Source organism: Larus michahellis, chromosome 11 (genome assembly GCF_964199755.1).
Source record: "Larus michahellis chromosome 11, bLarMic1.1, whole genome shotgun sequence".
In the NCBI taxonomy this organism is placed as follows: Eukaryota; Metazoa; Chordata; class Aves; order Charadriiformes; family Laridae; genus Larus; species Larus michahellis.
The window spans coordinates 11,714,558-11,817,686 of record NC_133906.1 but is presented as its reverse complement, the minus strand read 5'-3'; the positions used below and the strand labels follow the sequence as shown (position 1 = coordinate 11,817,686).

Here is a 103,129-nt window from a genome sequence, read left to right as displayed (position 1 = left end):
CAAATCCTGATTCTAATGTTTATCTTTCCTTGTGCCTTGCTGCATAAATGGTTGCACTGAAGTTTTCTGCACCAGTAAAGGAGAACAGGGGCTCTTCTAAGACGTGAAGGCTTTAAAAATCTGACCTTTACTGGAAATTATTCACTGTGTAAAAGACAATTCCTGATTTTATTTCTCAAATTGGCATTCATTTTAAGGTTCTTTTTGTTAGGTATTGTAACGCCTCTAGTTCAAGAGTACCGTGAAAATTAAAGTTTGGGTTCAGTGTGCGTTCACTGCAGTAGCCTTGCTTTTGAGCCCAGAAGAATGCATTATTTATAATTCTGTATATGTATGTCTCAGATCAGATTTGAAGCTTTTAATTACACAATGACAAAATGTCTGTCCCCTGTAATTAAGCACATTCTCTTTTCTTTAAATCACATGTTTATATGCTAGTTGGCAAAAATGCTTTTGAGGCAAACAGTCATGAGTGGTGCGTCTTCAAATCCTGCTGGCAAAGCAGATCTCCCCTCGCTTGTCTGTGCAAAATAGATGGGAGACAGGGATCAGGGAGGGGGTCCCGGGGAAAGGTTGTCTCCCCAGCCCGAGCCCCAGGAGGATGCAGGTGGCAGGCGTTCGCCTTCCTGTACAGGGGTGCTGCCACGGGACCTACCAGAACCAAGACGTCGGCCCTGCCAAGCGTCCCCTCCGCTCCAGGACTGCGTCTTGCCCCAGAGCAAGCGTGCCTGTCCCTCGCGGTTCAGGAGTCTGAGCTGAGCTTGCCAGATGGGCACTGCGGTCATATCTTGAAAGAAAAGAAATAGGCTAGTATTCAGGCTTAGGGAACAGCATTTATTTTATAGGCAACTGCGTTTTGTAGTGGCAACCTTCTGATTTACGCCTGACTAGACTGTGTCCTTCTAGTAGAGTAAGAACTGTTTTTATTAAGCAGCACTCAGAAATGGAAATCGGTCACGTTACAGGGTGAACTGCACGAGTTATGAATGGGGGGAGTGGTGCAGCCTCCTTGGAAATGGTCGTTAGGCAAATCCCTTTCTGCACAGGGATTAGTTAATAAGATGGGACATAATCGCCCTGTCTGGGGTAGGTGTTTTCTTACTCTGTGCGCTCACCCCTCCTGTTGGTTTCCTTTGTTGTCTTCATCATCTGCTCCAGAGCACCGGTGGGGTGTCCCCATAGTCCCTATGCAGGGGAATCGCGGGCCCAAGTGACGCCCACCCCATCCGCTGAGTGACCGGTGAGAGGCACAACCTGCAGTACAACTTCCACAAGCATTTTCTGCATGAGGCTGCCCACTTACTCACTGTTATCCTTTAAATGTTTGAAGAGGAATTTAAATTGCCAACTGAATCATTCAAACAGCAAAGGTATTGACAAAGAAGTCATATTAGATCAGCTTGCCTGCCACTGCCAAGGCACTGTTGTTCTCTGCTGGGCATTTTCTGATGATTTTGCTTCTCCGCTCTCTGTTTGTCAGGCTGGCAGGCCATTTCTTAAGCAGATAAACTGCATCCTCTGTTGGCAAACTTCTGTGGTGGTTCCCAGATGCTCTACACGTTATTCTGTCTGTAATGAAAATAGAAAAGGATTAAAAAGAAGTGAAGCATGTCCCAAATTGTGATTTATTGTTCACATAATGTTGCTGTGCCACTGGAAGTTGCTCACTACACCGGGAGATTAAGATCTTGTGGTGTTTCCCCTGTCTCACTAACAAGGTGAAATCCACTGGCCCTCGCTTCTGTTTGAGGCTGCTAGTGAAGCAGAAGCACAGCGCTAAATACTACAGCTGGATTTTGTCAAGCAATGGATAATTTCATGATCGATGGTAACTATCTGGAGTTCCCAGGTGATTTTCGTGGGTGTCTGTTGGTAAACAGAAGCCGAATACAGTGTTTCCAAGCACAAGCTAGTAACCTGCCAAGAGGACGCACCTCCCTCCGTGTACGGTCCGACAGTGACTTGCACGGCAGAGGTGCGCCTGTCAGTGTGACGTCCGCGGCCCTGGGCACAGCTCTGCATCCCCCCGCACCCCCTGCACCCCCCTCACTGCTGGCCTGTGCCTCGGGTGGCTGAGCATCAGCCCAGCTCCAGACGTGCCCACAGGAGCCAAGGTGACTTTGCGGGAACGGGATGATTTCCAGTGCTTGCCAGCATTGCCTGTCAGCCGAGCTTCCCCTTTCACCCCGGAGAAACACAAAGGTTTTGTCAGGAAGAAGGACCCGCCGGAGATTCACAGTATTTAGTGGTTAGCTTTTTATTCTTGCGTCTTTTTCTGGACTTAGCCTTTTTAAAGAAAGTTGAGGGGGTGGCAGGGAAGCGTCTCGGGCTCCATAGCTGTGACAACAATGCTCATTAGACTCAGAAATTGTCATGTTATTTGAAGGAAATAGGCTGTTGACATTAGGTGAGATTTGACCCCCTCCTTCACCAATGCTCACAAGCTCGAGCAAAGGAGAGCCGTGTCCCGAGTGAGGACATTTCCTTCCTTGATGTCAAATCAATACAAAATGGTTTTACACTGGTTTTCCTGTGGGCCTGGAGGCAGCAGATCTTTAATTGTGCATGAAAGGGACATAATGACAGCATAACTTTGTTAGCTTGATAGATGCACGTCTGGTTTCATAGCTCATTGGCTCCTAAGGTCTGTAGGTTCAGCCGGAGAAGCACTGGGAAGCAGCAGGGCAGCGGTAGTGGCAGGTTAACGCCAATTTATTCATCCCCATCTCCTTCTCACAGGGTTTGATAAAACTGCAGCCCTTTATTACATGCATGATAAGTAGCAATGATGAAATTAGTGAGATTTATCTTGTTTCATGCAAAGTTAGAGCTGCCTTCTCCTAGTCTGCAGTCCTGATTTACTAGGGTGTCCTGTTTTAGGAGACTGCCAGATAAACAGGATTGTTTTGCTGATTCATTCTTGCAGCAATCTCAGGACAGCCTCCAGCTCTGCATTTCATGTGCCTCAGGGAAAGTCAGGCTAAGGACGAACACAGGAGAAATAGTGAAAGAGTCAAACTTGACTAGAAAATCTGCTTGTCCTACTTACGTTTAGAGGCAGAGAGCCAAGATGGGTGGGTTCTTTCATTCCCCAAGAAATGGCATGTTCATGAAGGGCAGGCGACCAAAGAGCCTGCTATCTCCATCGACGAGGGAAGGCCAGTGATGGATGCTTCCACCACCATGCTCCAGTTTCTAAATTTTTGGACACAGTAAGTTAGAAGGTCAGAATAGACCTTTGTGATCCTCCAGGCTCCTCTGCATGTCAAGGGGTTCTCCATCTCAACTCGGTATATCTTTCAGAAACCCATCTGATCTTGATTTACACTTCTAGTGCTGGGGAGTATGTGCCAGGCACAGTAAGAGCCTCCTCTAAATGTGCTCAACTTTAGGTTCCAGCAACAGACCTCTCACACACATCCACCCATGAGCTTCAGGGGTCTCCTGTATCAAGTATCCGCACCCCCATACTGGCACTTATAGACTGTTATCAAGTTCTGCTTAACCTTCTCTTTGACATGACGCCTGGATTGTTGTCCTTGAGAATAAACTACAAGGCATGCTTTCCAGTCCTTATGCTGTGATTGTGGCTGGAGGGGGCGGCAGCTTTGTCATCCACTGGAGATGTTGGCAGCCAGAACTGAAGGCAGCCTGGCAGTAGTATAGCAATATTAAATACACCCATACGTACTCCCATTTGATATTTCTGCTTGCACATCCGAGGCCTAGTTGTCTTTGCCACAGAGTGATCCTGGGAGCTGACGTTCAGCTGATTTAGAATCATAGTTTTCCAGAACAGAGTTTCCTGTGCTGGTAGGTATGTCTTTGTTCCTAGACGTTTGAGCTTATGAGTGACCCTGTGAACGTGCCGTTTAGTGTGACTGGGCCCAGCTTTCCACTGCCCTGCCCAGCTGGATGTGCTGTACGGAATGAGAGAAGTTAACAGATGAGACTGGAAGGACACACCTTGTGTTGTCATAATCTAGGAAAGATGGGAACAGGATGGTTGTCTAACACAGAAACTATGTCGGAGGGAAACAACCCTCCGTAGCGGGTTGTGGGGAAGGGTTTCACCATGGGCACAGATGGATTGCTGTACAGCGGGGTGGTGTCTTCCGTCAAATCCTCTACCAAAGGCAAACTGCAGAGTTTGAAAGAAAAAACATTTGACTCTGTCAAAAGCCTGTCTAGTGTTCCCTGTCAAAGCCACAAGCCATAGTGCGTTAATTTCTATCGCAAAATGCTGTTGTGTTGTCGGAGGTGTAACACACAGAGATTGACTTCAGTGTGCTGTCTGTCATGCAAACAGAGAGCACAACTCTGGTGAGCAGTTGGAAGTTATAATCTTCTGTGGTGGGTTATTCCAAGAATATTTCTGAAATGGAGTAATGCTTTTTGTTTCCAGATTTGTTTAATGCTGAGCAAAACCTATGGGGAAGTCCAACATTTTAACATATGGGTTTTTTTCCTCCTGAAATAAGCTGATAGTCAAAATGTTAACAAATAATAATTGTGGAACAGGAGTTCTGCAAATCTCCCTGTGGGGAATCTGGCCTCTCTTTGTCCTCTCAGGAAGGACCACTACCTCTTCCTCAATGCCCACGGACTCTCGTGGCACTGCAGGTATCACAATCCATTGCAAACTGCATCACCCAGCCATGAAGTTGTTGGAGACAAAAGTGTCAGAGAGAAAGGTCTCACAAGGCAGCAGAAGTAATGTTTTTAAGAGGTTCAGAAGTACAGGTTTGGCATCAGTACAAACCCCCAAATATTCCAACCCAAGGAGAGTTTACATAGCTAGCTGGACCCACTCGAGCTAACGAGGAGGAGCACCTCGTGACCCAGGAGGTTCTGCCCATCAGGTGAGCTCCAGCCACCTTGCCTGAAGATGCAGATAGTTCAAGACCAGCCCAGAGATGCAGCCCCAGACTTCCAGGAACCACCAAGTAAACCTGTAGACATCTTCTGTAGGTTGCAGGTCAGCAGGCATTTTCAGGATCACAGTTTGGGGAAGGGTGAGACTGTAGCCACTGGAAGAGCTGTCTGGCTTGGTGCGGAGTGGACCGTTAGGGGCTGGATGAGATGGATTTCTGTAAGAAAACACCCATTCTGGATCAATTTGAAGCCCAAAATATCCTGCTAGACTTGTGACAGATTCACTTCAAGAGCAGTCAGTCCAGTTCCTCTGAGTTCATGTTCTGCCTCTCAAAATCAGTCTCTTTCCACCTGTTCTGTTGGTTCCCTGCTTCCCGGATGACATCATCCAGCATCTTCTCCCAAGCCCTGAAGCGTGGTTTGGCCGTTCTCACTCAAGAACTCCACCTCTGGCCTTTGCTTTCAAATGTCAGTCTGCTGTTGGGACTCCCCCTCATTGCAGCCTGTCCCAGGGATCACCAGCTACTCCTCTCTGGGCCTGCTTTTATTCCCGGACAGGACTTTGAGGACTAAGCTGAGATTTCCTTGTTTCCATGGTGTTGCACTTGACCTAATCAACCATTGCAGACCTCAAGTGTTCTTGCCTTCAACCTCCCTGCCAATAGCTTCAGGGGAGTACACTGATGCCCTATAGCAAAAACAGGTGGTGTATCTAGAGATAATTAGTGATTACATGCCAGTGATTACATGCCTATAATCGGTAATTAGATGTCAACAGAGTAGAATTATAGTGGATTTAAAGGTACTATGTTTGCTTGTTTGTTTGTTTTTATGGTTTCTTGTAACTGTGAGGAAGCAAGTAGTGAAATGTGTTTTGGCCAGGCTAGTGAAGGAGGCATTTGTGGGCTGCCATTTGTGCACGTTTTCTGTTGTGGCCCTCTAACCTCTGGTATAACCCATGACATAAGCATCTTAGCCGTGTAAATACCGCAGGAGCCAGGCTGTGACTGAAAGATCCCAGTCTGCTCGCCTGTCAGTCCGTTTGCTGTCACTTTGGAGGAAAACCATATTCTCTAAACCCCAGTGACTAATGTCTTGCAGGAACCAGAACCTCTGCTTGCCATGGCCAGGACGACTTCTTAATTTTCACTAATTCAGATGCAAAATAACTGGGCTGGGAAAAGCTTGTTATCTAATGATGTGTAAAGCTAGGCTGTGCTAACTTGGTATCATGGTCCTTATTGTGCCGAGAGAGATGAGGCCACTGCTTGCTGTCTAGCAGCAGTCCTGGCTCCGGGACTAGCAATAGCTGAGCAAAGCCTTACTATCTAAGAGAAAAAAAGACTTGGTTCTAGCACTGCTTTAGGACTCTGCTTTTCCCCGGCAAGTCATGAATTTACCAGGATAAGCTGTATTTTGAGCCATAAATGCCCGGCCAGTGATGCAGGGAGCCCGTGCAGGAGGCAGCCGTACCAGACAGCTCACTCCGGCGTGACCAGCAGCTGAGAACCAACCACGGACGAGCGGAGCGACGGGCTCCTGGATGCTGACGCGACTTCTCCCTCCCATGCTGCAGAAGGAACTCGTGCCACCAGGGAAGTCCCTGCAGGGGCGAGGACGGGGATCTCTCGGGCAGCGTGGCCATGCAGGGGCTGCCCCAGGCAGCGGAACGGGCAGCGTCACTTGCCATGCACGGGACGTGTCCAGGCAGGTCAAGAGCTGAGAGCTCCGTCCTGTCACAGCAGATCAGCTGAAGAGAACTTAATGTACTGAGGTGATGGGTGCGGGGCGAGGACAGAGCTGCAAACGTCAGAACGCTGCTAGTCCAGGAGAAAGTCTGCAAGCCTTTCTGTTTCTTTCCCAGCCACGCCAGGGAGCCACGTGCTAACCACTGAGGTTTTGTCCTCCATCTGCTTGAAAGCGGCGGGGGGGAGGAATCACGAGAGAGAGATTTATCCGTGTTGGCCAGAGGATGAACCTAAGTCTGAAATCTCTGGCTGGAATCTCTATTTGTTGGAGGAAGACACTGCAGGAGAGGGGAATCTCAATGAAAAGATACGTTTTGTAGATTTTATTTAAACTAAATTGGTGTCTTTTGAAGTTTTATGCATCAAAGAGAACAGAAAAAAGGCCCCAACGCAAAGGTCCTTGTTAGATCCTCAGACATCAGACATGTCACCCTCCGATCAGCTGAAGATCCTTTAGAAGTTTTCCAAAGCTTGTTTTTTCAGGTAAGCAGACAGCTCTGAGGATTAATAATAAGCTGCATTTGCTTTCAGTTTTAATATACTTATGTAATTCTAACCAGGTCAAGTAATGCCCAAAACACATTATGAAAATAATTTGCATTCATTTAATTAGCGTATTTCATCTGACAGTTGCAAAGTTTCAGGAGACCAAGTGCCACAGGTACAGACAGGACTCAGTGGCAGCAATGCAGAACAACCTTGGCGTTGTCCCCTGTGTGCCCAGCTCCTGCCCATCTGCTCTTCTCCCGCCTCGGCATTGGGCTCCCGAGGACACCGCAGTGGGACGTGTCCCTGCCATAGTCAGCTCCTGGATCAGAGAATCACTTGCCGTTTTGTGGTTGGCTCTGGTTTGGTTTTCCACCCCGGTGTACCTTACACGCTTGTGCTGCGCAGACAGCAGCGAGGCAAAGGTGCGATGGGAGGGTGGTCCCAGGGCTTCTCGCTGCCGAGTGGGGGTGGCTGCGGCCCCCACTGCAGCCTTGGTGCTGCAGCGGGTGCAGCGGTGTCAGCGCCGCGACGGGACGTGCCAAGATCGCTGTCCTCCTCCGCCGGCACTCGGCCACTGATCTGGGCGTCCGACGGTCGCGCTGCCGGCCTCGCAGCAGAGCTGCGCCTGCGGCCAAGGCGAGGAGCCAGGTCTAACACCATCAGACTGCGGCACCGTTCCTCACCCGCCACCACGGCAAAATGGGCTGCTGACAAGACCCACATCAGCCAGTTGTCTGTTTTCTTTGTGGCGGAGCCAAGATGAAAGGGGATACTGACATTTCTCATAGGGACTGACTTGCAAAGGTCATTTGCACTAAAATTCACCCATCCACATTTTACTTCCATTTCTACTTACTACTGCTTGCTGTCAAAAGTATCCAAAATAATGATGGTTTCACCTTGCTGTGTTCCTCTTGGCTAGGATCATTGGTTTTATCACATTCTCATTTTAATATTCCTGGTGTAAGTCTGGATTAACTGGAAGTTTAAAGTGCTTAGGAACTTTTGCTTTACGGGCCAAAAAAGGAGGCAATATACTGTTCCCCAAAATGCTTTAATTTTTGCTGTTTTCTACTTGATGTATTGTTCTTTCTCTGTGATAGCAATAGGCACTTCCCCGGAGTGGCTGCACATCCAAGGTTAAATTTGTGACCCCGCATCAGAGGCGGGAAGTGGAAGCCACAGGTATTTCCTGCTCATTTCAGGATGCTGTTATGTCTCGGGCTCTGGTTCGGCATTGTTTTCCTCTGCAAAAGGGAGTGTAGAGTGTTAGTAGAGGAGGAGAATGCTCCATTCCACCCCTGGCCCATGTATCAGTGCCAGATGAAAGGGTGAGACAATAAAAATCTCACCACCTGATCTATAAAAAATTGTGGAAGAATAGCTTAGCGGCAGTAAAGATTAGCTGACTTTATGGGACTGCTGCGTTGCACGGGCACTAAATTAACATCAATGTTTTGTCTTTATAACACATACTCATATCCACCTTTCCTCAGACTAAAGGGGCTTTTTGCTAACTTCTGGCTTGGCTCTTCCACCTCAGCTGCTTTTACTCCTAAACCCGTGGCCTGTGAGTGCCGTACCACGGGCAGACTGCAGTGAAAGGAATTAAACTGACTCATCACACCACAGGCTCGTTCCGGTTAACAGGGAATTGTGCACCACAAAATACCATTGTGCTGACTGTCACCACTCTATGAATTTTACTAAGTATGTAAAAATAAAGACCAGAGAGGGAGACCCTGATGAACATATAAAGAGCCAGCTGTTTTCTTGCTGGAGGGGATGGAACCCAGCGTCCGAATTGCAGCATTTTGATGCGGGCCCTGTATAGAGCATGGGCGAGTTCAGAATGTCAGTGGCTGTGAAATTTCAAAACATAGTGAGATGTTTTGGACTGGAAAATTGTGAAAGGCAGCATATTAGTAATTTCCCTAGGAAAGCATACGAATGCTCTATCTGTTCATGATAAACTTGGAATGTCTGAGTTTGAAATCAATCTGCATCCCAGCTGTGCTAATGCCTTAACTGCAATACAGCTTTCGCACATCTCATAAAACATACAGTATTTTAAGAATTTCAGACCCATAACTGCCAAGTGAACCACTCTCAGTCTGTGAAGCTAAACTACTTCTGCTTTTCCGTATATTTTCTCTGTTACTACAGATTTCTCTTGGTAGAAAATGGATAAGAACCGGGCAGGTTACTTTTGCAGTGTGGCCCTTCGGCCTCACTGTGTTTGCCTCTTCCCTCTCCGCTATTTCTGACGTGTACATTGTGATATGGAAGTGAGGACCTGCGTGTGTCACGCACAGACATGCAGGTGGTCAAACAGTTTTAGGTACAATATCCACGTTATGTTCTTACAGCTTTAGACTAAGTGACCATCCATCATTGGTGTTCAAATCCTTCATTCAGTGCCTGGGCTCCTGATAAAAATCCAAGTAACGGATACCACGGTGACCTCTGGAAGTTTCTGTGCTGAGAACGTAAAAACAGAGGCTTGTCTTTCCTGCCAAGCTGGAATGCTTGAATTCTTTTCACAGCCTCTATCAGTTAAGCAGCTGTAATCGTACTGGCTGGTTTACCTGGGGCTTAAAGAAGGCACTTTGGGGAACCAGTCACTTTAAAAGTTCCCTGTTTCACGTACAAAGGCGTTCAAAATGTTGTAGCTTGTTGTCATTTTACTACAATACTTGGTGGATATTGCCATTCTTATCTCCTTCATTCTCTTCATTCTCTGAAGTTACAGGGAAAGCATAACACCAATGCTGTCTAGCTATGCCTGAGAACTAACAGTCTTGTTTGTGAGTGTGTGGAGCGTGTGCTGGGGCCGGCTGAAGGGATTTACACAGAGCGCTGTCTGAGCATCAGCTCCGCAACCCTCAATAGCTCAGGGGTACTTGAACTCCACCTCAAATGCTGCCCACATTTTTTCTCTGGCTTGCCTTATAAACACGTGTGTGCCTTAACCCTGTTAAGGAGCGTGTACTTTTCCTGTACTTTACTTTGTTTGAAACTGCCATTTATTTACTTAGACCTGCGCAGGAATAGTTTCTAACTCATTAGCATTTTTCCTTTGAGGATCGCGAAGCACTTTCCACGACGAGGAGAAAAAGACCAGCGAGGTCCAGACTTGTCTCTGCAGAGCTTTGACAAGGGCAGCTGTGGCGGAACCAGGAGAAGCGGAGCGCTGGGGACTGTGCAGGCGTCAGCAAGGGTTGCTGCAACGGAGGAAACCTTGCTGGGAACACGGCAAGGAAAGCCCTAAAACGTGCTGACTGAGAGAATTACAAGGTACTACGGTTCTTGTCCTGAAAAAATGTTTCACACATTCGACATTGATAATTAATGCTATTTACGTAGTTTAGAATGTTTCCGTGTTTTTAAGTTAAGGATAGTATCACAGCTTGCAAACTCAGGACCTGAGAGAGAACTGCAGCCAGTGCTACTTGTCAGAATGATCATGTAGAATTTGCTCGAGTTTCATTCATAAAAATCTTTTTAGGTACCTAATGAAAACAGACTGATTTTCCTGTGTGCTGAGTACTTCCAAATCTGCCACTTGCCCTCCTCCTTTTTCAGTGTACACTCTCCATTAATCCTAAAAAACATCCAGTTGTGTTCTCTTCATGCCTGGACAGGAGCTCAGATCCCTAACTTGGAAACTGCCATTGAAAAATGTTGTCTTTTGCCAGCGAAGTTTCTGGAAGGGCAGTGAATTCCCCACTGAGAGGGAAAGGCAGCGCTTTCAGACCTCCTTTATCTGTCTCCAGGAAGTGAAGCTCATTATGTTTCCCCTGGACCATGCGAAGCAGAATGATAATCTTGTTCTGCAAAGCATGTTTTGTGTCAGGTTAACGTTACTGAACTTCTGGGACGGTTGAAAACATACAAAGAATGTACAAACAAAAGACTTCTACTTCCAGAAGCTTTTCCATTCAAATCTCTGAATGCACATAACCTAATTAGGGCTATTATAAGGAAATAAAAATTAATGAGCTGCTATTATATGATCCTTACTGCATTTATATCACAGTTTGTTCATAAAGGAAATAGTCGGCTCAAGACCTGAGGCTTCAAAGCATCTGGGAGTCAGCAGCCGCTAATGAGCAGATGTGTAGCTCAGCCAAGGAGACGCTGACCCGAGAGTGGTTTCAGTAGAGCCTGAATCAAGACCACAGCAAGAAACCACACCAAGAGTTTCTGTCTCTAACAACGGAGAGAAGCATCTTCCCCTCCAAGAAGTACTGACAGGCGGCCTTAGCCAGTTTTGGGTGTAGTTGCTGGACTCTGAGTTGCAGGATTTCAGCACAACGCGTTTGTGCGAAGGATTGCACGTTCTCCGAGCGTGGCGACTTTCCCTGCAACAGATGTCTGTTGTGGGTGGGTACCAGGCTGCGCGTTTGCAGTTTAAAGGCATTCTAGAGCAGTTAGATCATCACTGTGTGGCTGCCTGCAGGAAGGAAACTGGTGTCTACCGTGGCCGTGAGCTCGCTCCCGGTGTTGGTGGCTGGGCCAGGCGTCACCGTGGGGCAGACACAGCCAAGGCGCGTGCGGCGCAGGCAGCGGGGAGCAGGCAGAGCTCCGGGTGTCCCCGGCGTGAGGCACAGGCTGTCCCACTCGGCGGTGAGACTGATAACTTTAACTGATGTTTTCCTTTCTTCTGAATGGAGAAGGCTTTTCTTTAACTGCTTTTACTACTCAGTATGTCGCGTTTCCTGATGCTAGGAATTGAGCTCTATATTTAGACTATTGTTAGGAAACCAATTCCAGAACAATTTTTAGTAACTTTCTTTCTGTTTCCAAACTAACGTCAGATTTCTAGCATTTCAGTCATTTTACAATTGCTAAAGCCAAGCATGGGCAAGTTTTGCCTTTCACAGTTTTGGCAGCCAGGCTTCGTATTTCTGCTATAATTTTAATCAAAGAGGTTTTGGTCTGATTTTTATCAAAGTAGCTCAAGACTTCTTTGGGTCTTGTGGTCATATTTTAAAATGGGTATAGGAGGTGAGTGTATTTTTCCTGTTCCATTATTGGTGTAAATCTGCAAAATCCCACGGAAGCGCCGGTGCTTTGCAGGAGGCCTGGGGAGGGAGGAGTGTGCGGCAGGAACAAGCCCGTTCTCAGGGGTTTGCAAGGCTGTTTGCGTTGCTGTAGCAATGGTGAAATGCTGACCAGGGAGCAGCAAGAGTCAGCTGTGTCTCTGGACTTAATAATACGATTTCATGTAGGACATCAAACAAGAATGCAATAACTCAGCAACTCTGCTTTAGGAGTCTAAAGGAAACCAGATGAAGCTACGCAATTTTTTTACAATATCCAGATTCTTTTTGTAAGTCACCTTGTTTTATAAGTATTCATGCTCCCCGAGTCCTCCTAGGATTAGAATCTAATGAATGTGCATATTTGCGTGATTTTTAGTTTAGGCTTGGCATGAGAGCTCTGGACACTCTTTATTCGCAGAACAAACACTGTCTTATGAGCCAAGTGAGAGTCACTTACCAAGTCTCAGCTTTTAACCCAGCTTGCCGAGATTCTTCCCACTATCTGTGGCACGCAACAGTCTTCACCCATTTATTGAGTGGCGCAGGCACACCTGGAACCCAAACTCTTAGACACCCTGATCTCGCCATGGCTGACGTTCAGGTCTCAGGCGGCGGATCCTGCCTGGCACGGTATGTGTGAGCTGGGGGCTGAGCGCCCTCGGAGCGCGCGGAGGGACGGGGCTGGGCTCGGCAGGGAGCAGGCGGTGGCTACCGACACTGGCGCGGTGGCAGAAGCCCTGGCGTGCACAGGAGCCGCTAGCTTCCTTGAGTCTAGAGCTCATATGGACAATTAAGTCAGGCTTATTGTTAAAGTCGGCATTTTTGACTGGAGGCACTGAAAACCCATTTCATGACTGCATCTTGCCAGATCCCAGGTTTTTATTACTAATCTCTGCAATTGCCTTACATTTACTTCTGTGGGTAAGAGATGTCCCCAAGGCATGAGTATAGATGGTATACTGGAGTATAGAGTTGAAGAGCTTGAATTTCCTGCTCCTGCTAGGCTCTTAGGGCTCAAATATGGGTGTTTTTCCTGTGTCTGAGGCAGTTGAGGAATTCGGGCAATGTACAGCATTAGGGTCCAGGCTATGGTTCGTGTTCAGTTTAGCAATGGCTGTGGAGCTCAGCTGATTTCTGCATTTTCCTAGATAGATTGGTATAGGATAAGGCCAGAAGTAAACAAATGAGTTTTCGTTAATTTGGGTACGGTGGGAAGCAGGGTAGGTGACTGCGTCTTGTTTAGGACTCTGGCCTTAAAGCACTGTGGCTCTGGACGGGCCCTCCAGTTCCATCTATGCTGACGCTGTTTTCTCTCCCAGCCATTATCATGGAGCTAAACCTGGAAATAACAAATGTCACAGGGACAGGCTGACAGCTTGGATTAGGATTGTTCTTAGGGTTAGGGATCTGGAATAAAAGATTTGATGACATTAGTTTACAGATGACCCTTGTCTGGCCCATGCCAATGACAATAGTGTCACCTGCTTTGTTGCTGATTGCTTGAGTTCTTGCGTCCCGGGGTTTAATGGTATCAGCTAAGTGCAGTGTAAGAGTTAGTATCAGGGTTCAGTAGTATCAGGGTTCAGTTTTGTGGGATCTGTAGATCTCAGTGTTTGATTTGTTGTACATCTGATCAGGACAGAATTAGGCACAAAGTAGCAGGAATAATCCATTTTCATCTGCTCCAGGTCAGTAAAATAGGACCATAGTGGGATTAGTATTATAGTTAATGTGGAGGTTAGCGTTTGGAGGTGCTGGAGAACTGACTTTTTTATTGGTTCTTACAGGCTCCCCCGTTCATTTGGAGAAGTGCGTGGCTGCCCGACTGACGGTTCCTCGAGGGAGGGAGTTCCTGTCGCCGAGGGCCCTGCCTGGGTGCTGCTGTGTCTTTGAGCACACATGCCAGATTCTCCCACACCTTTTCCAGCTCTGCTCTCCACTTTTCAAGCTCTGCAGGTGACTAGAACTCCATGCGGCATTCAAAGACACAAACAAGCAAGATGCTGGTACAGGTACACTTTCCAATCTCTGTTCCTTCCCTCGTCATCCCTGACATGGCGTTTGGGTGTTGAGCACTCCCTGGGCTGGAAGTGCCTCTCAGAAATGGTAAGTGTCGGTCTATAATTAGGGAGTCTGTAATCCACAGATTAGTGGCTCCATGCTCTGAAGTCTCCATCTGTTGTACACACTGAAATCATTATATCTCTAGTCTCAGTCCTGCTCCAGGCTTCTAAAATGGTTTTCACAGGATTTTCTTTGTTGTGCAAAGTAGCTTGTTCATGGCTGTCACTTGGTGGCCAGGCACTAGAGCAGACTTTGCACCATGGCCTCTTGTCAGTGTCTCACAAGCTGTGGGATGCTCCTCTGCCCGGGGACAGGCCTTTGGCATCTATTCTCCTGCGGTGTTGGGCGACACGTCCCCCCTCAACACGGAGCAGATGGCGCGTTGCCAGTTTAGGGCTTTTACTATGTTTAGACAATCTCCCAAACAATGGAAAACTACAGCCATCCAGACGGCCTGCAGAGACAACGCAGAAGCCTCTCCAGGCACAGCCATGCCTCCTTTCACAGCGCGGGCGCCACTGGGGGGCTCCAGCCCGTGCTGCAGCCCCGAGCCGCAGAGGCTACGCCTGGGGCTCAGACACCGGCTCAGCTCCATCTTGCCGCAGATCTTCTCCCCTGTGGGGCTCTGGAAGTGGGTGTCCCTGTGTCCCCGCGGCCACGGGTGGCCCCAGGTCTCTGGTGAGCCTCCCGCCGCTGGCTCCTCCCGGCCCCCGCCATGCTGCCCACGCCGGGCTGCCATCGCGTTCCCGCTCCTGGCGCAGCAACGGCTGCTGGCGCCACGAGGCCTCCGCCATGAGGGGCCGTGAGGGGCCGGGTGGGGCCACAGCCTGTTAGTCGAGACGTGAAGATTCGTCCTCTGAGAATGTCATATGGTTCTGCACCCCAACTTCTCCTCTCATTTTACATCCTTTGTTGATACCAGATTCTTGAGTTCTGGTATTTCAGGTATTTCTGGTATCTTCCACGGATGCTGTGCCAAATCTCGAGGTGATGGCATTGGAATGGTGTTATTGGTGTCACCAACCCAACGCTGAATTGAAGTTCAATTTGAAAAAGCGCAAGCCATAGCTCTTCAATTTATACAGGCAATTACCCCGCATCAGTTACCAAACCCGGAGCAATCTTTGCTGAAGGAGCTGGAGCAAGGCATGAGTGTCACTGGAAGGAGACAACGCTCCTGTGTCCCTCCCCTGTCACAGGCTGGCGCGTTGTGCTTTGTACTCTTGCACTACAAGCACGTGCTCTGGAGACATTTCCACAAGATCAACGGGTAAATACTTGGATTTGGGCAGCCTCTACTGTACCCAACTGCCGTGGTTTAACCCCAGGCAGTGACCGAGCACCGCGCGGCCGCTCGCTCACTCTCCCCCCGGTGGAACTGGGGAGAGAATTGGAAGAGTAAAAGCGAGCTATCTCAACTCATGGGTTGAGATAAGAACAGTTTAATAACTGACATGAAGTAAAAGTAATAATGATGATAATAATAATAAATTGCAATGAAAAGGAAAACAGCAAAAAGAGAGAGAAATAAAACCCAAGAAAGACAAGTGATGCAAATGAAAAGCAATTGCTCGCCACCAACCGACCGACGGCCACCCTGTCCCCAGCCAGCTTCCCCCTAGTTTCTAAGCTGAGCATGACACCACACGGTACGGAATATCCCTTTTGTCATTTGAGGTCCGCTGTCTCAGCTGTGTCCCCTCCCAGCTCCTTGTGCCTGGGGCTCTGTGGGAAGCTGAAAAGCCCTTGGCTTAGTGTAAACCCTGCTCAGCAACAGCCGAAACATCAGAGCTCTCACACGCTTCCATGCGCGCCCAGGAAATGGCAAAATCAGATATAACAGCTGTTGACCCCTAGGCTCACCATTCCGAGCTCGGGTGCTGGTTTCATTGCACCGTATCTTCATTCCTTCGGCAAAGCGCTCCTGATCTACATCAGCAGAAGCTCCGTCTCAGAGCTTACACGGTGGCTTTCCTGCACCCCTACTGATCTGGGCCCAATAAACAACGCCCTGCCTGAAATATATTTCTAATTTTACTACAAATTTTTAAAAGTGTAAATGAATCTCCCAGTCTGATAGTTGGGAGCTGCACAGCCATAGCCGTATTGCGCTTCGTTTGGTAGAGGGGGTATTTTGTACCGGCACACGAGCTGCACTCCACCACCTTATCTGGGAAGGGTCTGCAAAGTTTTTCTGAGCCGGCCGCGCTGCTGCTGTCACACGACAGCAGGAGGTTGCTGCAGCCATCTAGGGGGAAATACGGTGTGCAGAATTTCTGCAGCATCCAGGGCCAGCTAGCACACTGCTGGTATTTTAAAAGAAAAAGTCCAGTGAGGCAAAGGAGCCCTGCTCAGGCAGGCAGGGTGTGACACTCACGTGGAATCTGTGAAATTCCGGGGTACAGAGATACTTTTCTAGCCCTCCGACACCACACTTGTTCCACTAATGAGTATCACCTGTGAGCTCAAGGGGCCAACTGAAAGGCTTACAAATGAATTCATTTTCAATATAGGTTCAATCATTAACCTATACACAGTTGTCAGAACTGTAGATAAAGTTGTGGTAGTGACAAGGATCCCTGTTGTACGCATATGTGCATCAGGAACAACCGAGACCGAGCAGACCACATCCGGGTATTAGTTGGAACCTGTTCTCACTGACATTGGCGCGACTGCTGATCCACACTGGAGCGGGTGAACTGGTGTTCCCCTCGCGCGTGAGCGGTACAACATCAACACCGGCCCATTCTTCCCCAAATGAATCACAGTTTGTTTCAGTAACGACGTTCTGGGCACAGGAGAGTCTCCAGAGGAGCAATTGCTGGAGCAACACTCGCACCACAAACGGCATTTCTCTGACCTTCAGACTCATGGTACCCCCTTGGAGGGGTCTCCAGGATCTCACTTCACTGGAGTAGCGTGCACCACAACGGTACAGCCAGGAAACTCCTCCTAATTTCTAACAAACCTCAGCTAGTTTGTACACGTTCTTTCTTCTGTCACCCTTGTCCTTTAGCTAAAAGTCCCTCTCCGTGTCAGTGCTCCTCTACCCCAATACAGCTACAGCGCAGACGCATGCCCTCACCATGTTGGTTTCACTGGACAAAACAAGCAAAGCCTATTCCACAGGTCCTGCACTGCACATCTATTTTATATGCATATCTATGCCCTTTGATTTAATTCTGAATTACTGCATCTTAATATTAAGTGGCCTTTCCATTTTTTTCTAGCCAAAGCAAATGAGACTGCTTGGCTCAAGTTCTTTGCTTCACTCATTATTTGAGGATTGCTGTGCAAGGGGGTTGGAGATAAACGCTTTTGAACTCTGTAATAGCAGAGATCTAAATCTAGATCCAAATATCTGTTTCTTGGACTCATTTAATGTGTTTCAGTCAAAGATACGAGTTGCAGTGGATCTTGGGAAAGATAACTAATGTTTTGGGGTTTTTAGAAACAAAGAATACATTCACGTATTGGACTATTCTGTGGCAATTAAATATTTTTTAGCTTAGATTTGTTGTGGATTTGAGTGTAAAAAGATGGGATAAGTGTAAACACCAGGCTACGACTTTGCGCTTTCAAAATGTGCTTTCCATTTCCCAAGACTTTCCCTGGCAATTTCCTTCCAAAAGGTCTTTTCTGTAGTGCTCACAGCCTCCAAGAGCTGCCTTTCACCTCTGGGATTATGGGCTTCCCGAGCAGCAATGCATAATATTTTGTCTCTGTGACAACAAATGCAATAAAAGAAACGCTGTTTGCTGCTGCCCCGATTCTCATCATGAAGATTCTTCAGAACAAAAGCCTCCAGAGTCTAAAGACTTTCAAAAAGCATGACCTAAAATGTAAAATATATGTATTTAGTGCTGGGGAACGATAGTGGAAAATACCATCAGCACCTGAGGGTGGCAAGGTCTGGCAAAAAAAACTGGACACGTTTCCGTGTTCCATCACTGCCGTGAAGTGTTTCGGGTTCCTTTTTGACTTTGATGAGCTTCTGGGGAGTGTTTTTCCCAAGCCGAGCGCTCGTATTTCACCGAACCCGCCCCTTCAGCGCCGCCCGTCCCGCACACCCCCGTCCCGCACACTCCCGTCCCGCTACCGGCCGCGGGCCCCGCGCAGCGACCGCGCCCCCCACCGCCGCCCCCGCCCCGCCGCCGCTCCCGCCCCCTCGGGCCCGCCCCGCCCGGGCCGCCCGTCACCTCGGCGGCGCAGAGCGCGGCGCTGCCCCCTGGCGGTCTCGGAGCGTCTCTGCGGGCGCGGCCGGGGCGGCCCGGTCCGTCCGGCGCAGCGCCGAGCTTGCCGCCGTGTCGCTGCCGGGGGACCCGGAACGGGCCGCGGCGCCTCAGGAGGCGGTTTGGCCGCCGGCGGCCGCAGCCCGGCCTGTCCCCGCCCCCGCAGAGCGGCCCGTTCCCCCGCGACGCCTGAGGGCCCGCCCGGGGCAGAGCGCCAGGCCGCGGGTGGCCGGGGGAAGCGGTGGCCGCTAAAGCTTTTTAATAGACACGTTTCGGGGCGTCCGGCAAAGCTTTTCCATAGGTCCGTGTTCCAGGGCGTGCCCTTACAGCCCAGCCGCTCCCGCGCCCCTCGCCCGGGGCTGCGGCGGACTTGTCTCTGCTTTAACGTGATTCCACTGAACGGATTCCAGACAGTCGCTGAGTATCTCCGTGAATGTAAAGTGAGAATTGTTTTTTTTAAAAATGTTGTTTTATTTTTTACAAACTAAAACACCAGAGGTCATTGAATCCTATATTAAATACATAAATTAAAAAATAACCATTCATAAAACTTTACATACAATAAGGATTCTCTTCTACACGTTAATACATATAGTACAGATACATGTCCAGTGTTTATCAAAGGGTTATTCTGCCGAGTCATTTACAATTCTGCTCTGGAATAGACACCAAAAAAACTGGGAACAAAAAGTACATATAAAAACACACAGGTGCTGATGTGAGGGAGGGCAGGGGAAAAGAAAAATCCCTTTGAATCACCAGCAGCTGTGTGGCTGTTTGTTGAACCTTGCCCTAGGGAGAAGGAGCGCCTGGCCAATTGAGTCCTCATGGGATGCCACGGAAGGGAAAGCTTTGGGGTTCAGAGGATGTTTCCCACCGAGACGAGGGCAGGGAGCTGGAAAATGAAGCACATCGACAGACAAAGTCTCCATCATCCTCCGCGCAGATCAACGAGAGAGGATTGAGCTGTGAGCCAGGCTGATAACCCTGCAGGAAGCCCCATCTCCTTCTGCAACCCCCATTGCCTAAATTAATCTCACCTAGCCAGGCCTCCGTCTGAAGTGCTTAAATCGAAAGAATAGTCTTCAAAATCTCCTGGTTGGTCAGTGGAGAAAAAGCAGCCAGTCCGGTTTTGGTCAAGCTGACCTGCACTACGTTACATGTATGGATGGCCGGGAGCGCTGGAATTCTGCTGCAGCCCAGGGCCGGGGAGGGGAGGAATCCAGGGCTGTACTTGCTGTCCTCCAAGGCTGCAATAAATTGATTTTTATTTTGGTGCTTGGTTTTGGGGAGGGGAGGTTGGCTGCAGTGACTGATTTGAGGGAGGATTCTCAATACTTTGCCTCAGTGAAGGTCAGGAACAGCAGAAAGCCCTGGATAAACAGCTTCAGGACGGAGAAGGGGGAAGACTCCAGAAAAACAGATCCAAAAACCAGTTGCCCATGAGATGTAAAACTAAACCATGAGGAGCGTAGCAGTTGTGGCAGCTAAACAAGTCTAGATTCAGTTCCCCATACCTAGATTGGAAGTATATTTTCATATGCTATAGCAACAATTTACTATATACAATAGGGAATACATAGATATATGCATATATATGTATATATATGTACATATACATATATACTATATATAGATACATGTATATATATATACACAAACATCAAATTCATTTTGATCTAGCTGACAGCAGGAAGTTTGTATTACTCGTATCAGCAAGTGTGTTTCAGGCATGGCTTATGTATATGCTGCAAGGAGAGTAACGCGGCAGCTGCTGAGCTCTCTGGAGGGAGTACAGCAACCTCTTACAAGTTTGCAGACCAAGGGAAGCTGTGCATTGTCCACCCCCCACCCCGAGCCCTTGGAAATGGAGCCCCTGCATGCATATGTATATGTAGGAGTAAAGGAGAGGAAATCGGGCAAAAAAGAGAAATTAAATGAGACATGCACAACACTGCTCAGAGGGCCTAAATGATGAAGCCCGCCACGAGATCAGTCAGGTACGTTCTGAAACGAGATTATTTCTATCTGTGCCAGGAACCTTCCTTATAGTTGCCTCAAACAAATGCTTCTAGGCCTCCTCGGTTTTTTAGCCAAAGCTGAGGTGGAGGTTATTGCACCATCATGGAAAACAGGTACCGCTCATTCTTCTGCAGGAAAAGCTCAATGTTTTAATTGCTGACCCTAATGCTAGGGAAAACAGCTGCCAACCTGTATTTACTTGCAGGACACTGCAGCCAAGTGGTATGAAATGAAACAGTGCTGCAAAAGAGTGAAGGAGAAGAGGGAATAACCAGAGAGGAAAACCCCCTTTTTGTAGCTAACGAGTAAAGTCGCTTAGTGATCTAAAGCTGTCACAGGTGTGGGATGAAACTCCCAAAGGGCCTGAAGGCCTGAACTGCTGGCAGCACTCTTGGAAAGCACATGTAGATTTGGGCCAACCTTATCCATGGATTCTTCTGCAGGTGAAAAAGAATTTGAACAGAGAACACGCAACGTACCTGTATTCATTTAACATATTTGCCTACAGGCCTGTTTTTAAAAAAAATGAATCAACAAACATACAGCTGGTGCAGAATTCAGTAAACCCCTTGACTGAAACAGACTGCTTCAAGAAGATGTGGTCATTCTGCAATTTAAATTAATTTTAAGGAGCAGGAAAAAAATCACTTGCTAATAGCTTTTAACCTTTGATGGAAGGCTTAACACAATCTCAGGGCATGCAAGAAATGAGGATGTTAGGAGTCTTTGTGGGGAAATGGAGCCAGCACTGCAATCCAGTTGGGTGAATGGACATTAATGATTCAAAGCTATCCTGGCCAAAAAATATCTGTGAGGGGCAGGCATCCATGATGCTAAAGGAACTTCTTCCCTGCTATGGCTGAGGAACTGCTTTTGACCTGCTGAGTTGCTGTGGCAGGTTACTTCACTGCTTTGTGCCTCAGTTGCTTCATCTGTAAAAGTAAAAAGGCAAACAAAGGAGAGACTCTTTGTAAAGCACTTTTAAAGCTTCTGATGGGCAGAGTCTGCGTGCGTAAGATGTTGGTACACGTGAGCCCTGTTTTGAAGGTTTGAGTAATGCACAGGCTGTATTCTGGCCCTGGGTTTTCTATTTTGTAATACAGACATCCATTTCTCCCAGTTAAAATTAAGGCTCCATCGTGGAAGACACAGCTCAAAGAAGGAGCCTTGCCACAGGAACCTGAAGTCTAAACAGGCACAACTCCACTTCCAGGGAAATGAAAGCTGAGGCACAGAGAAGCACGTTGTCACGCATAGCGCATCCAGCACACAGGTGAGGAAAGGGAAGACGGGCACAGACACAGGACCTCCGCAAGGTTCGCTGCAGCCATGCCCCTCCTCGGGGCTGTTTCTGCCTGACTCAGGGGGCACGGACTGGGGATGCCTCGGGGAGGCACCAGGACTAGGTTCCAGGCTTTGTGACGAGAGAGGTAAGAAATGCTTTGAAATGCAAACTACTACTAGTTATTCTTAGCTGTGGAAAAATCTAGACATACTAGTGATCCTTCTTCTTACTTCTAATAAGGATGTGCTCACACAGCTTTTCCCCATTTTTGGTTTGTGTGTCATTGATCAGGAAGCCAGCTAACAAAATCAGTTTGACAAGCCAAACCAAAACATTTGTTCCAGGCTGGGACAAAACAGTTGGAAGCTGATGCTTTGTGGATCATACCACATGGACAAGGGGGTTGGCTTTTTTCCCCCCTCTGTCCTCCAACACATTTCTTTCTCAGAAGCTACTCTGTAGGTCCAATCCAGTGATCCTCAGTGTATTATTCAAATAGTAAAACCAAGTATGGTTATTGTTATCTCAATGGCAGCCTTTAAAGAATATGAAAAGTATCTGACAATAGACAGGCTGTTCTTCATGGAGGGAGTGTGAGGAGAGATAAGGCGACAACTCTGTCATAAATCCTCCTTCCGCAGGCACCCTCTTCTCCCCTCCTTTTGTTGAGTTGGGTGGTGCTTTGTTGTGGTCACAAGCGCAAAACGTGGTGCCCTGTCCTGCCCATCCTGCAATAAGCCAGAATGCATTTTTTTCCTTTCTTCCCCCCACATTGCAGCTGTCATTTGTTCCTGAGGTTAAAACCAAAGAGGGAGAGAAGGAGTCCCTGCACTGAAAAGCCAGACAGTTCCGACTGAATGCCTTGTTGTCAGCATCTCTCCACAGCTCGTGTTTCTCCTCCTCTGTCCTGTTAACTTTTGATCCGTTCGTGGGATGACAGTGTCACATTTAAACGATTGCCCTGCACAGCAGGGATAGATTTTTCTGTTGTAACTTTGGTTCCATGCCCAAGACACACTGACTTGATCAGCTGAAAGTGGTTCCTTCCCATTAAGTTCTTACTAAGTGATGTAGGTTCAGAGTTTATTTTTCTTCCCCTTTTGTAAATTCAACATACAGAATTTCATTAGATGCAGCATATATCATAGCTTTAGACAGGAACTGTCAAGTAACAAATCTTGAGTGATGGCTTTAAAATACAAGGTGGTTGCAGTCTTGGCTACAAGTTGTTCATTTTTATACTTTTTAAAATAGGTGTAAACAATGTTCTCTTCGTTGGGGGGTGGAAGCATTTGCCTTTATAAGGACTTATCTGTGTGGTCGGGCACTCTAAAAATAAAAAAAAGAAGAACATCTGTATCAGATAAGTGAGGTGTTCCTCTACCTACCTATCCCAGCTGACAAGATGCAGTCTATCAATCAGAAAATTGAAAAGGTCTGTTCTTACAGCTATCAGCATTAAACTGTCTCTGTTTGTCTGTATGAAAGACATTTGTGAAAATTCTGGGTATTTTACCAAGCCTATCCATTTAACCCTACAAAGTACAGCCCTCTGGTCCATAAAAGTCCCCATGGCTATCTTCAGATGAATAGTTATGCACCAGTTTCAACAATTCTTGAACCAAAGCTGCCTAAAATTCACCAGTGACAGGAGACACAACAGCTGGTGATACGCTTGTGGTGTCAGGGCAACCCCAGAACCTTGGCTATCACAGCAACAAGGCAAACACAGACGGCTCCTGTTCGGAGGAACCTTCCCTACCAGTGGAAAAGAATTGTGGGTCTCGTGTTTGAAACTAGGGAAAAAAGGATATATTTTGTCTTTGTTCTCTCAGCATTCAAGCCTACATGGTAAAATTCACTGAGTGCAAAATCCATGCAGACCAGAATTCCCTATGTGACCGCAAATAAGTGAATGTGTATAGTCACAAGCACATAAAAAATGCAGGTAGGAAAATCCCACATAAACAGGAATTAGGGAGGTGTTGGTCTGGATGCTGTGTATTGCTGCACATGGTTTCACTCATGCTTGTCCTTCCTTATCTGAAAAGTACAGCAGTGAGTGCTGTGCTCACGCTGAGAGAGAAAGAAACCAGAAACTATCACCTGCGATTGCACTGCGGTTTGCTCTCAGCTAGTTAAAAGGTCAGTAAAGGATAAACTGCAGCAAGGCACGAGCAAAACCAAATACCTTTCATCATCACATGGTTCCCTAGGTACATTTCAAGGATGCATTGTGCTTTGGGCTATTGTTTTATCAAGGATCTGTTTGAAGGCTCTTATGATAAAGTTAACAAAGTTAACTTGCATCCAATGGAACTAAAGTAATCTTGCCAAGATCCCCCTGATGTGATATATCTCAGTAGTTCTTTGAACCAGAAAATGCTGATGGCACACTCCCCATACCACGCTCACCCTTGCTGAGTTACTTGAAATGTCAAAGTCACCTGGGTGGGCAGGTGGCTTTTAAAGTAAATGGGAAACACAAGTCAATGTCAGTTATTCTCTCTGAATCCATGTATTCCAGCCTCAGAAAATATGACCTTGCTAAAAACCCCTCTCAGTCTTGCCAACACCATTCCCAAATTGCTTCTGTCTGGAGACTTCCCCTCAGGTATTGAGGGGTGAGAATCCCGTGGAGGGAAATGGAGGGGGTGAAGACTGGGATCAGACAGGGGACAAGCAGCTAACAGCTGCTTACCATTGCCTTGGTTGTGAGAAACTGCTACAAGACTTGATGCTTTGCACTGGTAGAGGGACTTGCCTTGGTAAAACACTGCAGGTATCATGCTTGGGCCTGTGATGCTGGGCCTGCTACGGCTTTACAGTTCAAGACTCCTCACAGTTCAAGGGAGTTCACAGCAATGCAGATCTCTTCTGGAAAAGCACCGAGTTTATATATCCCCACACACACCTCACCCTTACGTTTTTTCCATTTTTGTAATCAGTGTCCCATTCTCTACATCATTATATCTCCGTCACTGTCATGGCTACTTCCTCTGCCGTTCAGCTCACAGTAACCCATCTTCTTGTTCCCTACCTGACATTCATAGCCTAATAAGCAAAAGCAGGATGTGAAAATGGCAAAAGAATCATTCATCTCGGAGTGGCACAACACACCAGCAGGCTCTCCGGGGCTGTAACCCAAATTTCAGGTCTCTCTGATGCTTCTCATCCTCTCTATGGGGATCAGAGACACAAGTCATTGGAACTAGACCCTCGTGCGCTCCCGGGGCCAGCCGCTATGGAGCAACAGTGAATACAGTGAGCAAAGCTCTTCTCATGTTGGCGCTGTTGTTGGACCAGCCTTCCTGGGCTCAGTGAAGTGACACCAAAGGGATTTACACCTGCTAAACCTCAGATGTTGTTTAAAACAAGCAGAAAACCTAGTGCAGGAAGCTGGGCGAGGGGGTGGGAAAGTCAAGCCTTTACACGGTCCCTAAGGGAACTGTGTAAAAGCCCAGCAATGAAATCAGCCTCAACGCTGCCCGGGTTCCGTTGCAGCTGTGATAGCCCTTCCAGTCCTAACAGGGACAGAAAAAGGCTTACATTTCTTCTGGCTATTAGTCCTCCTCAATGAATGCGCCAGTGAGGAATGCATCAAATTAGCGGAGAGCTTGTGCTACATGTGATCCAGCAGCCACATGCAGGTAGAAGAATGACTGCAACTGAATAATAATAAATCTGCTAGAATTTTAGGAGGAATGTAGAGTTGTGACCTTAAACACTCCATTAGCTTTTCTGACCAGCCAATACCTGCCCTCAAATTAGACGAAAAGGGCACAGGTGTTACCAGCAAATGTGGAGGTTTTGGTGTATTTTTTGATGGTCCTGATTCTTCTTTTATATGTGCGGTTCTCTCCTTCCTGCTTTGAGAAGAGGGAAGGAATGGCTGCTCTGCAACAAAGCATTCAGTCTGCCTTTGAATACATCGCAGAGCTAGTTGTGAGGCTGTTAGAACAGCAACCTGAAATCACCACAGCATCCACGGGGCTTTTTCTTAGCATGCAGGCACTGACAGGGCACTTGAGATATTTTCGCAGGCTCCAAGACAAAGAGTTAATCAGCACTGCTGGAATTCCAATGTCAGAATAACAGGGGTTTTTTTTCTATTTTGGGAAATGCTTATTTCAAAAGATACTGGTATATACCTGCAATTCCTGAAAAGCCAAGTGAGTCATCCATGTTATATCTGTAATTCTCAGTTTGCCTTCATTTCTCTTCCATGCTCACATACCAAAACCATGCATACTGCCCTCAGGAAGCATACACTGACATTTTTGTCCTGAGACTAGGGATTTCCTATTCTAAATTCAGCTACAGGTGGATTAAATTTTTCATGTGAATCATCTTTTTCTTTTCTAATGAAAAATGTCATATCTATAAACAAAAATTATTTTTATGCATCTTCGTGGATCTTTTTGGCATTTGCATCTACCACAGAGGTTTTTCCTGAAAACAACTCTTTTCAAAACTAAAAACAATTAACAAAATCAGGAAGACAACATTTCCTGATGAGTTCTAATTTTAATGAAAATTTTAATTTGTATTTCTCAGAATGCACGCTCTACTGCAAAGACTTTACTGGATGCTCCATCTTAAAAGAGACGGGATTAGAAAAAAAACGTTCAGTAGTTTAATGTCATGAATGCATTTTTAATCAAGCTGACCTAAACTGAGCAAGGGATATCTTATGAGGCACATTTTCAAAGAAATAAGAAACACCCCAGTTTCTTATCTTTCTTCCACTATAGCTGATGCCAGCATTGGTAGGTAGGATGTATGAGCTTCTTACCAATTCTGTGGCTGTACCAGAAAAGGCAAATACTCAATAGAAAACCAATTCCATACCCATACAGGTGGAAAATATAGGGGCAAACTGTATATACAGAAAATTCTGAACCTCTTATTGCCCCATTTTTTTCTCACATATTTTACAAGGACTTTATCGTACCTGTGATAGAAACTGAAAAAAGGACAAAAGTATAGGCAAATAGGAAAAACTCAAGCAGACAGGCTCTTGCAAATGTCACTGTCAGTTCCTGTGAGTTTTCAAGGTGCACCTTAAATCCAAGATTCCCTTACATCCAACAAAATTTTGGTTTCTTAAAATTAGCCTATACATAATTTGTCTGTTTCAGAAGACTTTCTGATTTCCCCCACACACACTATGAATAAGCAAGAAACTGTAAAATCAAATTTTCACCAGTCACGGCTGCTCAAAACATCTCACAGCTGCTGTGCTGTGTCATGGTTCCCAGAAGTCCTGCGGCAGGAACATTAGTGAATATGCAGTCATAACTTAATCTGTTTAATGTTCACTGGATCAAGGCAGTATGTTTTAAATAGCAGCAACTCTATAATGATATTGGCCATTGTATACCAGAGCCATGATCACTGATCTGTCCACATTCCTCTGATGCTTCCCTACAATTCATTCCCCACTCAGCCCAACCTCCATGTATATTGCTGCCTCAGCCCATGAAAACATTCATTTTGAGGTCTGGCCAGCCAAGAAAGCAGTAGATTCCAGTTGATGGGGCTAATTCTGAGAGTTACCTCTACGTCAGCACAAAACTGCAAGAGAAATCCTTGATCTAGCTGATCAAGTAGCCCCCTACAAAGTAGCGGGCTTTTCCTTAGAGGGAAAAGGAAAACCCACCAAACTGGACCCATGCCACTGAGTTATAACCAATACCTTGAATTGCACCTGGGAACAAAGGCTGAGCTAGCACAAACAGCGTCAGGGCATGGCAAAACGCCTTTCACACACAACTGTATTCTCAGCTTGCCTCAAGTGCAGGGCAGAAGAATTTATTCACTGACATAGCTCAAGCCAGATCCAAGAGATACAGTGAGAAATTTAATGGTATGGGTCTGACCCCAGATCAGAAACTTTTGATCCCTCATTATGTGTCCTTGAGTCTTTAACATAACGTTATCTAGGCTATGTTCTACTTCTGTTATCCTGGATCAGAAGAAAGACCCTCCTAGACCAGCACCCCAGTTCTGAAAGTGGCTAGGCACAAAGGGAAAAACCTGAAGGCCGTGCACATTATAGTTCCCTGATTTATTTCCCCATCTTCACATGCTCTTTAGACTCTGAACTTTCAACTGCTAAGCATGCTGTGGTAAAGACTTCTTTACATCCCACATCATAAATTGCTGTGGAAAAGACTTAAAGACTTCTTTACATCCTACATCATTAACTATAAACTTTTGTTTACTTTAAACTTATTACATGATAATTGCCTATACTGGAGGAGATGGTGATCAATAGCCATCTATTCATCCATTCTATGGAAAATTTTCTAGACCTCTCCCATACCTCCTTTTAACAGCATCTCGCTTTCTGAGCCAGAAAAATCCTTCCATCTCTCCATCTGCCTCCTCCCATCTCTCAGCAGCTGATCATTCTTCCTTGCCCTTCTTTGTACCTCTCCTACTTCTGGGCACTGAGCTCTACCTGTTATAATCTCCTGATCTGTTCCTGAGTGTCAGTTCAGAGCTCAGAGTGTGCATATGGTTGAGATTTATAAACTCTTTTCAGTCTGCATCACTTTGAAAACGTCAACATTGAATTTCACCTGCAATTCTCTTGGCTATTTGTTACTGTGAAATTCTTGTTAGCTTTTAGTTTTACAATTCTGAATAGCATAGTATCACCAGCAAGCTTTGGCAATTCACTTATAAGTATGTTGGATGGTGTTGGTCTGACTGCAGCTCCCTTGTCAACTTGGTGGTGTGACAACCCTCCAACTGTGAACTACTACAAATTGACAACGACCTGCTGAATTCTCTGACTCCAGACATACACAATAACACAAAAGGATGGGATCGCCAGCTTTGTGCAAGAAGTGCTAGCCTTGAGGAAATAAATAAAAGTCTTACCTTTCCAAGAGGCACATTGACATCAAGGCCAAAGAATAAAGGCAAGAGAGAAGAACAAGAATAGAAACAGAAACTGCAGAAGAAAAAGAAGATTGCATAAAAACTAAAGGTCATGGTATTGTAAGCATCAGGGTTATTTTTGCACTCTGTAGGACAATTAGAGTAACTACGCGTTCAGAAAACACTGTATTTCCCCAGTTACTTCTGTAAGTACCATAGCACCTTCCAGGCTTAGAAAGATCCCTTTAATTTTGGTGATGAATTACAATTGGCACCATATTGAAAGCCTGAGGTATAACTGTCACTATGAACCACCTGAACCACCACTGAAGTCACAAAGCTGGATATCAAAAATAGCATGGGTAGTATTTTTAAGTGCGTTACAAACCAGTGCCTGCAATCCATGCTGGAAATAGCCTGCAAAACTGTATCTATCTATCTATATATGCATATATACACATACACACACATAACATCAAACCCTAACCATTAAATGCTTAATAATCAAATTTTGGATGTCTTGTTTTAATCATGAATACATCATCTTCTGAGATGTGAATTTTTGTGAGCTGAAAGCTCTTTTGAAAATTGACACTAAGGGTCTTCTACTCAAGGTCTCCTTTTGACCATGGCATAAGCTTTGCTTTATTTTTTTTTATTTTCAGCACAGATTATAATCTGTTATTTTTCCAAGTTTCATATATTAGAAAGAAAGACACTAAGTCCTTGTATCACAAAAATATTGGCAGAAAAGTGGAAAGACTTATCTGTATCAAGTTTTGCGTTATACACACTCATTTCACTTTAGGAACATACATATAAACTGAAAGAGCTCATTAGCACTACTGTAATTGTACTAATATAGCCATTATTTCACGTTATAGCTTACACATGTACATTGATATTTACTAATATAAGTACATTGGCAACACTACCACTGGAGGTGCATCTTACACCAGGCTGGCGTTTCTAGAAAAGATACTGGCAGCAGCATGCTGTGCCCATGCTATGATCTTTTTTCAACAATCCTATCTAACTCATCTACAGATAGCAAAACTCAATGTAACAGAGCTGGCCTTATTCACCAAAAAAATGCAGTGCATATTTTTAGAGAGAGTGACTGTGTGTGTGTGTATATATACATATATAGTATATATAAAGAATGTGCATGTATAATTTTTTGACAGTTCAGTTTAAGGGCAAGATTCTGGTACTATATTTATATTGCATAGTCAATTACAAGTGTCAATAAAGAGGACAGCATCAGAACCTGAGTTCCCTAGTCTTGCCAGATAAGGACAGTCTTCAGACACGGACTCAGTTTCCTTCAGTCCTTCCCGCTTGCTAGCCTCACCTTGCCTTTACTGGAAGTATTGCCTGTCTACCAACACAGCAGTTAACAGCCAAGTAAAGGCTTCATCAGTTGGTTCGGTATCATTCACCATAATTGAAAGTGTTTGGCATTTATTTCCTAAAATGAAATGTTACAGAGGAGTCTAAGTCTGTATATACTGAAACACAAACTGAAAAGAAAGCACAGTAGAACACCAACAGGTCCAGCTGATTCATCTAAACAAAAAGTTCATGTAGTTCAAGAGAACTAGGTCATTACTTTCAAAAAAGTTGATCAGCGTGCTTCAAAAGTATAACAGAACCAACCTTTTCCTCCAGATCCTTAATTTGTCTCTTTTGGATGTCAGTTTTATCTTCTAAATCTCGGATCCTCTGGAAATCAGAAAAGAAAGCATCTAGTCTAAATTCTCAGAAAATTTACTCCTCTGAACAAGTAACTTAATGTTCCAAGTGCCAAAAGCCTAGAAATTAACAAATTAATTTCTTTGGCAGGGATAATCTTGTGTAGTACCATGACTCCATTCACTAACCCTGCCTAACCACTGCTTTACTATGTGTTCAACTGCTCAAAATATGCTACTGCATATATGCGACTGTATCCTCAAATGCTGGAAATTTATATCAATAGTGGATCTGTTTCATATTATCTATTTTATATTAATCCTGTGTTAAAGAGATGTAAAGTGTAAGATCATGGTTATACTCTTTAGAATTACATCATGATTCATTAAGATTTCTCACAGTTTGATGTGCTGAAAGAGGATTAAAGTGTTATTATTAGGTCTGAAATGATAAATGTATACAATACCATGAAAACATTGATTCTGTGGTGAGTGGAATACATGTAACTTATAGACAAGACATATTTTTATGTAAAGTGAGTTAAACTTTTGGCCCCTTGGGAAGAGAGATCCCACAGAATAGGTAACAGACCTACTAAGTATGAAAAATGAGGCCTTGAATCTCAGTATCTTTTCTCTGTTTAGTCAGGGCATAAGACAGCTGCCCAGCAACCAGCGGAGATCCAAAGGGGCAAACCAGGAGCCACCTGGAGGCGGTGGCACCTGGAGAGCAGATGGCATCCCTGTGACCATCTTCCTAATTGTCTGGAGAGGAGATGACTAGCTTATGCCAGCTTTCAAACACTACCTCTTCCTGCCCTTGCCTCTCAGCCTTTCCCAGCCCCATCTCAGCTGAGGCTGGCTAAGGGCTGTCCACAGAAGGCAGACCTGCTGTGGCAGTGTTAATCAGGGCAGCAGCCTTAATCAGGGTGGCAGCCACAGCTGAAATCAAGAATCTCCTCGCACTGCAGTGGCCTGATAAAAAGAAGTAAGGGCAGACCATTCTTAAGTCTCCAACTCAGAATCAGGCAGGACTGTGAAAACTAAGTCTTTCTGTGAACCAGAAACCCTAACCACTGGACACATGCTTTCTCTCATTCCCATAAACATTTGTGTAAGTTTTGTTTCATTGTGCAGATGTCACATTAATCAGTGTGCTGTGACTGTTTGCCATTTTGGTCTGGGGCCTCACAGCTTGCAGAGCAGCAAACATTGGTCTTTGAACATGGAACGTAGGACTACATCTGAGCAGTGAAATGTAACAACTGTCCACTTTGGGGGAGACAGAGCAGAAGTACCTGGAAAAACCAATAGCTCTGCTGTGTAACACAAGCCAGAAGCATTCATGCAGTTCCTCTTGTGCCCAGTCTAATAACTAGGGATGACCATTTTTATTACAAAGCTAGATTCATGTTGACAGAATTCTGGATGAAAACTTTGGTTTGGAATTTTAAAACTTAAAATATGGCAAAAGAATCCTCCAGAAGCTAATATGACATCTGTTTGTTTACACAGTAAAGACACAAAGTATGAAACAGCTCAAAAAACTAGACGCCATGCTCCGTCATGACCTGGAGCTTGCCTAAATTTGACCTCAGCTTATGTTCTTATACAGCAAAGCTGAGTAGATGGGTATGTGCATGGTTCCTTTTCCTCACCTGATGAGCCTGCTGGAGCAGCTCCATCCTCTCCTGAAGAATCTGGCAATCATATTCTCTGCTCTTCCTCAGCATCTGACGTCTTAGCTTTTCTACTGCTGTCCTCAGCTCTTCCTGCTGTTTTTCAGTGAGTAGTTCCCCAAACTTTATCACCGTTTCTTGCTGCAAAGCATTGTACAAGGTGGCTTCAAGCTCCTGGATCCTCTGGTTGATGCAATACCAAAAGCCAATTAGAGATGAAACATTGTTTAAAACACAGTGGGAACTGGGGGGTTGGTGGCAGATTCTGCACCTGCATGAGAGATGGTTCCTGTGCTCAGGTGTGCAAAAACGTGAAAAGCATAACTCATAAAATGGTTCCGTGTTTTGACAAAACAATATGAACTTTTATTTTAAAGATATTTTAATATTAATTTTCACTAAAATCCCTCACTTTGACTTTTTAAAAAGCAGTTACAGAGATAATTAGGAGTTGGATAGAATTTTCACACCTATTTTCTAAGTGTAAAGATGAGTATTTCAGCAATTCTTAGATTTTGACTCCTTGTGCTAAAAAGCAAAAGAGGAAAGAGTGGCCAAGATTCCACATCCAAGTTCCAGTTGGTTGCACTGACTCCAGTTGGACAAGCTGACTTTAATGAGCAATATCTGCCTTTAACTGACAAAGAGTTTCAGACTTCGGGAGATCTGCCTTTTTGTGACACGAAAAAGCTAGGTGTCGTGTTGAAGCTGTGCAGGTTGCATTGTAGTGCATTAGAAGAATGGGAAAAAACAACAAACCAAAAATTTACTAAGAAAAAAGCAAAACCCTCTGTTTCTGATCCAACAGGAGTCTGTGTCCTGTCACAGTGCTGGCCAATACGTGCTGTAGAGTTTCCTTTGTACATACCATGTATGCTTGGTCAAGAGCTTGCTTCCTGTAGTCTAATTCTTCCTCCAAATAGCCTTTTATTTTGCAAAATTGCTCCTACAATGAAGGATTGTTTGGACAGAAAAATTAATCAGTCACTCAAAATGCTTCAGGAAGTTTTATTAAATCAACTACAGATATCTGACTCAGGCAGGACAAGAAGACTGGTCTTCAACTGACACTGCGCAGTTATTAATATCTGACTCAGCTAGAAAAGAAGGAAGGGAAAATAGCTGTGGATTGCTTTTGTATGATAGTACATCTGATCTACATGGAACTAAATCCATCGTCTCTTTGTTGACTTCAGTGATATTGCTTGGCATTTCAGTACCGTAATTTAGGGGTTTCTGTGTGATTTTTCTAAAGATACCTCCTCTGTCATCATGAACAACTCCTTTTGTGCTCTCTCTTATTTTGGAGGAAGTGTGAAACTGCAATAAACTAAACAGGAACTAAACAGGCATATTCATGTTCACACTATTTGGGGGAAGCTGCTGTGCATTAACTTCTCAGCCTACCTTATACTGAATTGACTCAATTACAGACATACCATAGGAACACAACGTAAACCACTACAGCTATCCAACTCTTGTAGTTATGCTTGTTCATCTTTGTAGTTATTTCCATTAACTAGAAAAAGACTAGGGTAAGGTACTAACTATACTGGTGCTATAGCAACTTCAGTTCAGCTGTGAATGTTTTGCCTTTAGGATGTTATGGTCTTGAAATGTAATGAAAGAAAACAGCATGGTAATTCATTAGTTTCCCACATATTGGTATTGAATAAAATGTGATGCAACAGCTGATGTTTAGACTGTGAATCTTATGAGACAAAGAGTGGGGTCATTTACATCTCTGAAAATCACTGAGCAACCTTTGACCCCTCTGTTCTTATTAATAAACAGTCATCCTCATGGAAAGAAAGTTTTCAAAGCTTCACTATTTCTGTATCTATGTTACTCTGCTGTTGCATGTGAACCAGTCTAGTAACAATTTTATGGATTCACCAATAATCAGAGAAAGCCTGCATACTTCATTTGCCAAAAGACCTTTTTAGTTACCGTTTGGCACACCAAGTAAATGTGACACACTCGGTGTCTTGCCTCTAAAATGTGTATTAAGGAAAGCTTGCTTACCATATCACTTTCCAATTCCATCATTTTTTGATGCAGAGCAGCTTCAGCTCCCTCAATCTGCTGGATCCACTGGAGGGAAGACAATAAGAGCTGTAACCTGCTGTAAGGAACTTCAGACACATACTTTCAGTGGAAATTTTGCATACTGATCCCTTCAGAAGCTTTGGAAATTTCAGGACTAGAAATCCCATGCTATAACTAATTATGGCTTAAGTGTCTTATGGTTTCTCATTCTGTTTACAATTGTAAGTTTCATTTCGTATTCTTTTTGCATTTGTAGTTGTTTTGACTTCACTGCTTGGGCCAGCTGAGTGTGATATTTTTGCTGGTTTAGCAAGGTGTTTTGGGACTGTGCCCGCACAGTTTACTTTATCTGGGGAATCACTTCCTACACTAGAAAGTTTAACAATACTGAAAACAACAACAGAGCAGAAAATTTCCAGTGTTAAATGAGGCCTTAGATAACACAGGAGAAAAGCAAGCATACAATTTACCTTTTCTGCCAAGGACAATACAGTGGAAGCCTGAATTATGGCCACTTGTTCTTCATTTCTTAAATTCTGTTAAGAGAAAAAGAGGGAAGAAGAAAATTGGCAGCAGTTCCCTGCATGAATAAAGATAATCCAGGCTACAGACTAGGTCTGCAGTTTTCAGGGGATCCCTGTAGTACCGGGTATCCTATTCCCATGAAAACATTCAGAGTCTGTTAACATATTAAAAAGAACACTGCTTTTGCCTTTCTGCATGATATAGACTAGCTATGTGTTTTCATTCCATTGCATCTTATGAGAAATGTAAACTAAAATTAGACCTATTTATCTGTCTTCATGCTAATTTTACAAAGCTGAATTGCCATTAAAGCTTTTGTAAAAATAGCGATTTACACCAGCAAATGAATAGACAATCATGATCCTTTATCTTTATTTCTTATACGCTTTCTTAAAACATATGTAATGCTGGCCAGAGATACAAGATGATCTCTTTTACAGGGATGACTAAAGTGGGCAGCAATGCCCACTTTGAAAGCCACAGAGGATTTGGTAATTCTTGCCCATTTATGCAACTGTTTGCAGAGGAATCCTAGTCCTGATGAAGATGTGTTTGGCTCAGACTGCCAAACTAATTCACGTCCTTTCCTGAATGACTGGAGTGCAGTCAGGCCCAGTTCTGAATATCAGTGGCCTTTGGACATTCTTCCCAGTCTGCTAAACCAGATGTTAAAGCTGCTACTTCATTACTAGTTCTCTGACTATTGAAATCTCACAAATCCTTAACTTATGGAAATAAACACTCCTTAAATGAATTGTTCTGATATTACATAATTTAACAAGTATCTTAGAAAACAGTCATGATAATTATACATTTCACTTACTCTACTGTAACAAAATGCAGCTTGTAAAGGGAAATATATCTCCCACTTTAACTTACCCCATTATCACCTAGGATGTCTAACTGCTTTATGAGGTCTGGGATGCTGACATCCTGCAAAGAGAGAATAAGAAAAAGGCACGACATGCATATTTTATCACAGCTGCAATATTTGTCCCTCCTATAACGCATGTTGAAATCAACCATTTTGTTTTATCCAATGGAGATGCATCACACACGGATTTCAGTTGCCTTTGAACTAGGTTTTATCATTATGATGAAAATTATGAGTCCGATTCAATTGTGTCAGTCATCACACACTCTTACATTAGACTGACTTTAAATGCTTAAAGTGTAGTGGAGTTCTTATAGCAGAGATGAATGTAATGTTTTATATGGCCAACATCCACCACTCGTGTAGTTAGAAGTGCTGCCTTATAAAACTGACCTACCTTAACCCCTTCCTTCATGCAGTAGATCTGTAGAGCACTCACACCATCTGAGAATGGGTGAATCTGGAGATTAAATGGTGGGGACCGTCTCTCTCTCTCCTGGATATAAATTGAAAAGACACCAGAGAACATATTAGACTGAAGGAGATTCACACGGAACTCATTAAATGCCATAGCGACTGTTTATATCATGCTTCGCAATGCCAAGCTCTTCATTTTACAAGTCAAAGAAAGAAATATTTAGACCTAGTCTGAAAAACAGTGTGCCAAGTGGGACAGGATCCTAAACCTGAGCTATTTATTTTATAGGAGATTATTTATTTGATGAGTTATGTAAATTTGTAAATTGTCTGCAGAAAGGCTATCACCTGGTTTAAACTCAAGTGATTTGCTTAATGAATTGTTGGACTATTATATATTGTTGTAAATACTCCTTTTAGAAACAGGTATTTGACTTAAGACTACCAGGATACTCAGATTATACATTTGGTATGTTGTATGTTCTAATATCGGTGGAAAGTAATAAGTTCAAAAAAAGTTGATCAACTTAGCTATTTATACATTTTCATTGCATAAAATCTACAAATATTTTTCCAGTTTTAAAAGACCAAAGACAAAAATAAAAATTTGAAGATGTTGTTTCTCATCCCTTTCAGAGATTCAGGCAAGCATAGGAGTGAAGATCAAATTTCACTGTCAAATACATTTTTGGTTTATGAACATGTAATTCACTTGATCAGTCCAGGTCCATGTCATATGGAAACACAGCTGTCAGGTAAAACTGTGTGAAAAGTTCTATAAATAAGGGACAAATCTGTCATAGCACTGATTCATGAGAGCCAGGAGAGGCTCTGTGTTACCTACAAGCTTGGAATGGCAAGTATGTAAGGCCTTGGACAGCAACCAAGAAACAAACCAGAAAAGACCAAGTGGATGTTTTTGTGGGTTGGTGCTCATAAGAATCTGAAACTAGGGACAGTCTGGGAAGAGGGAGATCGAGGTCTGACCTGGTCCTCTGGCTGCCTGCAGAGGCTTCTGGATCTCCTCCATCAATCTCCAGTGTGACCTGAGGGATCTTTCTTACCTAACACAGGTCATGGGGAGAGCTGCTCAACAGGGAATGTGTCCAGTGCCTGCAGAAGTGACAGTACTTGTAAGCAGGCAGATAAGCTGTCACTATTCATTGTGCTAGGGCCTACAGCCTCCAGACACAAATTAGGACAACTCCAGGCCAAACACTATATGCACACAGGCGGGCACTGTCAGCTTTTCACACGTACCAGCATCACCAAGAACGTTGATAAAGGCTGTAGGAGCAAGACCCCATTCACCTGTGTAAAATGTCTCTTATCCCCACCACAGTGGCAGGAAACCAAAGCACAGAGAGTCTAAATCTAAACGTGCCTCAGGAATCAACAGAACGGAAGCTGTTGCAAACCCTTGTCCAGGGAGCCAGCATCCCTTGGGCACCTTGGCTCTGTACCCCAGCCATCCTCAGGAGCTCACAGCATGGCAGCAGCACCAGCACCACTGGCCCCGTGCACAGCCCAGCCCAGCCAGCAGCCCTGGGGACACACTGATGTCCCCCACGGAGCTGGAGCACCCAACGGGCTGTCGCAGGCCTGGCTTCGGCTCCCTCTGCCGCAGAAGCCCATCAAGGCACATGGAGGAAGAGACAGCTATCAGAAGTACTCAACACGGATTCACCAAGGGGAAGTCATGTCTGACTAATCTGATAGCCTTCTATGATGGCATGACTGGATGGACAGAGGAGGGGAGGGTGGTAGATGTGGTCTACCTTGACTTAAGCAAGGCGTTCGACACGGTCTCCCACAGCATCCTCACAGGGAAGCTTAGGAAGAGTGGGTTAGATGAATGGACAGTAAGGTGGATAGACAACTGGTTGAAAGACAGAGCTCAGAGGGTCGTGATTAAGGGCACAGAGTCTAGTTGGAGGTCAGTGACGAGTGGTGTTCCCCGGGGGTCAGTACTGGGTCCAGTCCTCTTCAATATATTCATCAATGACCTGGATGGGGGGATAGAGTGCACCCTCAGCAAGTTTGCCGATGACACAAAGCTGGGGGGGGTGGCTGACACACTGTAAGGCTGTGCCACCACACAGAGAGACCTGGACAGCTTGGAGATTTGGGCAGAGAGGAACCTTATGAAATTCAACAAGGGCAAGTGTAGGCTGCTGCACCTGGGCAGGAATAACCCCATGCACCAGGACAGGTTGGGGCTGACCTGCTGGAGAGCGGCTCGGTGGAAAGAGACCTGGGAGTCCTGGTGGACAACAGGATGACCATGAGCCAGCAATGTGCCCTCGTGGCCAAGAAGGCCAATGGCATCCTGGGGTGCATCAAGAAGAGTGTGGCCAACAGGTCAAGGGAGGTCATCCTCCCCCTCTGCTCTGCCTTGGTGAGGCCGCACCTGGAGTACTGTGTCCAGTTCTAGGCTCCCCGGTTCCAGAAGGACAGGGAACTGCTGGAGAGGGTGCAGCAAAGGGCTACCAAGATGCTGAGGGGACTGGAACACCTCCCTTGTGAAGAAAGGCTGAGGGATTTGGGTCTCTTCAGTCTGGAAAAAAGACAGCTGAGGGGGGATCTTATCAATACTTATAAATACTTAAAGGGTGGGTGTCAGGAGGATGGGGCCAGGCTCTTTTCAGTGGTGCCCAGCGACAGGACAAGAGGTAACGGGCACAAACTTGAGCATAGGAAGTTCCACCTAAACATGAGGAGGAACTTCTTTACTTTGAGGGTGGCTGGGCCAAAATATTTGGCCAACAGACTGGCCAAATAGGTGGTGGAGTCTCCGTCTCTGGAGACATTCAAAACCCGCCTGGACGCGTTCCTGTGCAACCTGCTCTGGGTGACCCTGCTCTGGCAGGGGAGTTGGACGAGATGATCTCCAGAGGCCCCTTCCAACCCTGTGATTCTATGTGCACCTTTCTCCTCTGCAACGAGGAGTACTCTGACCAGCCAGTAGAGATCAGTTTGGGCAGGATGGCTCCCTCTCCTCTCACAGCCAAGGCCCCACAGGGGAAAGAATTCAAGATTTTCTGGGTCAGAGGGGTAGGTGTGTACGCCATAGGTATGGTACTGGAAGACAACAGCCCTGGGTCTGATACTTTCTCTTACAACTGCTTATGCAATTTCATCGATCATTGCTGACTTAAGCTTCAAACAGTTCCAGTCCTTCAAGCACAGGGCTAGAGAGGTGCACTTCTCACAGCAGCACTCTCAATGAAACTTGAACTCTTGTCTCATCACCCTTGCTGAAAGAGGGGAAAAGAACAAAGCCAGTATAGTTGATAGATTAGCAATAAGATTTTCACAGGGAAAAACAGGGCTTTGAAGGCCCTGAAGAGGGAACTGTACCTGCACCTCTGACTTCTTATAGGAACACTCTACTCTGCAGCTATTAGAGATAAAAGTATACTCAATGTTTCTTTCTCCTCCAAGACCTGCTCAGGTTCATGAAAAAACCAAACCAACCAACCCAAAAAAAACCCCTGGATGCCTACTCTCAGAAGAGATCTTAGCTGTGAACCAGGATGCAGCCCTGAGCAAAGTACATGTGAATGGAGTTTAAGCCTTGGTTATTTAATTTAAATATAATTAACTTCTGTTGATTTTACTAGACTCCAGGCCAGCAGTAAGAACAAAGCACACTGACAACAGACTCCTCCAAAGTACTAGAAAACCCACATCCGCAGGTGTGGTAGCAAAAAGCTGTGCTGACATTCATCAGCTAAGCTTACCTATGCACACTGGACACCTAGCTCAGACAGAGGTGAACCAGTCAAGTATGGAGCTTACTATTTCCAGGATATTAGAGCTGACATACCTCAGCTCACAATTAAAAATGCTGGCCTGATTTGTTACTCTGTTATATCATGACAATGCTGTTGTAGACACTTGATTAGAGTTGGTGTCCAGGTGCAAGCACACTAGTTTAATTTGCTACCAGCTCTACTGTAACGAGCTCATCCATCACCTCCAGCTCAAGGTTGCGGAACTCCAGCAGCTCATTCTGGTCTCGAGCATCCTGCAGCTCCTGTTGCAGACGGTGGTTTTCTGCTTCCAGTTTCTCTATCTAATAGAAATATGTAAATTCAGGATCTGTGTGACTGTTACAAGAAACATTGAATATTTGGTGAGCAGTAGTTGAGGTAGCATAGGGAGTGCAAAATCCAAACTCTAGAGATGATTCACTACCTGCTGTTTTACCTCAGTGAGTCTTTAGTTTACAGGTGAACTGCTCATCAAATTCCTAAACATCATAAAATGCTTAGTCTGCAGGTTTTCCTAAAAGAATCCCATCCTAGTGAAGATCAGTGGGGAAGTTAATTACACAGAGGTGTCAGGTTAGCTACTACATTAGTCTGAATTAACTATTAAACACACTGCTCTCATGGTAAAGCACTGGAATAGGTTGTCTGTGGAGGGATGTGGAGACATCATTGTTGGAGGACTCTAGAAAATGTATTGTAGGATCCAGATTACCCTTCAGAGTGAGCACACAAAACTTGGGAGCATACCTTGTCTAAAAGCTCTTGGTTCCTCTTAATGAAAAGCTGTTTGTCTTCCACCCAGTGCGAGTCCTGTTGGATGAAGCAGTACTATTACAGAATAATCATGTAATCACCTCCATGATGTTGGGCATGTTTATTGAAAATTGGAGCCACAATATTCAGGCTTTAAAATCCTACAGGAACAAACTGTCATTTACAGAATAACAACATATTAGGCTACCAAGCTGTAGCAAGGCTTCTGAACTCGGTAGACCTGCCCGTTTACTGAACAGCAACATTACATCTCATGGAAGACTATACTGAAATTGTACCAGGTATTTTGTAAGCAGAGCAGGCAAGATCCAAAACAGGAAAAGAAAATACACAAGTGCTCACCTGCCCTTTCTGTGCCAAAGTTTTCTCCAGATCTTCTATTTTGGCTTTATACCTCTGGACTTCAGCTTGGAGCTGCTCCTGAGCCTGTTGAAGTCATGCACAGCATTAAACAGTAACAAAACCAGCAATGTGACTGGTACTAAAAGGAAACCAAACACCGCAGAGTCTGGGTTTATGCTGTTGCTTACACTGAGTGAGTAACCGTTACAAAGATTCTGGCTCAGCGATGTTTTTTGCCACCCCTCAGACTGGCATACAGATGACACAAGGGAACAGAGTGGTAGATGAGTCCCCTCTCCCCACCCAAGCCTACTATTACCATGTACTGCATTAGAGTAGCGAAACACAAGCTCGGGTATTTGGGATGACAGGCTATGCTCAAAGACCCTAGTAAGGGACAGTCCCTGAATTGAAGAAAAGCGCTTAGTAGATGAGAGTAGCAAAAGGTAGTAGGAAAGAAGCAAGGATAACTGCCTGGGGCATCTTAAAGAGCAGACTCAACAAAGTGCTGAACAAGCTGGTGTGACCTCACAGCTGACACTGCTTTCAGCAGGAGTTTGGGCTAGAGACCACTTAAGGTCCCTTCCAACATGAACGTTCCATGATTTTATTAGAGGGACAACATTTTTAGCCTTGGAAGGTTTACTGTAGCCTGCATCACATTCAAATCTGAATGTAATTTGTATTTCTCCATTAGAAACATTCAGGTGAATATTCCTAAAGTTGGTGCAATGTGTGCTTTGTGAAAAGCCACAGGCCTCCATTTACCTTTAAAACCCAACCCCTTCACACCTGGGCAAAAGATGAGAAACCCTTGTGATTCTGTGCCAAACTGCAGAACTGCCTGCTTTGCTATGCCTGCCTAACTGCAGAGTTTTCAGGTTCAGGTGGAGGACAACTCCTTCTAAACTGAGTGATTGTGTCAATTTAATTGCCCCTCTCTTTAAATGTACTTAGCAAATGAGTGAAACAGACATCTCTCAGTTGTATGAATGTTGTATGTAACTCCACTCCCTTGTATGTCACTTTGAGGGGTTTGTCCTGGTAGCAATGAAATGCTTTTACTCTCAAATACTGACCTTGGCTTCTCTTTCAGCATCTATGATGCCTCCTGTCTGCTCTTGCAGCAGTGCATACGCTCTCTGCAGGGCCTGGTACTCCTTTGTCAGCTGCCGAAACCGCAGCTCTGATTCTTCCGCTGCTAAACCCTGAAGGATAAGAAAGGACATGTCTAAGCACCAGAGTAGAGCACTGCCAAAGCAAAGAATGCAAGTGTGATTTCTTAAGCACAATAGTTAGTTTACAGGTCTTGGTTTTTTGGTGAGCTTGCTGTGACATGAAGTAATAAGAATGTGGAATTTATACAGCGTTTGTATGTCTTTAAGCTAAAAAAAAATGCGATAGGTTTATTTCCTTGAAGGGAGAGAGGAAAAAAGTAATCTCAGATTACAATGAAGTCATGGACTATATTTTTAAAGAACCTCTTGGCATTTCAGTATATCGGTAATCAAAATTGAGGCCAAACTTAAAGAAGAACTTATCACTCAATACGCACTATAAAAACCTAAGTGGTTTTGAGAGCCTGGCCACTTGTGTTTTGGAGGTAAAAATCTCTTGAAAACTTGTCCTTCCCTATGGAAAGAGTCTGATCTTACCTCATCCAGATCATCATCTGGGGTTGCTGGTGTTCTGTCTGTTCTATATGAGGCCACAGAGGATGTTTCAGAATCCATGGAATCATCATCGTACCCAAAAACTGTATCCACCACGTGCCTCTAAAGAAGGGAAAACATGATTTCTGAATCTCCAGGTAGCATTAGTTTCTGATGTGGGGGGAGGTTATTTCAAAATCACATTGCTTGTTACTTAAAGCAAGACACAAAAAAAGAACAATGGGCTACGCCTACAATTACCACCTCCAAACAAACCCAAAGGGAAACATATTGACGATTAGGTCTTGTGCTGGTGGAGAATGAGTTTGCCGATAATTTTTTCTAAGCTGAGGATCTGGCTCAGTCTAAAACTTGGAAAACATAATGGGAGCAGCTACATGCTAGAAGAGAAGTCTCTGCCCTTGCAGGAAGGCAGAAGAATTGTTCCTTAACCCCAAAGCTGTTCAGAAGACATCTATCAACATACAGACTGGTGTGCAAAGATAACACCATTCAGAGATGGCAGTGTGTGCAGAATAAGGAACTCTCCTTCTCTCTCAGATGCTGCTGATATTTTTAATACCTCAGTGCTTCTCTCACTGATATTGCTGTTGGAGTAAGTGAGCGAAAGTTATGCTAATACAAAACTAGCGTGAAGGAATTTTTATCTCATCCATCTCTCCAGTACTACAGTAACTGCCACATGTTGCAAGAGACTGCTCACACTACACAGTTTGGTTGTATGTCTGACAGCTCACTATCTCCAATCTCAGTAACTGAATTAAATCAAATGAAAGCTGTGAGTCATGTCATCTATGAAGGTATGGATGTTTGACCTTGCAGGCTTGGTTTCACAGTACAGATTTCAGCATTTAAATATTTGGTTTATGAATAATTCTGCAGACAAACTGATTGACGAGCATTTAAGATACGCTTCTGCTTTGCAACATTTTTCACTGTTGCTGACAGGTTACGATCTTCTAAACCTGGAATTCGAATCACACAAAAAGCATGTACCAAAGATGCCAATAACCTTTTGCATATATTATCTTTTTTTGTTCATATTTTTCCAAGTGAAGACAATAGCCATATTCTCCCATGTTACGATCTCTGGCTTAGAAATAAATTTGACTGATGAAAATACTTTTTAGACCTTGTCTCCCAATTGTGTCTGCTCTGTATTGCTTCAAAACCCATATAGAAACAATGCAATGACACATCGAGGATTTACTGGTCTGAAATTCTCTGTGTGTAGGAGAGCATTGCATTACTTGCACAGAATATGGATGATGTGCTAAGGGGTGTCTTTGGAGGAAAAAGAGACACCAAACTCTGTTTCCTACACAGTATTTCCGCTTTCTGGAGTTGGCATGTGGCTGTTGCAAAGTCATTCTTCACATCTAGCTGATAAAGGAGCTAGTTGAACCACTACTGACTACTCAGCTCTAAAATTGTTGTACATTATACCAGCTTTGGACTTGACCCAGTTCAGGGTAATACACAGGGTAGCCAAATGCCTGTGGAACTGAGCAGGAGAGAATGACACTCAATTTCTCAGGCAGAAACTTCCTCTTGAAGAATAACGATGCACAAGGATTTTGGTTTAGCCCGTGTGTGCTGTGAAAAATAGATAGCAGAGATAGATGGGAAGGTGTCTGGAAATGTAAATACATCTCAGCATAATATACCTTGAGACCAATATTATAGAAACCAGATGGAAGGGAGATTACTATTTTGGAGCAGAGGGAAAAACATCCCCATTTTGCTGAAAATAAAATAGGTACACACCCTTAACTGAATTTCAAAGTGGACTTAAAAAGCTCTCCCAAAGTAACTAAGGTGTTTATAAACCGGATCACTAAAGCAGATTGTTATAATCCACAAAGCTCTCTTTAATCAGATTGCTAGAGTGTGTTTTCTTGCAGAGCCTAATAGTATTTTTATAAGCTCAGAACAATTTTTCCTCTTACCTTAATTGGCTTTGAGCTTCTTTTATGCTTCCTGCGACGAATAAGTTTCTCCCTGTCCTGGAAAATAAGATTAAAAAGTTATACTCTCTTCTCTTGCTTACAGCTGTAGAAGGCCAAATCTATAAAGGAAATCAATCATTGGGCTTCTGCTGACTCTCTGTTCATATGTTCAAACAGGAATCTGATTCCAGGTGGGAGGATTCATATCCAAACCTGTACGTGTCAGTTGAAAACCACTTGAAGAAGGGAAGATGGGATATCTGAAAAAAAAACCACCCTTGTTGTGCAGTTGCCTTGACAGGCTGTCAAACAACAGGCGCTGATGGATTTCCTGTTAAAATCACTGGGAGGCCTGTTGCAGGGGACTGGTTTGGGCTTTGAACGAGGGGCTGTCTGCCTTCCTGCAGAGGAGAGGCTGCCTCTGTCTCAAATTAGATGATGGTAGTGTTGATCTCACCACTTCTAGCAATGATGTCTTAGAAGAGGCAACAGCCTGCTTTGCAGTCTCTTTTTCCTTCCCCTCAAGATCATAACGCAAAGTCAGCTGAAAAAGGCATTGTCAGAACTAAATGACAGAAGATCTAGTGAACCATGGTCTAGCAGCACACGCTTTTCCAGCACACGATAATCGCACTGTGTGCCTGCCTCTTGTTAAGGAAATTTTTTAATGGTAGCTTAGTTATAATGATAAAACAGCTTGGCACCACCCTGCCTTCCGAACACATAGTATCTTCCCAAGCTCTGTGGTTCTTAATCTGCATTCACTTGTAGAGCTCAACTCACATACAAGAGTTGTACTTCTGAGTTGTAGGGCCTGCTGCCCCCCTAGTAATTCAGTTAAACCATACACATGCATACCTCCATCTAAAAATCTGCAGGTGTTAAAAGTAAGATAAGATATTAACCCTCAGACCGTTAGTTATAAGAAAAAATATTATCAGTGGTGAACTGTACACAGGAATCATTCCTAATTTCCTGGTGCTCTGGACATACCCTTGTTAACTCATCAATTATGTTCTGTTGTTCTATGACCTGAAGCTTCAAGAATTCAGTTTCTTGTTCCTCATTAGCCTGATCCAGGTCGTTGAGAGATCTTAATTTCTTTAGAGGAGGATGTGATGTCATTTTTTCTCTCTGTGGTAAGAAGAAGAAACACATAAAATAAGATCCTGCAATTAAAAGGCAAAAAGACCACCTTTCAGTTAAAAATTAGACATTATCTTTCATTTAAACTGTACAGCCTTTTAAATACACTTCCACTGATGGCTAATCCATGCAGATTCCCACATCCCTTCTCTTTGCTGTGGGAGAGCCCAAGGGGCTGTGATCTGTCCTACCACAGCTGTGGAAGAAGGATTCTGACCTGTGACACCTGCGATAAGTTTATCTGTCTTCTGGGCATGGGTGAACTGCAGAGTCTTAAAGCGGATTAACCTTGTAACACTAAAGTCTTTTTTCTATAAGACAAGAAAGTGAATCTGATCATCTCATCCTAATCAGCAGGAAAGCTGCATCAGCCAGCTCAAGATGAAGGCAGAGACAAGACACACAAACACGCTTAGCGGGGGAAGTCGTCTCAGCCTGCCAGTTTACATCTGTTTACACCTCCTTTTTTCATTAATGCCAAAGCAACATCAGTCCATGTGCAGGGACTGGATTCTGACTGATACTCAGGGCAATTCCATTTGAAGGATATACAGACATTAACTGCTTCGACCCCGCTTCATATAGCCCTGATACTTGAAATTTATAACCCTAGCCAAATTTATTACACCACCATTCTCCCTTTCCCATATCCATCTACCATGCATATCTTTTATGGAAAGATTGTATGTGCTCAGTGGCAGACGAGAACTTTTCTTTGCCATCATCAGCTCTAACAAGAACATGCACATTCAAAGATGAACATCACGCTGGCTGAAAACATCACTCTTAGCAGCTTCCTTTTTGAATGCCAGATGCAAAATAACACAGTGGGATATGACTCAATTATACTATTTTTGTTTTCTTTCTTTTTTTTTAAACAATTAAAACTCAATATTCTAATTTTGGGGATAGTATTAAAAACTGTGATTATGCATTCACTTAAATATATTGCATGTGTATGCATAATACACAATGTTATAGTATGTAAGTCTATTATATACAGATCGAAGCATGCCTATATCTTATCAACAGTATTACACACAGTATACAACACATTTTCTCTATGTATATATATGCATACACTATGCAGATGTGGCCACCATAACAGACATAGATGATACAGTAATCCTCATTTTGCTCTTCAGTACCAACCATTTCTATATTTTCTTTAGTGACTGCTTTGAATTTATCTTCCATGCGCTGCAAAGACTGCATAAGTTCATCATTTCTCTTCGTGAGGCACTTGTTCTTTTCCAGAAGAGGTTTACATTGTTTCTCAGCTTCTCGGACACGCTTCAACTAGATTGATAATAGCAATTAATAATTGTAAATAATCTAAATAAAAGATATTTTTCTCCATCCTTTGTTAGAACTATTTTGTTACTTCCATATTGGGCTACTGTCCCAGTAAAATGCCAGACAAAGTGATCTAATGGAACTGATGCTTACAGCTTCCATAACTTACTTTATCTATACATCTCAAAGCATAGTTCTGGATATCCATTTCCAAAAGCTGGCTTTATCTATGGAGAAAACTCAGACAGAGAGATGAAGCAACCCAGAATCAGGCAACTGCAAAGTGCTACAGAAGTCCAAAATGACCTGTGCTTTATCTGGAAGGAACCCACTGATTTTCTTACTAACAGACAGATTTGCACAGGTACCTACTCAATCTGGATCACAACAATAAGAACATAGTTCTAAGTCTGGTTTTTAATGCCACACGGTGAAATACTTGTGCAAGTGCACAATGAACTTTGTTTTAGTCAACATATCATGTAACATTTAAAAAACAAATCCTGTAAGATAGGAACGTATCTTAGGGCATGCTTGGAAGTTCCACTATTGGTACAACTAGAGTTTTAACCAAAATCTCTCCCTATGAAAAATTAGTTCCATCCAGTAATACTGAGTGTTTTATAGATATAATTTCTTTTTCTACGGGCGGACAAGGAAGATGGCATGCAGCTGTGGAAAGATCATCTTTGTGCTCAGATGATCTGTCTAACAAAGGCACTGTCCCGGTTTTGTATTACTGTTCGTCACATGGTTCCTGCCCCTTGCAGTTCTGCTGAGGAAAGGACTGCAAGAGTTTTCTGTAGCTATTAAAGACAGTTAACCACATTTGCTTACATCATCACATCATCTTACTAGGCTAAACTAACCCAGTGATTGTGTCTGAGGCAGGTTAACAAGTACCTGAATATCCCTTCTGCTAACAGAAAAGCTGGGGGCAGCTAGGAAGCGGTTACACCTTTGATCAGCACTGTTGTGGGCAAAAAAACCCACTTGTCCTCCCCCAAGAATGAAGTCAGTTGTTGCTAGTGTGAATGTATCTTAAAGTGTATGGTATTTCCAGCAGTACTCCTGGTCACATTTAACAAAATGTGTTCACTGTAGTCCCATTGTGCAAGATACAGCTTAGACACCTTTTAAATTTATTTTTTTTCCTTGTGAAAAAAATAGGCTGAATATTTAATGACATGCAACAGTTAATCAAGCTGACTCATCAGACTCCAAGCTATTCAGCAGCCCAGAAATTTGTGGGTTGAGAGCTTTTCATAACTGGAGAGAGACACATGAACATATTTGTAATTTGCAATCTTGATACGATACTATTTTGCAAATAATGCATTAAGAACATTGATGAGATGCAAGCCAGCTAAACTGATATGCAAGGAGTGTATTAGGACTCCTAGCTCCTAGGAATAAAAAAAAAAAAATAATGAAAAAAAAAATCAAGAGTTGAATTTCACCATCCTCATCCTTAATCACAGAAGTAGAAATATGGAGAGGTTAAAAAGCCAGAGTGCAGTCTTCAACACACAGGTATATCACTGCCTAGGAGTAAGTCAGGTAAAGGGATCGATTCACTGTTGTCCATTCTCCCTAGATACAATACTTAACTATTCTCAACTTGGTCAAATACTGGACTACAGGCATCACTTCATTTACAAGATAAGTCTCACCATACACTGCTGTACACTCAAAAGGTCAAGGAGGGAACATAAGCATTCATACAGAAACCTACAAGCCCTTCTGTCTCAACTTCTGTTGTGATTTTGTACTCATGTTACTTCAATTAAATTACTGTTTAATTCTAGGATAAAAAAAATCATCCTCAGCCTCCTGAGTGACTAGCCTGATGGATGGAAAAGGCATATTCATCTCTGGCTATCATCCTTGGATCCTCCTCTTTATGCCTTTCCCTACAGCTTCCGACCTCCTCTGTCCGTTAGTGCAAAGCTCACGCACCAGTTCATTTCGTTCATCAACAAGCAACGTGTTCCTGTCTTCTAGCTTCCGTATTGTGGCATTCAGCTCTGCTATCCTCTTCTGGTTTCTGCGCAAGTCCTGTTCATTGACAACAACATAATACAGTTACTGATTCTTTTCAAAATACATGATTGGGAAAAGAATCCTCAAAAACCCACACCAGTCAACTTAAGCTGTCACCATCAACAAGTTATACTTATGGATTTTTACAGTATTGAACATGCTGCCAAATATATATATATATTTGGAAGAAAGTATCTGGTTTGGGGGATACCTTGATTAAAAATTTTCATCTGTTTAAAAAAATAACGAGAAAACAATTTTTTTTATGACGGGGAAGAAAAAGCAAAAAGCTAAAATATTCTAATTTTTATTGCCTTTTCCTATACATTGCTTCTATATGCTGAGCCACTATGTCACGTGAAAAAGGAAGGACATCCCTTTCAGTATTCAATTGCATTTGCTTTATTATTCCTCATTTGTATATATGTAAATATGTGTATATACACACACACTTGTTATGTAAACATCATATTTAGTCACACAACCAGTGACTGCATGCTTTGTGAATGACAGTAAGGGTCATGTATATAAAGAATAAGACAGAGAAAGAGGAGGATCCCCTAAAAGTCCCGGACCCACCCCCAGCAGCCTTCTCCCTGCTCATCCTCCCAACTCAATCTGTTTTTGAGGATGCACCCTATCCAGGTAGTTATGTTCATGGAATGATTCTTTAAAAGAGGCACTAATTATTTAAGATGTTTTATGTTTGTAAATAGAGCAACTGAGGAAACAGCCTTACAAAGCTTTGTCCCACTAGCATTCTCTCTGAAGAATCTATGGACATAACTTCTCTGTAGTAAATAAGAATGTTTTCTCAGGGCCTGAGAAAATATTTAAGCAAAAGAAACAAAGCCATGTTTCTTTTTGCAGGGGGCCAGTAAAACCTGCGTACTGGGCTGCTGCAGTGCTCCGAACCATCTCCAGCCCTTCCTGGGATCTCTCTCTTGGGACTACTCATGTTACACTCTGCCTCCTTCACCAAGAAGAGCTGTTCATCCAGAGCTTCCTTCTGCAGCTGCAGCTTCTGCACGTAGCCTGTTTGTGTCTCCAGTTCTTTCTCCAAGGAAAATATGATCCTGTCTTTAGCTTTGATCTCGTCCATCTGAATGAGAGAAACACCAGAACAACAATATTACTGTGTAAAGGCAACAGCATTTTAGCCTTCTCCAATCTAGTAGTATATTATTTACTTAATAGCAGTGTTCACCCCTTAAATCTGCCGTATCATACTGCACCAGGCTTGGAAAACAATACGCTTTGAGGCTTTGGCCATAACCGTACATTGGCACAGTAGCAGATTCACCAGCCTCACAGAGCAAAGCCCAGGAACTGAGCATGGTGCGAGGTGTTAATGGATAACTAGATGAAGAGTTCAGGTTTTCACATTGCATTTTGGTCAGTTATGTATACTGATGAAAAATAAGTATAAACTCTGACAAACCCAAAGAAGTTTAGACTAGCTCCTGCTCATGTAAGTGGAGCTACATAGCTGAGACAGTAGAGGTTACGGTCCGATCCTCACAAACAGATCTGTGCAGAGCAGTATTTCTTAAAGCTGATTGCTGCGTTATTAATCTTCTGCTGAGTGCAGTCTCAAGGCCATTCATTTTATTGTTACTTCATTTCTGCCTAATATCCCAGGACTATCCAAGACAAAACGAAGTGCCTCTTACTTCACCGCACAGCAACTTTAAGAATGATGGCTGAGAGGAAAATTTTAGACTAAAACTTAGAATAAGATCAGCCCATACAAGCCCTGCAACCATGAAAATGGGTACAAAAGCTGCTAACGCCATCAAGCTCTAGAAAATTTGGTGAACCAGAATTTGCAAATCACTCTGGCAAAATAAAAGTACTATTATCTGGGAACAATCTGAATCATTGTCTGAAAACAAAAATGCTATCTATGCTAAATTTTGTCTGAAGCTGCCAAAGATACTTTCTGGTCTTGCAGCTTTCTAGGCTTGCTGAAATCCTCCCCAAAGTATTTTTCAAATGAGTCAGGCTAGATTCTGATCTCCATTAACTAGATGTCACTTTGATGTAACTTCCTCCACTCTGATAGCAATACAATGGATTTGGAAACCACTTGTGTTTCAGATAAAAATAATTCTGGACTTGTTCAATGTTCTTTGGAAGTAAATAGCTTTCAAAAAGCCCTTCATCAGTTGCTAAAGATAAAATCATACGATACACAGGTGGAACCTGAGTTGATCTTAATGTTACTCAGTTTTATCCTGAATTTCACTCCAGTTCCTTTTTATATTAAAACCGTGAAAACAGATCCCCAGTTTCAGATGGGGAAAAAAAAAAAAAGTAATTTATCCTAATGGCTAAACAGAACTGCAAATGGGGATCAGTAACAAGAAGGGTCAAAATTCAGACGGCAGATATGAAGAATCCACCCCTACTAGATTGTACTACATTATCGAGCATTTTGGCAACACAAGAATATACCTCCAGTACAAAGACTCAGGGGGGGAGGGGGGAAGTAATAATAATTAAAAAAATAAATAAAAAATAATTCTAAATAATTCTTGACAGTTTAAATTATCATTTCTTTTACTTACCTGTCAAATCCTGAATTCCAGCTTTCAAGCCAAACTTTCCACCATTGCAAGCAGGTCCAGCTCCCCAGACGATCGGGAAACATGGCAACTTGCACCACTGCAGATGTGGGCCTCATTTTATTCACTTTCCCCAGTAATTACCGAAGGCTATGCCAAGACCAAACCAAAAGAGACCTCCCCTCCTGCCATGGTTTAATGCCCACAGGATACCATTGCAAGGGCCAGACAAACTAACAAACTGCAAGTGCAGATGCAAACACTCTTTCTCTAACACTTTGCATCGTACACATATTACCACCTCAGCAAGCCAAATCCTTACGGACTAGGCCAATCACTCTCTTACTTTAAGGTGTTAGCTGCTACCACAGTGGTTGCTCTAGCTGACTCACCATGACCTATTGACTGCTGAGAAATGACAATGAGAAGTTTTTAACACTTTTGCCAACCAAGGCACATTGCAGAGTTCTGTTATTCACAAAAGCTAAGAGGCACAAGAGGGAAATTCACTACACCATAAGAGAACACGTGAACAGTTTCGGTTACTGACCAGGCGGCGAATATCCCTTTCACTCTCCCATTTGATCTTGGAAATGGCTTCCTGGTGGGACTGATGCTCACTCCGAAGATCCCCCGCCTTGATCTTATCTGCTTGGATCATATTGTTAAGGGCCTCATCTACCTGCTTTTTGGCAGACTTCAGTTCAGTAATTTCCTGCAGAAGCTTAAGGCGCTCGGAATCGAACTGTTTTCTGGCCTCTTCACGAGCCTCAATAGTCAGCGCTGTCCTTACTTTATCGCTGCTCCCATCCCGCAGAGCACACAGCGCTGACTTGAGGCGCTGGATTTCACTGTCTCGGACTTTCACCATCCGCGTCATCTCCTGCTCATGTTGTTTGATGAGGTTCTCTCGCACAGCCTGCAGCTCCTTCATTTTCTCTTCATGGAGTTTGGCTTTTAGCTCTGTGATCTGCACAGTCTGCTTGCGCTGCTCCACCTCGCGGATACGCTTAGTTTCTTGAGTCTTCTCCCTTTCGAGTTTAGCAACCTACATTGAGATAAAATGAAAGTCACCTGCTACCAACATAATGTTATCAAAACAAGCCCACCTAGACACATAGCCATGTTAAATTGAGGAAGACCCTGCTGCAGACCCTAGATGATCCTCCACCCTCCTACAACAAAATATGAACCACCTTCTGGGGCGTTCACATAGATTTTGCAGTCTTTACTCAAGACAAAACAACCCTGTCTTCTCCAGGTATTTTGCCTCACGCAGTGACACTACACGTGCTTTCAATAGAAAATTAGAGGGCTCAGAAATAGCAAGGTTCCTACAACTTTCATGACCACGGGCAGTCAATCAGATGAGGGAAAAGTGTTTTCCTCTACATAATCACAGCTGAAGTAAGGTACAAGTCTGAAAGTCCAGTAAACTTTTCATCTTTTACAGATGTTCTTACCCATACAGAGAGCTTTAACAGACATTTGTAGTCACTTCTTAGACACATACCTACAGAAAAGCATGCTCTACTGGTTATTATGTTTACAGAACAGCTGGCTTTACTTAAAACACGTCCTTTGCTACTCTTCATTAACAGTTTTAGGAGTTCTTTGTCCATAGCTTTGGAATCAAAGTTACAGAGCAACCCACCAGTCCTCGGTACACTCACACTAATACACCTCTAGGTGCAACTTCATACCCCTGAGCAATTCCACAACAGAAACCCTTGTGACCTACACCAAAGGAAAGCAACGGATAAGGAATAGTTTCAGTTCAAAGCAAACTCTGCAGGTTTGTTATTTACAGTGAAAAAGCATGTGGTTTCAAAGATTGTAAGAACCTTCTTGTTAATTCCTTTTTTAATAAATGCCACAAAGAGTGAGCAAACTTTTCAGAACAAAAAACAGGGGGAAAAAACATCGATATGAATAAGCATAGTAGTAGGTCATCTGAAAGCCCTCCAAGAGACACTGGTGGTCTAGCCTACAGGCCTAATTGATTACTTGGAGACGATTTAGTGAAGGCAGAAAGTGCTATTGGCTATATGCAGAGCTGACTGACTTGTTTTTTTCCTTCCCTGCTATCCCCATCTTATTTCAGACATACCTTTCCCAAAATAAGCCATTAGAAGAGTTTGAAAGCATAATGCCTTTACTACATACATCACTTCTGAGAAGAAAGGCATACATAACCTTTGCTCCTCAACTCCCAAGTCCTTAGGACAGATTTTTGGTTTGCCTTCACTCCTTTTTCATTCTAGGTTCATCCTTGATTTTGAATACTCATGACTAAAAATGAGCCTGATGCCCTCTTTCTTTCCTGTAACACCTCTCTTCCTGTTCATTAAAAAGGGAGCTGAACACACTGCAAAACAAGGTGCAATTATTGCAAGTAATCCATTCTGGCATGACATAGAAAGATACATCTAAACTTTCAACAAAGTAGTTTGGGTATCCACAATGGCACAATGCAGACCCAGCCAGGGCATGAGTAAAACCCCAGCTGAGCTCTGGGATGCCTGGTTTTATGGCTATTAGTTTCCAGGCTGCCTAGTTTATTAAACTAAAACGTCATCAGATGTTAGGCTGACTTGTACCATTCTGATGGGAAGAATGGGAAAGTGAACGAGAGCCTTGCGGGAAAGACGTTATTATTACACTTGAAGTAACAGAAAAGAGACCTCTTCAATAAAAGACCACAATGGCCCAGAGGTTTCTATGCTCTTTGGATTCACTGGTAGAGTAAACTCAGTGCTATCAGAGACGGGAAAGGTCCAAAGATCCTATTTATTTGTCCCCTTTGTGAGATGAACGCTTTCTTAAAGCTCCTTTGGACATTGTGGGTGACCGCCCAGTTTGGCATCCTATTTCTAACCTCATTTTACAAATGGGCTTGTACCAAGATGTCAAATCTGAACCTGCTTATGTCTACGGAAAAAGGAGGAGAGTGCTAAAACCTTAATTCCAGATTAAAATAAAATTTTCAATGATGTCTGCTCCTCTCAATCCAAACTGCAGAACAATTCAGAAGTGTGATCTACTTCCTGAGACTGTATTTTTTACCCCCCCACTACTCCATGACGACAATGCCTTTAATACCCTGAGCACTCAGTCTGATTTAGTCACAAGAATGGACGAGAGCACCTATGGATGGGCATCCCGAGAGGTACTGAAGCACACAAGCAATTTCATTGTTTTGTTCATGTTCCACTCCCATCCTTTCCAGTGTGACTCAAGCACATTTAAATATATTTCAGATAAGATTTTTTTGGTTTTGTTTTCAAGACTTTCCTACTCTTGTAACTCTCATTATTTTGGGCCATCCTTGAAATGATGTCTAGTAACAAAAATCTGCACTGGCAACTTCTGCATTGGAATTCCATAGCTGCAGTGATAACAAAAGCAGCAAGACTCAGAATATAGTGGAAAGCATTACAGAAGCTCCCCGGGCCATCAGTTTTCTGGCAGCCAGCCTGTAGCTCCTTAAGAGAATAACTAAGCCTGCCTGTGTGCAACATGTGAACGCCAAAGCTTGCAGGGAAAACAAAAGAATCGAAAAACATTTTTGCTTTCCAAGACTGTCATCAACCATCTATGAAAGAAAAGGATGCAAAATGAGTCTGAAAAAGTGATGATGTCTGCTTTGTTGCAGTTTGCAAATCTTGTCTATTTTAAAAGGTAACAAATTAACGGCTATACATCTCACTGGTAGGTGAAGGGAGAATGCCCCCAGAGATTCTCAGAACATCAGATAGCACAGAACTGGCTACTCTTGTTTTCATTTAGCTTCTCCTAAATTATACAAACCAACTTTCACTATACTGACTAACAGTTGTCTGAGATTACCAGTATGATTAACCTTGCTATACTGGCATGAACATCTGTCCCTAAAAGAAATAAATAATGAAGAAGACCTCTTAGAGCCTGAAGGATTTGTGGTTATTCAGTTTTGGAAGCTAGAGGCAAGTCATTCTGGGTTAATTTGCCCAGGATATATGCTTATCTGTGAAGGAATCAAAAAGCCAGGTTGATGGACTTCAATTATATTCCATTTCAAAAAACAATATATCACTAGGCATCATTCTTTGAAAACGTGCTTGTCACCAGACTGCTGGTGGAGGATGCTTGGCTGCAGTTAGTACTGCCTCCAGTACACTCTATAAGAAGAATTTATTAAACAGACATTTGTTATCTATACTGCTCATGAATAACATACTGCTAAACCTGATGACTGCTTTCATCTCACCCATGTTCAGGGAACTTCAGCACCTACTATGTAAGGTTTTATTGCACAAAAGCTGTACTCTGACTATAAAACACAGACATGTTGTGCTTACAGCTAGAAGCATCTCTAAATGAAGAGGGAGCAACACTGTGGAGAGCATAAAGAACACTTCTTTGCAAAGCCACTTCAGCATCACCTGCAGGAAAATTGATGCTGCTTGCAAGGATTTTAATAGAACACAGGAAGGACACGGGCAGAGTAGGTGCAGAATAACAGGTCAGTATTTTATACTTGGATAACACGCAGCCCACTACCTTTTTACAGAATACAAAAGCTGTAGTAGTGTAAAGAGATATTATGTGTTTCGCAAGGGCTGCCCTAGCACAGACGATGCAGGAAATGAGTGTGAAAAGTTCAGCAGAAGATCTAGGCAAAAGCTGAAGCTGCAGCCCTAAGTTTGTACCAAAGGCTTCTAAATTATATGGGAGGCACCTCAAACCTCCACAGGTACAGTCTATACTGTCGGGCTGTGGCTATACCATGTGTGCATGATACTCAGCTGGCTTTAGACTAACTTTACATATCTGAGACTGTAACTCTGGCAGACTATTGGTACCTGAACAAACTTTAAACAATGCATACATACCTTAGTGCATACAATACACTTTGGCTGCACTGCAGATGGATTACAAAGGTTGACATGGATTGTCATGCAACACATTTAGGGAATACTTCACTCAACTTTGAAATAAGGGCATCTTGCTGAAATATCAGCCATTCAGAAAACAGCAACACCACATAATTTCTAAAAACTGAGCCGATAGGATGAAACCCACTAACTGGAGTATGGCCAAAGATGTTGCAAAAGACATATTGCTCCATTTGAGGACCAGAGGCTTCTTAAACTTTTACCTCAGTAAAAAGGAGTCTTTTCCATGGAAGCAACAGGACATCCACAGTAAGAAAGTGCTGTATGTGGGGAAAGAATCAGACCACTGTTCTAGGAAAGAGTTACATTGCATCTGTTGATTTCTGTGATACTATTTTTCCCATGTGTTTCTCTGCTTCAGCACAGACACTGTTATTTAAAACCAAACCCTCACTCACCTTAGATTTCTCCTGATGCAGCTCAATTTGAATGTCCGTTAGCTTGGTCCTGAGTTCCTCATTGGCAGCCTGTAGGGCAACAATCAGTGCCTCAGGCTTTTCGCCCTTGCTACGTCCTTTTTTTGACATGGTTTCTTATCAGCGAGAGTCCACTTGTTTAATTGTTTCAAATATGGACTGCCATCTTTTTCTGTTCCATTCAGTGCCAGTTAGTTCAGCACCTACTGCGCAAAATTCCTTAAGGTCCTGGACTCATCTGCTTTGGAAGCCCTGTGAGAAATAAGACATACTATTATTTGTCAGTGGACACTGCAGCATGACAGCTCACATGGTTACAGAACACAAGAGAGCTCACTTCTCCAAACACTGCAATCTTTGTCTGAAAACCTGCAAGGGAGATCCCAGCACAATCAGACTTCTGTATTTAAGTCTGGCGTACTAGTGGAGATTCCATATATGCCCTTTTCCTATTCTCAGAAAGGGGCACCGTGCAATGAAGATAGCAGTTTGTTTACCATAAGTATTAGTGCTGTTGAGAGAACAGGACTAAAAAAGACAGGTCATTTAATCCAAGCCTTGCAGTCTGAGGTAACCACAAAGCAGGCACTTTAGTCTCAAGGATCTACCAACAATATCTTCCTCTTATCCTTCCCAACCCTTGATCACCCCCACAAGCCTGTGCCAAACACAGAGACTTTCCACAACACATCTACAATTGCCAAGGAAGAGAGGGGAAGTGCCAAAGTCCTCACCAGCATTCTGGGTCTCAGTAGAGGCAGAGAACTAACAATATGCAAAAGCCTGTATTAGACTAGAAATTGTCCCCTTTGCCATTTCCAAGGGAATGCAAAAAAATTCCACCAATGGTTTCCATCAACTGAATTTTTTGGGGAAAATTCTGTCCTAAGACAAAGCGATACACATCAGCAAGATACGGAGATCAGGAAGCCAAGGTTTTTTCCATATCACCAAGAACATGAGTGTCCCTCTGTCCCATATACCTATTAGAGGGGGTTTGGTGCGTTTTTTTTGGGGGGGTGGGTGGGGTGATTTTGGGGTTTTTTTTTTAGCATTTGTCTTGGCTATTGGCACCGACTGACAGCCTCTGATAAGGAAGTATTCTGTCTACCCACAAAATAAATGTGGATTTAATAAGCTCCCTAGAAATTTCTGTGTCCATGTGTCTCAGCACTGAACAGGGTTTGAGATGGTGCCATGTTCACATTCACACAGTCACTCTGACATTCCTACATCATCTGCAAACCCTGCAGAAATGACACACATCCTTTGAGAAGATAGCAGAATCCTCAGCGAAGAATGTAATTGTAAACTGAACAAAGCAGATTCACTACTTCTTGCCATACTGATCCTACTATCCTGAAAACACTGTCCCGTATCAGCCAGGGCTTCCTACGCTGCTCCCAATTACAATGCCTCTGAAATCTTGACATTGTACTGTATACATGCAGCTACAAATGAGAGCAGGATCTGATACATATTTCCCACAGTGCCTCATATTCAATACTGGTAACAGAGGATCTAATCATGCTAGTTACACCAAGACTTTTTCACCAGCACTGAGCCTGCTGTGGATACAGATGATTGAGCAGGAAAATGGGCTTTCGAAAGCAGTGTAATAAAAATGGCTTGTTCTTCTTGTATACCATGTGACACAGCACATACAAATCTGATTTAGTGCTGGCTTGGAAAAAACGCAGGCCAGATGGGACAGAAATGGTCAAGAAAGAAGAAATCTTTAGCTGTCAATGCCAAATGAGTACTAATACATGAAGATTTGTTGGGTTGGAGCAAAGGATGACACTTTCACCAGGTTAACCATGTAAAGGATGGCTTTTGAGAAAGACAACAGTACATAAGCAAAGCAGGAAGGACAATAGATTAAAAAAAAAAAATCACAGGATATTATCTCCTACATAGGACAAATGCTTCTTTGCTGTGTCATTTAAGATCCTCAACCATCTGAGAGCAGGAAGCACTTTCAGAGACTCCTCTGGCGCGGAGGCCTCTTCAGCAGAGAGCAGAGAGCCTCTGAGCACATGCAGCAGCTCTCACTGGCGGGGGCTGCCCTCACCACTGGCCGGTTTCGATAGCCACTGCGGCTGACACGCAGCACCAAGGGCAGTTCGACTGTCACAGGCACATGCCACGACACACAGCAAGCCACAGTCGGGTCAACCTCCCAGAGGCACTTCATAAGAGATGAATGTTCTCACTCAGGAATGAGATACCTTAGATGTTTAGTCTTGAAAGAATAAAACCAGTTAGTTACAGATATCACCAGCCTGCAGATGAAACGCTGTGGTGCTACCCAAACAGCCGCTGCATACAGACAGTGCAGGCTGGAACAACAGCAAAAAAGCCCGCGTCAAACACCATGCACATTTGAGTTACGAAAGGAACACAGTAAAGTGAAAATCCAGCATGATGTGCAAAAAACACATTCTCAGTCTTCTACAAAAGTGTAATTTACACCCTAACAGATAATCAAACAGGCATTCATATTTTTCACTCTCCAGATGTAAAACACAGGTTTAGCATGTGTATGCAAAGTCATGCTAGGGGCAGCGGTGATATGCTGTAGAGCTCAGATAATAGAAACTTCTACTAATGCACCAGGGCCATATAGCCCAAATGCAGCTTGGATGCTATTTACCTGGGGAGTTCTTGTTATTACTTCTGCTGCCCCTTCCCAGACACGGAGTCAGCAGTCAGCCACAGCGCCAGTGTTGCTAGGCTTTTCCAGTTTTCCCTGAGAGAAATTTAGAAAGGCAATCAGGTAGGGATGGATTGGGGGAAAACATCCATCGAGAAAAGAAAAAGAAACTGAGGCAAGATTTCTGTTACCTGCAAGATGGGCCCCAGGAAACATTCCTGACAGTGGAAAATGCTTTAACAGAAACAGCGAAGTGTTTCTGAGCCTAGGAAAGGCACAGCACCACAGAGGAAAAAGAAGTGAGAGGGCACTCACTGGTCACTTCCATCTTTTAGTGATACTCTTCTTTGATTATTGAAATAAAGTAAGTACCTCCCAGGATGCCAGGGGAATGATATTTAGGCCTGGAATACCTTAATAGAGCTGACGCTACAGCAGATACAACATGTATCTGAAGCTACACACACACATACATATGCATATACTCCATTGAGCAAAAAGAGCAAGTTGCTTCATTTTTATCTCTTCTTCCAGAATAACACCCAGAAGATGTTACCCTGCAGTTAACTGGAAAAAAAAATATTTACAGAGCTTTACTCTGTCAGCAAGGAATGCAGGAGCTGTAGCCTCCAACATTGACGAAAACATATCTGTAAACCACAGAATGCTGTCAGTCACTTCATCTTCATTTTGTTTCCTTATCCATATTTCCTTTCTAAAAAGCACTTTGCACTTCTCCATTAAATTCCCTCACTTTGACAGCTTTCACCTCCCCCAAGACCTTTCTAAGATCAGTCTCCTGCAGGGCTCCTCCCCACGTGGGCCCGAGGTGCCTGCAGCGAGGGTGCAGCCCTGCTCTCATTTCAGCCCTTGGATATGCCGTCACTTAACAACGCCTGCACATCAGTATTACGCACATTGTGGGCAAACAGAGGAGCACGCTGTACCTCTAGGATTGCCTTACTCTCACTGGAGTCTCCTGGATTATCAAACAGCCATTCTTGCCTTTTGCTGTGCACACACTGAAGGGGACCAGCTGATAAAGCCACACACACAGCTGGAAGCCTCAAGGACAGAGAATGAAGATTCATTACAGGAAGCATGGGTCGCATCCAGAAAAGATAAGGGTACTTAGGAAAGAAATTGTGTATATTTGCTATTTTAAAAACGTAGGGACAGTTGAACAACAAAATGCCCTGTGGCTTCTCCCTTCTGGAATAATATCCCAAAGTTTTTAAAATCAGAAGCTGGGGGATAAACCCACAAGCGTGAAGCTGGGAGCATTCCATAAACCTGCCTTTACAGTGTACTGTGTTCCAAATTAAACATAGACTTATTGCTGCACAAACTATAACAAGTATCCTTCTTATTTGTAATTCAAGTACCTCATGTCCAAATATGAGGGTTTAGATAGTCTTTGCCTTTGTTCTCATTGCTCTCTGCTCTTCCCCTCCTTAGCTCTCTCTGGATCTCAGTGCCCATCCCATTACCTTCCTTTCCAAACCTTTTGGATTCTTCCAGGCAATCCCTGAGGCCACTGAGTGTGGGACCCCAGGACTGACAACAACCAGAGCACTGCTGAGCTGCTGATCATGAGCTGAGCAGACAAGGCTTCAAGGAAAGTAAGAAAGGGCAAACAGACAAAGCAGAGCATTTTCTACTCCCGTGAAAGGAAAAGTGGATTATAAAGCATGAAGTAATTCTCATTCTCCTCTGACAAAACAACAGCAACTCAATGGTTTAGAAACTGAAGGTGATTTTTTTTGCTTATGAGTCCCCTTCCTTCCTTACTGCAAGCCTACATGGTTCATTGCTTCCACTAGCATTGTCAGGTTTAATATTATCCTGCAGGCTCTTCCAGCAAACTCCAGCTCTCAGAGACATACTGCTAACAGTAAATAAATAGCAACTTCAGGAGTTCTCTTATTTTGCATGCAGTTTGCCCTTTGCTACAACGGATGTTTGGTAAAAACATGAAGATTTGCTCCGGAAAGCAAAAGGCATCATTAAATAACTAAAGCCTACATGATAATCTTTTGGCATGCAAAATACTGAGAACCAGGAAGCACCACAACCATATAAAGGTGAATGACAAGCATAGGTATGTACTGTGTCTACCTGGCCTGCAAAGAATAAACGTGATAGAGTTGGGAATAATGTCACCAGGAGTTCGGTGTTGTATGCAACTTTCCTGATGAATGAGAAGAAAATCTGTACGGCATAAGGACGAAGCAGATGTCAAGGATGGCAGAATGATTGATGAAATGTGCAACTCCTCTTCAGCACTCAGTGTAAACAGTGCATCCTAAAGGGCCACAATCTTATTGCTGCTGAAATCACTGCAGACAGCCATGTGCCTTTTCTGAACCCTCTCTGAAAAACAGACAAAGAAAATATTTCAATTTGCCCAAATTAAACGGATCTCAGAAACAGAAATAAGCTCATGTGCAGTACTGTCCTCCTCAATCTGACGATAGCTTCTTAAATTGAAACTCGATGCAGATAACTCCCTGAGACTTGATGCAGCAGCAGGGAAGCCCTAAACACCTCCAAAGCTTCTGCACACCTTGGAAGATACCAGATGGCTAAATCCTTCAGTTATGGCACATCCACCACCCCACGTAAATCTACCTAACAGAGGAGAATTTGAGCTGGGTTACCAGAGCTGAACAAAGCATTTCAGGTATCACTGGCAATTAATTTCAAGAAGTACCAGTCCGTGGAATTGACTGCAGTTCTGTTCAGGAATTATCTAGTAACAGGAATGACTGCACAGGAAGCGCTACAGCCACAGGCCACATCATCACCTCCCCGCCTTAGGTTCCTTTGAAAGGAAACATGCATAGTTTGCAAGCATATTCCTATGGTGTCTCTTGATCTGGACGTAGGCTGGAGAACCAGACTCCACAGCAAGCTATGGGGCACATTTGCTCTGCAGTCTGAATGTGGGTTTCAGTGCTCAATACCAGAGCTTTAAGCTTTTTTCCAATTAATTTTTGCTTTAATAAAAGCACTTGGCAGCTGTCTCAAAATGCCTCTGATAATGCTAAGATGATTTACAGCGGTGTAGCTACAGACTAATTGCCTTGAAGTCACAAGCAGATGCCAGTTACACCACAGAAATTAGAGAAAAAAAAATTTACCTCCTGCATGTAAATTTTACCCTTAGATCCAACAAGAGATTTACTCAGCTTTTTATGTAATGCTCCACAACCAAACCAAGAAGTACAATGGCGCTTTTAAGCCCTTTTCTTATGCCACCCAGAATAAGGGATGTGTGAAGTAAGTTTTACTGACACAAAATCTTGGGACAGGTGCACAGTACACACAAAAAAAAACCTCTTACATTGCTAAGTTTTCACCTGTGGTAAGTAGACAAAACCTTCTCTCTTTCCTAAATCAGAACAACACAGGGTTTGGCTAGAGCACTTACGATTAAACCAAGAATTGACACTGATTTTAACACAAAAAGGAGAAGAGACGAGTCACAGAAGCATAAGCTTTTCCTCCTTCTCTTGAAAACTGAAATACGTGAACACGGCTCCCAGGAATTGACCCATCTTACATCAACACAGTGGTCCCCATACCCACAGCAAGAGAACAAACAAAGCTGCATCAGGGGAGGTTCAGACTGGACTTGAGGAAGCATTTCTTTACCGAGAGGGTGGTCAAATGGAACAGGCTTCCTGGAGAGGTGGTCTATGCCCCATGCCTGTCAGTGTTTACAAGGCATTTGGACAACGCCCTTAATAATATGCTTTAACTTTTGGTCAGCCCTGAAGTGGTCAAGCAGTTGGACTAGATGGTCATTGTAGGTCCCTTCCAACTGAACTACTCTGTTCTATTCTAACACAAAGGGTAACAGACCAGATCAGCCTTGCAAATTTAGTCTATTGATTTGAATGAGTATCCCATTGAGACATGGAGAGATATGTAATTGTAAAGATGTTATTACTATATTTTATGTAGAGTAGCTCTAAAGAGTGAGGTCCGTCAAAAAGATGTACCGCTGAAACTGCTTTTTCACTGGAACTTCCATTTAATCTGAGTAAATTAATATTTTAGGCAAGAATTATCTTCCTTCTGTGGAATTCTTTTTCATTGAAAGAGCGTTGTGATACCTGGATGCCCAAAGTTGTATTTTTTCACCTGTCAAGGTGGCCTACAATTCTTTCAGAGGGAAGGGCCCAGTGAGTTTGTCAGTTCTCCATCATACTACTTTTAATGCATAAAGCTTGACTTTTATGTCAAAGTTTTTCTAAGTATCTGCTTTTTACTCGCAGACTCTTGTGGACGGCAGTGAGGGAATAACCTTTCATAAAAATCCCTGGTAACTTGCAATACCACATACTCCCTACAGGATGCTAATTGTATTACAGAAGAGCACTATCCCTGCAGTCTGCTGTGGAAATCTAGGCAAATTCAGAGTCTAATTCACCGGCTACCATGTCCTTACCACACTGAGCACTCTCAATTCCAAAGGACTGAATGAAGCCAGCAAGAGGTACTGGTCTCAGCAGTACACATGATCAAATCCTAAATTTTAAGTCTAAGAAGAAACAATTTAGTACCCTAAATAAATTCCTTTGATTTCAGTGGGATGCAGCCTTCAGTGTATATAAACCTCTCTATGAAGTACATAGGGCACAGTGTTGATGCCGTAAGACACATCAATTCAAGGAAATTAAAAACACCATAGTGTTCCCATATTGTGGGAATAACATGATCCTAATAACTGTTTCAAAAGCTGGTAATCTATGTGACAATGAAACTATTTAGAGATTGCAAGAAGCATCTGTCAGATGTCTGTAAGCAGAAAGACCAGCAGAATTATTTACGATGAATGACTGTCAAGTACAATAGCAGCTGGAGTGTCTCCTATCAGCTTTGCCCTCTACCAGCACGTGTCAGTATAATCTGTAGGAATTATTGTTGGAGCCCTTGGAGCTATGAAAACCTCTGGTTAAACAAAAGAGGGCTTAAAAAAATTTTTATTTTTTTTTTTTTAAATCCTATGTGCAGATTTTCATCCAACACGGCAGGATTAAACCCATTCCTAAAGCATAATAAATGCATTTTGAAGCTCACAAGGAAAGATTCCATTTTGCCCCTCTTCACAGAAAATCCATCCGGTAAATTCTGAAGTAACAGCTGCACACATTTCTTTTGAAACGCATCTTGAATGAAAATCTAAATGAATTCACTGAAGAATTTGCCACTTTTTATGAGAAGTAGTAACACACTGCTATAGGCTGTGGAGTATTTATCAGCAAGAGATCATAGCTACACTTGAATTTAGAACTGCTATTGTATGAAAAGACATATTTGAATCTGCAGGGTTTTTTTGTTGGTTGGGCTTTTGTGGGTTTGGGGCTTTTTAATTGTGTGGGTTTGTGGTTTGTTGGTTTTGTTTTTTGGGGTTTTTTGGGGTTTTTTTTTTTTTAAATCAGTTCCAGCTCAACTGCACGATATAAGCAAGTAGAAGAAGTTTATTTATATTCACACTCCCAGAGGTCTCAAGCAAATATTAGTCTCATAGTATGACAAGCATTGAGCATGCGGATAATGGTGTGCTGCTTCCTGTGGCAGAACAAGCCATAAAGAACATAAATGCCTCAAGGAAAGCACTCCATAATCTTTAAAACTGAACGTAAAAAGACAATCACAACTGGATGAACAATCCCACTAGAAGCTTCTTCCTACCTAGTCTCTAATCTTCTGTTTTCCTTCCTTCCTATAAATTTCACCCCTTCCTATTACTTTTCTTTTGGCTTCCATGCTTTCGTTTTTAAATTCTTTTTTTTTTTTTTTTTTATTTCCTTTATTTGCTGTTTGCTCTAGTTCTTTCTTTTCCATGGCATTCTAGGTTACCTTCTTGTTAATACCTGGGTTTGGTAATATGCTAGTAAAAGTATAGAGGAAAACTACACCTACACACACTCCCAGAAAACACATTATCCTTTATCTGACATCACAATAGAATCTGCTCTGAACATTGCTCCCAATTATAATCTATGGCTAGTCCATTTTTCTCCCTTTCTCCTCTAGTCATTGGTTGCTTTGTTTTCTCCAAGCCAATTAACAGTTTATTTACAAAACCAGCCCTTGCATATTATCAAAGAGGAGAAACACCTTTCTCTGTCTTTACAAGAGACACCTAGGAATAGAAACACCTCGGAAAGAAGAAATGAGGACTTCACCTCTACCCTATTAAATCCCAGCATTCTGGGCCCTCAGGTAGATGGAGATACCAAAGTATTACAAAGCCCTGTGCCTCTGCTTCAGGGATGTTTGGGATCAATTAATCATTTTCATCAGTAGCTTTCACACTTTTATTCTCTGCTAAATTGCCCCTGCACTATATCGTCCAGAGCAGGAAAGCAGTCAAGGATGCCTAGTACCTTGTCTATGAAGTATACAGGTCTCCGTACAGAGACAGAAAGCCTCCACAGGGTACACCTGTATCTCAGAGGCAAAGAATACAAAGGACAGTCCAATCCCTCTCCTATCACTCATTTACCTATTGATTACACCCTAAAACCTAATTTCAGGCTGAAGGTGAAAAAAGCAGGGGAATGCAGCTGGCTTTGAACACTTTTTTCTCCCTCTTGCAGTGTGTATCCTGCTGCTAAGGCCTTGGGAACAACTGCTTCATTTCAAATTTATTTTTAAGCTAGGCATCCCTTTCCCTGGAAAGCCCAGTTAACCACCCTCGGGGTGAGCAATTCCTTAACACAAAACACAGATGTGCTCTGTCAGCACATGGGCAGTCACTCAGAATTCTCGGCAGGTGAAGACGTGGCTCTGGGATGGCCGCTGACAGCTGAACCTTGCCAGGTTTGGCCAAGAGAACCCAAATCCACCTCAGTCAGGCATCCATGCTCATGGCTACAGTCAGACCCCAGACCTTACTCTGCTGCTGCAAGTCTGAGCAGGACCTGAACACTCTGCAGGCTGCTTTCCCCGAGATCACACTGGAAGCCTAGCATGATCTTAGGCTAAACAGTCTTCAGCCTCTGAAGTGGTGAGACAAACCAGGACAGATCAGTAGGGCCAGGTCTCATCTGGTAACAGAAATTTCCCACCTGGACTTGTCCCCTGAAGCTGCCTTTGCAGTCAGTTCAGAGACACACTTGCTTGTTCACATCAGGATAAGGAAAGTGATACCCCTCATCTAAAAGGATCCAGGACAAAACAATCCAGCTAAAGATATATGAAAGTATGGGGCAGGGTGGAGTTTCACAGCCTATACGAAAGCCTTCCCACTGTATTTTTCAAGGCTAGAAGCTCATGCAAACTGCGCTCAGAGACATTTCACTGGATGCCCTTCTGAGTGTAACCACCAGGTGCGCTTAGCCCCAAACAGGGGCACTGAACAAGAGTCTGATGTCCAAGGCAGTCCAGAGGTGAATCTGGGGGAAATGCACCAAGTTGTACTGTGGTTTCTATAGTTACATGGAAGATACTTTCTAAAAAAGCATCAGTAGAAAGCCCTCTTGCTGTCTTCCCCTGTAAATATGTAAAAATCACTATCATCATACTGAATGTTAATTCGACAAGTTGGGGTCAGGCTATTTCAAAACAGTCTCTCTTTAGGGAAGGCCTTTGTCATGAGAGTTGAAAGGTCAAAATTGGCTCCTTTCTCTGTTTTGGTTTCCAATGAACTAGACAAGTTGCAGAAAATGCCTTCCCAGTCTCACTGGTGTAACAGTAAAGCACAAGAGAAACGTCACACTCTGTGGGGGAAGCTCAGTCGAGTATGAAGAGACATGAGCACGTACCAATCAAATAGCCATAGGCATATATGCTCCAGTTTGCACATGTGACAGGTGAGCCCGTATTTATATTACAGAAACTGCCCAGGGCCTTGTCAGGAAAACAGCCAAGGCCATCGTTCTCTTACAGCATTGCAACAGTTCCCTGCTTGACTCTCCGCATTTGTAGTAAGAGTCTTAATCATTTGATCTCGTTTTACCGTAATAAAGTGCATTAGAGGAATCCAGCCAAACCATTTTTGTCTTCTGAATCATGGGTTTGCATTTTCCATGAATTACGTATAAGATCCACTTGAAACGGGATGCCTGAATTGTATATGCAAAATGAACTTCATGTAGGGGACAAACATACTACACATGGTGGATGTAACTTGGCTGTGGGTGCAAAGAAGGTCAAGGTCACACACTTAGAAAATAACATGCATAATGTAAATTTTGCCCCTGCCCTGGTGAATACGTTATACACCATTTATGTCTGGCTAGACATACAGACCTACATTCAAGTGCGTACATCTAATGACGTAACTTCAGACTATGCCTTTTCCACCTAGTAGTTACTTGGTAGTTTTTCTTTGTCTATGAATTCCAAAACTTTGCCAACAGTGCAAACCTACATCAGATCACTTTAAAGCAGTAGTCCCAAGCTCCTTCTAGCTCCAGGGAAATAATCCTGGGCATGCTATCCTCTGTGGGACTAGGATGTACTTTACTCTCCCTGTTGACCTCAGGTTTCAACTGTCACATCCACAGGCTACATAGGAGGGTTTCACTACCAATTTGTGACTCAGAAGATTGGACCTGCCTAACAAGCCACAAAAAAAAAAATAAAAATACATTGTGCTCCCATCACTCTTGCCTACAGCTGTTTTGAAAAACAAGAGAAACAATCTGCAAAACATGATCTCAGAGAAGCCAAAATGCAGAAGGGAAGAATACAGCCAATCCCATTTTTGATCTATCAGCGCAAAACTAACTTTCCACTTGTATGGAAAAAAAGAAATGCAATTATAGCAAATAGATACCTCTGGGACTTAGAGTTTCCTTCTCACCTCATCTGAAGAAGACATGCAGCTATATTTTCAAAATTTCTTAGTATTCCAAGAAGAACCTTTTTTCTTATGAGGAATTAGTTTCAAATAAAAAGTGAAGAGAGATCAGGCCCAGCAATCCCTCTGCCCCGACCACTTTACACTCTCACATGCTGCTGCTCCTCCTCCTGCGTGCCCGAGGGAGGTTTAGGATGGGGGACAGGGGAGGGTGGGGGGAAGACACGCAGATTGTTAACTGCTAATCATGTACACCCAGGCATCCAGCCATGAGAATGCATTCAGCATTTCCAAAACAAGAAGGCTCACACTCCGGAGCACTGCTGCCTTTCCACGTGGCTGAAGGAGACAAGCCACCCATACTGGCACACCTCCGTGCATCCAGGCCCCTTTGTTTTCTGTCTCTCCCTCAGCTGCTTCCTCCTGGCCACCCACCTCACCACCTTCTTGAACCAGCTTTCCAGAACACCCGCCTGGAGAGCCACATGATGCCCGACGACCTCTGCAGCTTCTCGTGCTGACAGAGCCGCACCTCTGCCAAGGGAGCCCAGCTCACAGCCAAGCAGGATGGGCCGCCCGCCATGGCCATGCCATGGGCTATCGACTGCACAAGGCCGCCATGGGCAGTCAGCCCACTGCCACGACACCTTCACCACAGCAGCAGGCTTCAAACAGTACCTATTTCCAGGCACCTTTCCTGTGTCAGAAATAGACAAAAATCACCTGTTGTTTTGAGAAGCGTCTAAAACTTTTGTCACCTCTTAAGGTAAGCATGCTGGAACACGCAGTTTGACGGGCCTGGCTGTGGCACGACAGGTTACACACCACAGCAGAGCTGAGGAGAGCTGGGGTTTTGCAGCTGTCTGCACTTTCTAGGTCATCTCCACACAGCACAGCCAGATGAGAAATAAGGCCTCAGCATACTTAGGAAAATGCAGCAAATTGGAATTGATCTGGTGATACGGGAACAAGAACAGCTGAGGACTGTGGATGCCGGAGTGCCCGGGGAGGCCCTGCAGTGCGAGCCCCAGGCCGCTGTCAGCCATCTCCTCCTCCTTCGTTACCCTGAAGGTACGGTTTAGATCGAGGGCGGTGTGGGTGAGCTCCCCGAAACACAGTTGGAATGCTTACTTAAAGGTCAAAGCGCAATGGTTTTTATGCCTGTATTTAGCAAGCAGGTACAAATGCAAACCTGAACAGTAACATTTTAGAAAAGCAGTAGGATGTCAGTTTCCACAGAATCTCAAAAATCAATCAAAATCCCTTTAAAACATATCCTAAAGCATAACTGCTCCTTACAGCAAAGCAAAGTGTCTCATGAGCTAAATTTGACTCACTCCTTAGGAAGTGTTTGCCATCCACACACAAAATCCCGAATTCGCAACATAGGAATAACCTTGACTATGAATGAACAAAAACACACGCTGCACCTCCGGAGGAACAAGGAAACCTACATTAATTCAAAGTGGTAGGGATCACCGCGCAGGCATCTTGCAAAGGCAAAACTAAAACCAAACACATGCTCATAGAAGCCTTCACAAGGGCACAGAAATCAGCTCATCTCAATGACTCTTTCATCATCTGGCCTTCAAACACACAACAGAAATGGACCCAAAAAACAGACTAAGAATGCCTCCTCCTGCACATTTTGCACCCAAATATTCAGTGGAATTTGGCCCCAAAACTCTCCCAGGCTTCATGAAAATTCCAGCTGTAATATTTTCCTTAAAACAAATAAAATCATTATCAGTTGAAAAAAACCTTTTTTTTTCATTAGTGATGGGAAAAACAGAAAGCATTTAAATTCCTATCCATCAGAGTGCTGTTTGCTCTGACAGGCCACAATAGAGTATAACCCACTGTTTGGGATATATTTTGTTTTCTCCTCTGCACCTGATCTACAGAGAACAAGAGTCTCCCAAAGCTACCATCTGTGGGAATGCACAACCAGTTATAAAGGTAATAGTGTGCCAAAACATTCACAAGGAGCTCTCAGCAGTGCCTGGGCTCCAAATCCCATGTGGAGTGGGGACACTTACCTCATGTTTTTCAAAAATAGCACCAGTCCTGTCTTCACTTTTAATGGTCTAAGTGGCTTTAAAATAGTCAGGTCCTGCATCCCTGGGTTTACACTTTAACATCTCAAGTTTCTGAATGAGAAACCTCCAGTTCAGGTACTAGCAATAACTAAGACAGCAGGCACAGATTGCTGCCACAGCCTCTTCTTTGGCAGCTTCTTTTTTTCTAGTCCACACCTGTGAGGAGTTTTAGCAGCTGATGTCTCAGTAATGGGCTCGGTGCTCAAGTAAAAAAAATGCATTGCTTTTGATGATCTAGTCTCATCTATCCTGTCGGATTCCGCCCCTGGGAAGGAGTAATGCCCAACGCAAGTATAAGCTGGGAGAGGAGCAGCTGGAGATCAGCCCTGCAGAAAGGGACCTGGGGGTGCTGGTGGGCAGCAGCTCAGCAGGAGCCAGCAGCGGGCCCTGGCACCAAGAGGGCAAACCCCATCCCAGGGGGCATCAAACACAGCACGACCGGCTGGTCCACAGAGGGACCACTGGTCCCACTGTCTCAGCGCTGGTGCGGCCTCACCTGGAGCTCTGTGTGCAGCTCTGGGCCCCACCATTTGAGAAGGATGTGAAGGTCCTCTAATGGGTCCGGAGGAAGGCAACCAACCTGGTGAAGGGCTGGAAGGCATGCCCTTTGAGGAGCGGCTGAGGACTCTGGGTTGGTCTCCTTTGGAGAGAAGGAGGCTGAGGGGCCACCTCATTGCTCTACAGCTTCCTGAGGAGAGATGTGGAGAGGGAGGCACTGAGCTCTTCTCCCCAGGATCCAGGGACAGGATGCCTGGGAATGGTTCAAAGCTGCATCAGGGGAGGTTCAGACTGGACTTGAGGATGCATTTCTTTACCAAGAGGGTGGTCAAATGGAACAGGCTTCCTGGAGAGGTGGTCTATGCCCCATGCTTGTCAGTGTTTACGCGGCATTTGGACAATACCCTTAATAATATGCTTTAACTTTTGGTCAGCCCTGAAGTGGTCAAACAGTTGGACTAGATGGTTGTTGTAGGTCCCTTCCAACTGAACTGTTCTATTCTGTTTATAATTCCAGAAAGTCTCTAAGGCTATTGAGCTTCCAAATAAATTGTACTTTCTAGCTACAGAATAAGGCAAGGTACTGGCCACTAAATCTAAGACACAGGCAATGCAAGATGTTAATCACAAGGATTTATTTTTAGCATGCAGTATCTTACAGTCTGGCACAGGGCAATAAATGAGTGCCTATGCCTTCAAGAGGATAAGATCCCAGCTCACAAATGACGCAAGGAATGTCAATACCTAACTAATACAACCACTGGGGTTTTAACATCTGGTTGTTAACCATAAAAAATATAATTCTGGATATTAGACAATTACCACCATCATTATCCCTTATTCACTTTCATTTGGTAGCATTATTATTCCCATTTGTGGCTGCTAGCAGAGATAATATCTGGAGGTCTGTTTTGCAATGTTGGAAAATATCTGGTTTATCTCTTCGGAGGTGGGCAAAGTGCTGAAAAATGAAGACTGCAAAGAAGGGGGCAGTGCATACTGCAGCGACAGTGGTGAAGCTTTGCAGGAACAATGATCAGTGCTCTGATGCTAAATTCCAGGAAAGCTTTCCTGCATTATTGTCAGGTTGCACATTAATTTTCATTTTCTACTTCAAGAACAAAACAAACAGAATCATAATCTCCTGTGCTCAAATAGAAGTATAGAGCAAAAAAGAGTAAAGACCTGCAAATATAAAAGTCTGTTTAACTCAACAAAAACTTGCATGCATCAGTAGGAGGAAGGGAAAGAAAGGAACTGCATTTCTCTATGTTTTAACCCAAGAGGGAATTTTGAGGCTGTTTCAGTGAACCTGACCAAACCCTCGTTTGAACGCACAGCGTTTCTCGTGGCCCTTTAATCGTCGCTGTTCTTCTCCAAAGTGCTACAATGACAGCATCAGGACATTATGGCAGCAGCTTAATACTAAAGTTGATAGAGATAGGTCATTTGCAAACTGTAGGCCACATTCCCTGGCATGCTCCAGCTGTGGAGCAGTGTTTGTATGACTGAGAGCAACCACAGACCTTGTTTAGCCAGAAAATCAAAAGGGATTTACCATCAATATGCCAAAGCAAAGCAGGCAAAATACACTAACAAATCTCCTTTTAATGTATGGAGATGGATATGGCCTACAGAATTCAAACCTGCATTTCAGAACAAAAGGTCCTATTTCATCAATAATATTTCAGTTCAAATCGAGAGCAGCAAATCTCTCACACAAAGGAACCCTCAGAATTAAGGCTTCCTCAGTTACTTATTACATAGCGTAGGGACAAGACAGGAAAAATTAAGATGTTGTCTGCCCCAATGATCTTACCACTTGTTCAAAAATCCCATTGCAATTACTGTGCAAGTACTTTCCAAAAGACAGAAAAAAGCTACCTCTTTTCCAGCCCCAGATGCTGCTGTCCACTTTGACTGTACAGCACGCATCTGTGCAACAGTCACTTAGTCTGTCATTAATGCATCTCCCAGCAGTTCTCATTACAGAAGAATACGCATATAGCTCTAGTAATTATGCAACAGCTGCTTAATATGAAGGCCACCAAATACAGGAGGTATTTGAAATAGCAAAACTCAGGGAAACACTTATGTGAAATAACTTTACAGACAACCACTGAAAACCTGTTGGACTGAGCTCTCCGTTTTCCTTCCCTATAACAAGAAGTTCCAATCGAATAGTTACCACTTGTCTACCAAGTTGCAGTCAAAAAAGATCTTACTTGAAACATGAAAAAGTGCCTTCAGTTGAAAACTGCTTTACCAGCACCTCTATACAGTGCTAAAGTAAAAGTGAACTTTGCCACTGACTGCAACAGGAGCAGAAAGTAGGAGACAGGTATGTCTCCCAGGGTATGTGAATTCATGGAGATGTACTTACAGCTGAGCCTGGGGACTTAGGAAAAACATAATGAAACAGGATTCTATTTGCTCTTGGAATCTTAATCAGCCATACTGCCTTTTATCTTGACGAATGAATAAATTAATGTACTGATGTTTTTTCTTGCTCTTTGAACAACGCCACACACATACTAGAATGCCGTGGTAACGGGTGGGCAGTGAGAGGCTGAGAATTCGTAGCTCTGGTTTGACTAAGAACACTTCAGCAGCTTTAACCAACATTCAGATTATTCATAATAACACATCTTAATTTCCTCTCCCAAGAGAGATTTCAGAGAAACATCATTTAACCCAATTAAACTTTAAATATGAAATTAGGCTTAAAGTAATACATAACTGAACAGTCCCCTTTGTCGTATAAGTTTTGTCTGCTCTAGATGTATATTGAAGACGGACCCAAGTACCCAACTCTCATCCCTGCCAAGTAACCTCTCCAATGAATACTTGGGCTCTTTTCAGTATCACTCCAACTTTCTTTACCACAGGCTCAAACGCTAGAAGACACATACTGTAATCATAGATATGTTTGGCATACTAGATTGGGATTCAAATGAAAATAACTTGGAACAAAGTAGACATAACTCTATGTGAGGCAAGCTGGAGAGAAGAATAGAAAATATTCACTGACAGGTGTCACATTCTTTAAGGGAGATGAATATATTTGTACCACAATTCAAAGGGGTGATTTATCAGACCCAGCCACAGAAGTCCTAAAACACCTTGGGTTATTGTGAAAATCAAGAATAGACTCAGCAGTCTCCTCTCAAAATAGAAATTCCTTTTTCCAAATAGGAAAAAGGTATCTGAGCTGAGAGATCTATGAAGTATCTTTGGATTTGAAGCAAAAGAAGTGAAACAAATGCTGCCCTTATGAAGTTAAGCGTACCTTTGGCTGAACAGCTAGTGTAGGCTATAGCTGGTACACTGTGGCTGAACTGTGCTTTTGAGAAATCCTACATTTCTGTTTGTGTGATATAAGTTCATCAAGAGGGAAAAAAAAAATGACAGCCAATCATGATTATAATTTACATTTAACAGAAGTATTGGTTTTAAATCAAAGCATATATCTACACATAAAATACGTAGTGAAGTATTTTGGATAATTGTATCACCCCAGGTTTCAGTTTTATGAGGCCTATCAAGCTGTTTTAAGCATATTGTACCAATTTCTGGAGTTAAACATGGTACGTGCAATACTTTGCTTTATCAAGCAGCTGCAGGTCAAAACATTGCAGAATAAAATAAATTCTGCTCACGCATAGTTTTATGATCTCATTCCACATAGTGGAATTTCAAATAACACAGTTTCTGCCTTTTCAATGCAGGAGGTAAATCATGCCAATTATTTTACCACTTCTGTAATAAAATGAAGTGTTGGGGATTTTTGTGAAGTGTTATCCGTATTGCCAGCTATCACATTTGGTCCCAGTTACTAATAGGATAAAGCGTATACATAATTGTGAGGAAGTGTTATTCATGGACTTTGAGCCCACACAGGGATGTGCCCCATGTAATTTTATCATATCCTATGATGCTAAGATGCAATGGCAGTAATAAGATGGGCAAGATGTATGGTTTTAAATGGAAATTGTTTAGATTGGGCATAAGGAAGATTTTTGTGGGTTTTCTTTTTGGTTTGGGCTTTGGGATTTTTTTGTTGGATTGGTTTGTTTTTGTTTTTGGTTTTGGTTTGGGGTTTTGGTTTTTTTTAGTCTGAGGGTGGTGAGCCCCTGGCCCAGGTTGCCCAGAGAAGCTGTGGCTGCCCCATCCCTGGAGGCGTTCAAGGCCAGGATGGATGGGGCTTTGCTTTGAGCAATCTGGTCTAGTTGAAGATGTCCCTGCCCAGGGCACGGGGGTGAAACTAGATGACCTTTAAAGGTCCCCTCGAACCCAAGCCATTCTATGACCTGAAGATAGTGGCTTTTTTTCTGGCTAGATGTTAAAAGATTCCCTGAAGTTTTCATGTTTCCTAGAACACACTTCGATAGCACTGCATTTTTCACTAGCAGAATCACTGAGTTTGCAGACTTCTCATTTGGGCAATAGTTTGGCACTTCTCATATATACATTTGATTTGATGCTGTTGTCTTTAGAATGTTTTACTAGAACTGGATCAAATGTTCCAGTTACTTGCTAATGCCTTGACTATTCCGTGCCATTCGTAGCTCCTTTTTCCAGGTCCCTGAAAACAATTATTGTAATAATGAACACATTAAAAACTATTATTTTACTTTGTGTGTCTCCTACCTGCAAAGGAGGTCACAAAATATTTTTTTTTCCCCTCTCAGAATGGCATCTCCACCTTAAGCCTGTGCATAACCCTAACAAATTATTCTGGCATAGCAAAGGTCTGGGTTAAGATTTGAAGTTCTTTATAGTGATCAAAATCTTCACTAACAAATGTAAAACTACACTCCATGGAGGAAATTTTCATTATTAGCCATCTAGGATATTTACTGGACATCTCATATGTACTGTTTATAGAGTTGTGAAATAGATAAATGGCCTCCATTTGCCAGTAAACATTCTCTTCAGACATCCACTTTTAAAGACCCAAGGAAAATATATTGTCCTTTTGACAGGCTGTGTCTTCCAGGAAATCTAAGTGCATATGGTGTTTTTAAAAACACATCTGCCTGTACAGAAATCTAAAATAAGTAGCTTCAGCAGCCACTAAGTGTGTGTCCTTGCTATTTCTCAACAGTTAATGTATCTCAAACATGAGCATAACATAAATGACTCGATGGGAAATGCCCTTCTCCTCAAACTTCTGAGGCCCCTGTGTCCAAGGGAGGTAGAAATGTATTCCTGATTGACGAGAAAGTGCACCCAGCTACCATGAGGACAAAAGAGCATTAGGCATCTGTGTACCTTTGCACATCAAAAAATAGAGCAGTTCTTCAATGTACGGTAGCTCCTTTGGAAGCAATAGTTTAGATATAGGCAATGGCATGGGTACACTAAGAGAGACAAGTCATGCTAAGCATAGATTAGGCTAGAATTATTAAAATGTTGACCAAGAGACAAGCATGTATTTATGCACTAGAAAGCCACGTGGAAGTCTGCTAAAGAATATTTACTGACATGCAATAGAAAAAGTATAATATTTTGTCATATTACTGAAAGTAATGAGAAACATTAGGCTTGTATTTTTGTTTCAAATCTAACAGCACTATGCTCTATTTTCTTGGTCAACATTATTTACTTCTTTGTCACCCCAAAGACCCCAGCATCATCAATAAAGAAAATATAATTATCTGCACAACACAACAAAGTCTTCACAGAGCCCCATAAATTCACAATATGACCCTATTAATCAGAGGGCTGCATCTATCCCTAGAATTGTACTGACCCTGTTTAGTCTGAAGGCATGAAATTCTAGACCAGATCATGATTAATACTGTAAGACAAATCCGCTCTGGGTAATTTCTAAATCTTTCCCCTTCTCAGCATTAAAAAAAAAAAAAAAAAAAAAAAAATCAGAAAGTCCTGCAGGATGGGGGGAGGGAAGAAAAGGGGTCAAATCTAAGAAGATCTCAATACAGTCTCAAAATCTAGAACTGGCTTAAGAAAAAGTCATCATTTCTGTAGTGTGGAAAATCATGAAAATTAAGAATTTCCCTGCCTAACAGAAAAGAAATGGAAACTTTGATATTTCTCTTTTGGAAATATTGAAACTGTCTTATTAAATTGCCCTGCTATTGTGAAATCAATGCATCATTGTTGAGAATACTATTTTGATTTATACACTATGCCATACTTAAAAATGTGTCAAAACCAAGCATTTCCATCAAACCAAGCACTATTTAAATGTTGTTGAAAACTGTAGCAAAAGGTTGCTTCAGTTCATGACACCTGTGAGTTTTGTGAGGATTCATTTACCAAATCTGACATCAATGAGTTGTTTGACAAAACAGCTTTTCTCTCAAACCAGGACAACAGCATAAAGAAAAAAAAAAATCTTAATAGATAGCAGACACTCTTCCCAAACTTCCACTCTCAAGCTGATCTACAGAGTTGCAAGAAAGACTTCCTTCGGGGATAAGGAAAGCAGACTGAAGAAGATGCAAACCCTTGCCAGGCTGGATTCTAATATGCGGTATCACCAAACGTACATTTGATAACCAAATCATCATCGCATGCTAACTCTGGAAAGAACTCTCCCGAGTTTGGGTTCTGTGGTCCCACTGAACCCAGGCTGAGGTTCAGAACCTCATCGGCATTTCTGCACCTGCTGATGTTCCCCTTGCAGCAACCGAGTAAGGCACTTAATGCAAATCTGCTCCCTATTCACACTGCTATACCCGATTCTGTGAGGCCTACCAAGAATGAAAAAGTATGCATGGAGTCAGGGTATCTGCAGCTGGGGGTCAGTTTCAGCTCCTCTGTGGACAACAGAAACCTGAGCAAAAACTGTGCACTTCAGCACAACTGACAATCACTACTCAACAGTATTTAAGAGTTAGTAGCTCAGTGAACTGTTAATATCAACGGCACGCACAACTGAGTATGCTTAGTTACTCCCAGTATTTCAGCGATATTCACCTTTCTCAGAAGTCCCTACCAAAAAGGAAAAAACACTTCAGAAAGAATATTGGTACAAGCACTAGCTCATATCTTCTGTCCGTTTCAAGGGATCAACTAATCACCTGTAACAGAGCAGATGAATCCACTTTCCATTCTCTGAGTCCTCTGAAATCCATGAAGTCCCAGAAGGAAGTTTCTAGGGATAATGTAGCACCTAAAATATTAGGTGCTATAGGACTATCAGGAATTCTTAAACAGCCTCATTTGTGTAATCATCCGTGTTCTACTGAAGAGGAACTTGTCACATAGGCAAGTCGTTTTATCACCACTGAACTAGTTGCTTATATCTGAAATCGCAATTATAAGAAAGGAGCTTTTATTTTTCTTGCCCATAGGAAAGGTCTCACTCCATCTGAGCTCACTCTAAGGGTCATATTTCAATTTCAGTTATACTTTAATTTTCTGCTTTCTGAGGGCAAGAGCAGATAGGGACCACAAGTCACACACGCTCTTCCCAAAGCCCTGCTATCAGACACTTTACTCTGCTCAAGGAGAGGGCAACATTCTTTCCACTGTGAAGTGGATTTAGCTAGAAACTCTAGTAAGTCTAAACTTGTTTTCTTCAGGGCCCAGAGCCTGCATTTCAACTCTTGCCAAGATAACGATTAACATGCTAATTTGGAACTCCACTGACCCAACTCTCCACCAGACAAGGCTGCTGAGATTCTGGTTAGGTAACCCTAACATCGGGTTTTTTTCCAAATCAAGACTGCTGTTCCAAGCACCCTGGCTCTAGAACTAGAACTTTAGAACGTAGCAAGTCAAAAACCCAAATCAAGCTGTTATGCCTTTACATCAGTTGGCAAAGTTTGATGGTGGTTCAGGGATACAAATTGATATCCACCCCTACATCAGACAAAAAGACAACTTCTTCTGCAAACTTTAGTAAAACAAAACTCTGTGGCCTTTAGTAGTTCTTCCCTGTGTTTGCAGGTTCTTAATGCAAATTAAGAAAACTAATGCAAATACCACTATGAAGGTCTTTCATCCTCAGAAAATCCTTGTGGCCTTTGCTTACTTCAGCATCTCTGCCAACAATCTGCAACAATTTTGAGAGACATTTTCTACACCACAAATTTGGTGAAATTCCCTTGGAACTAGAGGAGTAGTTCCAGCACTTACCTGCTGGAAATTTCATCCCAGTAGCTATATTGGATTCATGCTTGTTCATTGATCTAGTCTTAAGCAATATTTTTAGGAAATAACATTTCTGCATAAGCCAATTCCTATCACTGCAACAAATCTGTTCACTACAAGGGGAACACTGGCCGTACATGTTTCCCACTTGTCTCATTTTGCTAGTGGGATTTGAATAAATCCAAAATTAAGTCTTTGCTTTGGTTTTTATTTACCAGGTTTCACCTATGCTTCATGTTGTTTCAGAATAAAATTCAAGCCCTAATTATTGCATTCCATGCTGCATGTGTTATGTCACATAACAGAATACATGATTAATGAAAATTGTTATTAAAAGTATGATTTATATTATTTTAGTATGAAATAATAATTCAGCATCCCAAGATCAACCCAAAAACTCAGCTCAGACTTGCTGCAAATATTTGCAGCGTTTATACAATTCTGTTCTATATTTCTTTTTATAGTCCGAATGTGGCAAATTTCACATGCTAGTAGTTTACATGTGTTTTATTCCACCAAATGGTGACAAATGGCTCTTCAGAACAAATCCTAACCACCCCCTGCTTTTGACTGTACAAAAATCATACTCTTGTAGTTAGATTTTTAATCAATACCACAATGATTTTCAGGAATATTAAAATACCTTCATAACTGAACTTGCAATATCCCCTGCGTTCGGGGCTCTGCACAAGGAATACCGGATGAAGCTGGTGCTGCTAGGCTGCTCATGCTAAAATTACCATTGGCCCTTGCTCTAAAACATGAACCAAAAAACTCTACTCAAGCTGCTTGCGGCTCCATGGAAACAGTCAAAAGGGGACAGAAGCATTATTGTTATTCACAGCAAAGCTGAGGAGATTTGTTAAACCAATATTGTAGTATTCTGTGGCTAAAATACCATCTATCATCTCTTTCTCTATGATGAATCATTTTCTTTTCTGGACACCTTACTTCCAACCAGATCACTACCTTATTGCAGTTTATCAGCTTGCAGATCAATATAACTTCAAAACATGCACTTCCTCCTCCCACCATACCACTATCAATGCCTTGCAGAACATCATGGACACATTGCTCTGTTTTCCCGTGTCCTATATCACTTGTGCCCTTTCATTCAATTTTCTGAGAAAAGAATCTGGATGTTCCCATTACCAGGGAAGCTTGGCAAAAACTAAGCCAACATGAGTTACAGTTTGTCTCTTCACATCAGCTTTTCAGCAGAAATGTATGTGAATATCCCATTAGCCATTTCTATACATCTTTTAGATTCAAAATACCTTTAAAAATAAAAACATTACAAACAACATTCACAGAAATATATAGGATGATTTTTAGCTGAACTGTGCTGCTTTAAAAGTGAAAGCATCAGCTAATATTGGTCAGGGGAGCAGCATTCTCCTCCCATATAAGCAGGTGATGGGTTGTATTCTCAGCTGGCAAAGGTGAAACACCACCCATTAAACCAGCCGGGATGCCAGTTCATACGGTACATGGCAAAGTACAAAAAAATTGAAAGTTTCACTTATAAACCATTCAGAATACTGACTTGAACACACAGATTTCATTTAAGGATGCATCTGAAACCAGAAAAATATCTTATGGTAATTTCAGATTCCAATAGGCATTAAGCTATTGTATATCATTTCAAATCAATTTCTAAGGACAATGCTTACATCTTCATTGGGTTCACCTAACACAGGCTGCCATGCAGCTCACCGACACGGACTGCATATTCCAGGAAAACTGCAACATGTAGGTCATGCTGTGACCTACAAAAATACGTGACGCAATTCAAAAGGGAGCTGCTAACACGAAGCCTTGCAAACAGGGCCTGGATACCACTAGGTCAGTAACACTCACCGTGGACTACATGTGGATGTTTATCAGTTGGGCCTCTGAAACACCGGACACACTCTAAGCTTACAGGCTCATTCTTAAAAGCATTTACAAATTAATTAATGCAACCTTTTGCTTAGTTATAAGCTACCAAATAGTAACCAACACAATTGTTCTTTCAGCTGTAAATTACTCAATGTACTTCAAGTGCATCAGTCCCCATACACTCTTTGTTCGCCTAAGAACAATTATAATTAGAGAGGGGAGATGAGAAGGGAATATTACTAAGGTTTGTATTAAATTAAAGCAAATTCTCCTAGCAGATTCTCCAAAAATGACTGCATCTTGTTTTATTCCTCAGCAATGGACAGAGATGGAATATAGCAGCTTGCAGAACTTTAAATATTAAATACAAATAAATACAGTGTAAAAAAAACCAAAACACTTATCTACAAATAACAGAACTTCAAGAACAAAAATAACATTCATATTCATGAAAATGTAAGTATATATTATGTATTAATAAAATTATTAATCTTTTAAAAAATCCCCACTAAAATATTTGTACACCAAGCCTACCCCAAATACATGCAAAACAATACAGCATTGATTCTAATTAATTTCTATCACCTGTAACATTTGCATACGCCATAGAAATAAATAATGAAAAATATGTCTGCATCCATTTTAAAAGAAAATGAACTTAGTGAATTTTAGCAAACCAGCACTCATACAGAAAAAAAAAATAAATAAAAATCCCAAAGCCCTGACTCCACCATTTCTCCCAACTTTATTTGCTTACTCATTATTGATTACCGTAAACCACCTGGGACCTCAATGCAATTTTCAACAGCTGTTTCTTCTTCTTTTCAGTTTTAATTTCCATGTTACTTAGACCTTTTGTTTACAGTCCATGCAGTGTAAGGTTTAACAAGTCTTTCCCCTAAACACTTAAGAATTTGTAATAAACAATTCCAACAAAATTCAACAAATAGCTTGACAAGGGGAGTACAGGTGTTAAACAGTAACTGAGATACTACCTCCTAGGTGTAGATAGGAGGAATGGATAAAGTGAAAATGGGAGACAACATGCATTTTAGCATCAGCTGTTCTCAATTAATTCGAATAATTCATTTTGTTATTTTTGATAAAATAATATGAGATAATGTTATACTTCGAATTATCATTTTTAACATAGACGAAGACCTGGCATACCATAGCAGCTATTCTATCTAAACAATTTTCTCAGGTACATCAGTTTGCTTTGTTATTCATCACAGAGTTAAATTTCATCCAAAGTTAGAAATGGAATTGTGGTCTACGCAGTCTTCATTTGTATTCCTTATTTCTTGGTGTTTGTTAAACAGTTAACCAGAAGGATTTCATTATGCAGCTGTTTACTAAAATGTTTGCTGTGTTCATTTGCCTCTTTCTTGTTTAACTACGCTATGTGGATGGTCACGTAAATCACTTCACTTTGCTTCTCTTCTGACAGTAGCTGATTCAGACTATTTAACACAGGGAACTGGCTGTGATGGACAAATGTGATATTCCAGATAAAACACAGGTCCTAAAGTTTCCGGGATGCATGACAGTTCTCAGCTATCCACCAGTGATCCAAATGCATGGCAAGCAAATCACAGAATCACAAAATGGTTTGGGTTGGAAGGGACCTTAAAAGACCATCTAGTCCATCCCTGTGCCATGGGCAGGGACACCTCCCACCAGACCAGGTTTCTCAAAGCCTCATCCAGCCTGGTCTTGAACACCTCCAGGAACTTTAAAGTTCACTGGATCTTTTAGAATGCAAACTGCAGACTGTGATCCACACTGTTTTTCTGTCATTTACAGAGGCTGTGTTTACGCTCAATTAACTTGACAGCGTTCGGCGTGGCTAGACCATAGAGTTTTTTCATGACTCTTCCAACATGCTGTTGAAATTTCTATTTAGAGCCCCACCTCCTGGGCCAAAGGTTTCTAGTCCTCATATTTTAAAGGAGAAATTCAAGTAGACCTTAAAGATACAGAAACTAGAAGTACTACAAAAATTACATTTTTCTACCCTCACGGATTCTGGATGACACAGAGAATTGCACAGAGGTAGATGATTACTAAAGAGAAGGCAGCAGAGAATCCATCTCTGAGGATGAGAAAATAATATTTGTTATAACCTGATAAAGACCAGATCTTCAAGTGATAGAGATTTACAGAGGAACTTTGAAGAGGTTACCTCCTGTCAAACCAGGACAGAATTAGAGCAATCTATTGATTTAGAAACATATAATGCAAAAACGCCATTGTAAATTCAAGTAAAATAATTATTTTTTAAAAACAAAAATATCTGTTTTGCCGTCTTGTAACCCAAACATTGCACTACCATGCACAAAGCTTAAAGAGAAATCTGATGGAACCCAGAAGATACAAAGAATGACTGACTAGAAAGTGATCCAAAATTCAGGTCTCTGGTAAGGACCATATTGCTGCCTCACAACTTCACAAAGCACAAATATTCACCACAATGAGAAATGACCATGACTCAGTAGTGAAAGCCAAGTTGTAAGTGTCTTCAGTCTCCCATAGTTTGGTTAAAAAGAAGAGGGGAATAAAAAGAAGTTATCATTAACAAACTACTTGGATTTCAACTGCTCAAGTTACACCTGAGTTATACCAGCCTTATGACAGCAGAATCCATCACTATGTCTTTTTTACAGTTAGAGGACTATTTTTATACACTTTTTAAACCACAATATCAACTGTCTGTCAAATAGATGACTAGAAATCAAAACTGAAAATTATTCTGGGCATCATTTTACCAGTTGTGTTTCACAGCATTTTCTTGAGTTGAATACTCCGAGGTCACTTATCCTTTGTAATGACAGAGAAATTATGTAGCATCTTTCCAGCTATATTAAGGTCTGGATAATAAAAGGTCTAGCAGAACCCAGCTAGACCTAGCTGCATTTACAAATCACAATAGCCAGCCACCTCCTTAACACACAACCACATTTTAGCTGTACCATATGTTCAGTTCCTAAGAAGTAGGGTACAGAAGTTCTTACTTAGAAAATTATTTAGCTGGGAACGGCCTCTGGAAGCAGAAGGATTATCAGAAGTCACTGAAAGGTGACAGGCCCAAGGTTATCAGAAGGGAGGCTGAGGCAATGCATTAGGATTTGCAATATCACAGAGCCTGAGGTTAGGCTGGGGTGGACATTGTGGAAATACCTGCCACAAGTTCACCTCCAAGGTGCTCTGGACACACTGATAGGCTGATGTCCTTCTTGTACTAAGGCACCCATGGTATCTTTTGATTGCTAAAGGACTACTTGTAGAGCACCTGTATCTTGCACCCTCTTGAACAATTACCAGCTAACCACTCTCAGGCTTCACCAATAACATAACCAACCACAGAACCTCTTAGAATCACCAGATATTTACCTCACTCAGGCACCAATACGAACCCGGTCAGCTGCCAGAAAAGCTCGTGTTCGCAACACAGCAGGCCTGGATTTGAAACTCGTATGTAGAGCAGCCGGCCAGATCAATAGAAACAAAACCTGAGTCAGAGCAGAAGTAATAAGCCTTGCATCACTGCCTGAAAAGGGAAAAAACATCCTCCTGATGGGCCACCCAGACGGCTGGACCAGCCATGGTATGTGCACCAGTGCAGAATCTGACCCAGCAAACAGGCGACACTGAGAACGGGGCTCCAACGTGTCACCTTACAGCGACACGTAGGACAGTACCAGAATGCAAATGCTCTCAAAAACACATCTCATTCATTTTTTCCTTACAGGAGTTCAAATTAATCTTTTAAAATATATACGTCTCCATGTTCCCAGCCTATGAGATATAATCAGCATCTTCTATGTATCTGCATTCACAGCAAAAAATAAACCTGACTACAGATGAGTACTGAGCGCCGTCAGGCAGCCCAAACACACCATCCAGCTCTGTCCTCAGCAGCCATAACGACACCGCGGAGCGGCAGCCCAGACACGGAGGGATGAACAGCCACCCGCCGGCCGCACGTCTCGCCGGTGAGCGGCCGCGAGAGGCCCGTGCTGCCGGTACAAAGAGCCCGACGTCGCCGGCCCCAGCCCCGCACAGCCGGGGGTTCCCCCGGCGCCCGCGCTCCGGGCCCCGCTCGGTGCCGTGTCACGGACCGGCGGAGGCGCCGCGGGCGATGCCCCGGGAGGACGTTACCGGCCCCGCCGCCGCCCCGCGGCCCGGCCCGGTCCGGCCCGGCCCCGCAGGACGCGCCCCCCCCCCCCCCCGCGGGCCGCCATCAACCGCGCCCGGGGGAGGCGAGACAATGACCAGCCCGCAACACAATGGTGCGGGACCGGCGCGCTGAGGCGGCTCCACGCGGGCTGCGCCCTGCCACACCTCTGGCCCTCTCCATCGCCGCTCCATGACCGCTTGGCTCCCCCTCCATCACCTCCAGCTCACCTCTCCCGCTCCCCGACACGCCGCCGCCTCGGCCCCGGCCCCGGCCCCGACCAAAGGCATTGTCCCGCCGCCACCGCTCACCGTGCCGCGCCCAGGAGAGGATGCCGAGCGGCGAGGGACGACGCGCCGCATCCATCCTCCCGCCGCCGCCGCGGCGGCCCCAGCCCAGCGCGGCCCCGCGCCCTCCCGCGCGCCGACGCTGAGGGCGAGCGCGCGCCCCGCTGCCTCCCCGCGGCGCAGCCCCGCGCTGCCGGGCCGGGGTCTGCGGCAGGCCCCGCCCCGCCCGCGCGCCGCCGCAGCGCCCGCCGCCATGGCAACGCTGCGGAGAGGGAGCCGCAGGGCGGGCCCGGCCGCGGCGAGCGGCGGGGCAGCCCCTCTGCACACCACCCGCCTCGCGGCCGCCGGCCGGGTCTGTCAGCCCGCCGGCCGGGCGGCGTGGGGCCCGCGGGGGGCGGCGGGGTCTGTCAGGCCGCCGGCCGGGGGGTGTAGGGCCCGCGGGGGGCGGCGGGGTCTGTCAGGCCGCCGGACGGGCGGTGTGGGGCCCGGGGAGCGGGCCCCTGCCCTCGGGCCAGAGCCGGGCCCATGGCAGCGCCCGCGGCGTGCGGGAGCGGCCCCCACGGCCCCGCGCCCGAAATCGCACCTCGGGGTGGCAAAACGCCCCCCCAGAGGAGCAGCCATCACCCGGGGGGTGTGAGGCCTGTCCCACGAGGCCATCCCTCCCTGGAACGGCTTACTGCAACGGGCCGGGGACAAGCTCCAGCCCAGACTGGGTTGATCAGAACCGGTTGTATATCAGAATAAAGTGCAAAAGCAGGCACACTGCTGCTGCATAGCCCAAAGGTCAGCGGGGCAGTCGGCAAACAGTGGCCACGGAAGCCCCTGTGCTTCTGGTTCCTCCGAAGATTCCCCGTCTCCATCCTTCTGAAGCCTGACAGCAATGGCCCTGGAAGAGGCCGGTGGGCTGACGATAACAAACACATGAAGAATTCCAGTCGCTGTCCCTTTGGCACCTCACAGAGGAGATAAGTATCGCTATTAGACCTGGTCAGATAAGGTGTTAGTTTTTCTGCAAAAATAGACTCTTCTTTTTGTGGACAGAATGAAAACAAATGTTGTGGGTTTGGGGTGTTTTTTTTTCTAACCACAATAACATGCAAGAAAAAAACATTTACATAAACTTTATAGCTAGCCTATTTATAGACTATTACAGATAGTTAGTTGGGTACCGGATTTGCAAATTATCTCCATTCTATAAAGAGCTTCCCCAGTCGATGACAAAATCAGAACAAAACTGGTGACAAAGGCTGAATTTTGAGTCCTCCACCCTGAACACCAAGTTCCATTAGAGTCCCCCTTAATATCTAGTTGTTATGCCTTACTTTCAGTGCCAGTGTTTCAAACCTTGACCATGAAATCTTCCAGAAAAGAAGGAAACCTGGCACTGGAAGCAGAGGTCTCAGAGTAAAGAGTCTGTCACTGTATGCCTGGCTCGTGGCTGACCAGTTTGTCCCAGCTGCAGCTTCCTCAGCTGCAAAGTGGAGGCATTTGTTTTTTCTCAGAATGGTGCAAGAGATTCAGTGAATTTTATTTTTTGTTCAGCAGGATCTGTAGCATAATACCAAGGGATCCACTTGAGCATTCGATGCATATAATACATCAAATATGGCGGATGGTGGCTTAGGAACTTCATCCACCAGTTCCCTCAGGACCCATGGATGCATCTCAGCAGGTCCCACAAACTTTTGCACCTTCACGTTCCTCAGATGGTCTCAAACCTGATTTTCTTTTCTGGTGGGTAGTCCCTCATTCTCCCAGTCCCTGCCTTTGGAGTCTGTGAATTGGGTGGCGTGGCTATTGCACTTGCCGGAGAAGACTGAGGCAAAAAAGCTGTTGAGTACTTCAGCCTGGTCCATGTTGGCTGTAGCCAGGTTTCTACGGTTGTACAATTTCTGTCATCTTCCTTTGTTGTCCTGTGTACCTGAAGAAACTATTCTTGTTATTTTTTATGTCCTTAGCCAAGCTCAGCTGCAGCCATGCCTTGGCTTTCCTGATCCTGCAGGATCAGGCCATATCCCTATAATCTCCTCAGGATGTACACCACTGCCTCCACTGCCCATGCATTGTCCTCTAATTACCAGGATTTTTAATTGGGACTTAAAAAAAAATGATTGGCAGTCAACCTTTGTGAGGACTTTTCTGTCTATCATTCATATAAACATTTTCCTGTATTTCTATCAGTTAGAATTCTTTGATAAATCACGGTTCCCTTGTCCCAGTAAAGACGTTGAATTTGGTAGTTAAGTCTTTGGATACTTTGTCCTCACTAAATATATTTGAGCTTCTCCTTCCAGCTGACCTTTTGCCATCTCTACCTGCAAGGCCTGCGGCCTCTAGTAAGAGGGGCAAAACTACATAGTCTCTATAACGACTGAATTATCCAGTTAGTTGGCCAGAAGGCATAATGGAGCAGCAAGGGCTTGCTGCTGTGTGAGGGAAGGCAAGCCAGGAGCAAAGGATGACAACAATTTTACAAGTGGTCTCACTCATATCCTCAGGCTTGCATGGAATAATTATGGGAGCGCTTGCGAAATACATCAAGATGCAATTTTGCTGCTTAAACGCATCTACTGTAGAAATGCTGGTTCAATAGGTGCTAAGGAGCATAAAACAAGACACAGTAATTTCTAGAGATGCCCAGAATTAGGAAAATGGGATCCCTCTGCTATATGCACACAATGCAATGCATTGCACGGAGGGCCAAGTGCTGTGATGGCCTTGCCTGCAGGTTTCCTGCTGTGCCCACCTGTATGATCGGTCTCAAGAACTACAGGAAGCTATGGATAAATGGGAAAAGGCTTTTGAAATGCTTTTTCCTTGATTAAAATCACGTCACAGCCATAGGAATAAGGCTGCAATAAATTTATACAGGTGAATAAGGACACTAATTCTGAAACTAATTCTAGCAGCCCAGAAAGCCAATCGTATCCTGGGCTGCATCAGGAGAAGCGTGGCCAGCAGGTCAAGGAAGGTGATTCTCCCCCTCCACTCCACTCTCGTGAGACCCCACCTGGAGTATTGTGTCCAATTCTGGAGCCCCTACTACAAGAAAAATATGGATGTGCTGGAACATGTCCAGAGAAGGGCCACGAGGATGATCAGAGGGCTGGAGCACCTCTCCTATGAGGACAGACTGAGAGAGTTGGGGTTGTTCAGTCTGGAGAAAAGAAGGCTCCAAGGAGACCTTATAGTGGCCTACCAGTATCTTAAGGGGGCCTACAAGAAAGCTGGTGAGGGACTTTTTAGGATGTTGGGTAATGGTAGGACTAGAGGGAGTGGATTAAAACTAGAGATGGGTCAATTCAGACTGGATGTTAGGAAGTTCACCATGAGGGTGGTGAGACACTGGAACAGGTTGCCCAGAGCGGTGGTGGAAGCCCCATCCCTGGAAGTTTTTAAGGCCAGGCTGGATGGGGCTCTGAGCAACCTGGTCTAGTGGGAGGTGTCCCTGCCCATGGCAGGGGGGTTGGAACTAGATGATCTTTAAGGTCCCTTCCAACCATAACAATTCTATGATTCTATGAAACAAAGGCGTATTTATTTTTTTGCCTCTACTGTTGCAATTTTAATTGCAACATTGACACCAGTGATAAGCAACTAGTGCTTCCGTAAGGAGTCACTATATTACAAGAGAATGACACAGCCAGGGCACACTACACCGCAGTCGCCATCATAGCCTGGGCTCACTGCAGTCCCTTCTCACCCATCTGGATACTGGATTTAATGCAGGATCTTTATAAGCACCACAGTTTGGACAATCTTCATTTAAAAACAGTCAGTTGAAACTTGGACTATTTCATCCTAAGGAAATCTTCAGACAATTACAAAACTCAATGGGAGATCCCACTATTGGATAGCCCTGAGGAAACTGGAGCTTGTTTGGCATGAACCCCTGTAGATTATTTGTAACTGCAGATTATTCATAACATATGAATGTATTCATAGTTCGTTATTCGTAATTCATAACTCAAACCTCAAGTACTTTTTAAAAGACCTCCAGGTTGTACTAAGGTTACCATTTGTAACTGAATAGCACCAAGACTGAAGTTGTCTGAGGTCACAGGTCAAACCAATATCCCAAACTGTTGGTTGTTCTTCACAAGTCATTGCTCGAAACAAACAAAATCACATTCCTCCCAGGGAGATGAAGCCCAAACATAACACTGTCTCTGTCTGAAGGGCAGTACGTGTCAATGAACAAGAAAATTCGAGTCAGCAATGTTGTTAACCTCTATTCTTCATTATCTCTGTGAAGTTGTGAACAAACTCATGTTTGATATCTGGGTAACAGCTACTCAATGTAAAAGACAAGACAATGAATGCGGATACATAAAGCCCAACAGCAGAAAACCAACACTAGCGCTCTAAGACACAGGTTGATAGGCCATTACAGGAACCACCCAAACTCTGGAGATTCAACCAAGAGCTTTGTAACCAATAGCACTGTGGCTGGTTATCAGGAAGGTTCTCACAGGCCAGGGCAAATTTATTTTAGGATGCCTGAAGGGGATTGTGGGACCACATAAAACGTATCATAGGATGTCTAGGGGAATGACCGCAGACCCCCGAAGGGGGGGGGTGAAGATGGGTCCCAGAGGAACAAGCATGGGAAAACGGGCAGGAATGAGAGTGTTGACATGTTGGGGCAGGCAGAGCAGCTATCAACTGAATGCAAGTAGGGCGGCTGGTCAGGAACCTTTGTCTGGATGAGACCTACCACTCATCACCATGGTGTGTTCTAGTTTTATTAAACAAACGCTACTGCTGGCTGTTTTCTTTATCATTGTGCTCCTTACTGTGTTTGTGTACATACGCGTATGTTCCAATAGCACCCCTAACTGGGCCTAGCCAGCAAACGGTAAAAACCCAAAATCTGTAGATAGCCTAGGTCCAGGGTTGAGAGTGAACAAGATACCCAAGGTCCAGACATGGATATCAAAGAGACTCAAAGTCATGGGCAGAAACTGGAGAGACCAGAGAATGTGAGTATGTACTTGAGTTAAGTCACTGAAAGCATGTACATATGTTCCTCTAGCAAACTTTAAGCAATAGTAACAGGATCAGGACACTTCTATGGTTTCTGTTTTAAGCAAGTGCATCTAAGGGCACTGTCCTCTTCTTTACGTTAACCTGTTAATTTCTGGTTGTGTCTGCAGTACGTGGGCATATGCGTGCATCTTTGAAATTCACACTTAGCCTTACTGTTGGCTGGATGTGTGAACACAGACAAGCAGCAGGACTGCAGGGGAGGAATCCCCTGCACCACGCTGTCCACGAGATGTGGCAGTCCTTAACAAAATGATCCATCACAGTTCATCCAATTTCATTTGCTACAGCACACATGAAAGCTGCACCACAAAGAAGCCCAAGGACAATAACTTAACCATTAGTTTTTTAATTGTGCTATCCCACTGCCTGATTTTCTACTGAAAGCCAAAGTATCTGTCAGATCCACAGACAGAATGGCAAACAGCTGCCACCTGTGGCTACTTGGAATTCTTCTGACACTTCTCAGTCCTTCAACATAGACATGGCACTTAGATATAAGTGCCTCTATCTACTGCTTTTGTGGAACATCTTCTGTGTAGTTCAAGATAAGCAAAAGTCTTTAAGTAGCCAGGCAGGTAACAGTTTCCAATGTAGACAGCAATGATACCACTAAGAGGTCATCCAAAGAAGTTCAGTGAAGACCAGAGGTAACAAGGCAGAATCAAACTTCAACTATATTTTAAATCAAGCAGACAAGCTCTTCCCCATCCCTCAGTTAGGAGTAGTCCTGTATATTGGAACACATCTGCCCTCTGACTGGAATGACTTGGTGAGAAGTACAGCAGGTTCTCACGTCTCAGTGTAGGCACTTTCACATAGGCTGCGCCTTGGCCTGCTGGGGCACATCTGTCTTCAGCTGTGGGCTCTAATAACTCTGACCCTTCATGTGAAGGCAACAATGCATGTGAAAATTTCACTGGAAGAAATAAGTGGTTGCAAGCCCCATCTGCAATGTCCCATTCAATGTGGAGGTTAGAAGTATCAGCATTGTTCATGGTGTTACAGAAGACAGATTGAGTGGGGAGACGCGACGTGTGGGAGTGTTGTTGGCTGACAATGATGCAGGGAGGAAAAAGGGAGCAGCAATATCCGTGGATGAGGTTTCTCCTTGGTTGCGAAGCTGTAAGATCTGCCGCAGCAGGGCCTTTCCTTCTTCTCTAGTCTGAAAACAATTTGTAAAAAACAAAACAATGGATGGGTGGTTTCTGGGTCAAATTCAGTATGTAAGCAGTATAAAAGTTACAGTAGTTTATCATTCTGTAAGGCTGCAAGCTATAAAACCATCCTTGTTTCTTTTGCTACTTAAAAATGTTAAGGTCTGTCACTTTTTTTTTTTTAAAAGTCTTTCCTCCTTTTACTCACCTGATTTGCATGTTACTTGGGTATTTCACACAGTGTTACTAATTAACCACTGAAGCTGTCTAAATATTCCAGCAAAAAATAGACTGGAGAAGCTTCAAATAAGCTGAATTCAGGTTCTCCAGAGTTCCAGACAGATTTAAGGATAGGCCCAACACCCTGCACTGGTGGCTAGTGCCTGCCTCCAGGATGAAGTTAAAAATCTGTAATTGCCCACTTACAGATACAGAACATCTCAGAATATGGACTCACATACAAAACCCAGGTACTATTATATCCTCTGCACTGTCTACATGCAGAGGATGAGGAAAAAAAGAAGTTATGTGCATACCATCACTACACAGTGTGTGGGAATCTGTGACCATTTAACCACCTCCTCTCCACCAAGATTTGCAGCAGTCTCAAAACTGCCATATGGAGCCTCATATTCTTTAATTTAGAGAACACCAATGTGACATGGTTAAATTTTACCATTTATATTCCATGATTTCAGTCAATCACAAGCAGCATTAGTGATCAGGTATACACCACCACCACTCAGGATGTGACCTGCATGGCAGACAGCCCTCATTCCTTCTACAAAGGATTCCTTCTATTCGGAGGGGAGCCAAGATCAAGTCAGAGATCCCCTAAGAAAGAAACACTGCAGATTGCATAACTACTCACATCATTGAACGCACAGCACTTCTGAGCACATGCTGAGGCTTCATCCCAGAGCTTACACTTGAAGTAGTATTGGGCCAGGTAGCGGAAGGCAGTGCTGACCTCCACATGCTCCACCAGCTCCTACAGTGAGGGGGTAAAAACCATCATCTTTGAGCGCCTTCCAAGGCAGTTCTACACCATGTTTACTTCTCCTTTTATTTCCAAGATATTGTCTTACCCCGCAGGAATAGATATCCTGGATGTATTTGATATAGCACTGAGCTGCCTGTTCAGATTCATTCAGCTGTTCGTGCAGCCTAGAAAAGGAGAAAAACGGGTCACTGGAACAAGACCACACTGTCGAAGACCTTCTTGGTCTGTGAAAAAGTACCTACTCAACCTGACCTGGACTAAAGCCAGGTCTCTTCCTTCAGAATTAGTAAGACATGCACCGTGTACTGCCCCTCATGGAAAGAAATGATTCGGCGTGAGAACAGGTACATTACCAGGAAGGGAGCAAGTCAGATACTAGCTACTAGCAGTGACAACCAAAACAGGGACTTGTGCTTATTCTGTTACATTTTAAAGCTTCTAATAGACCTTTGCCATCTTATTTACTGGCTGTTTCCTCCAGTCCTCCTTTTTTCCCTGCTACGTCCCAACAGTTTTTGTACAGCAGCTTCACCTTTCACTTGCCTTTTTCCTTCCCTTTCACTTTTTCCACTTTATATTACTTTATCCCCACCAAAAATTAGTGTTGATGTCAGAGTTTATTTCACATTAGACCCTTTCCCAATGTCGCAACCATATACTGGGGAAGTTAAAGTAAAATAATAAAAAAAAAAAAAATAATCAGTCAATCTACAATTTTGTACATCATCTACCATCATGGATTGCTTTAAGTTTCAGTACAACAAATACAATTGCTAGCGCTGCCTGCTCAAATCACCTCAGGATTCAGAGGTCCCTTGCAACCCACATTATGCTACGATTCCCTCTAGTTATCCTAAGGGAAACTTAAAGCTAAAGCCCGACACCAGAATTTGCAGTCACTACAGACCTAAAGATATCAGTTATTACACAGCTCCAGAAGTAATGCTACCTAACAACAATTCCACATTTAACACAGTATTGGCCGTTCAGTGGTAACACATACTCACTTTGCTAGTTTCACCAGTGCCATCTTCTCCACATCTCCCACAGCATAAGCTCTCCAATAGCACTGTCAAGGAAGGAAAGTCAGTCAAGCACACCACAAAAACGACTCCAGCTCATGACTCATGCAAGCAAGTTAGAAACAGAAAACAACATGGCTTTCCAGCAAAGGGGCACGTAATGTCTGTAGACGGCTCTTATTTATCAGCTGCTCTGGTTACACTGCAGAACCTCCCTAATTGTAACTGCCACAGAAATGGTTTCAATAAGCTTCTAACAACACACCAGGTGCATTTCTGGTAGCACCGGGTACACAATTTTGCTGTGACTCCACCAAGTGTCCTGGGAGACATCTAATGTCTTACTCCACACATCAGTTCTCACTTACCTTTTTAGCTTCCACCAACTGATTGAGTTTCTCATAGCATTCTCCTAGAGCAACCAGCATACGAGAATCATTTGGTCTGTAAAAGAGCAATTCCTAAATGTAGTTTAATGGACAACCAGCTGATCTCAGGCGGCAGGGGGGAGGGGGGGTGTGGAATAAAAAAATCTACATCTGGCAGTGCCAGTCATCCTCTCTTACATGAAACATCACTGATACTCCTGACCGGCATTCCTCAGCATTTAACTGACAAAGCCTTTTAACAGTTAACCAATACAACTAAAAGGATTTGGAATCGTGAGACTGCACAAAACACATAGCATTGATGTTCCTCTCCCTTAGTTCCTGCATGTGAATGCCTTAGCTAGTACCAGCTGCATCAGAGTAAACACCAAGAAACATGACTCCATTCTCAACTCTACCTGAGCTGGTGGGCCCGTCGGTAGTAATAGAGACAGTAAAATGGCATTTTGAGGATTTCATAGGTTTGCCCCAAGCCATACCATGCTCTGTAGTCCCTTTTGTTCACCTCTATTGCATGTCTGTCAAAGAAAAGGAGAAGAACTAGTCAGAAAGCAGTCAGGGTCAAAATCAAGACTGAGTTCAGCAAAAGACTAACAAAAAATAGAAGATACTACTTTAATCCTTATGCACGATATCCTTATCCCTCATCCTTATGACTCAAACACCATTTTCTGCAGTACATGAGTGATACCTGTAAGCCTGGATAGCTGCAGATGTGTTCTTCATTTCCATATACTCATGTCCCATGAGTGTCCAGGCTCCCAGATAACGAGGATTCAATTTCAAGGCCCTCTGGAAATAGAGTGCTGCTTTTTCATGCTGGGAACGCAAGCTATAATAATTCCCTAAAGCAAAAGTCACAATATTTAAATAAATAAATAAATAAATAAAAAAACAGCAGAGAAGTAGAAAACAGATGGAAGAGGCATCATCTACTAGCTCCTAACTTAAATCATAAAGAGTCTATTAAAGGCAGATCTGATTCAAACCTCTAGAGACCTAACAGCAGTCTGTTCTCCACTGTTCTGGTCAATCCCTTTCCAGTTGTACCAATCAATTAAGATCCCATCCCCTTAGCCTTAAAACTTATGTAATGTCTAACAAATTAATTTCCAGATTCTGACAAGCAATTATTTCCATTGGAGTTTCAAGACTATAAAGGGATTCTCAGCTACATGGGCCTTCATAATGGTTTCTTCAACTCCTTTCTGCACCAATAGTATTACAGCAGCTCCTTCAGAGAGATATGAGGGAAAAGGGTACTCTGGCATTTGGTCTGCTTTTCAGGCTGCCTGAATCTACATTCACCAAGTGGTTTTGGTAGCCTTGCTGGCTGATCATTTTCACAACTGTTTCCAAGATTTCCTCACACAGCCTGCAGACAGCACAATAAGAACATGTAAAAGAGCTGGCTCTCACCAATTACACAGCAGGTCTCAACACGATACTTGTCTATCTCACAGAGATTGTGAGCCAGGTAGCTCAACTCAGGCTTCATGCTCTAGTGAAACAAAGAAACGAAAGTGATGAGAAAAGGAGAACCTTACAGTTTCAAAGAAAGCTGAGGCGGTTAGCAATGCATACATTGCATCTATTTCATGGAGTTGCAAAGCAGAAAGTGGACGATGAAAGCCTATCTTCAGAGAGGCCAGACAGCACCAGCTGCTTTGCCAGGGTTTAACATACCTCTGATAAATACCATCATTATGGACGAGCAACAGAAAGAGTGCTTACCCTTACATATAGCAAGTTTGAGAAAGTGTCCATGTTTTCTATCCTGTAAGGATCTTGTTTCCTTAGCTCATTGAAGATGGATAAAGCTTTGTCAATATCTGAAGAAAGAATAGCAGATGGGAGAACAAGAACCATAAATGCCAAGTTTACATTAAGAGGCTCATTCCTACTAGTTAGTAAGTGTCACTGACCTCGGATATTATGGTAGGCAACTGCAATCTGAGAGATGATGTAAGTGCTTTTGGAAAATCCTGCATCAATGAGACTCTGATACTTCTGCAGAGCCTCCTCTATCAGCTGCAGCTCTGTATAAATGTGTGCAAGAAAGAACTCTTTCATCCATGTATCTGGCAAGGACAGGAACTTCAACTGGCAAGAACCAAAGAAGAGGAGGAAGAGATGACAATCAGTAGTATTCTAAGAGCCACCTGTGGCAAAGAATCCATTATCTTCCCTCCCATGATTTAGTGGATGGTCTTGAGGTAGGAGGCTTTCCTGCAATCGCTTTCTTAAACCATAACACCAGCTACAAAAGAGCAGTATTAGGACCAAGAATTAATATGAAGTTCTTCCACAGGAGAGACTAAATAATGCCTGTAAGCTGAGAATATTGAAATGGGAAAGGCACACTAAGACATCCTGTCTAAACAGCAGTACAATACGGACCGCATAGATCTATTTAGTCACTCCCAGTTGTTGTGGTTTGGGCCAGACTGGCCACTGAAACAACTGCCGAAATTGCAGAAGAAATGAAGCCAATTTGGTCAATTGGCAAAGACGTTATTGTCTTCAGACCTGACAGCACCTGGCTTCTCCTTCAGCCACTGGCCTTATTCCTCCATTAAATTCAGAAGTCCTTCAAAAGACTGTACTTTCTTCCTATGTTTGAACATCAATATCATATCGCTATTTTTGATGAGCTAAGTGAACAGACTCCAAATATCTCATCAAAAATACATTTCCCTTTTTCCACAAATCAGTAAGGCTCTCTTCTGTGCCACCTCTACTTTTTTAAATATTCCACCAGCCAGCGTTGACTGAAGAATTCCAGGAGTGGTCTCATAAAATCTCATGCGTAAAGGAAAACGATCCATTTTGGTTTATGTCTACGTTCAGTTCCTTGATACAGTTGACCTCATATGTACAGCTTTGTATTTGACAGAGGGAACACCTACATTAGTGTTTTGGTTTTAAAAGCAGTGACTCCATATCATTTCAGGCCACCAAAAGTGCTCAGTAACTGTGGAACTAGAACCAGATTAAGGGGGGAAAAAAAAAAAAAGAAAAAAAAAGAAAAAAAAAGAGAAGTATTTTAGGAGGACCTCCTTCACGTGACAAGGCAATAACTCTGCTGACAGCTACTTCAGAATATGTGAATTAGACATTTCTTAAAGCACTTTGTGGGTGAATAATAAAAAATTAGCCCTGCCTGTATAAAGATTCTCAAGCTACAGCATGGCAAGCAATTGAAGAAAAAGAGGCTTTAATAACATAATTTACAATCTTGGATTGCCTTGCCTGATAGAATCTCACAGAATAAAGCAGTGGGTGACGTCCGTCTTGTGGCAACTGAACCACTGGTTACTGAATCTGGAATTTGTTACCACATTTTGATATCTCCCAAGTTTTACCATCTCTTTATCCGTAATCAAGTTGCAAAGTTCCAGCCAGGCTCCCCAGTGCAAAGGTAAGACATGAGCAGCTTCAACGAACACATCTATTGCTTCTTTCACCAGGTCCAGCTTCCGCAGCACGACACCATATCTGTAAAGAAAAGTTAGCAAGGTCATCAGAAACATAAAGCTCTGCATATCCACACAAATACAGATTAATATATTAGAAATATATGCAGACACTTACAGATAAAGGCCAAATCCATCCAGTTCCCGTGCCTTGTGTTTCTTGCTGAGCTCAACTCTCAGTTCTCGTAGAGCTTCATTTTTCACCTGTCCTTTTTCCAGAGGTCCTGCACAAAGAGAAAGTCATACAGCTAGCTTTCACTCAAGAGTCTTACCACAGCAACTGCAACGTTCAGAATCATCACTGACATGACCTGAAGGCTTACCAGCCTGTGATTATTTTCCTCTTTTTGAAAGAAAATCACTTAGTCTGATTATCTGCTTTAACAGAAGAACTAATAGATGAAAACCTGTAACCTGTATTAGGCCAATGAATTGAGAGAGAATGAAAGAAATCATGTTACAGCATGCTACTACTCAAAAACTGAGGGGGAAGCCATAAACCCAAGATGATTTACATGAAGAAGCATTACTGGAAGTTTCATTACACTGTCTTGTGTAGTGACACCAGAGACACCAGAGACTTACCCAAACTATCCACTGTCTCATCATCCTTCTTCTTTTCTCCCGACTGTGGAAAACAGGAAAACCAAGATTACGTTACAGCAGCATATTCCTTATGTTTGCTGCAATGCTACCAGCAGCATGCAAAGTGAGTTTTCACACACATCACATTACTAAAAAGAACACCCCTATCTCCTTTCCCCACAGACATATAATTTGGACTTCTAGGTAGTCATTTGGAACAAAATAGTCAAAAAATAAGATATGCCAGGGAGGGGCAAGAAGCAGAGGGGTTCAGTGGTGAAAAGTGACTTCGCCTTCTACCTTACCAGGTATCTGGAGTACATATACAAGAAGTAAGCCTTCTGACTCTTGCAGCCCCGCAGGAAATAGGCAGCCCTGTCATATTCCTTTAGATCGAAGTACGACTTGGCTAACGTGTAGGCATCCAGATCACGAGCATCCTCCTGCCGGGACACAGAAGAGTTTTGGTACCTCAGAAGGTCTGACATGCTTTAGGAAAATCACCTAGTTAGAAACATAGCAATGAAATTGTTCCAAAAGCTAAAAACATAATCTATTCATCCTCAAAGATGGTTTGAGTACAATCAGAAAAGGCTCTCCATTCCCTCGTGTGATGTTGCAGTTTGGGCAATGCATTCCTAGTTCTCAAATAATGAGTCCTGACTAGTCGGAAACATTTAAAATAAACAGCGAGATTCCAGAAAACAGGCATATACCGACAAGTCCTACCGTACACCTATGGAGGGGAGGATGGAAATATAACTTGTTTCTCTTGCGTCCTAAGGAGCACAAGTTTAACGGCACAAGATAATTTTGGCCTTTGTAAAGATGAATGAGCATGATTTCAAATTTTGCTTATAGAGCGTCTGCTTTAGGGCACAGCGACCTGTGAAATGGAATGATTTGATCTGGGGAAGCTCCGTCTGCCCCTTTAAGCACGGAACGGAAGGGAACTTCGCAGCGTTATGGGGCGATCGGCGCCCAGAGAAGCCTCCTACGCCTGATTTTAAGACGATCGCGATCATGTTCTTTGCTCAGTGGTTGCAGCCAGGACTAAAGGCCGCCCCGCAGCAAGACCCGCCGCGCTGCCCCTCCGAGCCCCCCCCGCACCGGCGGAACAGCTGCGGCCCAGCCCGCCCCACGCCGCGCCCAGGCCGCCCCCCGGCCGTACCTCGGTGAGCGCCGGGGGAGGCGGCAGCTCGCTCAGCGGCAGCGGGTCTAGGGCGAAGGCCAGTTCGGAGGCCCTGCAGGGAGAGAGGCCCGTCAGCAGCGATGGGGGGTGAGCGCCCGCCGGGTAGGGCAGGGCCCCCCGCAGCGCTCACCACTTCCCGCTGTGCTGCAGCCCGCGCTCGCGGCTCCGCTCCGCCACGCTCAGCAGCTGCTTCTTGATCTCCCGCAGGTCCGAGAAGTCACCGCTCCCCGCCGCCGCCATGCCGCCGGCCCCACCACCCGGCCAATGGCGGCCCCGCACACTGCGCGCCCCCCGCCCCTAGACGCGGCCTTCTCCTTGGGCGGGCTCCGGCCGCGAGCTCCCAATCAAAGGAGGCGCGCAGCAGGCGCGGCGTCTGATTGGCCGGTTCTCCGGCGATGCGCGCGCAGCGCCCGCCCCGGACGCGACTCCGGGGCTCGGCTCGGGGGGCGCCTCCGCCTGGTCACGCACGGGCCGCCCGGTCCCGCCGCCGCCGCCGCCGCCGCCTCGTGCCGCCCGCAGCGCAGGGCGCGGCCTGCCCCGGGGCTGAGGCCTGCTTGTCCTGCCGGGCCGCGCGGGCCGCGCCGCACGAGTGTGCTGCGGACTCAAGAGCGGAGAGCGGGCCCGCGGCCCAGCCCGCCGAGCGGCCGCTGCCGGTGCCGCTGCTCCCCCCGCGCCGGGGAGCGTCCCCTTCGGGAGCGGGGGGGTGGGGGGAACTGCAACAAAACAGGGTGCTTTGGGAAAGGCTAAATTTAGGGTTCTAAATGCGCCTTCGCTTCCTGAGGTGCGGGACTGTGTGTCTCGTGCCGGCCTCCCCTCCCCCTTTTCTGAGCTTTGCCTTTTTTCATTCTATGGTGGTTTGCACCTGCTTTTTGCATGCTGTCTGAATGCTGGTAACTGTTTGGGCTTTGCACCTTTCCACTAAGGTGGATAATTCTCTTTAACAGATGTCTACTAATGTTTTTTGAGGCCACAGAGTGAGGAGAAACAAAGACTAGGGAAATCTCGAAGGAAGGCCTTTCAGAGAAATGTGAGAAAGGTTTAGTACCACAAGGACGCCTTTTAGAGGGCTTTCCCCCAGTTAGCAGCAACTGAAAATCATATTTACTGCTAGTTTAGTGTTTCATTTATTTTCCCTCTCCTTTATGTAATCAAAATTTAGCTGGTTTGAGCTTACACTGGCAGTGCCTGCTGTTGGACGAAAGCTGGGGACATGGGCCCAGTAACACTGAAGGATCATAATCATTCTGAGATCAAGTGATGTCATTCTTTCTTGTTTCTAGCTGAGTAGTTCCGAGGTGACAGCAGAAATAGCGTCCATGCTACCTTGCCCTCAGGTTCTAGTCTTCAAGGCCATCTGATTGTTTCTCAATGGGGTATTTCAATTTGCCTTTGTATTGATAACACTGCCTAACTTCTTATCACAAGAAAATTTTCACTTACATACTGCTACTTCCTGTGCTAAAAATCATCATTTAAAAACATTACAATACTGGTCTTTCAAGCCTGTTCTTTCAACCCGGTATTTTTTTTTCTTCATTCCAGCCTCTGCTTATTTTACTGTTGCATTTTTTCTGTGATGTTCTGGGAACTTCACTTGAAGTACACTAGAATGTAATTTAACTCTGCATCTGTTTTATGGTGTTTGGTTTTAACACTACAGAAATGTAAGCACTTGTTTTGGGATGCACAAAAAAACCAAAAGTTGCTTCATAACTTCTTAAGCTTTTCCAGAAAGGTAATAATGAGCTTTTGTGCTTATTTCAGTATCAGAATGTCAGCTTTAACCCTCTCTCTCTTTTAAAAGAGAAATCAAGAAAGAATACTGTGAAAAATTTTGTATGTCATTTGCAGGTTAGACTTCTGCTTTTCTCTGATGGTAAGGGCAGTATATTCTCCCTATCATGGAAGTGTCCTTCATAATCACTTCTTTTATTACAGAAGTGACTTGAATCGGAGGACCTAGTGTTTGAATTGGCTGCAAGTTCACCTGATAATGAAAGGGCTGTAATTGATTAGCGTGATGTCACCATACTTGATTCATTATTATCATAATGAAAGATGTAATTATATTTTTTTTTTTTGTGAGCCACTGAATGTCACTATTTCTGAATGCAGTTTAGATTCTAAGGCTACCACTGGCTCTTAGCTGGTGGTTGCTATGGCAATTGCTAGGTTGTGACTATGTTGATCTGGAACCATTTGTTCTGGAGCAGCCTTTGCTGAAGTCAAGGTTATCAAGACGAGCAAAGCACATGGGGTGATGTGGTGGGACCACTGAGCAGGGTGCGTGGGATGATAGGACAGGAAGGGATCACAATAAAGTGGGGCTTAAATGAGGTCACCTCCAGCACTTGCATGTCAGCAAGGAAGTGCCTAAAATGCATCATTATGGGGAAATCCCCCAAACTCCTTCCGAGAACTCAACGCACTGGGAAGCTTCTCTAAAGTGCCTGTACAGCAATGTACAGGTTGTTCTACAAAGGTTGACAGGAATAGGAATAGCCCAGTTTATTGATTAAGTGGGAAACGATGGGTTATTTATAGTCTTGGTCTTTCAAATAGACAAAGCAAATTAGTCCATTGTTTGAAGTCTGATTTTAATATTACATGTCTTTTACATCTCTTAATTTTAGCCAAATATGGTGAGAATTCGGTTGTAGCTTTGACAGAAAATACTTCTATTACTCTGCCAGCCTGTATATCCAAGATGCAAATAAAAACTCATTTGTTATTCGTGTTACTACAAAGATGAGTCTAGCGAACACAAAATGCCCAACGTGTTTCTCATTCCCTCTCTCCTTGCCCTGCCCCAAAACATGGTTGAAAAGAGACTCGGAATTTTTTTTCCTGAAGATGAATTTTTGTTGTCCTTACAGCCTCTTTTGTGTTTTCCATATCTGGGGGGCAGCTGTTAGTGGGCTGTTCTGTACTCCTAAATTTTGTATTTGTTATTTGTTTGATAATTACCTTGCTTTAATTTAAGGGTGTTAAGTTTTTACAAGAATCCAATGAGTGATTTTTTTTATTTTATTTTATTATTTTGTGTGTGTGTGTGAGATCTGTGAAGTAATTTTATCAAAATTATCTTCAGTTTTGGGCCCACTGAGTATTGCATGCTGTTTTCCTGGCTGGAAACCGTGACAATATGCTGGAGGTGCTCTGTGAGAATGGAACCTTCTGCAAAAATGCACAAAGTGCCACTTACTTGGATGCTTGCTGAAACCTGGGCAAAACATCCTTTATGTCAGGTTCCCGATATGTGCCACGTGGGCAGCTATGCCCTAGCTGTTCATAGGATTGCTCTTCAGGTATGACATACTGAGCTGTTTGGTCGGAAAACGTGTTTATTTTTTGGTACCCAACCAGATGGGGTTGCGTGTGTGTATAGCGATCGCTGCAGGAGTTCCCCAGCTGCTGAAGTTGTTATCTGTGGTTCCAGCTATTCAGCAGAAGGTGGCGCTTCGGGCTCTTGCTTGAAGCAGCAAGAAAAGGATGAAGGGGTGCTTAGTGATGGCTAGAGTTCAATAATTCAATTGCTCAAGACTTGCTTCATAATGAGAACCCATAATTCTTCCTGTCATTCCATTGTGTAATAGATGCGTCTTTTAAGTGACACCCAGGACTGGCTTTTAGAGCAGGGGACTAATTAAATCCTCTGGGCATGAAAACTAATAATATTTTAGGGAGACGCAGATTAACTTAGCTGTGCTCATTGGGTGCTGTTGGAAGAGCAGGAGCTAATTCAGTGTCGCATTGCACAGGTACCTGGCTGAGACTGGGTCCAGTCCCTCACAGAAATGTGGTCACAAAACCAGTGAAGGTCAGTGTCGGGAGGGGATTATGTCCATTATACAAGTGGTTGTGTAGATAGTTACTTTAAAAGGATTATTTTTTTTCTAAAG

At 43.7% G+C, this 103,129-nt stretch overlaps 2 protein-coding genes across 6 annotated transcripts; both read right to left on the bottom strand.

Annotated features, from left to right (window-relative positions):
* Positions 1-21,275: 21,275 nt before the first annotated feature.
* JAKMIP2 (janus kinase and microtubule interacting protein 2) lies at positions 21,276-85,525 on the bottom strand. Of its 5 annotated transcripts, XM_074603889.1 has the most exons (24): positions 85,382-85,484; positions 61,586-61,840; positions 59,468-59,563; positions 56,794-57,063; positions 52,009-52,506; positions 49,784-49,993; positions 48,808-48,906; positions 46,705-46,851; positions 45,400-45,540; positions 44,407-44,463; positions 42,440-42,559; positions 41,864-41,992; positions 40,785-40,868; positions 40,416-40,478; positions 39,872-39,970; positions 35,873-35,971; positions 35,481-35,534; positions 34,547-34,612; positions 34,053-34,121; positions 32,896-32,973; positions 32,007-32,210; positions 30,314-30,379; positions 28,655-28,727; positions 21,573-23,092 (listed from the first exon to the last, which is right to left on the bottom strand). In XM_074603889.1, exons 4-23 carry the CDS (start codon positions 56,920-56,922, stop codon positions 28,677-28,679), a joined length of 2,463 nt encoding a protein of 820 aa, XP_074459990.1. In that variant the 5' UTR covers positions 56,923-57,063; positions 59,468-59,563; positions 61,586-61,840; positions 85,382-85,484; the 3' UTR covers positions 21,573-23,092; positions 28,655-28,676. The 5 variants fall into 5 exon arrangements, with proteins under 5 accessions (XP_074459991.1, XP_074459990.1, XP_074459988.1 ...); XM_074603890.1 differs by lacking the exons at positions 21,573-23,092; positions 59,468-59,563; positions 61,586-61,840 and adding an exon at positions 21,276-21,410 and having other exon boundaries at positions 85,382-85,525; XM_074603887.1 differs by lacking the exons at positions 59,468-59,563; positions 61,586-61,840 and having other exon boundaries at positions 85,382-85,525.
* Positions 85,526-90,322: 4,797 nt separating this feature from the next.
* CDC23 (cell division cycle 23) lies at positions 90,323-99,579 on the bottom strand. Its single transcript, XM_074604081.1, has 16 exons — positions 99,358-99,579; positions 99,207-99,279; positions 98,341-98,478; positions 98,036-98,078; positions 97,569-97,674; positions 97,340-97,472; positions 95,900-96,077; positions 95,709-95,806; positions 95,394-95,475; positions 94,666-94,819; positions 94,373-94,492; positions 93,954-94,029; positions 93,571-93,632; positions 92,649-92,727; positions 92,432-92,551; positions 90,323-91,568 (listed from the first exon to the last, which is right to left on the bottom strand). Exons 1-16 carry the CDS (start codon positions 99,465-99,467, stop codon positions 91,398-91,400), a joined length of 1,743 nt encoding a protein of 580 aa, XP_074460182.1. The 5' UTR covers positions 99,468-99,579; the 3' UTR covers positions 90,323-91,397.
* Positions 99,580-103,129: the final 3,550 nt, after the last annotated feature.

Excerpts from the sequence above, each read along its gene's own strand:
- JAKMIP2 (XM_074603890.1), bottom strand. The coding sequence starts at position 56,922 with ATGTCAAAAAAAGGACGTAGCAAGGGCGAAAAGCCTGAGGCACTGATT. Across the intron at positions 49,994-52,008 it reads AAAGGGATATTCGCCGCCTG|ATGGACGAGATCAAAGCTAA; the intron begins GTCAGTAACCGA and ends TCTCTCATTCAG. Across the intron at positions 32,974-34,052 it reads TGGAATTGGAAAGTGATATG|GAGCAATTTTGCAAAATAAA; the intron begins GTAAGCAAGCTT and ends CCTTCATTGTAG.
- CDC23 (XM_074604081.1), bottom strand. The coding sequence starts at position 99,467 with ATGGCGGCGGCGGGGAGCGGTGACTTCTCGGACCTGCGGGAGATCAAG. Across the intron at positions 94,820-95,393 it reads TGAGACCTGCTGTGTAATTG|GGAATTATTATAGCTTGCGT; the intron begins GTGAGAGCCAGC and ends CTTTTGCTTTAG. Across the intron at positions 94,030-94,372 it reads CGACGGGCCCACCAGCTCAG|ACCAAATGATTCTCGTATGC; the intron begins GTAGAGTTGAGA and ends GCTCTTTTACAG.